Source organism: Cynocephalus volans, chromosome 3 (genome assembly GCF_027409185.1).
Source record: "Cynocephalus volans isolate mCynVol1 chromosome 3, mCynVol1.pri, whole genome shotgun sequence".
NCBI classification, from domain to species: Eukaryota; Metazoa; Chordata; class Mammalia; order Dermoptera; family Cynocephalidae; genus Cynocephalus; species Cynocephalus volans.
The window spans coordinates 115,726,442-115,870,620 of record NC_084462.1 but is presented as its reverse complement, the minus strand read 5'-3'; the positions used below and the strand labels follow the sequence as shown (position 1 = coordinate 115,870,620).

General features: G+C 36.0%; 1 protein-coding gene and 1 pseudogene across 1 annotated transcript; both read right to left on the bottom strand.

Annotated features, from left to right (window-relative positions):
• Positions 1-43,535: 43,535 nt before the first annotated feature.
• Positions 43,536-140,130, bottom strand: SCFD1 (sec1 family domain containing 1). The gene is made up of 25 exons (XM_063088939.1): positions 140,062-140,130; positions 135,225-135,295; positions 130,593-130,681; positions 127,876-127,966; positions 123,839-123,961; positions 122,285-122,372; positions 119,277-119,366; positions 116,873-116,928; positions 115,585-115,670; positions 113,050-113,149; positions 104,675-104,814; positions 98,138-98,228; positions 97,512-97,585; positions 96,772-96,853; positions 82,060-82,156; positions 79,160-79,230; positions 77,245-77,324; positions 74,164-74,226; positions 72,154-72,229; positions 64,688-64,741; positions 61,269-61,321; positions 59,032-59,065; positions 58,183-58,248; positions 47,812-47,880; positions 43,536-43,757 (listed from the first exon to the last, which is right to left on the bottom strand). The coding sequence occupies exons 1-25, from the start codon at positions 140,120-140,122 to the stop codon at positions 43,734-43,736; spliced, it is 1,929 nt and encodes a 642-aa protein (XP_062945009.1). The 5' UTR covers positions 140,123-140,130; the 3' UTR covers positions 43,536-43,733.
• Positions 50,547-52,824, bottom strand: LOC134371742 (serine/threonine-protein kinase H1-like; annotated as a pseudogene).
• Positions 140,131-144,179: the final 4,049 nt, after the last annotated feature.

The window sequence follows — 144,179 nt, the reverse complement described above, 5'->3', positions numbered from 1 at the left end:
ACAACAGAAAATAACAAGTGCTGATGAGGATATAGAAAAATTAGACTCTCTGTACACTGTTGGTGGGAATGTAAAATAGTACAGCCACTGTGGAAAACAGTATGGCATTTCCTCAAAAAAACTAAAAATGGAATTAATGTATGATTCAGCAATTCCAGTTCTAGTTATATATCCCAGTGAATTGAAAACAGGGTCTCAAAGGGATATTTGTACAGCCATGTTCATAGCAACATTATTAACAATTGCTAAAACCTAGAAGCAATACAAGTGTCCATTGATGGATTAATGGATAGGCAAAATGTGGTATATCCATACAATGGAATATTGTTCAGCCTTAAAAAGGAAGGAAATCTTGACATATCATATAACAAGGACGAGCCTTGAGTGCAGTATGATAAATAAAATAAGCCAGTCATAATAGTCAAATACATATGATTTCACTTATGTGATGTACTTAGAGTAGTCAAAGTCATAGAGACAGACAGTAGAGTGCTGGTTTCCAGGAGCTATGGGGAGGGATAAATGAGGAGTTATTGTTTAATGTATACAGAGTTTCAATTTTAGAAGATGCAAAGAGTTATGGAGATGTTTATTGGTGATGGTTGCACAATGTTATGAATGTATTTAGTACCACTGAACTGTGCATTTAAAAATACTTAAGATGGTTAATTTTATGTTATGTGTATTTTAACACAATAAAAAATCATATTAGAAAAAAGATTGCAATCAGTAAATGGCAGTGGTAGGATTTGAAACCAAATGGATTTGACTGGTTCCATGCTGTGTCTTGCCTTTTTTGTCTTTGCTGAAGCTGCCTCCTCTGCCAGATGTCGTTCCCTGCCTGGGCTCATCTGGCTATTTCTTCCTTTAAAACTCTGGTAAAGCATTCCCTCTGTAACTTCCTTCGTCAATCTGGTTAAATGTCTCCTGTACTTCCATAATTGTACTCACAACATTTTGTTTGCAACGTCTATATTAAACAATCAAACTATGGGATATAATCAGAAAATAACTTTTTATTCATTTCCTTCTCAATGTACCTGTTCAAATTCTTTCTGTAGGGTTAGTTCTTCCCTGCCCTTTAAATGGACTAACAGGTAATCCTTTGTCTTGGAAATAACTAGAAAGTTATTTTCAGGTAATAATGATTATTCTGGTTCTGTTAGTCCTTAAATAGTTTAGTAATTAAAATGCCCAAATAATAGTAAAAAACTCTAACTTCTTTAAAAAATTCTTTAATAGGTTTATTAAGGTGTGATTTACACACCATGAAATTCATCCACTGTAAATGTACAATTTGATGACGTTTAGTAAATTGGTACAATTGTGCAACCATCATCATAATCCAGTTGTAGAACATTTCCATCACTCCAAAAAATGTCCTGGTGCTCATGTACAGTCAATCCCCACTCCAGCCTCCAGCCCCACGCCATCATTCATCTGCTTCCTATCTCTATTTTTGCCTTATCTAGAACTTGTATAAAGGGAATCATATAAATGAAATATGTAGTCTTTTGTGTCTGGCTTCTTTTGCTTATACTGATTTTGAGGTTCATCCATTGCTATAGTTTGAATGTGTATGTCCCTCCCCCAGTCATGTGTTAGAACTTAACACCCAAGGTGATGGTATTAAGAGGTGGGGCCTTTTGGGAGGTGATAAAGTCATGAGGGTTCTACCCTAATAAGTGGGATTAATGCCCTTACAAAAGAGGCTTCAGAGAGCTGCCTGGTCCTTTCATCTCTTCTACTATGTGAGGACACAGTGTCTGTCCCCTCTGGAGAAACAAGGTGCCATCTTAGAAGCAGAGAGCCAGCCCTTACTAGACACAGAACCACTTGTGCCTTGATCTTGAGCTATCCAGACTCCAGAACTGTGAGAAATAAATTCCTATTATTTATAAATTACCTAGTCTCTGATATTTTTTCACAGTAGCAAGAACAGAATAATTCATCCATGTTGTCACATATACCACTAGTTTGCTCCTTTATATTGATGAATGGTATTTATTGTGTTGTATACCCCATTGCATTTATTCATTCTTCAGTTCATGGACATTTGGATTATTTCCAGTTTGGGGCTATTCTGAATAATGCTGCTATGATTATTTGTGTAAAAGTCTTTGTGTGGATATATGGTTTTGTTCCTCTTGGGTAGATACCTAGCAGTGGAATTGCAAGGGGGTAAGTTTAACTTTGTAAGAAACTGCCAAACTATTTTCCAAAGCTGCTGTACTATTTTACATTTCCACCAGCAAGGCAGGAGTCTTCGCCACATCTTCACCAGCAACTGCTGTTGTCTTCTCAAAGCCATTCTAGTGAACGTGAAATGGTACCTCATTGTGGTTTTATTAGCATTTTCCTAGTGACAAATGATGTTGAATATCTTTTTCTATACTTATTAGCCATTTACATATCTTTTCTGGTAAAGCCTCATTTCAATTCATTTGCCCATTTGTTAATTGGGTTGTTTTCATATTGAATTATAAGTGTGTACAAACACACACACACACACACACACACACACACACGTTACATGTCCTTTATTAGATATATGATTTTCAAACATTATTTCTCAAACTTTTCATTGCTTTAATGGTGTCTTTTGAAGAACAAAAGTTTATAGTTTTGATGAAGTCCAATTTATTTATTTTTTCCTTTGTGGATCATGCTTTTGGTTTCATATCTAAGAAATTGAGGAACTGTCAGAGGGGTAAGAAGAAAGCCGGGAAAGCATAATATAATGGAAGCCCAGGGATGATAAAGTTTTAGGAAGAAGAGGAATAATCACTAATGTCAAAACCTGCAAAATATTCAAAAAAGATGATAGAGGTAAAATGGCCACTAAATTTGGAGAATAATAATAATAATAATAATAACTAATAATTGATGTTTAATGAATGCTTATTTTATGCCAGGCCCTATACTAAGTATGACCTCATTTCTAGTTTAGTAAATAGGTGGAGATTAAATACTTTCCTTGAATTTCAGTGTTATTAATATTATCAACACATTTTCCCCTATATCTCTAAAAAATTGATCCAGAGTGTAGCATAGGATTTAGAGATGGGAAATTCTTTTTAGACTTGTGTTCTATAACTTTTTAATTATGGACAAGCCACTTACCTTTTCTGAACTTGTTACCTCATTTGTAAGGTAGGAATAATTATTACCAATTTGCAGTTGGGGCAGTTATAAGAGATAATGTATTCAAAACACCCAGCATATTGCCTGGTCCATAGTGCATACTCAAAAATGGAAGTTGTAACTACTAGTTGCCACAATCAGATAAAGATCTGAAACTGTTTTGTAACTGCTACATGCTATAGAATATATTATTAGAACTACTTAGCACTTTTTGGAACCATAATATGCACTGCAATATATTGTCCTATTTTGATTTTTAAAAATCCTAAAAATTTTCCCTATAAATAAAAGTACTTTAATTTTCCTCCTTTCCTGTCATCCAAAGAATATAACCAATGCTCCTTTTTGACAACTTTCTTAAAATATGATTCACATACCTTGCAATTCACCCATTTAAAATGTACAATTCAGTGGTTTTTAACATATTCACAGAGTTATGCAACCATCACCACAATTTTAGAACATTTTCATCACCTAAAAAGAAACTCTGTACCAATTAGCAGACTTTCCATTGTCCCCCAAATTGCCATCCACAGGCAATAACTAATCTACCTTCCGTCTCTATGGATTTGCCTGTCCTGGATATTTCATATAAATGGAATCATACAATATCTGATCTTTTGTGATGGGCTTCCTTTGAAAAATACCAGAGCCAGACGGTAGTTAAAACTTTAAAAGAGATTTTATTCCGGAATTATTGTAATAGAGAAAAAGAGACCTCAGTATAGAACTGGGCTTAATTCCAAATACAACAAGAACATGAGGATTTCTAGCCAAGGGGCATGTTGAGGGGGATGGGTGGGTGGAGAATTACATAGAGGAGACATCAAGGAAGGGGGAATTCCTGCTAAACTGATCTCATGGATTCCTGCTGAGGGCAGGCAAAGGCCATTAGCTACCCCCCCCCCCCCCCGGGGGATGGTGCAGGATGAGGAATTTGATCAGATATTGAGGGTGATCAGATTTGGGGGTGGGGGATTCTGCTAAGCTGATTTGGGATTCTTGCTAACACTGGGCTATGGAGGCCTGAGGACAAGGCCCAAGGATGAAGCCTAGTGGAGAAAAGGGCTTATAGGAGGCTGACTGAAGTTCGGGCAAGGAGAGTGTCTGTGTCACTTCTTTCACTTAGCGTGACATTTCCAGCTTCATCCAGGGCATAGCATGTATCACCACTTCATTCCTTTTTATTGCAGAAAAGTATCCCATTGTATGGATAGACCAGATTTCGTTTATCCATTATTTGCTCAGTGAATGGGTGTTTGGGTTGTTTCCATTTTTGGGCTATTATGAATGATGTTGCTATTAACATTCATGTACAAGTTTTTCTGTGGACATATGTTTTCATTTCTCTTGGGTATGTATTTAAGAATGGAATTGCTGGGTCATATGGTAATGCCATGTTTAACCTTCTGAGGAACTGCAAGACTGTTTTCCAACGGGGCTGCACCATTTTAGGATTCCACCAGCAGTGGATGAGGATTTCAATTTATCCACATCCTCCCCAACACTTACTATGATTTGTCTTTTTGATCATAGCTATCCTAGTGGGTGTGATGTGGTATCTCATAGTGGTTTTGATTTGCATTTCCTGATGGCTGATAATGTTGAGCATTAATCAATACTCCTTTAATCCCAATGAAGTACAAACAGGAACTGGGAGGTGTAAAGAATAGAAAAGTCTGCAGATGGCCCATTAGCATGTTGCTATTGGAGCCTGTTCCCTGTGCCTTCAGGGTCTTTCTGGGATGGGGAAAAAAGTGAAGCCTAGTGCATTTTCTAATTTCCTTCAGCCTCTGTGATCTCATTAATTCAGGTTTTAGGTCATTGTTTCTGATCTAATGTACGTATTGGTCACATATCTCTACATTTTGCATCTTTCATGAAAGAAAGTTATGAAAATGAAAAAGATAAGAGAGTTGGTATATCAATCAGAGACTCCATAGAAATCTATGACTTGATTTGAAAAAATAGGTGCAATTCTGTATTATTGTAGAAATATTGAATCACAGATCAAAAGCCCCTCTTTATGGCTACTGGTAAGTAAAGAAAATTCTTGTTCTGTTTATGTAGACAGGCGTCAGTAAGCTTTTTTATAAAAAGCTGGATAGTAAATATTTTTAGTTTGTGTCACAGAGTCACAGAGTTTGTTTCAAACACTCAGTTCTCTGCAGTTGTAGTGCAAAAGCAGCCATGGATAGTACATCCACATAGCCATGGATGTGGTCCTGTTCCAATAAAATTCTATTTACAAAAAAAAAAAAAAAATAGATGTTGGGCTGGATTTGGCTCACGGGTTCTAGTTTGTGGATCTCTGGTGTAGAAGAAAGGGGAGATTCTTGGGAAGAATCTGTTTCTGTAGTAACTTGAAATGAGTAAGAGAGGATGCTTCTTATTTTTCCTACACAGATGTTTTACAACTGGATTTGGCTTCTCACTACCCTGGGTGGATCAACTGATTGATTTTGCAGAGGTTATTTGTCTCTTTCCTTTTTTTTTTTTTCCAAATTTTAATTTTTTATTGCTAGGACAGCATCTTTGAGACATTTAAAACTAGATCAGGGAGAATTTCAGAGTCGCCTTTAGAAACAACATATTCTCATTACTAATTACTTTTGTTTTTTAAATCTAAGATCACAGAAATATATAATTATTTCATTAATTGCATCAGTGATTTTCAATCAGCTCAAACTCTTTCATGTGCTTCTCTTATTTCTACTATAGTAAAAGAGCCCATAAAATGATAGTAATTACTGATATAATCAGTAACAAGACCGACATGTTCTATGTCTTAATCTAGTCTGTCTAGACCATGACAGCTGTTGTCTTTGAAAACACTTTTCAAGCAGCTTAACTGAATCAAAATTTAGATTAAAGCATAAGCATGAAAGTAACAACCTTTGGTTTGAGAGGCTGACTGGGACGTGGGCTGAGGAAATGCCGAACCACATCTGCGATCTACCCTGGGACCCTTCCTGGCTATGTAACCCAATAGACTAGCCTGGAGCTTAATCTAGTTGAGTGTATTTCTGTCACTTGCAACCTAAAGAGTCCTGGCTAAGACAGAGGACTTCATGTGGAGTTGAGATTTGAGGGATTGTGGCTAGGTACTGAGTGGACAGGGAGGGACTCAGTTCAGGCAGAGAAAAGGGCATGTGCAAGGCACAGAACATATGAGAAATTGTGTGTTCTGGGAATGTCAAGGACTTTATTATTACTGGAGACTAAAGTAGAAGGGGATAGGGGTGAGAGAAGAGGCTGTACACACACACCAGATCACGAAGGGCCTCACATGCCTTCTAACATGTTCAGCTTTTATCCTGTAGGCTATGAAGAGCCATTAAAAAATTTTGAGCAACGGAGCAATATGAGCAGATTTGTGGGCAAGGAGGATCGTTCGAATAGTGGCAGAAAGGATCCAGAATGGAGGCAAGAACACCAGTTATGGGTCAGTCACAGTTGTCTGGGTGAGAGATGAGGAAAGCCTGAGCCAGGATGCTGACAGCAGGAATGGAGAGAAGGGAAAAATATACGAACTATATTAAAGAGGAATGGAGAATAAGAGAACAGGAAGCAGACCAGGGAGCTCCCAGTTTTCTGATTTGGACAGCTGTGTTGATGAAGGTGCTAATTATCAAGATAGGAGATAAGGTATGTGTGTGGGGAGGAAGGACAATCAGAAAGATGATGAGTTTAATTTTGGATGCATTGAGACAGAAGTACATGGGGGGGTCATCCAGTTGGATTATGCAGGAGGCAGCTGGATAATCAGATATAAGCCATGGTTGTTGAAGAGAAAGCTCAGAAAGAGTTTGTATGGTGAGAAGAGGAGAGGTACTGAGCTTTGGGGACACGGCCACTTAAACTGTTGACAAAAGGCACAGCCAAAGAGAGAAGAAAAATAACCAGGGGCATATAAATAACCAAAGTCAAGGGATGAAATAATTCTGAGGAGGACGGAGGGGTTATGGGCGCCTGGTGTTCCAGAGATAGCAAGCTTTCAAAGGGCTGGAAAGAGTGCATTGACTTTGGCCACTAATGGATAAATGGTGATCAAAACAGTTTCAGGTGGCTACGTGAAGGAAAGCCGGACTCTGAGCTTGGAAGAGGAGGTGGGAGATGAGGACCTGGAGGTAGCTGGTTAGAACACTCTTTGTGTTTCACTGTGAATGACAAAAGAAAAAGTAGCCTACAAGTTGGGAGCACACAGGCCTAGGAATGGTAGTTGTTTTTCAATTATGGGAGATGTAAAGTATGTTCATGTGCTAATGGGGAAAAGAGTCCCTGAAGAAGGGGAGGGTGAAGATAAAGGAGAGAAAAGGAAACTTGATGGAGCAGTGACCTCAAGGGTGGAGTGGAGGATGGGTCCAGAGAGCAGGTAAGTGTCTGAGTAACGAATAAGTGCATTGTCCTGATACCCGTTTCTTGTCACATTATCACATACTGATTCGGTGTGTATTGTGGGCATGCTAAGTAAGTGAAAAATAAGTAGAAGTGACGTCTACTGCGAAGCTCTCTTTATCTGATGAGACAAACATGAAACAAGTATCAGTCAGTGCTAAGCCATCAATGATGTGTAACAGAGTACAAGAGTTTGGACAGGAATGGCAAGAACATGTCACTCTCACCCTTGCCTGTCCCTTCCTGACATGTGACAAACAACATTTGCCCACAGAGTGTTTTCTGTGCTCAGCCTTGGACTCCATCACAAGCTTTTGGCACCCTCTGTCCCTGAGAGTGTGCGCTTGTGCTGAAAGCTATTTGCCGTACTTGGTTTGTGGTGGAGATGGTAAGTACCGTAGGAACTTGAAGACGGTCATATCATTTCCCAGAGTAAATTGTATGCTTCTCAAAGAAAGGGACGATATGTCCTATTTCTTTAGTAGTGCGCACACCATTACAATCAGAGGCTCAATTAGGGCTTGTTGAATTAATTTTATAACTTTTAAGAGATCTTATCATAAGGAAATAAATCAACTCAAAATAAACACATTACTGTTTATAACACTTCTTAAGGACTGAAGAAGTCTTTTCTTTAAAAGAGTTTATAATCCAGCATTTGACTACCTTTTCTACCCTTACAATTTAAACTCATTTTCTCTTGTTTTCTTTGTTCTTATGGAAGATGGAAAACAGCTGGTCAGCAACCTCAGCTAATACTTGTTAAGTGCCTTCTTAAAAATAGTCCTTTAGGTTGAGGCCATTATGCTACGTGAAATAATCTAGACACAAAAGGATATGCACGGTATGATTCCACTCACATGAGGTTCCTAGAGCAGTCACACTCACAGAGACAGCAAGTAGCATGGTGGTTGCAGGGGAAGGGGGGAATAAGGGGTTAATGTTTAATGGAGACAGATTTTAACTTTTCAAGATGAAAAGAGATCTGTGCGTGGACTGAAGCGATAATAGCACAACAATATGATTGTACTTAACGCTACTGAACTGTACACTTAAAAATGGTTAGATGGTAAAGAAAAAAAAAATCCTTTCCATACATAGGGAGGCATATCTTAACCCCGTGGGGGATATCAGAGAGACCATTACTAGCGATCTCATTCTAACAGGATCACTTGCTCTGTTCCATTTGGTTTTTGTCTTTCCTTGCAGCCTCTCTTTCTTTTCTTCCAGAAACTTTTGTTGCTCTTCTCTGGACCATCTTCAAGTCTTCCACAAACCAGATGTAGTTTTGGAAAGATGGCAAAGCCAGTGGGGTGGGGAGGCCAATCAGAGAGGCTAGAGATTTGTGCGGCACTCAGGTCGCTGTGCTTGTCTGACAACCACACAGGGTTGGCTGCGGTTTATCCTCATCTCTAGGTATGACTTCTGTCCTTTCCATCTGTAAAGTTGGGGTGGGTGGGCTAGATAAATTCAGTGGAATTTATAGCTCACCATTATCTTTGGTCATGTTCATTGTGAACTTATGTGTTAACATTCTGTCATTTTTAGGTTTATGTAATGAAATAAATATCATACACTGATTTTTCAAAATTATGAGCTCAATACAAGCTCAGAACACCAAACTTGGGAACTTTTTTCATTTTCCCCATCTCTTTTCTGTAGTGAACTTTACTCTGTTGGAATATTTATAAAAATAAATCCCCTTACTTTTTGGTTAAAGACTGATTTCTAAATAGGTACCTGAATAGAATGGGGCACTATGTCCTAATTAGCGTGCTTTCTTCTCTCCCCCAAAACACTGAGCTGAAAGTCTTTAATTCCCTAGTTTATAATTTAAAATGAAATGTTATGGGTTGCAGGCTTTACTGGTAATGCCTTATCAGTTAAGTAGTTCAGTCTGGCTTAGTTTTAAATCTTACCTTCGCTCTTATCTAGCAGAGAGGCCTTTGGGTGAAAACCTGAAAACTTGGATAGGATCCTTACTCTGTCATAGTCAGTGCATGACTATTGTCCAGGTACCTCAAGAACAATACCCATATAGCACAAATATTCTCAGGAGCCTCACTGCCATGGTCTGATAATACTGTTATTGGTTTGGCGTGGTGTTTGCTTTCACTCATCAGCTGTTTCCGTGAGGTGCAGAGGAAGAGGAGGGGAGGTATTTAATAGATTGATGGTATTTAAGATTTATCTATCACCTTAAATCTACCAAGAAACCCAACCCAAACTTTCTAGTTCTCTAAGAAAACATTAACGTGACGCTGAGGCTGTGCTAGTTAGAAATTGCACGTGCATGTGTCTACCTCATTTCTGTACAAACACCCAGAACGCTCCCTCTGCCCTCTCCCTGCCAGTGACCCCCCGAGGTTAGTATGATTTTGGGTTGTGACTGTCCAATCTGTGGACTTACATTATAATAAACTATGGCTACAGTTTTGGTAGACCAATCACATCCCAGGACTTGAGTGACTCTGGATCTGTCTGAGTATCTAATATTCAGCAGTGTGGAAGAAGTCAGATGTGGCATTTGTGATAGGTCCAAGTTTTACCCTGAACCAAGGGAGGTTAGATGCTACTACTACCACTGATTTATGGAAGTTGATGTTGGTCTGGAGCTTTTGCCATGCTGGCGCCATGCTGTCTGCTGGCCTTTCAAAGGGAATTCTGGCCTAATTTGGCTTCATATTTCTTGGATGACCCATGTGTTTTGGACAGTATATTGCCTGCGTGGCAGAGTTTAGCGGTGCTGGTTAGCTCTGTGTTACCAGGAAGCATTGCTGGCCGAGTCCTTACACAATCTGGGTGCTATGTAACCATTGATAGCCTTAGCCTTCAGTCCTTGTTACAAAGCTGATGCACCAAATGGGCTGGGATCAGTTGTTTGTCTTTGAGTCTGAATACAGTCAACAAAACAGGGCAGCTGCAGGGTGCCTTGATGATCTTGGTAATTTAAGGAGAAAGCTGCATCCCTGGAGACCAGAAATGTGCAATCAAACTTGTACCCCCAAGGGAGGTGCATCATGTTTATTAAATAAAATTTATTGCAACACTATATTGTTGTACAGATGAATTTAGAAGAGACACTCTAAATTTCACACATGCAATCAGACAATGCTGGAAAAGATTTTTGTGTTGGCAAATGCATCACAGAGGCCTTTCTCCAGCTTCTAACACAGTATACGGCAATGAATATGCACTCAAAATATGTGTGAATAGATGTGTGAACAAATGAACAAGTTTAATTAGTAGCTCTCAGAGTCTTATTCTGCAAACTGTGTTGAACATGTTCATAAGTTTGATATCATTCCTTGCCATTTTCCTCTATCTGCTAAATAGCAAAGATCATATCACCCGAACCATTTTGTAGTATGAAGCTACAGTATGCTTCTCAACCACTGATAATGAAAAACTAGTCCAGGAGGCTTTTTCCTGGGATTTTAGAGAGGAAAGAGGCATGACTTTCAGTCCCTGCTGAGGATTTCACTGAGATGGAAAGAGGGCTATGTACCTGAACACTGCAGAAAATAGAGAATTCAAGAGAGTAGAATTCAGCAGTGGTCCCCACATGGAAGCCATCAGCTCCAGTGCAGTACCATATGTGAATTGCTGCTAAATCCAACCCTACTGACATAGCAAGGAATACATCGTGTTTGTTTTCAGAAGGTTGTCGTAGATTTTGAAGCTGTTGGGGAGAAGGAATACAGGAACAGTTTTCTCTTGGTGTGAAAGGGCACAGGCAGTTCAGAGGTGTCGGGAAGCAATACCTTGGGAAGAGCAGTCCCTGGGGAACATGCGTGCACCAGCAGCAGTGCTGGAAGAAATAAGGCCCAAAACAAATGTCACCTTTCTGACTCTCCCCTGCCCTCTTGTATTTGTTTTGGTCCTTATTTCCCTCAACACTGCATGTGAGGGGGATACAGAAATAAAACGTCAACCTTGAACACTAGAGAAGAAAAGGTGAGGTGGATGATTTCAGAGCAGTGTAAAACAGCCTTTTAAACACCATGGAAGCAGAAAATCCTCACAGAAGGCCCTTCTGCTTTAGAAGAGAAGACGATCATTTTTCTTTTCTTTCTTTTTTTTTTTTGTTTCCATCAATGGGATCACAAGGAATTCACATAGGACAGATAGTGTGAGAAGAAGTAGTGCAGCTTATTTGTTTGTTTTCAGTTATTTCCTCCACGAGGGTAAACAAAACCCTTCCTTTACATGTGTAACTAAGGCTCTTTTAAAAATCAAAGGAAACAGCGGGGAGTTCAGGTGACATGGAAATAATCGGGTATTGTATCTGAAAAGCCTCTGGCCTCAGCAGGCGCATCCTGGGTTCCATTCCTCCGTCCCTGCCCTTCCCTGCTTGCCCGTTTGAAGTGGCCGGGCGCACTGCCTACACCTGGAAGCTGATAAGACATGCTCACTGCACGCTCTCATGGTTTTCCAAGAAAAATAGCAAAGAATGCACTTGTGTTGAGGTGCAAGAGTTGCTGACTGGCAGGGTCTCTAAAGAATCAACATGCCCTCATTTCTGCCTCCTCTTATGTTCCCAAGCTAATTCTCAGCTCAAAACTAATAAAATCGATGTGTTTTTCTAAATCAACAAGTACAGACCCTTAGCCCTTCCTTAAATCCTGATGTGCCAATTTAAAAACATTCCCTTCTGCGCAGAAGATTACTCTGTGGGCAGTATTTGCAGGAAGGCATCATCCAGAAAGTGGTTGTAACTTTGTGTACGTTTGTTCATATTAATGATAATTCAACTAATGTTTGTCACGTATCACTATGAGCCAACCTCTGTACATGGTATCGGGATCAGAGCAGTGAATGAGTCTCTACCCTTGAGAAGCCTCAATATTTAAGGGAAGGACTTAATTATTTTTGAGGCAGTATTGCATAGAAACAGTGAACATTGAAAGTGTGGTTTAAAAACGTGTTGCATTAAACAGTACATACAATTTCTCAAAGATTTGCTTTTCATCTTTTTGTTAGAGAAGAATGTTTAATATAAAAATTGCTATTCTGTGTGGCCATAATTAAAGAGAAGAAAATTGAAACTGCACAGCCTTGTGATTTTAGCAGGAGAATTTTTTTTCAGCTCTCTGTCTCACAAAGAACATCCATGGGATGCATTCTTATTTGAAGGAAGTTTAGTTTTAGTCCTCTCTCAGAGCGACTTGTTTTGTGTTTTTGGATTGAAGCGCATACGTTTGTAAGAGAAGTTTCTATACTTATATTTTAAGCAGATTTACATCAAAGCATAAGCTTTATGCACCATCAAGTTCCCTTCCCACCAGGCTGTATCCTATTATTTTGCATAGTAGTAACCACACTTCAGAGCAGCATTGATTCTGTAACCATTTCCTCTAGGTTAATTGGAAACAGCCCATTTATGATTGAATAGGGAATACAGAAGTAGAACTAACCAGGTTTTTGTGGAGTGTCACTTGTTTAAAACCACTGTTCTCTTGGAGCTTTTATCATTTCTCTTTTCTTGGGGGCGGGAGAGGTTGTTATGTCTTGAGGAGACATAATAATAATGGAAATAATATCCTTAAAACAATTAGCTCTGCCTTGCTGAATTTTACCTGGCAATTTACTTTTTCTCTCTTCTTTCCTCTTGCCTTTCGATACTGTCAGCTTTTATTCTTTTTCTGTGTATCATTTATTTGGTCAGTTTGACTGTAAAGACCTGCTTAATCCTCCACCCTGATCCATCTTTGTATCCTCAGTGAGGAAGAGCTTTGATTAGAGGAAATCTCGAGTGGGTAGGTAGGCTGGAGCTCCTTGAGAGCCGGGCGGTGCGTCAGCTCCTACAGGCCCCTGTCAGGTGCAGCTCTCTGCAACCCTGAGCTCATTTTTATGTCCCCAGCAAATGTGCATAATCTTAGGCAAACAAACAGTCCTGGGCATCCAACAGCTCCTCAAGACAGAGCAATTCTTGGCTCCCGAAGGAGTAAAATTATCTATTTTCAAAACAACTCTTAAAAAAAAAAAAAGAAAAGAAACCAACAAAGGGGATAGTGTTGTTTATGTAACTTTTTTGTAATGTTAGAAAAAGCTTTTTTTTTTCTTTCTGGGTACAAAATGGGTACGGTACATGTTCCCAAGCCTAGAGAGGTTGTTTGGGAAAGTAATGTTATCTCTTGGGATTTTCCTTTGCTAATGACTTCAGCCTTTCTCCCTTGTGGAAAAAAAATGTTTTGTTTTGTTTTTTAACGTTCTGCTCTGTAAGTTAGGAGCAGTTGTTGGGAACTGGATGAATTGGATCATTTCTGTTGACCAACTCTCAGGCGCATGAGATGGACAGGCAGAGGTGATCTCGCAAGGTAGCCATGGAACCCCTTTGTCGCCAGTGGGGAGGTGCCTGGGTCGTGCAGCAGCTACTCCAGCACCCAACAAGTGCCTCCAGCTTCTCTGGGTGTCTTCCGTGACTCATTTAACCTAGGCTGAGCACATTTCTCTTCTCTTTTTCTCACTACCTCATGGCTATCAGCTTGCACCGTCAGTAGGTTGAAATTAGCCTTCCTGGAGCCCAGCTAGAAAGAGGGCAGCACAGAATATGTGGCGGGGGGCGGGGGCAGTGGGGGACTTTATCAGAGACTTCCAGAAACCCGAAAAATAAAACTGAAAATTTACAAATCCACAAGTAAGGGATTCAAAAACCTTATATGCTCAGAGGCCACTGTAGAGAGAAGAGCAAAGATGAAAGAGAGCAAAGGGCACGCTGCCATCTTAAACAAGGAAGGCAGAGTAAACTATCATGAAGGGATCTTTGTAGAGGGAAGAATGTCCACAGAGACAGAGGAATACGAGGCAGACTGAGGTCCAGGTTCAAGGAGCTAATCAGTGAATTTTCACCTGGCAGAAGTTCCAATGACCCAGTGTGGGGATGTGAATGTGGAGACGCTGGGATCCGTCCACCACAACAGGGACTCTTTTTGTCCCTGGAGTTTTCCAGACACTTATATAAATGGATCATACAGTATGAAGCTTTTGTGACTGATTTTTTTTCACTTAGCACAATGCTTTTGAGATTCATTGATGTTGTGTGTATCAGTTCCTTCCTCTTTATTGTTGAGTAATATCGAATTGTTTGGTTATATCACAGTTTGTTTATCCATTCACCAGTTGATGGACATTTTAGTTTCTTCCCAATTTTTGTCTCTTATGTATAAAGCTGCTGTGAATATCCATGTACAAGTCCTTGTGTTGACATATGCTTTTATGTTTCTTGGGTAAATGCCTAGGAAGGAGATCACTGGGTCCTATGGTAAGTGTGTGTGAAACTTCATAAGAATCTGCCGAACTGTTTTCCAAAGTGGCTATGACCTTTTGTGTTCCCACCAATGATGTGTTTAAGTTGCTTTGCAGTCCTTGGCAACACTTGGTATTGTCAGTCGTGTTAACATTAGTCATTTTAGTAAGTGTGTAGTGATATCTCATGATGATATTAATTTGTATTTCTCTCAAGGCTAGTGATATTGAACATCTTCTCATGTGCTTATTCACATTCATAAATCTTCTTTGAAGTGTGTGTTTAAATATTTTGCCCATTTTATATTGTGTTTTATATTATTGTATTGTAAGAGTTCTTTATATATCCTAGACACAGTATGCTATCGGATATTTGTTTTGGAAATATTTTTCTGAGTCTGTGGCTTGGCTTTCCATTTTCTTAACAACTTATCAAAGAGGCAAAATTTTGATTTTGAAGAGATGTAATTTATCAAAAAATTTTTATAGTTCATTTTTTTGTGTGTGTGTGTCCTATCTAAGGAATCTTTGCTTAATCTAAAGCTAAAAGGATTTTTATCCTATTTCCTTCTAGAAATGTCATAGTTTTAGGTCTTATGGTTAGGTCTATGATCCATTTTGAGTTAATTTTTGTACACAGTAAGGGTAAAGAGTAATATTTTTCTATCAGTGAGTATATACATTTTTGGTGAATTATTCTAGCACCATTGCTGAAAAAACAATTCTTTCCCCATTGAATTGCCCTGTCATCTTTGCCAAAAATCAATTAACTACGTATGTGAGGGTCTTATTTGGACTATTTATTTTGCTGCATTGTTATGTCAATACCATACTGTCCTGAAACCAGGTAATGTAAGTTCTCCTAGTCTGTTCTTTTTCAAAGATTGTTTTGGCTTTTCTGGAGTCTGTATATTTCCATATAAATTTTAGAATCAGCTTTTCAATTTCTACAGAAAATCCTGTTGGGATTTTTAGTGGGACTGCATTGAATCTAGAGGTCAATTTGGGGAGAAATGTCATTACAATAATGTTGAATATTCTGATCCATGAACATGATTTATCTCTCCATTTATTAAGGTCTTTAATTTTTCTCAGTGATGTTTTATAATATGCAGTATATATATCTTGTGCACATTTTGTTAGATTTATTCCTAAGGATATCAGATTTAGTGATGTGCTTGTAAATGATATTGCTTTTAAATTTCAATTTCCAACTGTTTGTGGCTAGTATATACACTTTATTTTAAGTAAACAATCCATTTCATCTAAGTTATCAAATTTGTTGGCCTAAAGTTCCTAATTTTTCCTTATTATCCTTTTAATATTTGTAGGATCCGTGGTGATATTTTCTCCTTTATTTCTGATATTGATAACTTGTATCTCCTTTGTTCTTGATCAGTCTGGCTAAATGTTTATAAATTTTATTGAGCTTTTCAAAGAACAAGCTTTTGGTTTCATGAATTTTCTGGATCGATTTTTTTCTGTGTCCTATTTCCTTGGTTTTTGCTCTTCATCATTTTCTTCCTTTTGCTTATTTTGATTTTACCTGATCATCTTCTTTTAGTTTCTAATGTAGAAGTTTAGATCAGAAGCTTAGTTGAGAAGACCTCTCTTCTTTTCTAAAAGAAGCACTTAATGCTATAAATTTCCCTCCAAGCATTGCTTTGGCTGAATTCCACAGCTTTTGGTATGTAGTGTTTTCATTTTCATTCCATTCAAAATATTTACTAATTTCTTTTGTGATTCTTCTTTGGTTCAAGAGTTATCTAGAAGACCGTTATTTAGTTTCACATTTTGGGGGATCTTCCAAATTATCTTTCTGTTGTTGATTTCTCACTTAATTTCAATCTTTTTGGAGAACATACCTACTATGATTTCATTTCTTTTAAATTTGTTGAGATTTGTTTTATGGCCCCAAATATGGTCTGTCTAGATGAATGTACTATGTGCACTAGAAAAAAATATTTATTCTGCTGCTTCCAGGTGGAGTATTCTATTGATATCAATTAGGTCAAGTTAGTTGATAGTGGTGTTCGAGTCATCTGTCTATATCATTGCAGATTTTTTTGGTACTTGTTCTATCAAATACAAAGAGAAAAGTGTGTTGAAGTCTCCATATCTAATTCTGGGTTTGTCTATTTTTCCTTTGATTTCTACCAATTGTCTTTTATGTATTTTGAATGTTTTATTATTAGGTAAAAAGATATCTAGGATTTTTATGTCTTCTTGATGTGTTGACCCCTTTATCTATATGTAAAGCTTTTCTTTATCTCTGGAAATAGTTTTTGTGCTGAAGTCTACTTTGTTTGACATTAATATACTCTTTCCAGCTCCTTTTTGATTATCTTTAAGTATATCTTTTCTTATTCTTTAACTTATATCAATGTCTTTATGTTTAAAGTAGCCTTCTTGTAGTAGATGGATTTTTCCTTTCAATCTGATAATCTGTACCTTCTAATTATGTTAGACTATTTACATTTTATGTAATCATTCATATGGTTAAATTTTCATCTACCATCTTGCTAGTTTTCCACCTCTCCCATCTCCCCTTTCTTTTTATTCTCCTTTTATCCTGTCTTCTTTTGAAGTTTTTGGGTATTTTTAATAATTCCATTTTCTTTCTACTATTGGCTTATTAGTTACATGTATTTTTTTTAAAGTTGTTGCTCCTGAGTTCACAATATACATCTTTAACTCTTCACGCTTAACCTTCAAATAATATATCTTGTACCAGTATACGTTCATTTTCCCCTTCCCATCCTTTGTGCTATTGTTTTACTTTTTACTTCCATACATGTTATAAACCCCACAATACATAGTTACTATTTTGCTTTAAAAAGTCAATAATCTTTTAAAAAGTGCGAAAGTAAGGAAAAAGTCTCTTTTGTATTTACTTCCTTTTTTTTTTTTTTTTTTTTTTACCATCATCAGGACTCTTCAATTATTTGTATAAATCAAATTTCCATTTACAGTCTTTCTGACTGAAGAACATCCTTTAACTTTCTTGTAGTGTGTCAATGCTGGAAATGGATTGTCTGTTTTTGTTTGTTGCAAAAAGCCTTTATTTTATCATTATTTTAAAATTATTTTTGTTGTGTGTAGAATTCTATGTTAACCTATTTTTTTTCCTTTCAGTAAATAAAAATGCTACTTTTATTTTCTTTTGGCTTTCATACTTTTAGACATAAAAGTTTGTGATTTATTTTATCTTTCTTCCTTATTATGTAATGTTTCTTATTTCTCTGGCTGCTATCTAACTTTTCTCTTTAACATTGATCTCTAGCACTTTGACTCTGATGTGTTCAGGGGTGTGTGTGTGTGTTTTAAATCTATTTATTCTGTTTAGAGTTCTGTGAGCTTCTTGGTTCTGTGGTTTGTTGATTTTGGAAAATTTATGGCTATTATTTCTTTAAATATTTCCTCTGCCCCATTCTCTCTCTTTTCCTTTTGCATCTTCAATTATCCCTATTTGATATTGTTCCATCATATCTTAGATGCTCTTTTATTTTTCTCTTTTTGCTCCTTGTGTTTCAGTTTGCATAATTTCTATTTACCTGTCTTCAAAGTTCACTGGTTCTTTTTTCTGCAGTATTTAGTCTGCTAATAAATCCATTAAAGGAATGTTTTATCTATGAAATCATGTTTTTATTTTCAAAATTTCCATTTGAGTTTTAAAAATTAATTTCCATTGGTTGGCTAAAATCACCATCTGTTTATGGATGCTGTTCACTTTTTCCACTAGCTCTTTAAAGAGATTAATTATAGCTATTTTAAAATTCCATTCTGATAGTTCCAACATCTGGGGCATTAGTAGGTCCTGTTCTGCTGACTGCTTTGTATCTTGAAAATGTGTTTTGTTTTCTTGCTTTTTGTGATACTAATAACTTTTCATTGGATGCTGAACACGTTGTGTAGACTGGTAGAGACTGTGGTAAATCAGAAATGGATACATTTTTATTCTGTCAGGCCATAACCGTGGAGAATTGAGTCAATCATCAAAAGTTTAGCAGGGCTCGAGTTTTGTTTTTTCTTTGGTTGCTTTCAGTGTACCACAGACTTCAACTTCCTCTGGTGGGAAGCGGCTGTTAACTTATGCTCCATGAGTGGCCCAGGATGCTAGAGTTTTTTTCTTAGTGTAAGTGTTCTGTCTGTAGCTTATAGCAGGCCCTCGTGATCTGATAGGCTCAACAAAAGTTAAAACTTTGTAAACTACATTATTCAGGTTTTCCATACTGTTAGGGTGTGAACAACATTCTCTTGTGGTTTTCTGCATCTTAAATGAAAGCAGAACAAAACTTGGTAGTTTTTTAATGAACTCCTTTTTCTGTATATATCAGTTCTACACAACTAAGAATTTTACCTAATAGAGGATGCAACATATGGTAATAGTTAAAGACAGGCAAAATAGCATTCATAAACAACTGAATTTGAAGCTGGTTTTGAATCCCACCTCTGCCACTTACCTTATCATTAACTTTACTAGCTAGGTGACCTTGAGCAAATTATTGAACTCTGTCATTCAGTAATCCCATTTGTGATGTAAGGATAGAATGGAATAATATATGTAAAATGCATAACATAATGCCTGGCCCACAGAAAATGCTCAGTTAGTGATCGTTATGATTAGATTTGAATTTTATATGAGTGAGCCTGCTGACAGATTATTGGGTATCCTGTAGGGAGGAGAGATTAGCAGCTGGAAATAAATTTGGGAGATCAGATGAGTCATAAGGGCTTGAAATAGGCTACAACAAGGGAGATGGAACAGATGAACTTAAAAGGGCTTATGCATAATCAACAGTCCCCTCATGTGGTGTCATGGACTTGTTATTCCATCTTTCCAGTGCTTCCCTACTTTCTCCCTTAACTTATGCTCTAGTTTTACATAACCTCATAGTTGTTTGTTTGGCTGTCTTTCTCTTTATATTAAATGTGAATCCTTTGAGAGAAGGACCAAGTCTGATTCTCATTAGCGTATCCTGAGTTCTTCACACAATGTGCGGCATACAGTAGACATCAACAAGGTCATTGACTTAAACTTGGCAGGGTGGTACTGTTTTCATTTTTTATTATTACTACTATTATTACATTTTTATTATTACTACTCTTAAATTGTTTGTAGCTGAGTGCACAACATTTCCGTCCCAGTAGCTGTGTCAAGCTGAGTAACCCCTCCATCTGATTCTAGCTGGATCCTGGATTTTCTGGTATCTTGTCCCTTCTCTTGTTGTTCTGTAGGGAGAGACAAGGCCAGAACAGGGCCTAGCCACGAAATGTGTTGGGGACCTAGGCCTGAATCAAACAGCTAGAATTTCTCACTGCTTTGATTTGTGTGGGAACTTTATACTTTCTTGCATCTATTTATGTTAGATGACCCAAAGAGGCTTTTCTTGATTTAAGTTTCAATTCCATAGACTCTTAGAACACAAATAACTAATGGCTTGCCTGAGGGGCAGAATTTAGTCACCTCTGCTGGCAGGGTTTTTTCCCTCATCATAGTAAATCCATGTTGGTGTGTACTTTCTGGATTCTTGGGTTTATCAGCTTATCACCCACGTCAGTTCTGCAAAGGTCCTTATGTAACAAGATGAAGAAAATTATATTCAGCAGAATTCCTTTCACTAAGAGGGCTGTTTTCGTTGAGAATAATTTCCTTGATAAACCTCCTTGGAGTAAAAACTGAGACCTCAAGGGACCTCAGAGGGCAGAGAACAAATCTGAGTGAAAAGGTGGAAGATTTGTCTGCAGCTCCTATAGGAAACCCAGGATCTGGAGCCAGAGAAATGACAGAAGGAAACTCACTTTGTAATGTGACAACTCTGGACTCTTCCTCATGAACTCCCACGTCATCTGTAAAGTTACCGACTTCATATCATGCTTGCTGTGAGAGGCTTGGAAGATAAAACATAACGTAGGAAAGCATTGAAAACAAGTGTTCACACAAAAAGTTGTACGTGAATGTTCATAGCAGCACTATTCATGATAGCCAAAAAGTGGAAACAACCCAGATGTCCATCAGTGGATAAACAAATATGATACATTCATACAATGGAATATTATACAGCCATTGAAAGGAATGAGTACTGTTACATGCTACAACATGGAAAAACCTTGAAAACACTGTGCTACACGAAAGAAACCAGATACAAAAGGCCACATATTACATCATTCCATTTATATGGAATACCCAGAAGAGGCAAATCTGCAGATACAGAAAGCAGATTAGTGATTGCTAGTGGGTAATGCAGAGTTAATGGTTATGTGGTTTCTGTTTGGCCTGATTAAAAAGTTCTGGAACTTGATAGTGGTGATAGCTGCACAATATTGTGACTGTCTTAATGTCACTGAGTTGCACACTTTAAAATGGTTAACATTGTAAATTTTATTTTTAAAAAAACCAACATGTAGGGGTTGGGCTCTGAATGCATTTGGGTTGGAGAGGGCAGCCAGGGCAGACAAGGGAATGTGGGACGGGTGAAAGGAAGTGAATGGCAAGAATACCTAGAGAGAACTGGGGGGCTTTGGACACTCAGCATAGGGCACTGGGGTTCAAGGCAAGGTTAACCAGATCTCTGGCAGCCCCGTCGGAGACCCAAAGAGGAGGGAGAACATTAAAAAGGATTTTTTAAAATTTGAAAGTTGCAAACAATGTCCTAATAATGGATGATATAGCAAAATCCAAAGTGTATAGACATGTATAGACTTACTCTCAATCTAAGTTTACAATATTGTTAAAACGATTTTATAGTGTTGGGTGATCACTTGATCTAATAACCATTATCGGTTGTGGGTATGGTTTAGATCTGTTCAATGATAAAAATTCTCAGATCAAAGTTCAGTTTTATGAATATGGAAATCTATCCTCATAACAATTTTCATCATCATTACTATAATCTCGAGTATGGGTATACAAATTTACTTAATAAGAATGAGCCAGGGATAAAATTTCCCTTACACTTGACCTTGGAGGATGTCGCAGGGACCGAAAAATACTAGAGAGGCAGACCGGGGCCGTGGGAAGAGAAGAGACCTTGTCATTAGAATGCTGCTGGGCGTCCCAGCTCACTAACAGCACTGAAGTGTGTGACAGGGGAACAACAGATTCAGAATGAGGGCCAGCCTCTCACCCTGATGAAGAGCAGAGAAATGCTAAGATTTTCATCGTTCTTTTTGTTGTTAGCCCCAGTGTCTCTGTTGGAATCCTGAGCTGGTTTATTCTGTGTGCTGAGGTCATGGTGGCAGGACTCAGAAGGTATGAGGAAATCTCATAGCATTTCTTCAGAGTTTCATCTCTTCCAAGTTTTTGTTTAATTATTATGACCTTTTCAACGAAGCCTACCTTGGACTTCTCATTAGTACTCTTCCCCAAACGTTTCCCACCTCTGACCTTGCAGAACTTTTTCTTTTTCCAATAGAATTTATAATCTTTTAACATAATAGGTAGTTTATCAACTTTACTGTTTATTTTCTGTCTCCTCTCTCTAGAAGGCAAACTCATTGATTCTGAGCTACTTGCCCCTTAGTTGTGAGGAATTAGTATCTTTTTCAGTGTAAATTATCTAGGACTCTGACAACTGAGAGATGAAGTTTACCTACGTAATGTCACCTCACCAAGATCATTCCTACTGGATATCTAGTTCAAAGGTATCTAACTTCTGTGGGAACCTTCTCAATAAAAATTAGCTTTTATTTTTCATCTTAATGTTGATTTTGAACTTCAGTAGAACCGTTCAAAGTGCAGTGTGTACAGTTTTTCAACTACACTGGAAACACTAGATAACGATGTTGCCAATTCTTAAAATAGAGCTTGTTTGGCTAGTAAGAATCACTTTTTTAAAAAAAGCAAAACAAACAAGTTTCAGCTAAATAATTTAACATTTAAATTTTATCTTAAAAGTAATTCATGTGCTTATTTATAGCCAGAGTAGCACTTCTAGAATAAGTCTCAGCTGGATGGGGTTGGGGGAGAGGGGTCGGCATTTAAGAGGACACCCAGTAAAACCACATAGCCCAGTGAAATCTCCAAACACATCATTAAAAACACGGAGAGAATAGCCACATTGTTATAGACACAAGCAGGTCAGTTCTGGTGCTACTTGGCGGCTGGGGACTTTTGATGATTTAGGCCAATTTTTTTACATCACAGAATTTACACTTCCAGTGGATAATTTGGCCTGAAAGAAGACTGTGGTGGTCAGGAAAAGTCAGGACTAAGGCAGTTTGTGGTTCATCTCCTCTTCCTCTGATGATGGATGTGTTCAGGAGATTTTATAATTTGAAATTCATGGTTTTGATACATGGTTCATTCATTCATTCATTCAGCCCTCTCTCCTCTTCCCTTTCTCCCTCTATCATTTCATCATTTTCAAGCCTTCTTCATTCATCAGGCATTATGCTAGGATGTGGGGAGACTGAGATGAATAACTTTGACACTATCCTGGAGGAGCTCATGGTTTAGTTAACAGCTTATGGTTTAATGACTAGGTAAGTTAGTATATCACAGACCTTCATCATCTAGACTCTGTAATAGGCATTGTCAAGATCTGGTATGGTAGAGAGAGAGACTCCTAGGAATAATGCATTAACAGTCTCACACCTGAAGAAACATTATTTTCTTCAAAATGAAGTTTTTAATACTTTTAGGACTTTCTAATGACAGCAACAAATCAGAGTCCAGGCTCAGGGGTCACTGAGATTTTCCTTGCCCCATAGCCATCTGAAGTCCCAGGCACAGGAAACCTGCAGCATGAATATTGGTTAAGACTAGCAGTGTGCCTGGGAGGTGGGAGAGCAGAGTCATGTTTGTGAACATTTAGAAGAGAGTAAAAACTCTAATGGCGAACCTTGAAGCATGGGATATTCTCCAGAGCCTGGAGAGGAAACCAGACCATTGTTGCCTTTGTTTGGTTATAGATTGGCCAAGGAAGTAGACCAAAGTCAACAAAGAGCTTCTGGTCAAGATGGCAGAATAGACGGTCCCCAATGTCACTCTGTCCCACAAATCAACCAATTTACAGCTATTAAAAAGCAATGACAGCCAAGCTGGGACCACGAGAGCTCAGGGGAAGAGGAGGAGAGACCTATGGAGTTCAAAAAGTCAGGAGAAGCCATGATGAGAGAAAGAAGGATCGCTCCCACCATTTCGAGCTCTAGCCACTTCAGGTCTGGCCCTGGTGAGCACACGGAGCAAGAGCTGGCAAAAACCGCAGCTGTGCCCTTTGTATGAAGTTGCTTGGAGGCTGCAGGGGAGAAGAGGGCCTTGGTGGCCCTTGGGCCAGCAAGACCAGCAACAGGGTCCCCATGGACTCACACAGGAGTGAGAAGCCACTCAGAGGCCAGTGAGTCACTGTAAGAAACCAGTGCATAACCTGCCCCATGGAAAGTGTTTGGAGTACAGGCAGTGGGGGATCCAGGTCCACTGGGAGAACATTGGGGTACAGCAAGGACAGATGATCTGTCCCCCAATCAGTGCAGGACCACTCAGTGGAGACTGGTCAGGAATCCAGATCTGGAGGGCTGCAGTTTGCTGAACAGTCTCAGGCCCAGACCAGAGTTTCCACGTAACCCATGTGTACCAGAACTCACGAGACCCAGAAGTACATACAAGAGCAACAATTAAAACCTGAGCTGCAAAAAAAGCCTTCCCCAGGGAATTAGCAGCAAAGCAGAAATTTAGCTCAGCCATAGGACTCAAGTGCTGGTACCCACAGGAAGTTCCCCCATTTTAGAAGTAAGCAAAGGACAGCAAATTAGTTCCAGTGCAGAGTTTAAGTGGTGGGAACAGTGAATAATCCAACACAGAACTGAAAGAAAAAACAAAAAACCAACAGATTGGAGACAAAGTTTGATATTAACTAGTAAAGGTCTCACATTACCAAAGAGCACCTATAAAACCTAGAAGTATTGGGCTCCCAAGCTGGGGAAGAGGGAGGGCCAGGGGCCTGAGCTGTGCCCCCTGACATCTGCCACCAGCCCAGTGATGACCACCGAGCAACTGCAGGAAGTGCCCTGGGCTCCTGAGCCAGGGTGGTGGGGGGCTGAGAGCCTCAACCACACCACCGTGGCACCTGCAACCAGCCCAGCAACGACTGAGCCATTGCTGGAAGCCCCCTGGAAAGACCCCATTCCTGGTCTCACCTACAGGAGTGAGGGGGGGTGCTATGGGCCTTAACCACACCCCCCTCTCCTTCCTTCTTCTCCCACGCTATTTCCTTCCCTCTTCTCCTCTCCCCCTCCCCTGCAACTGCTCCACAACATCTTAGAATTAAAAAATAATATTAATAAATAAGCTTAAAAAACTAAATCAGGATAACAAACTCCAAATATCCATTCAGATATTTTTATCTTAAATTTTACTAGGTGTGTACTGGAATGAAGTTTGTAAATATACATTTTTCTAGTGTGTATTCATTCTTGACTAAGTCAAGTCCAAGTGCCATGGAGGCTCCAAAATACCAAAGTTGGTGTCTCTGTAAGAAAGGGATGATACTTTATCATTGCATGTTCCTCAACACATCACACAATGCTTGGCAAATTGAAGGTTTTCGTTAAATATTGATTCAACTAAAAAAAAAAAATCAACAAAGACATAGCAATGTTCTCAAGATGGAGTTGGCATTGGAAAGCTCCAGCTAATGTTTTTTACCAGGGCTTCTTGCTGTCCAACTCCCAGGAGGGTTAGAGTTGCATTGTCAGATAAAAAACAAGGTCGTGAGTGTAGATAAACTGATGGAGAGATGGAGGCTAAAGAGAAGTGCTCATGAGATTTGGGATGAGGACCAGGAGGGCTAACAAGGCAATAACGGCATGGAAAAGCCAAACCAGAGGAATTTCTCATAAATTCTGCTGTCTGCAGCTATCATTTGCTCGCTGCTTCGGTGCTGCTGAGTCTTGAGGCTGTATCGGAAGAAGTGACCATTCCCAAAATATTTTCATTGAAACAGAAACTGACCCCAGTTGATGGTTGATGGCTTCACTGTAAGGATTCACATATACCCAGATTACAGCCATGTTGCCAGCCTGTGGGGACCCAGGAACAGTCCTGTAGCCAGGACTCATGGGTCTGGAAAACCATCCTGTCCCAAAAGGTTAATGAGGATGCTGTGGTTCTAGCAACACAGGCTTTTCTTCTTCTCTCAGAATCAGGACTTCAATAAATCAACTCTAATTCTCTACCATTAGCTGGACTCAGCCATGCTGAGTTCTCTTTGTTCTGATTGCTTCTGAATTGCGTTCTGTTATGTACCTGCTACTAACTGCTCCTTCTTTCTGCACACCTTGCCCTCAAACTCCTTAGGAGAGAGGATCTATTGGCTCATCCACCACCCTAAATGGGATTCTCCTCTTGGGCTGAGATTGCCTCATGCCAGCTTACAGGATGAGGGGCCAATCTAGTCCAATTGCCAATGGTCAAAGTGGTAGGTCATGTGTTCCAGAATGTGTTTAGGGTAGCCGGGCTGGCCGGTAGGGGGTCTGCCTCAGAGAGGGCCAAACAAGAGGTAGATTCTCAAAGTTCTTACCAGATAAGTTTCAATGTGATTAGAAGGCGATTAGCCCTAGTCTTGTGCCCTGGTAGGGTGAAGTATATCATATGGAGGATCATGCATGGCCACAATGTCAGACCCTGTCCTTCTGCTCATAAACAAGCTATGATAGCATGCTATCTACCTATCTATCTAGCTATATATAGGATAGTATATTCACATGAACACATCACTTGTCTCCTTACATATTGCTGGGCCTTTGTCCAGATAATCCAATGCTGCTAACTGGACAGGAGGCACACTGAAGAGTGGTCTTCGGAATCAGAGTCTTGGCTTCCAACCCCAGCACTACTACTGGCCTTTCTAGACCAGTGATACTTCTCTATGCCTCAGTTCTCCTCACTTGGAAATGGGTATGTGAGTACCTACCTCATGGAGTTGTTGCAAACACCAGAAGACAGAAAGTATATAACTTGAATATGCCAGGCTTCACCAGCACAGTGCAAAACATGTGGTCTGCTACTTAATGCCTCTGATGTCACCTGGACAGGCCCTTGGTCCTCCCTGTTCTTGTGGCCATCTTGGAGTCCCCCAGCAGAGACCAAGGTTGTCATCTACCTTGTCAGGCTACTTCCTGTGACTCTGTAGCTCTTTTGACATGAGTTATTTTGATGTCTTTCGGCCACCTGGCCATCTTTCCACTGAACTCTTTCTCTCCAACCAGAAGGAAAAATTTTTTTTTTTCCATTATGTTCAGTTCTGGTTGGAAGATGGGCAGGACCTATAATGGCAATATGGCTTTCTTTGTGACCACCTCACCTCCTTGGAACAAGACACTTCCAAGAAACAGAATGGCTTGGGCTTTAATAACGCAGATTATTTTTACCTCAGAACCCTTCCTTTCCAGGACCTCTAGAGATTCCCCAGACGGCCAGTTTTCCCATATTTTTTCCTTGCTTAATGGTGATTTTCTTCCTCAGGAGAGTTCTTTGGCTCCCACCTTTGTTCATTACCCTTGTCTGAACAGAAATCATGGACAAGGACTCAGATCTCTCTCATGTGGCTCAGGGAAATCTGAGCTGCCTGATACAGGCAAGGAGCCTTTGGCTGCGTTGCACCATAGAAGAGCTCCTGAAGGTTGGTGCTTTAACTCCACAGCCACATTTAACCCCTTTCTTCTGCCCAGCTGCAACCCTAACACACAAAAGTGCTGGGCCAGTTCCTGGCATGTGGGCGATGCTCAAAAAATGGCCATTACTAATGGTTATTGGTATCACTTCCCAGGGTTGCTTTGAAATTATGGCTCTCTGGTTATGTCTGCCTGTCAACCTATCTAATCTACCTTCCTGTCTATCTAGTATATATATATATCTAGAATGTGTATATACACATATTCATTATATATATAGTGTATGTATATATATATATAGAAGTATATTTTATATATGTATACATCACACACACACACAGTCGGTTCTTTGGAATGATTGCTACGGCTGCTCATTGCTGATTACACTGTACTGGGTATTTTCAAGACTTTAAGTGGTCCGTGTTCAATTTTCATTGCTTTAGCAACTAATGAGAGGCACAAGTTACTCAAGGAGGAATCAAGTAAAAGATCTTTGTCATTTATTTTGCGTGTACATGTGTATGTAGCTGATATAATTTACAGAACCTTGTACCTTGTAGTTAAGAGTAGGCAGAACTTTTTCAGGGCATTCTCCTATGTACCCAACTGAAATCTCTACTGCAACTTAAAAAAAGCACATGAATCCTGAGCCCTGCTGCAGCCTCTCCATACCTGCCAACTACAGGTGACTTCTGTAGGGACGTGGGGTGCCAGAGGAAACATTAAACAGGCAAAAGGAAGTTTGGATGCGATCTGATGGCTGAGTTCTCCTGTGCTGACAAAGCATTCCTAGTTCTTGCCTCCTGATGGGAGCATGTGCCTTTCATCTGTGAGGCTGCTAGTGGGACCTCATCCACAAGACCTATTGGTTGTATGAATGTGTTTGTGGAGTCTGTTCTGACATGTGCCCATGCTACTCTACACAGGAGATGCTTCGTCATAAGTGGAGCTCATAAACATGGTGCCAACATCCACAGTGCCTCTGTGGAAATGGAGACTGGAGAAAGTAGTGACGCTTCCTCTGCAAGAAGCCTTCTGTTAGACGCACACTAGCAGTTCTAGAAGCATCTGATCTCTGGTGGCTGATTGATACGCATTTCCTTCAAGCCAATCTTTGCCTTTATAGTAAGATGATGAAAAGAAGCATGGTGTCAAAAGTTTGACTTGCCTGATGCATATGTGAAGGTGGAATTTCCTGAAATTTCTCACAAAGCTTTTCCAGCTGTCCAAGGATGGTTCTGGCTGCCTTAGGAAGAAAAGACAACCTGATCCTGCAGGACTGCTGCTCCCGGTGGGGCCCGGCTGGTGGAGGGGTCACTGAGGGGATTTGCGCAGTAAGGCTGGGCCACTTTGGGTGCCCTTCATTCCTCAGCTGCTCTAATTATATGGTTTCAGAAGCTTTTATCGAAGCAAATACTAAGACATTGGCTCTCAAACCTGGTTTAATGTTACCTCTGATGCTCTCTAGTCACTTATTTCCATCCCCTCCTTTTCTTTTCTTTAAAAATAAAATAATTTTTTCATAATTTTTCAGAACAAGACAAACAGAGATGGGGACATAGCCCTGAAGTCAAATGATACGATGTTATAGCTCCCTAATGAGTGTGCATGGGGACACCCAGGTTGGAAATTAAATTGGAATATTTAAAAGGAGTCGGGAAAAGCTCTATTAACTTTGCTTCTCCTTGGACATCTATTTTCTAGATGTATCTGGGGTAAATCTATCAGCCTGTGGAGTTCCCTGTTGACATGAAAGGTGGGGTCTGGGGGAAGTGGGGGGAAGAAAACTTTAGGTGAGAAGGGCAATTTTCAGAGGAGGACTAAGGTGCCTTTGATATGGGAGCTTATTTTTAGTTTTTAAAAAATATTATCCTTATTTTTACCTGCTTTAGGTTTAAAGTGGTCTCTTTCACTCTTGCCTTTGGATTGCTTACCCTCTAAACACGAGCATTTTATTAGAAACCTGAGCATCGGGCTCTCTGGAGCCGAAGGATTGTCTCCAGGGCTGGATCTACTCTGATGTCCACATCAACATCCACCAAGCGTTTCTCGGAATTCAGGGAGCAGGAATGCCAGGGGTGGAAAGGCTGAATCCTGCTCTGTGCTGAGGCACTGGAGCGGCCTGTTGATGTCAGGTCAGCAGTCAAAGGCCCAGACTGGATTTGGCCACAGGGTGCCTGGAGAAATGTGACAGCCAGTACACCTACCCACATGCAGACCACATGGGGGTGGTCACGCCTGACGCTATGCCAGGAGGCAGGCCGAGCAAATCACAGATGACACCTGAGGAATGAGAAAACCAGTTGACTTATTTCCTCCCTTCCTGTTACTACAGCGTGGGGACAACTTGGAACATTTTGCGGTGCTTGGAGAGGAGATATTTGAACCACTGCCTATATAGACACTAGGGAGCCTTGCCTCTCCACCTGGAAGAATACAACTGTGCACACATCGGGGGCTGCATCTTCCACCCCACTTGTAGCAGCTGGAGAGAGGTGCAGAAGGGGACACAGAATCTTGCTTTGTTAACTACAGAATGTTGCACCTATACCCTAGAGCTATGTCATGGCCAGAGGAGACTTCTTTGACAACAGAATGACACCAGAGTGTGGCTTTAGAAAGGTCTCAGGCACATCTCTGAGGTGATCACATAGAGTCCCAAGGTTTCAGTGCCAAGGGACTGGCTCCTGGATTCTTGTCTGTAAGAGCCACTCCAAGAGGACCCATGGCACCGTGGAGCAGTGAAGGCCTCTGCTGGGAATAGTTTGCAGCCTCCTGAGTGGATCACAGAGCCCTGCCCTTGTGGAACTCACAGTGCAGGACACAGTGACAGCTAACATGCATTGAGCTGCGGATATTGTACCTAGAACTTACACAAATTATCTCATTTCATCTACACAGCAACTTTATGAGGTTGGACAGTTGTTTCCTCCTTTTTAGAGATGAGGAGATTGAAGCTTAAACATTAAGTAGCTTGCTCAAGGCCACACGGTTAATATGAGGGTACTTCCAAAAGTTTGTGGAGAAAATAGAATTGACTGATAATATAATCTTTCCATGAACTTTTTGAAGTACGCTCGTAAAGATGAGGCTGGGATTGAATTCAGGCAGTCTGGCTCCAGATGCTCAGCTGTGGGTTGATGTAGTAATGAATAGCCATTCTTAATTTTTCACTAATGGCAAGATACAGTTAAATTAGATGTTTCTATACAAAACATTCTGACAAATCCAAAGGCACTCTTTTACCTTGATTCTTATCTAGAATGTCTGACCCTCAGGAACGATGGGAACAAAGTGCAAACCAGACAACTCTAATTTGGTAACTTTAAGCCAAGGAAGCTAAAGAAGGAGAATTTCAAGAAGGTAGTAGACAGTAGCGTTAAATGCTACAGAGAGATAAAGTACGATGGGAACTTAAAAGATTCCATTACATTTGCAGCTGGATTTAGCGAGCTAAAACTATTGTCTCCTTATGCACCAAAAAGGTGTTTTTTTTTTTTTTAAATAAGTGTGTATTTCCTTCCTTCCTTCCATCCACATATGGTATCATACTACATGCAAAGTTTTGCACCTTTTCTTTTTTTAACTTAACAATACATCTGTATTGTAGACCATCCCATAACACTGTAGCCAGAGTTTCCTCATTACTTCTGGCAGGTACATGGGGTTTCATGGTATGGATGTGTTGAAATTTGTTTAATGAAGGTATGTTTTGAGCTGGCACTAAAAAAGCACCAACATCTAGGAAAGATGCTGGAAATGCTTCTCTTTCAAGGATGGCTCTACTCCCTTGGAGGTTGGCAAGGTTGCTGTCTGGAGACGTAGATAGGGCTGGGGAGGGTTCACGTGCCAAGGGGTACTTAGACTATGTCTGATGGAACCCAACAAGAATTAGATTACTGCGAAGGGGTTTTCTTACAACCTACAACCCTGCATTATGATTTGGAAACTTCATTTCTGAAAATGGCCTACCTTCTGTACATCAGCTAGAAGCAGCCACGATGCTGGCTCCAATGTTTTGGGAAATGAGGGAAATTATATTTCGCCACTCTGGCATCCCTAGAGTACCTTGCGTGTTAAGAGGCATTTAATAAATACTGTTTTCTTGAATGAATGAATGGGGGCACATGGCCACATTGGATTTATGAAGAAGAGTCAACACAGGAGGGTTTGTGGCTAGAATCTGCCTTCATCTGTTATCTGTCCTTCCATCAGACATTTGCTTTAAGTACCAGCCTCTGTAAATCAGTTCTGGTTACTGAACAGAAATATGCCTAGACAAGCCATCAGGTTTAGATAACTTGGTAAGACAATGTCATAGTCATCCAGTTTTCTATCCTCTAATTCTTCATTTCAGTTGGAAAAGTTCTGCACTTACATAGATCTGACCAGTTCAAATCCCACCACGTACTAACCGAATGACCTTGGATGCTGGCTGAATTCTGGACTTATATTTGCTCATTTGTATTTTCTTAGGGTTTTCAGTAGGATTAAGTGACCCAGCATGTAGAGTACCTGACAAAGTTCCTGACAGATGACAGAAGTAACCCTGTTAATTTTCTTCTTTGCTCTTCTGCCTCTCATAAGGTATGACCCATGCAACTGATCACTGCTGATTTTGGTATATGTTCACTCATAAATAAACTGGAATACATTCAGGTTTATAAATCAGTTTGTAAATTTGGTTGGAAATTAATGAAAGTAGGGCACTTGAGGATTTTCTAATCCAAGTTTTTTGTTTTTGTTCTTGAAATAGGGGATACGTAATCAGAAATTCATTTGTGTATGAACTGCATAATTTAAAATTTACCAACAAGATTAACAATTCAAAACATGTTTTAGGAGCACAATATAAAAAGTAGTGTATAAACAGTATAATCAATTTTATTTTCAAAAAGGTTCATAATTGTGAGCCTAGTGTCAGTAATTGGTCAAACATAAGAAAAATCAGTGAGAATTCTGGTGTCTAACGTATTAGGGAGTTCTCGAGCTGTGGCTTTTATCCTGTGGGCGTATCTCAATCTGAATCTGTGTCGATGTCACTACTGGGTGCCAGCTTCAGTTTTAACAGTTCTGTGGAAGAGAATGTGTTTTTCAGAGCCAGTAAGACAGAAGCGTTGTCCAGGATTTGGCAATTATCTCATGACTTGTTTTTTTGTAAATGGAAATTCTCTCAAACTATTTAAACCAAGAAAATTTATTGACTTGGGAAATTAAAAAACTCAAAACTTAAAATTCAGGAATGTCTTTATCCTGTCAGTGGAGGTTTTTGGTCACAAAAAATATTTAGGAGCTATTTAAAAAAATTTTTTTTAAAGATTAAACTTAAAACTTTTTATTCTTAAGCTTTAAGTTCAATTTATAAACATTATTATTCTACTAATATACCTAGCAAATTTTTCATCTGAGACGATGAATTTTTTAATTTCTAGTTCAATTTGGGCCTTGTACAGCTGTACTTAAAAGTGCTCAAATTTTCTTCTACCTTTGAATATATGGAATGTAGTTCTAATAATTGTTTTAATGTTCATATTTATAATTCTGTCATTTGTGACATTTCTGTGTCTGTTTCTATTGAAAAATTTTCTTTTTATTATGGGTCTTATTGTCCTGTGTTTTACTTGGTAGGTTTTGATTTGATTTCAGACATTGTGACTTTTGTCTTGTTGGATGCTAGATATATTTGTATTCCTCTATTCTTGAGCTTACTGGGACATGGTTAAGTCACTCGGAAAGAGCTTGGTACTCTTGAGTCTTGCTTTTAAGTTTTGTTAGGTGGGACCAGGATAGCATCAAGTCTAGGGCTAATTTTCCCCATTACTGAGGCAAAACCCTTTTGAGTACTCTGCCCAATGCTCTGTGAATTATGAGGTTTTCCACTGTAGTTGGTGGGAACAGGCGTTCTTCCTGACCCCACGTGAACACAGAGGATTCTTCATGTCCCCCTAATTCTTTTTGGTGGTTCTTTCCTGGCCTTGGTTCATTTCCTCACACACATGCACTGATCAGTACTAGGCTGAATCCTCAAGGGAGGTGTTCTGCAAATCTCCAGGACTCTCTTCTTGCACAGCACTCTTCTCTCTGTACATTCTAGCTGCCTTGATCTCCCTGGATGCCCAGCTCTGTCTCCTCAACTCGGAGACCTCTGGGCTGGCTCTGCCAGTGCTGCAGCCTGGAAAACCTCTCCAGGAAGTAAATCTGGGGAAATCACAGGACTCACCGTATTTGTTTCTCTTCTCTTAGGGATCACTATCCAATGTCTAAAAATTATTGTTTCTTGTATTTTGTTTGCATTTCTTTGGCTCTCTTAGGATGTTTAATCCACCCATTGGATTTTGCATCTTTTAGGGCTTTTTCTGCCTCTGTGGCTGTAACACTCAGGTTATACTAATGATAGACCCAGGGCGTTCAGATGATGTCATTAGGACATTTCTGGGCTCTGCACTGGCTTCATTCTCAGGGTCCTTGGGGTGATATTCCCAGCCTTATGTTTAAAGATCTCTGGCTCAAGTTCAGAAAAGAGAGTGGCTCTCATGTGCCTCTCAAGCAATGACTCAGCAGGAGTCGAATGGCCTTTCATTGGCTGGGATTGGTTACATGTCTGTCCCTTCACCAATTCCTGTTGTTAGAAATGGCTTCAGCTCCACTTGAGACACATGGGTGAACACAGGGGAAGGAAATATCGGATGACGAAAATCGGGGAAATGATGCTGGCAGTCAAATCCACATGTTTTATTATAGTGAGTCCTAATTGCAGGAGAGTCCTAGAGTGTGTGTAGCCGTCTCTGCACTCTTAGGACACCACGCCATCTTGGTGCGCACAGCTTGCTTTCAGTGCAGTCAGCTGTTCCTCTTGAAATTGAGCCACACTGAAGGGCTGATACTTGATCATTTAGAATCATCCTGAGGTCTCCATGGTACAAGCAGCTACGAACGCTTAAAGCCCGGTACACACTCATCAATATCCAGGAACCTCTTTGGAAACCAATTTTTGAAGTCCCATGATTCTTCTGCACCCAGGGCAGTTCAGCAAAGTGAGGTTGAATAGTCCCTAGTTCTCTCTGCTTACTCTGTTTATTTTGATATGACCACTTGAGAAAATCAGAAATTCAGTTTCCAGTTTCCTTTATTCACATGTTATGTTAGTACAGACTCATTAGCCCCTGGAGTCAGGTTGTTCCATGCCTTGCAATTTTAAAAAAGCATGAAAAATGTTCACCAGATGTTGACAGTCTGATAACCTGGGTGTATTCAAGTAAATTAAAATCTTCACACCCCGCTTTAGCTTCTTTTGGATATTTCTTAAAGGCTGTAAATTTTAAGGATATAAGTTGAAAATTCACAATTTTGAATATACCAGGATGCGAATCTGACTCTGTTACAGTACAAAAATTACCTGATGGGGGATGAAATGGAAGCTTCCATTTTAGGGCACATTTCTGTTTTGACTTGGATTTCATCTCAGTCTATTTTTATTTTACCTTTTCCTGTCACTATACAGCCCTGTCTATGCTAAGTGAATTGACCTTTCCCACGTTTGCACCAAACTACTCAAATGTCCTCAGAGGGCTTTCTAGGCCTGCCAGTTCACTAGGTGAGGCATTTGTTCTGTTGAACATTCTGAGCAGGCTGTTCATTCAGGTGAGCTGCTCGCTTTGAGGCCCCACGTTAGATGCTCCTACTCTGTACAACTGTCATCACACATGGGAGAAAACAGGTAGAGTGACTGACCCTGGTTGATTGGCAGGCAGTGGCCCGGCGAGGCTCCCAGCCACCTGCTTCCCTAGCCAGGGAATTTTGAGCAATGGAAAGAGGATGGATTTGGAGCAGACAAATAAATGCACATTCCCTCTTTGGCTCCACCACGTACCAGCTCTGACCTTAAGCAAGGTACTAAACCTCTCTGAACTTGTTTCCATCTATAAGATCAGAGCTGTAACACCTACTTGGCAGTGCTTTTGTGAGGGTTAATTGATAGAACTTTTGTAAATCACTGGGCAGGATGGTTCCGTTTCCTGGTGACCTCCACCCCTGCTCTGAGCTCTCCCAGGGCAGGAATCAGTTCTTCCAAAGAGAATCACCCTTGGCGAGGCAGATAAGACTAGTGTCTGAATTAACCAGACTATGGGCTTGCTGAGCTGCCCAGCCTGAGATAGCACCTGCTGCGACCCTTGCAGTGCTGTGGCTGGCTGTGCTGGGTAACCTGCGCCAGGACAAACGGAGCTATATTGTGGACAGTTTGAGAAAGCCCCAGGTCTCTCCACAGAAATACTGTTAAAAAGGCCCAAGAACCTTTATAGGTCCCATGGAAAGGTTTCTATCTCAGAACCTTAGCAATGACCTTTTTAATGTCTACAAGAAGAAGTGTTTATGTGCACAAAGGCCCTCTTAGCTTCAGAGTTCCCTGGGCCTTTGTTGTGACAGAATGGCTGCCACCTTCTTTCTCTGCCCGATCATGCTTACATTCCTTCTCCACAGTGTTGATCCCTACAACACCCCCTACAAACTTCCTGCATGCTAATCTCTATCTGAGCCTGCTTTCTGGGAAACCAACCTGAGACAACGATGTTCCAGATTTCTGTTACTGATTTGTATTTTAAAATTTGAGTAAGTTTTGTTGTTTTCATATATTTTTTCCAGTTTTAAAATTGTTTCTGGTGGGAGGATAAACCTGGCACCTATTACTCCATCTTGGCAGAAAGAAGTAGTTCCATTTTACTTATATAATGTCTGTCATCTTAGCAGTAATGTCCCTTTTCTTGTAAGGACATCAGTCCTATTGGATTGGGGCCTCACCTGGTGACCTCATTTAACCTTAACTACCTCCTTAAAGGCCCCGTCTGTAAATACAGTCACACGGGGGGTCAGAGCTTCATCATGTGAATTTGGGGAGACACAACTGAGTCCTCAACATTCTCTATCACGTTTGATTCTCTTTTATTAATTTCTGCTCTTTATTATTTCATTTTTCATGTTGATTTTATTCTTTTTCTAACTTGTGATGGCTACTTAGTTTATAAATTTTCAACCTTGATTTTTTTATTTGCTTTTGAACTACAAATGTGCCTTAAAATTCTTCTTTACCCGTATCAACACTTTTTAATATGTAGTATTTTTCTGGGTGTTCATTTCAAAGTATTATTCATTTCAAAATATTTTCTAATTTTTAACCTGATGGGTTATTTAGAACTAAGTCTCAATTTCCCAAGATGGGCTTTTAAGTTGAAAGTCTATGTTTGATTTCTAACTTAAATTGTGATTTGAGTATGCTCAAAATTATTTCAATCATTTGACTTGCTTCATGGTAACATCAGATTTTAACATATATGCTTCAAAGGATTGTGTATTTTGTAATTGTTGAGTGGAGGTTCATTGTGGTCAGTTAGGTAAAGTTTATTAATTACTCTTTCAGATATTTTACATCTTTATTTTTTCCTGTTGAGAATGACATGTAACTACAGCATTATTGATTGAGGTAAAATACACATGAAATTTATCATTTTAAAGTGTACAATTCAGTGCATTGCATATATTCACAGTGTCGTGCCATTACGCGGTTCCAGAACTTTTTCATCACCCCATATGAAACATCACACCCATTAAGCAGTCACTCCCCACCTTCACTCCCCCTAGCTGCTGGTAACCACAAATCTGCTCTCTGTCTTCAGGCATTTGCCTATTCTGGATATTTCATATAAATGGAATAATACAATATATAGCCTTTTATGTCTAGCTTCTTTCACTTAGAATAATGCTTTCAAGGTTCATCCATGTTGTACCACATTTTGGTTTATCCATTCATGCGCTGATGGACATTTGAGTTTTTTCGACCTTTTGGATACTGTGAATAATATTGATATGAACATTCATGTACAAATTTTTGTTTGAATACCTGTTTCAATTCTTTTGAGTGGATATCTAGCAGTGAAATTGCTGGGTCATATGATGTGATGTTGTGATTTATAAGAAGAAATATATAATGTATATTTGGTCTTTGACCCTGTTTCTTGGCACACAGCTCTTAAAACTCCTGGAATCTCCAAAGTATTAAGTGTCTTTTTGTATGCTTATGAGATGACTGATGGCTGGGGGCTCCTTGATAGCCTCAGGATGTGGGCTGCTTGTCACATCCACCATGCGACTAAAGGGCTGGAACTTTCAGCTTCATCCCCAGACCTCTGAGGAGAGGAGAGGGGCTGATGGTTGAATTGGTCAGTAAACAGTCAACCATTTAATCAATCATGCCTATGTGATGAAGCCTCCATTAAAAAAAACCCAAAAGGACTGGGTTTGGAGAGCTTCAGATAGCGGAACGTATAGAGGTTCCTGGAGGGCAGTGTGGCCAGAGAGGGCATGGAAGCTCTGTACCTCTCCACGTAGCTTGCCCTATACATCTTTTCCATCTGGCTGTTCATTTGTATCCTTTATAATAGCCTTTATTATATATATGTAATAAATGGATAAATGTAATAAGTAAAGTATTTCCTTGAGTTCTGTTAGCCATTCTAGCAAATTAATTGAACCCAAGGAGGGGGTTTGTGGGAACCTCCGATTTCTAGCTGGTTGGTTAGAAGTACAGATCACAACCTGGGACTTGGAACTGGCATCTGGAGCAGAAGGAAGGCTAGTCTTGTGGGACTGAGCCTGTAGTCTGTGGGATCTGACTCTAACTCTGGGTAGATAGTGTCAGAATTGAATTATAGGACGCCCCATTGGTGTCCACTGGAGAAATGCCTGGTGTGTGGAGGGAAAAACCCCATACAACTGGTGTCAGAAGTGAAGTACTGTGTTGAGCGGTGACTGTGTAGTAGGTGAAGTTTTTTTTTTTTTTCCCCATAACATATGGTAATTCTGTTTAGCTTGTTAAGGAACTACCAAACTGGATTTTTTTTTTTCTATCTGTTTCATGGCTTTGTTATTAGATACAAATATATTTATTTATTTATTTATTTATTTTTAAAAGAAAATGTAATTTTATTTATTTTTTTTACATTCTAGGTTGTTGTGGAGCAGTTGGGAGGGAGGGGGAGAGGGGAAGGGGGAAAGAAAGGGGATGGAAGAAGAAGGGAGGAGGAGGGGCAGGATTGAGGCCTGTGACACCCCGCTCATTCCTACAGGGGAGACCAGGGGGCTTCCAGCAGTGGCTTGGTCATTACTGGGCTGGGTGCAGATGTCAGGGGGGTGTGGCAAAAGCCCTTGCCTCTTAGCACCCAAGCTCAGGAACCCGGGGCCCTTCTTACTGGGGCTTGGTGGTTGTTGCTGGGCTGGTTGCACATGTCAAGGGAATGTGGCCGAGGTCCTTGGCCCCCCCACCACCCTGGCTCAAGAGAGCCTGGGGCACTTCTGCGGCAGCTTGGCGGTTGTCACTGGGCTGGCTGTGCATGTTGGGGGGCGTGGCCAAGGCCCTCGTCCCCCACCCTCAGGACTGGTTGTGGGTGTCAGGGGCATGGCTGAGGCTGCCGGCCCTGCCCCTTTTCTGGCTTGGTAGCCCAGGGGACTTCCAGTCCTCCTAGGTGTTATAGGTATTCTTTGGTGAAATGAGACCTTTACTAGTTAATATCAAAATTTGTCTCTGGTCTGTGGGTATTTTGTTTTTTCTTTCAGTTCTGTGTTGGATTTTATGCTGTTCCCACCACTTAAACTCTGGACCAGAACTAATTTGTTGTCCTTTGCTTACTTCTAAAATGGGGGAACTTCCTGTGGGGACCAGCACTTGAGCTTTGTGGTTGAGCTAAATTGCTGCTTTGCTGATGATTCCCTAGGGAAGGCTTTCCGTGCAGCTTAGGTTTTAATGGTTGACTTTATGGGTACTTCTGGGTCTAGTGAAAGCTGGTGCACCTGGGTTGTGTAGAAACTGCTCTGGGCCTAAGTCTTTTCATGACACTGCACCCCATGCAATTCTATATTCCTGACCAGTCTCCTCTGAGTGGTCCTGTGCTGATTGGGGTGCAGATCAGCTGTCCTTGCTGTATCCCAGTGTTCTCCCAGTGGGTCCATCTCCCCCACTGCCCATATCACAAACACTTCCCATGGGATGGGTCACATGCTGGTCCCTTGCGATGACTTATCAGCCTCTGAGTGGCTCCTTTTTTTCAGTTGTGGCTCCTTGCTCCTATGTGGGTCCATGGGAACCCTACTAGTGGTCTTGCTGGCCTGGGCGCCAACAAGGCCCTCTTCTCCCTTGCCACCTCCAAGCAACTTCATCTGAAGGGCACAGCTGTGGCTTCTGCTGGCTCCTGCTCCGTGCACTCAACAGCTTCAGCTTGGAAGCAGCCAGGGCTCGAAACAGTCAGAGCGGGTTTTTCTCTCTCTCATTGTGGCTTCTCCTGCCATCATGAACTTCATAGGTCTCTCCTCTTTCCCTCAGCTCTAGCGGCCCCAGCTTGGCTGTCATTGCTTTTTCATAGTTGTAAATTGGTTGATTTGTGGGAGAGATTGATGCTGGGGACCGTCTATTCCACCATCTTGCCAGAAGTGTATAGGTACAAATAAAGTTGTCATATCTCTCTGGTAAACTGAAACCTGCATGCCTATGAAATTATCTTTTCTGTCTCTAAAACTACATTTCACTTACAAGTGTACTTTGTCTAATATAATAAAGCCATACTAGCTTTCTTTTATTTGGTTCTGTATATTATAGCTGTTCCATTCTTTTATATGTAACCCATATTCTTATATTTTAAATGTCTCCTGTAAATAGAGCATAGCTGGATTTTAAAAATTCAGTGTGATAGTCTTTATATTTCGACCGAATTATTTAGTGTATTTATATTGTAATTGCTGGTATATTTGGGTTTATCTCTCAGTTCTTTTTGTTCTTCCCATTCCATGTTCATTCTCTTCTCATATACTCGCCATTCTACACATACTAGTTTAGACAACTCATACTGTATTTTTTCTTTTAGTGGTTGCTTTGGAAATTACAAATACATACCTAATGTATGAAATTTTAAAGTTAATAAGTACTTTTATCCAGACAGTCATGAACCTTGATACTGTTTTGTCCAGCTAAGTTTGTAGCTGGAGTTGCCCCAAAAGCAGTGGCAGGGGAGTTCCTGCAAGGGACTTCCCCAGACCATCCTGAAATGGGGCTAGGTTGGGACTCCAAAGAAGCACTAAATGCCAGAGTGATCAGTCCAAAACACTTATTAGGGGAACTTATACACAGAGTGCTACAGCAGTCCTTGTGGTGGACAGCAGGAAAAGACACCTTCTACCTAAGTATGTCTGTGACAAGGGGGTTAGATATGGAGTTTATGTGGGGTTTAAGGAATTTGGCATAGGGCCAGGGCTACTTTCTAAATGTTTAGCAACATATTTGATCTTACATTGTTTTGGGCAACAACCTAAACAAGCTTATCAGTGACTGGGAATGTCCAAGGCAGTCTTGGGTTCAAGCCTGCAGGGGAAAACATGTAGCTGGCCTGGTCACACAGCGGTCAAGGCATTCTGTGATCCTTAGGACAAAGAAATTGGGAGGAACTGGAGGACTCTGCACACTTTTATACCATTAACAATTTTTCTTATTTATGTGTTGTGATGTATTTCAATTCTTTTTTTAAACCCATAAGCCATTATTACTGTTGTTTCAAACAATTAGTATTCTTTTAGTTTGACCTACAACATTTTCATTTCTTTTTATACCTGGCATCACTTTTCTTGCATATGAAGTACACCCTTTAGAATTTCCTTCGGAAAGTTTGCTGGTGGCAAACTTTTTCTTTTTCGTCTGACAATGACAATATATTTTGTCCTCTTTCTTGGAAATATTTTGCTAGACATTAATTGGCAGTATTCTTTCAAAACGTTGACAGTATCATTCCACAAACTATGGCTAATGGTTATATTTAAGATGTCTGTGCTCTCTCTCTTTGGAACCCAGTGAATGTTATTTTTTCTTGCACTGTTTCTGTGACTACTTTGTCTTTAGTGTTCTACTGTTTCAAAAGGTGGATTCTTTATTACTGCCCTGCTAGGGATTATTTGGGTTGCTTGATGTATAAATGGGTGTCTTTCATCTGTTCTAGAAAATTGGTGTTATCTCAAGTGTTATCACTGCCACATTTTATCTCTTTTTTCTTTTGACAACATTAGGTAGATGGCTTAGATCTTCTCATTCTTTAGTTCATGACTTTATTTCCCTTTCTTATTTCTCAATGTTTATTTCTGTGTTGCCTTCTGGATTCTTTCTTCTAATCCATCTTCTGGTTCAGATTTCCTACTTAGTCACATCTCATCTGTTGCTTAACCTATCTACTGAATTAAATTTTTGATATTTTATTTTTAATTTCCATGTTTTTCAAATATGCTTTCATATTTACCTATTCTCTGCAGATATTTTTTTTTTTTTTCTTTTTAAATTTTATTTATTGAATCAAAATCGATTATACATATTTTGGGGGTTCAACATTGAGATATGTTGATCGAATCAATATTACTAGCATATGTATTGTTACAAATCGTAATAATTCTTTATGCCCCTTGTCCAATCTCTCCCCTTCCCCCATTCCCCCCCCCCCTCTAATTACCCTAGATTTCTTCTCTCCTTCTCAAAGAATCATGGTTACTCTAAAGATGACCAGTAAGGGGATCTTAACTCTTGGCTTGGTGTTATCAGCACCACGCTCTCCCAAGTGAGCCACGGGCCGGCCCTCTCTGCAGATATTTTCTAACTTATCTTTTATACCTATATTTTAGAATGTTTCTCCCATTAATGTTTTCCTTGTAGAAAGGATCTTGACTTTTATTACCCAAATTTTATAACATTTCATATAGCTTATTTCTTAAAAAGAGAACTTATTTTTGACTGATGTGTCCATGTATGGAAAATTTATATTTATGTCCCCAAACTCAGTACATTTAAACAAAATGATATGCAGGAAAAGTCTCAAGTTACACTTCAAATACTATTAGTAGAATGTCAGAAGCAGTGTGGAAGTTTTGAAAGTATGAGCATTGAAATAAAGTGAATGTGTGTGATGCATGTTGCTGGCAGTAAGCGAGGCAATGACAATATAGTTGGTGTGAGCCATTCTCTGTCATTTTGTGCTTGTCCTGAACACATTTCCACAGTGTCTTTCCTTTTTTTTTTTAAATCCTAAAGTAGGTGTCTGATTACATTTGATGTAAAAATTATTCCAGGTTATAATTATTGGTGCTATCAAACTTTAGTACTTTGATTACTTGTGTCTGTATTGAAATGAATTAAATAAAGTAAATCTGAACCCTGAGCCAAGATTCCTTCCTTCCTTTGGCTCATTTAATTAAGGTACGGAAGGCTCACTATTTTGGGATTGTTCTGTTATAGGTTCCTTTTTTACTGGCTGGCTGCATAGGATAAATATTATCTTTGTTACTTATCAAGAACTGCTGGATGTATACCCAGCTTTCCCATTCCTCCAGATATTTTAAATTTTATCCCAGGAATACGTCAGATTAGCAGACCATTACCTCTCTACAATTCTATTTTCCTTGACCTGTGCTTTGTTATGTTGAGGGTGCTGAAACAAACAGTCCTGTGACTCTTGCATCTATTGTCAGTATGTTATCTATAATGTAACGGATTCCTTCAGATGAGAATCATTAGGAGGAAAAGCTCCCAGGCCTTTATAATAGGATCAGTTTTTTTTCCTCTTGAGCACTGACTTGCTTTATCTCATGGATATGCCTTGAGTTGTATGACTGATCAACATTCCTTGTGGGTGCTGTATCCAGGAAGCTTGGAATCAACACTTACTTTTACTTTTTAGAATTTTATGAGATGGATTTTTTTTTATTTTTCCATTACATGAAGGAGGGATTTTATGTGATAAAATGTACATAGGTGTGCCAGAAGGAGAAGAGACACTGAAATGGCTTTAAAATCTTCACGTAAAATCTAGAGGCAGCAACATGGGAAACCAACAAGCAACTCTTGAGAAAATATTTTTACAATTAATATGCATTTAAGTAGGGGATTCAAGAACCAATCAAATAACATTTGTATATAGATAACTTTAAACTTTCACCAGCTTTAAACATAACCTGCTAGTTATTATATTAATTCTTTAATATTATCTTCAGATAGATAGAGCTTTACTTCCAAAGTACTTTCTCATTTGTCAAATGTAACAGGAGGATGAACAATGGTAAAATTTATTTCTTAAATGTTTTATTCTTTTCTTTTAATCAGTACATATTATATTAAGTATAGAATTTCCTTAAAAATTAACAAATAACTGAGTTTCACTGTTAGAATATTGTCATGGAGAAGAAAACATCTGGCTCCTTTGACTTTTCTTTTTACATTTAGCCAAGTTCCAAGTAGATTATCATATCAAGGTTCTTCTGTGTCATTTTTGTCCAAGTTGTGACAACTAAAAACAAAACACAAAATCATATATATTTATAAATACCTTAAGAAATTCACACTTTCATCATGGTAAAATTTAGGCTTCCTATTTTATTCACTGCATTCCTAGAATAATATATTTTAATTTAATATTCACCACTAACTCAAATCTTTAACATTTGTAGATATTTAAAAACTGAATTATAAATATAATAAACACTATCATAGCAAAGAAATGTAAACCTTATTAAGTTCAAATTCAACTCATAGAAAACAAAAACCCTAAGAAAAGAAATTAACTTAGTATGAAAATGCAAACAGAAATGTCATGAGCAACTTCCCTACTGACAGTTCTCTTCTCCATATATTTTTGTATTTCTAAAAGATGATCAAAAGAAAAGCCTTTCAATTTTGGAAGGCTGGGTAAATTCCTATTGGATCAACTCTCCCAGAGATTATAATTATAAACTTTAAAGACCCTGAACCACACATGAATGGGAGAGACTAAGAAGTGGGATTTGAGCTACTTCCCAAGAAATGAGTTTGAGTCCAAACAAGGTAATTGCTTAATAAACTCCCAAATCAACATTTTTTAGAGAAATGGAATTCAGTCTCCAAAACATCATATTCACAACATTGAGGATGCAATCTAAAATTAGTCAATATATAAAGAAACAGAAAAATGTGACCCATTCTCTAGTGAAAAGACAATCAATGGTGACCAACAGTGAAATGACCCATATGTTGTAATTAACATACAAGGTTATAAAAGCAGCTATAACTATCCTCAATGAAGTAAAAGAAAACATGCTCACAATGAATGAAAAAATAAGAGAAACATAAAGGAACCAAATGAAAATTCTAGAATTGGTAAATACATTACTTAAATAGAATGGAGATAATAGAGGAATGACTTAGTGAAACTGAAGTGAGAGCAACATAAATTGTACACTCTGAATGATACAATCCTCAAGGATTAGTGGGACAACAAAAAAACTCAAACATATATGTAAGTGAAGTCCCAAAAGAAGAGGAGACAGAAAATTGGGCATAAAAATATTTGAAGAAATAATGGCTGAAAATTCCCTGAATTTGGTTAAGGTATAAACTTAAAGATTCAGGAAGCTCAGTGTTCCCCAAGCAAGAAAAATACAGAGAATGTCATACATATATATAATATAATCTTGAAAGCAACAGAGAGAAATGGTACATTATATATATAGTCATGTGCTGCATAATGATGTTTCTGTCAATGACACACCATATATACCATATTTATAATCCCATAAGATTATAATGGCTATGCCATATAGCCTAGGTGTGTAGTAGGCTACCATCTAGGTTTCTGTAAGTATGTTCTATGATGTTGCATAATGATGAAATCACCTAAAGACAAATTTCTCAGAGTGAATCCCCATTGTTAAGGAATACATGACTTAACGATGTAACAGCGATTTTAATTACTACTAACTTCCTGAATAACTACTGACTTCCTATCAGAAACAATGGAGGCCAGAAAACAGTGGATTAACATCTTTAAAGTATTGAAAAACTGTCAACCCAGAATTCTGTAAAGCAAAAATAATAATTAACAAAGGTGAAATAGACACATTCATATTACAAAAAGAACTCACTGCTAGCATATCTGAGCTATAATAAATGCTAAAAGGAGTTTCTGTGGTCAACAGATGGAAACTAGAATCTACTAGAAGTAGAGATGAAGAGCACTGAAAACTTTAAATATTTGTGTAAATGCAAAAGATCTGTTTCTTTATGATGTTCATGACTGAGGCACAAATGATAACACTGACCATTGTCTTGTGAGGTTAATGTATATAGATGTAAAATATATAATCACAGTATAAATGCTGGGAGAATGAGTCTATATGGTTGCAAGGTTTCTGCATTTAATGCAAGTGGCACAATATAAGTTCTAGTCTATAATCTACAAGCAAAGATGTATATATTATGACCTTTAGAATAGTTGCTGAATTAATAATGCAAAGATAGAGCTAAAAATTCTGTGGATGAATAAAAATAATTTTCAAGTAATCCAAAGAAAGGCAGGAAAGAAAGAACAGAGGAATCCCAAACAGGAGATTAATAAAAAGCAAATAGTACGTGGTCAATCATTATCAGTAATTACGTTAGATGTTAATAGACCAAAGACTCCAACAAAAAGGCAGAGACTATAAGAATGGCTAATAAAAAAAAAATCCAAGTATATGCTGCTACAAAATAAACACTTTAAAAAGTTAGAAGTGAACAGATGGTAACAGTAAGTATAAGGGGCAAGACTGGCTATATTAATATGAGATAAAGTAGACTTCAAGGCAAAGAGCAATAACAGATATGTAGAGGAATACTGTAAAATGATGTGTCCATTCATCAGGAAGATACAATTATAAATGTATATGTACCTAATAACATCTTCAAAATATAAAAAGCAGAAATTGACAGAACTGAAGTTGGAGATTTTAATGCCAATCTTTCAGCAGATGATAAAACTAGACCAAAAATCAATCCATCAAATACAGAGTATCTGAGCAACGCTATCAGTTACCCTGACCAAACTGGTATTTATAGAATCCTACACTCAAGTTCTGCAAAAGCACGCTCTTTTTAAGCACACATGGAATACTTAGCAAGTTACACCAAACGTTGAGCCACACAAGAATTTCAATACATTTTAAAACAGTGAAATTATGTGGAGTATGTTCAAGGGAACTAAATTAGAAATCAATACAAATAAGACATCTAGAAAACCCTTAAACACTTGAAAACAACAGACCTATAAATAATACATGGGCTAAAGAATAAATCACAATGTAAACTACAAATTGTTTGCAACTAAATGATAATGAAAATACAACATATTAAAATTTGTGGAATGCAGCTAAAGTAGTGTTTGGCAGGAATTTTAATTTTATGGCTTTAAATGCTTATTTTAGAAAATAAAGTTAATAACTTAAGTTTCCAACTTAAGAAGCTAGGAAAAGAAGAGCAAAGTAAAATCAAAGTAATCAGAATGAAGGAAATAATATAAAGAGTAGATACTGATGAAACAGAAAACAATTGAGAAAAGTACCATATGACATCTGGTTCATTAAAAAGATGAACAAAATTGAGATTCCCTTAGTTAACCTAACTAGGAAAAAAGATAACATTTGTATGATGTCTCAGAATAGGCAAACTAATCCTATGGTGGTAGAAAAATATCAAAACAGTATTTGGGCAGGGATTGAGAAAGGATATAAGAGAACTTTGTAGGGTGATGATAATGTTCTCTATCTTGACAGGGGTTTGGGTTACTCAGGCAAACACATCCGGCAAAACTCATGAAGGTACACTTAAGATTTGGGTATTTATTGCATATTCTACTTCCAAAGCGGGGGGAACCCTAAACAAATAATGAACTCTAAGGTAATGATATGAGAATTGAAGTATTAAGGAGGAAGTGCACTGATAGCTACAATTTACTTTGAAATTAATAAAATAAGTTGGAGCAATAAATAGATTTAGGGATGGATAGGTATCTTACAATACTTATAAAGCTTGTAGAGTAAAACATTAAGGGGGAGTATGCAAGTGTTTATTGCAAATTCTCTTCAAGTTTTCTGTATGTTTGAAATTCTCATAAAACCTCTGGGGTGCTAAATTAAGGTTAAAAATACAAGAACCATGTAAGGATAAGGAAGTTGTGCTGGAAAATGAATGCTAGAAATGGTTACTAAAAATTAGTACAGGGTACAGTTATGATTTTTATGGCGGCTAAGGTGAGTGGACATTATTGTATCAACTGAGCACATGCTATTCCCTAAGAAAATTGCTTAATCTCTCAGGCCCAATATGTGATATGCCTGTCAAAGTCAGAAATGTGAACAGTACACAAGGAAATGCGGAAATTGGATTTTGCCTGAGTACACTATTCCAATTGCAAATTCTTATGTTCTTACAGCTGTACGGCTTTTGGTTTTAACTGGTACAGATGAATAAACAGTTTTCTTTCTCTCTTTAGAAAAATATCAACATCATCTTGGGGTATGTTAACAGAAACAAACTAAAAAGGTATACTTTACCTGTTTTATGAACTGTGTAGCATTGAAAATTTCACTGCAGCCATATAAAACGTGTTTGCCTTGTTTCCCCTGTAAAAATTGGAGACAGAACTCAGATACAAGTAACAAGAAATATTTTTCAATATTCCCAAGAAAAGAGATTAACTTGCTAGGACTTTTGTTATTCTTCAGGTTTTTTTGGGGGTGGTGGTAGATTTTAGTGTACATGTCTATCCTAAAATAAAGGGGAATACAGTGGTAAAATGGGCATAGTGTTCCCCCCCAATATATATATATATATATATATATATATATAATGGCACACTGTTGGATGCCATTTCTTATTACACTAAAAATGGAATTAATTCTTGCTCCTGTGAAATATGGCAGTCATCCGATTATCTATAAATTCTTAGACCAACATTCTTCCAATGTAGAATCTATACTACTTGAAGAAAATATTCTTAGTTTTGTTTTGCTTAAAGTAGGATATAGTGCAGGTAGCATGGATTGTCATTTCAGTCGCACTTGTGGAACACTGTATTTATAAGTTAATATATCCCATTTCATGTTCACTATGAATTTTGTTCAGTCCTTAATGCTGACATTCTTATTAATTTACCTTCAAGTTCACATACATATAATATTTCTTTTGTAATGTAAAAAGTTTATTCCATAACCATGTAATTTGATAATTCATCAAAAAACCTAAGGATGATGGCTTTGCAACACAAAAGGACATTTCTTTGTGATGTGTAAGCTGACTCAATGTCCTAGCTAGCCATCTCTGAGAACAAATAAAACAAGAGACACATATCACTTAAATTTTTTCAAAATGAGATGGTATATGCAGCAATTACACATGGTCATATAACTGGGATTCTTGAGGCTACACAGGATATATAACTCACATGAGGCATTAATAAAGGCAGAAGTTATAGTATAGGAGAAAGCATAGGGAAACATCAGAGGGGCCCAAAACATTCTAGGCACAGCTTCCAGGATCCTATCTTAGTAGAACAGGACCCATTTCATCTTCAATGTGAACCACCAAGATACATTCCAAATACCTTGTCTCATGGGACCCTCATTCTTGTTCAAAGAGAGGTCTTTTATACCCCTCTGGTCACATAGGCAAAATCAGGCTCAACAGCAGAAACCAAGAGACCATGATAGAAACCAGTTGCAAACCATCAACATTTTCTGTTAAACAATGCTGGCAAGCTACTGCACATTGCCCCTGATCTATTTTGGACCCTAGCACAAGACTATCTTCATCACTAGTTAGTACATTTCACTCAGGTTTGGCCAAATGTCAGCACCATGGTTGCCAGTATTCCTAGAAGTAAGCACAGGGTTGGAGTAGATCAGCTGAGATTAAGACTAAACTTGTACAGTCCATACTTCTCCCACCCCCACCCTTGGTTAAGTGTTCTAGATCAAATCACTCATCAGCATTTTTCTTTCTGTATCTTTTACAGCATTTATAGGGCAGAAAAACAAGGATAAACACCAAAATACTAATCATTTGTATCGTCCAATGAGGTGTAGGTGTAATTAAAAAAAAAACTGTAGTTTACTAAATACTCCAATGCAAACTTATACTTTTTTTTTTGGTCAGAACAAATGGGCAGCCTTCCCTGGGGAGGGCAGCCTGTTTACTGAATACAAAGGATATATACACAAACTGAGTACACAAAATAACTGCACATTCTCCATCCACAGTCCATGTCTCCAAACCCCCTCTTTCCTACCTCCAGGACCAGGCTTACCCTGGGCAACAGAGGAAATAAACTGCCAGGGCTTCAGGCCCGTAGAGACACTTGGGGAAATGGAAAATTCTGAGGCCACTGGGGCTTTTGGGTTCTCCACTGCATCCTGCCCAGAGGGTAGTGGGGATGGAAGAGGTGTATAAGGCACAGTTGACTTGGCCAGAGTGGTCTCTAGTTTGGTTTTCCACTGGAGGTGGCACATGCAGAAAAAGGAGGGCCTGGCCTGAGGCTGCGCACAAGGAGGAGCTGAGTAGGGGCCAAACCCAGGCCCTGCCGTTGGCCTCTTCTCACCCACTGCAAGCAGCTGTGGAGGTAGGGGACTTGGGTTCCAGCCTGGTTTGTGGTGGGAAGGGGAGATACCATGACAGACATGGGGATGGATCTAGCTCAGGTCTCTGGGAAAGCAGCTATCCAACCCAACTCACCTCCTGCAGGGCTCTCTCCAGCCTGACTCAGTGGGACCCAGACTGGAAGGTTAATGTTGTGAAAGGAAGCAGGCAAGGCCAGCGCCCTAGGCATCCAGGGTTCAAAGGCAGGTCACACAGTGGCTGAGTTCCAGGAAGAGGTGTGTAGAAGCTCAGCAGAAGGGGAGAGCTGAGCAAACTAGGACCCTCCCCCTACCAGTGCAACAACTCCTTCCTTCCCACTTCCTCTTGGAGGACTATGAGTGTGCACGATGGGTGTGCACTGATTGCTCCAGCCTGCCCATACTCGTGGCAATCACCAGATGGCACCTTGATGCAGCTGCAGAGGAGGGAATGAGCCTGAAGGGGAGGGGCAACAGGCAGTACCAAACAAGGGCCGACAATGGAATCCCGATGGGGAACCCCCTGCCTTCGCCCAGTGCCCCCAACCCCCAGATAGCAACAGTGGGATTCTAACTCTCCACAGTTGAGAAGGAGGCACCTGTGGAATGGAATGGGTATCCAAAGGGACAAAGGAGGTAATGGTGGGCTCAGTAAAGAAGGCACTGAGGGTAGGAGGCTAGTGGGCAGGAACCTCCTCATAGAGTACGGTGGGAATCCAGGACAAGCCTGCCACCAGCATGCCCACATAGTGCAGGGCTAGCATCCATGCCATGGCCCTAAAACCTGAGGTCTTGGCGAATCCTGCGGCCAGGAGGGGTCCCTGGGGCACCTTGAAGGAAGACAGATCTAGACCAGGAGGTGGAGGACTGTCTGGATCTAGGCAGGTGCTGAAGCTCCAGTCAAGGCACAAGCTTTGTGCTTAGCTGGACCTCCCACTGGAGCATAATCTTGAGGGTCAGGATGCCATGGAATGTGGGAGCCAGGGAGGAAGGATCTGTGGAGGAAGGCGGGATTACAGAAGTAACTCTCCTAAAAGGTCCTGAGGCAGAGCCAAAGGGTGAGGGAGACAGTGAAAGCCAAGTCCTGTCCCTTCCTCCAACTCATACCAGAGCAGGTGCCCACAAAAAGGGGTGTCAGTGCCAGACCCAGCTCCCAGTTTGGGGGGGAAGGTCACAGCCCCCTTAGCCACCTCCACACCAGGCCCACAGTGAGGATGGGATTGCTGAAGGCACAGAGAAGGGGCTGGGGCCATTCTCCACCTACTGCCAGCTGTATTGGCCTATCTTCAGAGAGGGTACTGGGCTCAGATAGCACAACAATGTGCAGCCAGGCTGAGACAGTGCCATGTGTGTACCACAGCCAGATTGCTGCTGGTAAGGCAGGTTGAACATGTGGTATGACTTGCTGGAACGTGTGGACTGGCTGGAAGGTGTGGACTGGGCAGGTCTGGGTGCTCTCGCAGAACAAGGAGGTGCGTTTGAGGAGGTTTCTGGGAGATGGAGTGATGCATATTCTTCATGAATGAACAGGCTGTCATGCTCACCACCCAAGGGTGCCTTGGCCTGCAGAGCAGTCATATGGGATCTGGAGTCCCTGTCAGCAGGCAGTCAATGAAGTCCTGGGCCAGGTTGGAAACACTGAGCCAGGGCTCCCCTGAGTAACTGTACTTGCCCCTGAGGATCTGCTGGTACAGCTGGATGCAGTTGTCATCCTCAAAGGGCATGGTGCCACTGAGCAGAATGTAGGCGATGACGCCCAGCACCCACATGTACACTGAGTTGGTGCAGGGCTGTGGACCAGGACCTCGAGCTCAATGTACTCAGGTGTGCCGCAGGTGGTCTTCACCAGGCAGTCATCACCCTTCTTGTGGGCACTGCTCAGGCCAAAGTCAGTGATGATGATTTTGGAGTCAGTGTCTGGGTGGTGGTAGAGCAGATTCTCAGGCTTGAGGTCTTGGTGTGTGATGCCCAGTGCGTGGAGATAGCAGATGCCATCTAGCACCATCTGCAATCACCCTGGTGGTGTCACGCTCAGTGAAGGAACCCCTGGCAATGATGTGGTTGAAGAGCTCTCTGCCAGTGGGCAGCTCCATCACCAGGTATACATGCTCCTTGATGGAGTTTGGTTGTGTTGTCCCTGACAAAAAACATCTGGAAATTTGATCCCCAATGTGGCAGTGTTGGAAATTGATTGAGTCCTCATGAATGGATTAATGCTCTTCCTGGGGGAGGGGGGTTAATGAGTGAGTTCTCGCTCTATAAGTTCCCACAAGAGTTCTCTCTCTTGCTTCCTCTCTCTTTGCTTCCTCTCGGCATGTAATCTGCTCATACCCGCCAGCTGCCTGTCACTCTCCGCCATGAGTAGAAGCAGCCTGAGGCCTATGCCAGATGCAGCTGTCCCAGAATCGTAAGCCAAATAAACCTCTGTTCTTTATAAATTACCCAGTCTTAGGTATTTCTGTGATAGCAACACAAAACAGACTAAAACACTCCTCCATCTAAAATACTTCCAATAGCTGGATGATGTTGACATGATGCACCCAGCACAGCACACGCAGTTCAGACTCACACACCTCCTGTTCCTACTGGTACTTGGTCTCAATCATCTTGACAGCATATGGCTGCTGGGTTGCCCACATGAACCACTTTCTGAAGCTGCCTTGAGCAATCAGGGCCTTGATATATGTCGGTTGAACTTGGCCCTGTACTTAGCCATGCCCTGCATGGTGGTTCTGAGGGATGCTCTGGCCAGTAGTGGGGGCGCCAGGACAGGGGTGTGCATACTGACCAGCTGCTGGGAAGCTAGCTTTGAGAGAGCCAATACCATCCACCTCCATGATGAAGTACTTGTATAACATCACTCTTAGTGTCACTGAGGGGTTCCACCTTCCTGGCCAGATTCAGGTGGACATCCTTGGGCAACTTGGGAAGGACCTTGCTTATCCCACAGCCCATCCTGGACATGGGGGCATCCTCTCCAGTGAGGCTGCAGAGCTGCTCTGCAGGCAGCACCTGTCTACACCTTGCATAGACGGCAAGCTCTTTTGGCATTTTGGTGGCTCTGCTGACTGTCTCCGCCATCCTTGGCTGTCAGCAAACTTGTTCTTAATCATAAACAAGGTTGACTAAAGTAGTTGTTCACCATTTTAGTTCTTCCTTCTGTTAAAAATTGAACTTGATGAAATATATCAATGCACTGATTCAATGTAAAATTAATTATTAACTAAATCTAGTTCTTTTTCTTGCCAATTATCTTCCATCAAAAGAACATCTTGTGGTGGTATTAAGTCAAATTCCCAATACATTTGGTCATCGATATAAGTATTATCAAATATAATTGATGAAATCAATTTTACCAATTACACCAAATAGCAATTATGAGTTACATTAACATGATTACTAAATAAATCAGAATTACTATATAGTATGTTCTTTATCTTCACAACAAATATGGTACTCGCCCATTGTGTCATAGACTAGTGTAAACAAGGGCCATGTTAGTTAATTCTATATTACAAGTCTCCTGCAGGCGCAGCCATGTGTTTTGCAGCCATGTGTTTTGCTTTATACTACAAGGTTGTACTGACATGGGTTTCTGATGATGTGAGGAAGACTATCACAGGCCTACTACTAGCTCAGTTCCTCCTGAATATGGATGAATGGTAGGAAAAATATTAAAATTATTTGAGCAAGGTAAACAATAAGACTAAAAGGGATTAAAAAAACGCCTCAGGACAATTAAGCTGAGGCTTAATAGCTACTAAAAGTTTAATGGATCTAAAGTGTATCTATGAAAAACACACAGTTAACATCATACTTAATGGTGAAAGACTGACTGGATGCTATGCCCTGAAGGTCAGGAAGAAGACAAGGACATCTGCTTTTGCCTCTTCTATTCAACAATGTATTGAAGGTTCTAGTCAGGGCAGTTAGGCAAGGAAAAAAAAAAGGAAAAACATTCTGGATAGGAAAGGAAGAAATAAAACTATATAGACGACACAATTTTATATATGGTAAATTCTAAAAATCCATTAAAAACTATTAGAACTAATAAACAAGCTCAGCAAAGTTGGAGGATATAAGATCAACATACAAAAAAAAAATCAATTGGATTTCTATATACTTGTAACGAACAATCCAAAAATGAAATTAAAAAATTAACAATAGCATAAAAAATATGTAAGAATAAATTTAATGAAAGAAGTGAAAAACTGATTATCTGAAAACTTCAAAATATTGTTGAAAGAAATTAAAAATACAGATAAACAGAAAAACATCACATGTTCATGGATCAGAAGACTTAATATTGCTGAGATGAAAACACTCCCCAAGCTGATCTACAGCTTCAACACAATCCCTATAATATCAACTTATGTCTTTGTAGAAATTGACAATCGGATTCTAAAATTCATACAGAATTGCAAAGGACCCAGAAAAGCCAAAACAATCTTGAAAGAGAATAAATTAGTAGGACTCTGATCACGTGTTTTGATTTCAAAACTTACTACAGAGCAGAGGTAACCAACACAGTACAGTACTGGCACAAGGACAGTCCTACAGATCAATGGAATAGAATTGAGAGTTCAGAAATAAATCTGTATATATATGGTCAACAAGGCTGACTGACTGTTGTATGATTTTCAACAAAGTTGATTGCCAAGACCATTCACTGGTGAAGGAATATCTTTCCAACAAACGGTGCTAGAACAATTGGACAGCCATCTGCAAAAGGATAAAGTTAGACCTGACTTCATACACAAAACTAACTCAAAATGGAACAAGGCATAAATGTTAAGCGCAAAAACCATAAAATTCTTAGAAGAAAATATAGGGATAAATCTTCATGACCTTGGACTTGGCAAAGGGTTCTTAGATATGACAGTAAAACATGAGCAACAAAAAAAAAAAAAAAAAGGACAACACAGTGGGAGCAAATATATGCAAATCACATATCTGATAAGGCACTTGTATCTAAATTACATAAAGACCTCTTATGACTCAATAATAAAAAGGCAAAATAACCCAATTACAAATGGACAAGGGATCTGAGCAGACACTTCTCTAAAGAAGACATGCAAAGGGCCAATACACACATGAAAAGATGCTTGTCATGTCATCAGGGAAATGCAACTCAAAACCACACTGAGCTACCACAACTACCAGGACGGCCAGAATCAAGAAGTCAGATAAGTGTTGTCAATGACGTGCTGAAATCAAAACACTCATACACTGCTGGTGGGAATGTAAAATGGTACAGCTGCTTTGGAAAACAGTCTGCGGTTCCTCAATTACACGTACAGTTACTACGTGACCCAGCAATTCTACTCGTAAGTATACACCTACAAGAAATAAAAACATGTTCACACAGAATTACACTGGCCATTACCTATGGTTCTAGGTGGACAGCAATAGGTCTTGCCCAGAATAGACATTCATTTTGGATTTGAATTTGTACACCTGGTAGCTGTAGGAAATAGATTTAACATTATTAGAGGCCATAGCAGAAATGTTTAATTTTGGACCTCTTACTTATACACCATTTGATAAACCCATATTACTGCAGGTGCAGTTCAACCATGTGCTAAGAAGCATCATTACAGTAGACTGACATATACCTCACCAAATACCAAGTGGACTGACTGAAAATTGTATCAAACATCTGAAACATCTACTTTCCCAACTGGGTACATCTCTTTCTAATAAGAGAAGGAGTGACTTGCATGATGGAATGTATGTCAAAACATAATAGGCATTGAATTAAAGAGGGAATCAACACTGGATAGATTATTAAGATACTGTAGGAAAACAAAGGGGGTATAGTGGGGTGGGGTTCTAAATTTCTTCTAAAAATTTTTCTTTTTCTCTGCCTGATTCTGTAGTACAGGGACATGGATTGCATTTATAAGTTCTGGCCTATCTGGCTTGTACAGTGTGCATGATTTGTGCAAGATTAAGAACAAGTTCTCACTGGACTATCTGGTTTGTATCTGGTTGTATAGTAAAGAAATTATACAATTTTTCTTTAAAGTTATACTTACACTTCAGTCACTACACAAGTGATTAGTATTTTGGTATTTTTCTTGTTTTTCATTCTACAAATGTTGTAAAAGGTACAGAAAGAAGAATGATAAATGATTAGAAAAAGCTTAACCAAGGGTGGGAGTATGTGGAATATATAAGTGTCTACTGCAACCTTGTGTTTATCCCTGGGAACATCTGGAAACAGTCATGTTGAAAACCCTTGGCTAAACCTAAATGAAATGTACTGAATAGCAACTAATATAGTACTGTGCTAGGGTCAAGACAGACCAAGGGACAACTTATACCAGCTTGTCAGCATTGTTTGTAGAGATTGTTTGCACCTGGTTTCTGCCATGTTCTCTTGGTTTCTGCTTTTGAGGCTGATCATGCGGGCTACTTTTGGCTATGGGACTAGTGGGCTATAAAAAACCCTTTCTGGGCCGAGCCCGTGGCGCACTCGGTAGCGTGCTGCGCTAGCAGCGCGGCGACGCTCCCGCCGCGGGTTCGGATCCTATATAGGAATGGCCGGTGCACTCACTGGCTGAGTGCCGGTCACGAAAAAGACAAAAAAAAAAAAAAAAAAAAAAAAAAAACCCTTTCTTTTACAAGATTGGGTCTCCTCTGATTCCAAGGTATCTTACATATATCTTGGTGGTTCATGATCTGAAGATGAAGCATGTCCTGTGCAACTGAGACAGCATCCTGGTGTAAATGTAGAAAACCCCTACCATCTTGTATATACTATAGAACAAAATTTGTTTTCCCTTTACAGCTTGCCCTTAATGGTTAACTAAGATTGTATCAAAAGCAGACATCCTGTCTTGCCTATATGTCCCTCAAAGCATCCTGTCTTGCAAAGCAGGAAGCAGCTGTCCATCACACTTGAAGATGTCCTACATCCTGTATATATTTCTTAAAAAGCATTCTGTCTCATCCAGTACATCTCTCAAAATATCCTGTTTCACCCGATACATATACCTATATAAACCCCAGCCCTCAGTCAATCAATCAGGGAGGCTTTACCCTCTCTGTTTCCTGGTCGATGTCTTCTGAAATAAAAAGCCTTTAAGTTCTGTCTGGCAAGTGAGATTGGCAATCCTATACCAGCGAGCACTTGGACCCACACAGGTCAGGGATTCACTGGACTAAGAAAGCCTCTGACATGTTGGTTGAAGATGAAGGAGAATCCTATGGGACTCGTTCATTACCACCGGGAGTTGTATCTGTTAGTTTTAGAGCTCTGTGACCTCTGTCTATGTGGGTTTTTTTCCTCCTGCTGTAGCATTACCTCTACCTTTATTTAAGCCTTACACGACGTAAGGCCATAAAAAATAATCATTATTTAATGTTTAGTGAATAAATTAAGATTACAAAATGTCATTCTAGGGCTGGGCAGTTAACTCAGTTGGTTAAATTAAGCGTGGTACTGAGAACACCAAGGTCCAGGGTTCAATCCCCGTACTGGCCTGCCACCAAAAAAAAAAAAAAAAAAATTCCTACACCAAATGTCATTCTGTTAACAATAGCTAATTCTGTTGCCCCTGCATTTTAAATGGTGTTTCTGCTCTTCAAATAATGTTCCTTTCTGCATATCTTTTTGTTTAGTTGTCTGTTACTCCCTGCTAACCTCAGCTATGAGCAGCAATCCATTTTTTTTTTTTTTTTGGGTGACCGCTAAGGGGATCGCAACCCTTGGCTTGGTGTCGCCCACACCGCACTCAGCCAGTGAGCCTACCGGCCATCCCTATATAGGATCTGAACCCGTGGCGGGAGCGCCGCTGCGCACCCAAGTGCTGCACTCTCCTGAGTGCACCATGGGGCCGGCCCGCAATCCACTTTTTATATGCTACCTATAAAGCTCTTGTTTACTGGAAAAAAAAAACTACAAGTTTGTTAAAAGTATGTTGCTGATTTAAGTTAACAGGATGGGAGTAAAGTGCTTATTATTCAGATAAATGAGTTCTGTAAATCATTTCACTAAGGGAGACTTTTTGAATGAAGGGCTTGATTGAGGTCTCTAAACATTTGAAGTTATATTTAGAGAGTTGCAAAGTGCATTATACAAATGAGATACATTATTTTCCAGATTAAGTACAACTTTAGGCCAGAAGTAAATGTGATAGGAATAGGAAAACAATGAAAAATGGGCATTTCTTTAAATGCAGGATTTTTAAACTACCTCATAGAAAAGGAATTATGTAAGGATCAGGACAGCCACCAGAGAATGCTAGTGTTCTAAATACATAGAACTGTGAAAACATCAAACAACAGAATAAAAAGGCCAAAATGTACCTTTATGTAGTCAACCAGATTCTGATATTCAATGTAGTTGCCTCCTCCCACCACAAAAACAATTGCCTAACAATGCAAACAGAAAAAAAAATAGGTATAACTTTCAAGCAACATGGGTTTTAGTCTGGAACCTATTCTAAAACTGAGGTAAAAAACACTAGCTACCCAAAGGTCACATTCTAAGCACTTGATGCTTTTAACTATTAAGAAATTTGTTTCTAAATAATCTATAAATTTATAAATTTCTAATATCTATTGAATGGCAAAAGCAAAAAAAGGATATTTTTCCAGAAACTACAAATAGAGGAAAATAACTATATTCTTCAATTAAGTAATAGCAAATAAATCCAAAGGGCTTTCTCCAAAGGACATTTTTGAGTTTGAGGTTATTTATTGTATGCAGGAAAACTAGAAAACCTAGCATTTACGTAATTTCAAACATATGCTATTTACTGTATTTATTTTTACTGAGAAGCTTCTCTGAATTTCACATGAAATCAGAGTCACAATATCTTCACAAATGTTTGGAATCCAATTTTAGAAAAAAGTTCCACACATAGAAAACTCATGGCAATCTGAAAAACTTCTTTCTCTGGGAATTATTTTTGTGTCAGTTATTTTTAAGCTTAAAATATTAGATGTATAAGCACCTTTATAAATCAGGAAAATACAGTTGCTGAGAACATAACTTTTTAAAAAGAAATTTGGATGTACAGAATCGAACTCATCAAGATTGCCATGCACTAATGATAATAAAGTCATATTCAAGACAAAGATATTACTCCAGACTGCTTGGTCATTATTTCATCTTTCCTTTCTAGGAGAACAGAATTTTTATATGGAACTTACCTCTTGGAATGGATTTTTGCTCCTGGGAACTGAGCTGCAATAAAGACAAACTGTACTGAAAATTTCGCCCATGGCTTTTATTATGGATAAAATAGGAATGGGAAGTACACACAAGCACCATTAGATAGTTATTTACAGTTCCACCTCCTTCACCTAATTCTGCAGAGCCTGGTAGTGAACTGGGATACAGAGGAAGAAGCTAGAAGAGGTAGATATCTCAGTGTCTAAAAGGAAATGGGGCAACCTATTGACTTTAAAGTGAAATTCAGAAGATTGATCTGCAGCTCCCAGGAGGAGAAGTGGAAATCCACGTATAGGGTAAACTGATGAAGCATGTACTTTGTGTGGTAAATTTTTACCACACTGATAACAATATTACGTATAATTTGTGGATATCTACAATTGTGGAAAAACTGTATAAACACATGTATGGGAAGGATAACAACTAAGGAAGGAAAGGAGAAATGGGAGGAGGGATCTGTATTTTGCTATAGCTTGTTATTTCTTTATTACATATTTATTACATATTTTAAATGAGCTTCCTTGGTGTCAAGAGATCTTTAATGAAGACATTTTTCAAAGCTTTTGCAAGTCAGACTTATATATACCCTGACTGCTAAAATAGGCTGTACAGTGTGACTTATAAGGACAATTTAGATTGTCTTCAAAAGTAATATTTGAAAATCTCAACTAAGAGGAGAGCTATAATCTCCCTTAACTGTTCAGAGGCTGATTACACAGTTCTATCATTTTTCCTCATTTCTATGGACTGTCTGAATATTCTGTGGAAGGGGCCAGAAGCCGCCTGATCAAAATGCCTCATCATCAGTGTTTAACTTCCCTCTAGAGTGCTTTACGTTCCTCTAAAAGTAGACATGAAATGAGAGGTGAGACTTAAATAGCACAGCATTACTAGTTATTAATATGATAAATCAAGATTTAATTGTGATGGGATAACTCAGGAGAAGGCTCTGTTAAAACGAAACTCTGAGCTTATCTGTCTTATCAATGCTAATATTCTTCCTCATTACGCATAAGCTACATTTAGGATTAAAAGTTTCTATATCTACTTGTTAGCTAAATGCAAGAAAGGGAAAATATATAAGCTAGAGAATTATCAATATAGGAAAAGAGTTGCAATTCCAGTTTTAGAGTGTACAATCAGTGGTTTTTACTATATTTACACAGTTGTACAATCATCATTGTCTAATTTCAGCACATTTTAATCACCCTTAAAAGAAGCCCTGTATCCCTCAGCAGTCACTCATTTCTCCTTTCCATAACTTATTCTTTGTCAAATTCTCTCCTGCCAACTGCAACTGCTATTAGCAGTTTCTTATGTAACTTTGAACTTACCAGAAATACTATCAGAAAACAGAATGACAATTTAATTATCGAGTGACTATCTAGATTATCTGTCCTGACTGCCCACAAAGATGAGAAAGCTTGGTGTAGGACAAATACAAAGTTCTAAAGATCCCAGACATAAGGTACAGAGCAAACTAGCTTCATTTAAATTTAAGTGCTGGAAACAATTATTCCAACTACAAGGTACTTCAAAAAGTTTGTGGAAAAAAGGAATTAAAAGATAAGACCCTTCATGAAGTTTTTAAAGACCCCTTGTAGTTGTTTTTTCTTCCTGATTCTGTCTATTCTTTCTCTGTATCTTGTAGGCTATTTTTCATATCACCATGAATTAAATCTTGAAAAACAACATCCATAATAAACAAATAATACCATATCATACCATGTTTATATCACATTCAGAAACTATTTATAGAATGTTTAATTGCTATAAACTGTTACTTATAGCAATGGCACCCAGGGACTTGGCATGTATGGATCAGTTAAATAATAAAACAACAAAATAACTGGTATCCAACATAAAGCTGTCTTTTCTTTTGTCCAATAAGAATATTCACTTAAAAACACACACGTTATTCCAAATTCCCCTCCCCTACAATTAGTTTGTAATACCTGCTTCATTTAATAAAAAAACAGTAAACATCTAAATGTATTTGTATGTGCATATACACTTGGAAAGAAAAACGCCAAAATGCTAAGTATAATTACTAGTGATTATCTCTGGGTAATGAGATTGTACACAATTTTCCTTGCCAGTTTTCTATATAGTTTGAATTTTTAATAAGCAGTGTTACTTTATGATGAAAAATCACTTATTTCCATTCTTGATAAGAAAAACCCACAACAAATTACAGAAGACAGAAGCTGCTTACCTGTCATTGCCCCGCAGCATTTTGGGATCAAAATATCTATAGTCATCAGTTTCCTGTTAAAGAAATAGAACTTTACCATGACTATCGAATTTCTCTTTAGAATGTCACAGTTTGGCTTAGAGTATTTTATGTTAATGAATCTATCATTTTTGTGGAATGTGTAACTGCCACCCCTAACATTTACTGAGCACTTACTTACTATGTGCTAAACTTTATTCTAAGTGCTTTACATGAAATTACTCACTTAATCCCCATAACAGTCTTTGAGGTAGTTACTACTGTTATCCCTGGTTTTCAAATGGGCAAGCTGGGATACAGAGAGGTTATATGTTTTTCTAAGGTCACATAACTAGTAAGTATGGGAACCACAGGATTTAAATCCAGGCAGTCTAGTTCTAATCCCCAAGTTCCTAATCACCATGCTATACCGCTTCCCCCAGATACACCTGTTTTATAAGCCTGAAAGTATCTCAAGTACTTAAGTTTTTTTTTTAAAGAATTTTATTACATTATCTTTATATGTCCAGGATTTTACTGAACATACAGAATTACCTAATACAGGTTCACAATTTCTCTTATTTGAAATCTTTGGAGTTAGGTGTATTTCAGAACTTAGAATTAAAAAAATTTAGAATTAAAAAAATAGGTAATATTGTACATATACTGTATATAATGGGTGCAACACCCTATCATCTAACATTTCTGTAGCTAAATATATGATTAACATATAATAGGTAAATAAAAACTATAAATAGCCTCAACTTGAGTCCAGGTCAGATTTTCACACCAAATGAGTTATACAAAATCTTAGTTTTCAGAGCTTTTTGGATTTCAGGGGTTGTGGACCTCTGTACTGACCTGGAAACTTAGTTTCTTGGTATTAAAGGAGTTAGAAAGTACTGCTCTACTGCTTGATGGTGTAATTACTTCCTAATTTCTGCAGATCTCCTTCCTCACCTCTCCTTCCACAGCAGAATCAGCCAAAGAAACTCATTCTTTTCTGAAATGTGGATGGTCCTACCAAAACCTGATCAACAACAAATACACTATATGTGTTGCTACCATCTAGGCCTGTACCCAATGATGGACACTTCTATCAATCACAGCACTCTCATTAAACCCAGATTTAACGTCATAATCCTTCAACACGTGGTTCCGAGAAATCACTACCAGCCAGATTGACAAGGCAAAGTGAAACCTGGTATCTTTCCTCAATCTGAATTTATTCAATTAAGACAAATCAAAGGAGAAAACTTATTAAATCTAAGTGATTAGAATGCTTCTAGAATTAGGTTATAGCATTCTGAAGTATTTGAGATTAGATACATTCAAGATTACTTGCCAGGTCTAATTTAGTATACTTGGCTAATCTCTTCAGTGACTCCAAATCAACTTGTCCATCTGGGAACAGGAGAGGGAAAAGAGAGTGCAGGCAGCTGCCTCACTAGCAGATAGATAAAGAAAGGCTTTCAAAACAGAAAAAACTTACTTCTTTTTGTTTTTTAAGGGACAGAATTTTTACTACACTGAAGAATGCCAAATAATTCTATATCCATCTGCAGTAATGTTCAGTTATAAAGTAAAAGTCAACGGAACTGATAAATGAACTTTCACAATTTGGAGAAACAATTTAGCCATCCACATGTTTGTGACAGAGAAAAATATGGAAGGAATGTGTATCTGGAGTGAACAGTAGGCAAGAATACAGGAGTTGTAGGTTTTGGGTTCCAATTAGGCTACTAAAAGCAGGTTACTTAGGAAGAACTTTACATCTCTTGATTGTCTCTCCTCCATTGTTAGAATGATTTAAAATGTTTCTTTAAACTCTACAGTTCTGTGATTCTATGAAGACCATGGTTCTTGCCCTAATCAATACAGCATAATGGTAAAAAGAAAACTGGGCCTTGTTAAAATCTCAACTCTGTCATTTATTAGCTGTGTGTCCTTTGGCAAGTTAATTGACCTCATTGTGCCACAACTTCCTCATCTATAAAATGAAAATAATAATAGCACTTTTCTCAGAAGGTTCTAATGACGATTAAATGTGATAATACATGAAAAATGCTTTGAATGGTTCCTGGCACAAAACGGTATGCAACACATGTTAGCTATTATCATTATTACTGTTGTCATTATTCTTCATCTCACTTTCAAGATTAGGGACAGTAACAGAATATCTTAGACTTTCATAATCCCTTGTGTATCTGGCATCTGTCTAAATTTTTACATTTATTTATACTTTTAATCTTTATTATTGTTTGGAATAATATCTTCCAGTATTTGGCATCTGTCTAAATTTTTACATTTATTTATACTTTTAATCTTTATTATTGTTTGGAATAATATCTTTCAGGAGTTTACTGCCTATTATGAAGCAGTATTCTCTAAGACAATTAGTCATAAATATATACCTCTCTTAGGCTTTTCAAGAAGAACCCCTTCTTCATATATTCTATAATGTAGTAAGAAAGTCTATTATTACTACACTGTATACTACTTTAGCTATATTGATGCCCAGGTGGAAGAATCCAGCCCTTTTTATATTAAAATTACAGACAATTTTTCCATTCCTTTCATGATATTACTTGCCCCTTTTGAGACGTTTTATTATGCTTTATTTTCATGAGTGAACTTAAAAATGTTCTTTGTTAATTTCCTTTAATATTGTTATAATCATGTTTTAACAATTATCAAAACAAGTCACATTAATCTGAAGATTCTGTTCTCACTCTCTTTCTCAGGTCTGGAATCCTAAGCCTTATTGCCAAGTCTATAGTGATTCAGATCAACCCAAACTAGCATTTTGATGGGGAAGGTTCATGTTGCCTTTCTTGATTCCAGACTCTTGGTTGCCACAGTAAAAGCATGGGCTGATTTATGAAACATATTGTGATGATTTTTACATTCTTTTCTTGAACTGTAAATAGATAGCTTAGAAACCCATTTTTTAAGTAAATGCTAATAATATTTACCCATTTGTCTGCTGAATATCCAACAATTTCTCTCTCTCAGTGTATTTCTTCAGTCCCAAAGAATTAAGTGCCACCTGAATATAAAAATTTCACAATGCACTCCTCTCCTAATTTTCATAAAATTATATTGGTCTGGTACTTTTTACACTATACCAACTAATGCTCACTGATTCTTTTTCATTTACGGAAACTTACTCCTTAGGATAGATTTTACATTTAATTATGTATATATAGGATACGATCTACATTTAATTTGGATGAGAGTTGGTCAGAATGGTTGTAGCAGCTGAGAAAGCCAATCTACGATAATGTCTAAGAAAAGGCACTTTCCCTCATGTACTCTGCTGTGATTAAGCTTACAACAAACTCAATCTGATTTTATCGCTTTCATACTAGTCAGTTTGATACATTCAAGAATTTACAAGTACAATGTTATATGCTACTCACAGGGTTTGACTTCATCTCCATGAGATTGTCTAAAATACGAGTAACAGGCAGATTCTGTGTAAGAGATTAGTGAATATCTTGTTAAATATTAGAATAACAAACCAGAATGCTCCTCTCTGTTGCTAAAAAAACGACCTAATCATTCTACATTTAAGTATGCTTACCTTTCAATTAAACACATTCTCAGATTAGGTATTCTGTGAATGGTAAAGATGATGTCATAGATGTAAATTCCCTTGGCACTACTTATGTTTCCACAGAAAAATATAATTTAAAATAAAAAGTTCCTTTTAATTTGTAGGTATATTCAGGTTTTTATACTAATACATGTTTGGGCTTTTTAGTTTGGCGAATGTTTGCTTTTTAATACTAGTAATGCAAGCTTTTGTTTTGATCAGATACGAATCCCATTTTTGTTTTTCATTTCCTTTCTGTGGATTGGAAGAGTTTTCTTTAAAAATACCGTAACTTGTAAAGTTTGTGAAAGTGTATGACATTAAATGATCTAACAGACTCCTCTGAAAAATAGGGACATGGATACATACATACAACTTTATGACCATTTTTATTTTGCCGGGGATAAATTCCAAATTTTCAATGTCCTACAGCATTGTTTCTTACAGAACAAATTCCACTTTGAACATGAAATGTACAATATTGGTGTTGGCAGAAGAATGCCTCTTGGTATGCTTACAGGTCTTGGAATGAGAAATACTATGTTACATTTCAATCTGAAGAGTTATATCATTATTTTGAACATAACACATGGAGTACAGAAAATTTACTAAGAGACTATTATGTCTACTCAAAGTGTATTCCTACTGGGACGGTATTCTGACCATTTTGAAATATTTCCTTTGTGATTTATCTGTACAGGATGTTCTGGAAAGATTAGTTTTGTATCTATTGCATTTTTATCTTAGAGACTTTACACAACAAAAGCAACATTAAATCTGATTACTTAAAAACTGCAGATAACACACTTTATAAGGATTTTCAGTTTTCTTGGGCCAGAAAACATTTTACTGTTACTAAAATGGACTAGAATTAAGGAAAATGCTGCTTTCTCCAGAAGAAAATGTGCAGTTTTATCTAGTTGGTAAGTACAAACATTTTAAGATGGTCTCAGGCAAGTAAAATTAAAATTAAAGCCATTTCATTATTCTCTGATATTTGTGTTGGCCAGAAACTTTTAAATATAAACACAAGAACCAAATGTTCAAGCTGACTGAATGTACTTCCTGAATATCATTTAGAATTATTAAAAAAAAATGTGGCTCAAAATTTTACTTTTTAAGCTTTGAATTGAGTTTGTTCATTTAAAAGTAAGTTTAAACTATAAATTTCTCTTTAGAATAACAGAGTGCAGATTTGAACCTATAAAAGTACTTTATCCAAAAGAGAAAACTATAGTTATGTATTTGTTCCAAGTAATATCAACAAAAGATAAAAGGGTTTGGATCCTCATACAGGCCAGTTGCCAAAAAAAAAAAAAAAAAAAGAGAGAGAGATAAAGAGGTACTTTGCAACACAATAGGAAGAAATAATTTAAAAAAATTCTGAGCAAGGAAACAAATTATTTTGAAAGATTTTACTAAAATTAACAATTTCATATCCATCTTTCTATTTACACTGACTTCCCTGTTTATCTCCTTGAACTGCACTATTAGATCTATACAGTGGAGAAAAATTCAGAAAAGATTTTTCAGAACGATTTACTTCCTTTTATTATACTTATAAGAATAATTGGAAATTTGAATATTTATACCAATATTTCATGATAAAACTTCGTTTAGTATAAAAATGAGATTTTCCTAAAGGATACAACTAAATTTTCTTTGTATTTTATAATTTTGCTATACCTGAAGATAAGTCTGCCATTGCATAGGTGATTAAATAACATAAGAAAATTTCTTTATAGCAAAATTGTTTAAAAACTCAAGAGCCCAGAGATGATTTTTTCTTATGTTTTTGCCTGGTCTTTACAACCAGACGATACCAAAAGAATTGTCTACCACTGCTGCACCGTACAATACTTACACACTGACATAGATTAAGGGAAATTTCAGGTGTGGAGAAAGATAAATGAAAAACATAACGTCTTTTAAAGGCATAAGAAAAAGAGTACTTCAGAAAACAACTTCTGAGATCTCTGTCACCAACTAATGCTCTACTTATTAGCCTCTGTTCTTTGCCTATATGAAGGCTGAACTAAGTTAATAATTTTCAAAATCAATTCTTTGTTGAAAATAATTTACATACAAGGTTAATCAACTTTTACTGATTGAAAAAACTGAATAATAGCAGCTAACACACTAGTAAATAGAAAACATCAGAACAAAATGATACAATTATCTTTGCTCAGCAAATGTGTACCTTCCTTGTCTTTAGAAACATAAAAAATTTATACATCTCAATAAAAGAGATATACATAAAATTTAATAAAATGAAAAAGTCATTAACTGTTTTTAAAATTCCCAAGCATACTTTTCTTTGTTCTTGGAAATTGACGTTTAGAAATAAAATGGAAAATATTATTGTATAAGTTAGTAACTAAATTTTAAGCCATTATAGATGTAGATTTGAGAGACACAGTCTGTATACATGAATATCCCAAATTAAGGATTATTATTTCTAAAATCTTCAAATTTCAAATGCATGAACTTGAAATTTCACCTGGAGGAAGAAAATATAGTGAGAAATCTATTTCCAAAAATCGTAACTGGTTTTATGACTTTAGTCAGTTTTATCATTTTAGTAATTGGAAAAGTTCAGACAAAAACAATGTTAACTTTCACTCCAATGGTGTCATTGCTTAAAACACAAAATTCAAATAAAACAGACAATCTAAGAAATGTAGTACAGCTCTATAACCAAAACAGATATGTTTTTTCCCTCTGAGCTCTCCTAAAATTAAATTAGCTACTTGTTGACCTATATTGCCAACTACTCTATGGCAAGTATTTCTAACTTCCTTGTTGCCTTGGGCTTGAGATGATACTCTGATGCGGAAGCTGGAAGCAAGGCCGGGACAAGATTGCTGCTGCCCTGATTATCAGAGCCCTGGAGAATGAAAAAGCACTACGTGGACCTCTATGAAGGGCATGCTTATCTTGAAGGCTGTTAGTAGCCAAGTAAAAAATATGATGGGAGACTGAATATGTGCAGACACTGGAAACACACTGGGGATGAAGGATATATCAATGATAGAAAGGGTGGAAAGTTGTCAGTCAAGATGGGGGAGAAATAAGATGGATCATCTCTTTCCAAAATAAAAAATTATAAACCAGAAGAGAATCTACAGAGTGAATCCAACATCCTATCTTACAGATGAGGAAACCATAAAACATATAAAGTGATATTTTTTCCAAAACTATAGCATGTTAATGGCAATAAAATCAAAAAAGCAAGATTACATGGACCTGATAAAACACATTCATCCCTCCATCACCCAGCTTCAAAAATTATCAACTTATGGCAAATCTTTATTTCGTCTATATTCTCGCCTACTCACCATTCCCCTAGGTTTTAAAACAAATTCCCAATATAAAATCATTTTAGCCATAAATATTTTAGTATATATTTTCAAGATAACTATCTCTAATAATATATCTCTAAAATAATTAACAATAATTTATTACCCCCAGCTTTATGGAGTATGATTGACAAATAAAAATTGTGTATATTTAGGGTGTACAACATTATGTTTTGATGTATGTATATACTGTGAAATAATAATCATCCAGCTCAATATCCAGTAGGTTGAAATTACCTGTTGCATAAAATTGTTTTACAGTTTTCCTTATTAAATCATAATCTTGATAAGGGACATACATTGCAACTAGATATGTCTTTTAAATCTTTTAAAAAAATCTATGGATTCCCACTGCTTGCAATTTATATATTGTTAATTCATTTTTAAAAGAGGAATTACTTTAGCAAACAAGCCAAAGAAAGTAAAACTTTTAAATAATGCAACTTTGTGTGACATTATTCATCATCACTTTCTTGTACAATTATCCTCACACAAATAGAGTCCAAATCTGTGAATATCATTCAACTGGTTTTATGTCATAATTAATACTTATGATGTATAAAACTTATGCTGCCTAGAAAACAAAGTATAAAAAGCTCTTATAAGCAACCTAGAAAACTGGACATTGCTCTTCCTATTTTTCCTAATTTATTTATAGCTTAAAATGTTTATTCAGATAAAAAAAAAACACCCCAAACAGCAGTTAGAAATTTAAGAGGCATAAACTCATCAGAATTTTCCAAGTGTGAAATACACAGAATTGATTTTTAACAGTCTCTTCTCTGATACCTCTTACCTCTTAGTTCCCAAACTGCCCTAGATTTTCCATTATGGTACCTCTAAATTTTGGAATATTAGAGCAATGTTACTTTCAAAATAGGGTTTTTTTGAGTTTAAATATATCTAGAGCAAGAGACTCTTTACTGGAGGGTAACTTGGTAATATTTATTAAGAACAGTTAGAAACATCCACACCCTTTTATTCCATAATTCAATTTTAGGAATTTATCATGTGGGTGGAAGTAATTAGAGATAAATACTGACTTAGAAAAACTAACATTTAAAGCCTGGGTATATATACATCCTTCAATACTCTCTATGTTTTCTTTGTTTAAACAGCAACAAAAAAGTTCACAGTGGACAGTTTTGTAATATGATTTTTATTTTTACTACACAATATAAAGTGAACCATCTCATCCCCAATGCCTTGGGTTGTATGTCCCCCTGAAACTTAATGCCCACTGTAACTGTTGAGGGTGGGAAATCCTATTATGGTAATTGAAAGGTGGGTCCTTGAACAGGTGATTCGATTATATGACCATGCCACAGTGAATGGAATAAAAATGGCCAGCAGCACGGTTGGGAGAGCTTTAAAAGGAGAGTGAATCAGGAGGTTAGTGTCTCTCTCTGTTCCACCATTTTCACAATGTGATACTCTTTCAAGCTGTGGCGGGGGAAGACCGAGGGCCTCAGCCGCACGCCCCTGATGTCTGCCATCCAGCTCAGTGATGACCACAGCCTGCCACTATAAGTACCCCAGGTCTGCAAGCTGAGGTGGTAGGGGGCCGAGTGCCTTAACCATACCCCTCCAACATCTGCATCCAGCCCAGTGACTACCCAGCCACCACTGGAAGTGCCCTGGGCTCCCAGAGTTGGGGGAGAGGGGCTGAGGGCCTCAGCCATGCCCCCCTCCCCAAGCCCGTATCCAGCCCAGTCTTGGCTGAGCCACGACTGGAAGCCCCTTGGACTCCCCTGCCAGAATGAGGGGGTGCCACGGGCCTTGACCACAACCCCCTCCCTCCTTCCTTCCCCTCCCGCCCTATCTCCCTTCTCCTTCCGCCCTATCTCCCTTCTCCTTTCCCCTCTCCCCACCCCCAACTGCTCTGCAACATGTCAGAATGTAAAAAAAAAAAAAAAAAAAAAGGGATTTCAGGTCATAAAGAATTTGTTTTTATATTTTATAAACTCTAAATAAAGCAAACTTTTGTGTTAGCACAATAAAATATTTACCAGTGGAACAATTTAGACGTTCTTTACATATATCATTAGGGGACATATACCACGCAACTCTAAAGCAATAAGTTCAAAAAGAAAACATTCTAAAAATGAAAGTCTAATTCTTAAATGCTGAGTTATATGTTATAAGGAATACTTCGCTTAGGGAATTTTACTATTGGGATTTACTTCTAACAGTGACATGTTAAGAAAAACATATGATTCTCCTTAAAAATAAATTAAGCTACATGTGGTTATGGAATAGCCAGTCTATTCAGCAAAAGGCAGACATTACCTTAGGAACTGGTGATCACCCTTTGTCTCACATAACAAAACCATCTTGTCCATAGTTGATAAATAAGAGTGGTGCTAGGCTAAACTGTAAAGTACTGCACATTGGTCACTAATGTGCCCAAACTTCCTACTGTTGCGCCTTTCCACCTTTCATAGTCCAAGAGGCTGAGGGTAAAATGATTCAGGGCAATACAGTGAACCAGTAAAAAAGTGTATTAAGTACTAGGGTACTTCAAAAAGTTCATGGAAAAATAGAATTGAAAGATAATATGAATCTTTCTATGAACTATTTGAAGGGCCCTTGTACTTAGTAGTAGCTTCCAAGAGAGATGGAGAATGGGAGGCATTGACAATAATTCCGATAAGAAATAATAAGGCTAAGATGTGTTGCCAGGCACTTAGGAAATAATACAATCTGGAATGCATCTGAAGGGAAAGTTTGGAAAGTAATCAGCCTTTTAATTAAATAAAGCAAATTAGGATTTTTTACTCTTCTTTCTTAACATTACATGGTTTTTATAATAAAATGAAAATCACTTATTCAAATAAAGAATCTGAATAATGAACCCTTTAAATAAAGAAACCTACTTTATATGAAGTAATAGAGAAAATCTAAAGATGGGGAAAAAATCTCTTGTACTCAAAAAACTTGTCAAGAAGAAGTAAAACACAAATAAATAATATCTACATAAAATATCATCAATAAACATTATAAGAAAGAAAAGAAGTGTGGAGGAAGTTCAGAGAAAGAAAAGATCTCATTTTTTTTCTGAATACTGGTAAGTAAACACTTAATATTTGGATCTGAATAACTGTTAACTGTCTCTTTTCTTAATTTGTCCTTTAAAATCCTTCTTATTACTAACTGAGTAGTTAGTAAAATATTATACCTCAGATTTGCCTTAAAATATTCCAGTGAAAATAAATAAAATAATCACAAATGGGGTACATGAAACAAGAATGGGAGGATATTGACTACTGAAGGGTTAAGGAGACTTTGATAAACTAATGCATATGTGATTCCCATAATAAAAAGCAAAAAAACAAATCCTTTTTGAAAGGAAACCAATTAATGATGAGTCGAAAGCAGAACAGAAAAACCACAGAATCATAAAAACCATTTAAAAATGTCCTATATGTAAAACTAAGGACTAAAAGAAACGAAATGTGAAATCAAGCTAACATTTCATTACCCCAAAATATAAATTGTACTTAAAATATTTTACTTATTCTGATTTACACAGGACTTTAGACTATTAAGCTTTTTAGCTTATTAATATTCGTCGATTTATGCTAAAACAAATGATATTCATTATGTAGCAGTTCATTATTCTAAATAGGTTAAGTTCATTCTTTCAATTAATGTATTTTCACAAACCTGATGGTATTTAAAGAAAATTCAAAATGTCAGTAAAGTCCAAATTAAAAAAAAAAAAAAAAAAGGCATAAAGTTACAGAGCTCTGAACTACACATGTAAAAATCCTCTCATATTTTTAAATATATCGATATAGGACTCCTTACTTACTTTTATTTTATTCCTAATATTTATAAGTTGAATAAATTGAGAAGTTGCTCTGAGCAGTCACCCTGTCAACATTTATGTTTAAAAGTTACCACTATGTTTTCTAACAAGTGCACTTACTTGCTGTTTCAATACCAGATTCTTCACTCCTTCCATCACAAACTGTGATCCTGTATTCATGACTCTTGACAAGAGACTAGGTAGGGGCAAAAGAGAAGGAGGACCACAATGAGTACAAATTGCCTCTCCAATATGTTACAGACAAAATATTTGCCTTATTACACAGCATGTGCTGATGCTCACTGTACCTACCACCTTTGTTTTCACTAAACAGAGGGGCCTTGAGAATATCTGCTGCCATGGGTATCAGTGCTGCAATTTTATTTAACAATAAAATAATAATAAAATACTCTGATTAGTCAATTATTATTAAAACCATAAAAATAAAGAGCTGCCCCTAAAATAACATTTTAATTGCCTGGCCTTTGCTATACATTTTGGGCAAATTATATATATATTTTTTGGGTTTTTTTAGTGATTGGTTGGCCTGCAAGGGGATCTGAACTCTTGACCTTGGTTTTATCAGCATCACACTCTAAGTGAGCTAACTGGTCAGCCGTAGGCAAATTATAATTTGAGGAGAATTCCTTGCCTTCCTGATTGTCTTAATGCTAAAACAATAAAATTAAAGACTGTAATTCAGACAACTTGCTTTAGTAGTTCAAAACACACTAACATTGTGCTGGCCAGCAGTCCCCCCTAAAACCCACAAACAAACAAAGAAAAATGGAAAAAAAACCCACACATAACATATTGAAAAAATATATGCCTGTTAAGTATTATGAGTTAAGTCAAATGTTACTGTGTTCTCTATATCACAGCAGCTGGGTCCAATCATGAATTATGTACTGTTTCCCCCCTTTATACATAAAATCTAGCATATAAAAATGTGAAGCATAATAAACTTAGCAAATTTTGCCTCAACTCTAAAGAATGTTTATTACCTAAATTTTTAATAACAGAAAGAATACCAACGAATGACTTACAATACTGGGTTTATATTTGTGGTCAAACACTTTCTCACATGGGACCAAAGAATGCTTTGTGGGTAAGAACAGTAATCCTGCATTATGATTTCAGAAGGCTAAGGATAGCCTTCAAATCATCCGAGATTTTTTTATAACACATTTTATTAAAATCTCCAACTATGAAAGCCAATAAGAAATCCAGTAGGTTATTAATATTCAATAAGATTTTAAGACTGAAACTAAGAAGTCTATTTTATCAAATACATGGGAGTAGTTTTCCAAAAATATTTTCCTTTTCCCTATCTTGTTCCTACTTCCCTGTGAAATGAAGAGATGGACAGGTTGGGAATACTTTCGTTAAAGAAACAAGAGAAAGTAATCTTTGTTGGAATGAATGGTTCTGAGGCAAGTGCTAACCTGCATAATAACACTGTCAGAAGGTGGGGCCAGCTAGATTCATTCTGCCAAGCATTTATAAGGTTCTGCCTTAGGCTGAGAGCTTCTGTTTTTGGAAATTGTTCCATTAAAACCAGCAGCTCAGTATAGGGCTAGGATAATGTGTTTTCCTCTGGGTTTCATGTTTTTATACTACCTCTAAAAAATAAGGTAAGAATACGAAACTTGTATGGTATGGACAAGAGTAGTCAGAATTACCTTGTTCAGCTTCTTTGAAAATCACACATACTCTATAGGATTCTCTTGGAACTTCTTATCTATATTTAGCAATATGTCTAGACCTATCTTGAAGCTAGGCACTCAAGACCTTGCTTCAAGTCTCTATTAGTTGTAAGTATTGACATAAAAATAGTTTTAACCTCCATATATTTTCTGAAAATGAAAAATGTAATGTTTTAAGAACAAAGAAACATATAAAGTCAATAGCTCATACCATTTTAAATGATAAACTTATATTTTAAATGATAACACATTTTAAAGGGAGAACTTAAAAGATCTAAGGAAACCAAAGGCATGTTGACATTTATTCTGTATCATAATGAAAATATTCTGCACTCAAAATGTCAGACATTGTGTTTTTAAGGCATGGAAGTCTAAATGAGGTTTGGAGTACAAAGATTCAATCAGAATTATTTAAAATACCTACCCCATTGGTTTAGTGGTCATGTTGCCATAGCTGGCGGGAGCTGAGGCCATCTTAGCAAAAGCCCTGTGAAATGAAAATGTTATACTTAAAAGCTGATTATTAGAGCTAACATTCAGTATCGTTGTATGAAAATATATATTGACTAATTCTAATTTCTATGATGCAGACATGTTCTGAAGAGAATTTTTCAACTAATATAACTATACTACAATTAGTACTGAAACACAGATTCTTTAAAAAACACAAATGCATTAGTTGTCCAAATTTCACAATTTTTCTTTTCCTTTTTTATATCTAATCATTAAAGAAAAGTACTGAGGCAGAAACTTGCTGACTTAAAGAATAATCATTTACTGATTAAGTTCAGTCTCTATTGTTCTCCACATTCTATACTCTCTTGATCCCAACACATGCCTTTGCCCATGCTGCCCTTTGGAGAGTATAAACTCACTCACTATCTTCTTCAACAGAAATTGCACTTTCCTTTTAATTCTCAGTTCAAGATAACTTTATTAACACTCTTCTCATTTCTTCTAATCAATGATTTTTCCCTTTAGTTTTATTCTATACCACACACTTTAATACCTAATTACATATAGTCACTTATTTCCAACTCTTTCTAAATGTCCAGGATCTCTTTAACTAAACTATAGGGTTGCTGAAGGCTGGGCAAAAAGATAGCATTTAGATGTGTTTGAAAATTTTTTTTTTTCTGAGAGTATTTTCACTGTAGAGAATCAAGACAATACAGAATGCGTGCTCCCAGAAGAATCCTACCACTTTGAGGTAACCACTGTTAGAATGCTGGTGTATCTTCTTCTAATCTTTGGATATATGCATATATAACACATGTGATTTTAAAAACAAAATTAGCATGAACATTTAATGTCAATCAATATTCTTTCACAACGATTCCTAATTATTTCAATTGCTTTGTAAATGGAAAAAAAAAAAAAAAAAAAAGATTACCCAAAGAAAAATTTATGAGAGTAAAAAAAGAACGGAAATCACTAAGATATTGGCCGTTGAAATGCTAAAAATATTCAACTTCAATCTTGACAAAATCTGCTGATAATACCATCAGAGAAATGCCAACACAAAAATTTCAGTCTCATTCAGAAAGAGGATGTGAATCAACTGTCCTTGAAATTTCTGTCTTAAGAATTTGTTTTTTCACTAGAAACTATATCTAAACTACAAGGAAGGGTTAAATAAATAACAGTACAATTATATGGCTGAATATTATGCAAACAGTAAAATCTACCATTGGAGACTATTTAAAGACAATGAAAAACTGGCATGATAAAAGTTATTGGAAACTAGAATATGAAACTATCTAAAGTAATACTTTCCCACTTTTAAATATACATAATATATATACAAAACAGAAGGATATGCACTAAAGTTTAACTATAGTCTCTGGATGGTGAGATTACACGTAAATTTTTACTTTCTTTATGCTTTCTGAGTTTTCTAAAATTTTCTTCAATAAACTGGAGTGACTCAAAATTGGAAAGAAAAATAAATGTTACAAATTAGAGATTATGTGTTTTGTACTATGTAAAACAATGCCCAAGACTGCCCTTAGAACTACAAATGTTGATTTAAGAGTTCCACATAAAACATAATATAAAAAGAACAATGACATACCCCACAGCCATATGTGTAAGTGTATATATTATAAAAACTGGAAAAAAGTTTTCAGCTTTTCTTTTTAAACAAAGTTTTGTTGTGTATTTTGTCCTTATTACAAGAACACAGTCAAATAAAATGAAATGTGAAAAATAAAAGTATACATAATAAAAAGCACTCATAAGCTCATCACTCAGAGATACCCACTATTAATTTGGTATATTTCTCTTCTATGCATATTTTTTTGACACAACTGAGATCAGAAAGCATATGAAATCTTATGGTCTTAACAATTAATTATCTAAAAAATATTTCAGAGGTAATTTTTGTTGTAAAAAATTGGAAAATAAAGAAAAGCACCCAAAAGAAAAAAATTCTACCACTTAGAGTTACCCACTATTAATATTTAGGTGTATGTCATTTCAGATATGCAATTAAATGTATATATGTGTACAAAGATGGATGGATAAATAGGGATAACACTGTAATAAGTGTCAAGTAAGTTTTGGCTCAAATGTGATCTACCTAGAGATTTTCCCTGATCTCCTAAACAAATTTAGCTATCACTCCCAACAAGTTGAGATCTTATCACTCAGTTTTATTTTCTTTACATCATTTAACATGGTTTAACATTATTCTGCTCATTTACTTAGCTGTTGATTAATTGTTCCCTCAGCACAAATGTAAATTCAATGACAGCAGGAGCTTTATCATGTTCACTATTAGGATATATTTATCAAACAAATCAATGAATAGTGTCAACTAACATGAACATTTCTCACTGTCATTAAGTAAGTCTTCTATAATATCAATTTTACTCACTCAATTGTATTCTATCTTATGAAAATATCACAATTCACTTACTAATCCCATGACTGGACATGTAGGTTAGTTTTTAAAATTTCGTTATTGCAATTGCTTCTAAGACTTTACAACTTCAGTCTCTTCTTTGGAATAAATCCTTAGGAGTAGAAGTACTAGGTCAAAGTTATTTTTAAAAAACTTTTTATACCATCTGAAAAAACTGTAACAATTTATATTCCTTATAGCATAGTACAAACACATCAATTAGTTATCCTATATCTTTGGCACAATATTTTCTAAACTTCTGCATTATGTTAATCTGCATTTCTCTGATTACTAGTGAAATTAAATTTTCCTTTTAATATTTTTGAGACATTTGACCCAAAACACTTCAGTCTTTGACTTTCTCAGCTTATCAATGGAGAAAATATAAAGCTTGTCTAGGAAAGAAAAGGAATCACTGTTTTATGCAATTTTAAGTTGTGGACAGGGTAGGTCAGATAAGGAAATATTTATGCCATTGGATATAAAAAACCACCAAGGCATTGCTCAGTTTTCTTACTAGCATTTCCATTTTCCTGGGGATAAAACCTCAAGTAAGTTCTCTTAAAAATAACAGAAATTAAAGAAGAAAATAAAACTTACTTCCATTTTTTGATATATTGTAAGGGATTAAGGTTGCATCCTGCATCAGTTAAGGCTTTTTTATATTGCTCCAAATCAGCCTGAAAGAAGAAAAGAACCTATATGACAAAAATTTTTACTTTCATGAAAGATCATTTTGTTTGTTGTCATCTGATTCATCAAAAAGTTAGACCAAAAGCATGAGTAAATTCTAGGCATTCCAAAAGAGTGAAGTTGCATCTTAAATGAGTACCCAAGTGAGTCCCTGAGATAAAAATCAAATGTAACAAAAATTACTTTTGACAGGCTCCTAAATTACCTATAAAGTACAGTATTTTGTCATCCCTCAGTAAGTCCAAAGTCAGTTTTTCCCCTACTGCTGAAATAGACTGCCTTTCCTAGGAACAAGCACTAAATGAATGATTTGGCTTAACCAAGAATATTTCAAAACCAGAACCATGAAGGAGAATGACACTGACTGAGGAGAAATGCAGATTCAGGTTTCTCATCTTATTCACTCTACGGGTCCAGATTCATTAACTGAACAACAGGTGGCCTATACTTTTTAAATCGTTTTTTCTCTTTTCCCTACTCTTTTTCTTTCCTGATGAATGTCTAGTTGAATGTGCATAAGTTAAAGGAGCCTACTATCAGTGAATCCAGTGTAAAAATTTTAAAAGGGAAGAACACCCCCCCCCCCCCAAACCGGCCAAATCCCTGCTTTGCAACTTACAGACTTATGGTCTATGACCTAAAGCAAATTGTTTAACTTCTCTGCATCTCAAAAGTCTTCATTTATAAGTTCAGGATAATATTACATGTCTCGGCAGGAAATTCTGAAACTTTTTTTTCTTTTTATTATTTATTTTTTTATTGAATCACAGTTGATTGTACGTATCTGTGAGCTACAGAGTTGAATATCAATACCTCTGTGCAATATGTGATGCTCAGATCAGGATAATTAGTATAAAGGAAGGCATTTTTAAGCTTACCACCAACTAGAGATTTTTACTACTTTGCATTTTTGGAGCTATTCTGACATCAGTAGTCATAATTTGCTTCTAGCCTCTTAGTGATCACTTAAATTTATGAAAAGACATAAACCGTATGAAAAATAAAAGAAAATAATGTGGTCAAATTAAGGGAATATTTAATTAAGTTTTAAAATCATATAAAATTATCTATTATAAACAGGTTATTAGAACCCCCTAAGAAATAGGTAAACCCCCCACATTTTCTTACTGAATTAAGTCAAGATTTATATTCCCAGAATAAAGTACAATGCCTACAGCAAATATTGGTTTAGTCTGCTGTTTTAATATGCCAAATATTTTTGACCAACAGAAGCCTTACAATTTACCAGACATTAAAAAAATAATTGCTACCAACAAAGAAAAGGAGCTTACAACAGCCATACCATTCTAGATGTCATTTCCAAGGTTCCTGTGCTTGTTGCTCATCTAGTAAAACTATACTGAGTTAACATTACAATCAATGGTCTCTAACCCAGCAAGAAGTCTGATATCAAACCCAGCACTTTCCTTTATAGAATAGCCAATATAAGTGTATTTTCTATATTGGACATGAGTTTTGAAACAATCTTAAAATAAGACCGATGTTTTTAAAAAGCATAGCAAAGCTGGTTAACTTAGTTTAGAATAGTTATTTTCCAAAAAGAAGAATTTTGGCTACTTGAATTCAGTTCATATTACAACAACTTTCATGAGCAGATAGTTTCCCCTGGTGACAATAAATATTGCTATAAAACTCAGCAGTAAATAGAACTAACCTTAATAAATTGTTTTTCTTTTAAAGAAGGGAATGATGTAGACATTTAGGCACAGTGATTTCGGCTTCTAATTTTGAAATTCTAACTGTAGTAATTTTATAAACAAGCATTTCCCCCTTCTTCCCAATAATTGAATACATGACATACCTCAGAAGGTGCTTGCTGTGTGCTTATGTAATAGATAAGAAACAGCCTCATTTTATCTTCTGGAGTTCCTGCTACATAGGGCAAAACACACTTCCATAATGTGATTATTATAATTATAGGCAGCATTTAACAAGTACATTAAAATTCAAGGCATATATAAATGTGACAAAACAAAACACGGTCTTGATTTAACTGAGTTAAGGTGATAGGCACTATAAATACAACAAGTAAAATATAGATATGGAAAAAACTAAATGTTGTGGGATTAGAGGCTGTGATTATGGAAGAATCTCCATTCTATCTTCTGAACTGTCTATAATGTTGAGATTTACCTTTGGATATAAACTCAAAAAGAAAAGAAAGGATATAGGCAGGTAATCATATAATTCTAAAACAGGATACTTTTGAGATGGCAAAGGGATGCCAGTAATAATTACAAAAGGAAAACTGGTATAAAAATGGGACTGTCCTGGGAAAGCAGTCATGTGCTAGGTCACCCTAGGTATTGGGTTATAAAACTTTGCTGGCTAAATAAAATCATCTGCTGACCCTAATAGGGGCCCCTACATATACACGACTCCTCTTTCTGAAGGGCATTTTATTACTATAAGGTTTGGGAAAACCATACTTTTACATTAAAATAAACACTGTTGTATTATGTAGTAGGCTTTTTGCCTCAAATTTTAGGACTCAAGAAATGTCTTGCTTGTAGTGGGTACTTTGAGCTTATTACTCCTATTACCCGAAGCCCAAGACTGTTCAGAGAAACTCATTTATTCTCCCTTTTTCTATTGGTTGCACTTTGGTAGAAAAGTGATAAAACTCTGATCTCAACAAATAACAATATTCATTCTCATTCCAAAGTGTGTCCTAAGATGCAAGAAGTCAGAAAATGGTATTTAAATGCCAAAATCTTTACTAGTGGGGTACTGCTACTCCCAGGCCCTCTCAGTTGGCACAGCTAGGGAATATATATATATATATACACACACACACACACACACACACACAAGTACGTGCGTACATGTATGTACACGCGCACACACAATCTGTATTTCTAGACTTGACAAATGCATAGTGAAAACACTTAAGTTAACACCAATACCTCTAATTTCAATTAAAAACTACAGGGTTCATTCTAGTGTTTTCCTTTTCTATATTTATAACTTATTTATTTATAACTTTCTATATTTATAACTTCTCTGAAAATAGAAATACGGCTCTCTTTTATTATCAGATATATTTACTTATGCAGTCTTCTGTATATAACAAGTATCCCATCTCTGCTGCCATACCCTTGCCTGCACCGATGCCCTTCTCACTTCATTTGGGCTCTGATTCCCTACCATGGACCCACCCAAATAACTGGAAATATTCCTGACCATATCTGGACCTAGGCTGGGTTGCTCCGTACGAGGTCACCCTCCTCAATTTGTTAGGGTTCTTACATCCCTTACTCGATGGTTCTCACATGTGGACACAATGCTCATCTCTCAGGGACTTTGACATCTTATGCCAGATTACCAACCCTCCCTCTATCCCATGCATGGATGCCCTTGTCATTCTGCTCAGGTTCCAACATCCTCTTCTGACCTCAGTGGCACTAGATTGTCCCTTTGCCTGAATGCCTACCTCGCTCTGCCCTACTAAATGTCTTTAGGAATAAATTGAGAAAGAGGAAAGGACAAAGGAAAGGCTTTGATTGCCTTTTTACCAATACACTTATTTGTTTCAACTTTACTCAAAACTTATTATAAATTACAAGGAATAGCTCAGAAGAGTAAGGCACTTATATATAACCTTTTGCATTTCTTTCATCGTAAAATGTATATACTTTCAAAATGCTATGTTCTCATCACAAATCTAGCTTTCTAAAAGTGTGAGCAATACTCATGCTTCCTCAGTTTTTATGAACGGAATCTTTAATTACAAAAGTTTGTAATTTCTTATGCCTTTCCAATTTGGAATAAAGTCTAAAACTCACACCAAAAATCTAACTCAAAACCATCATCATTCAGTTTGAATAGCTTATATGCAAAATGGGTCCTAGGCTTTTCATTCAATTCTGGAAAAAGCTGAGATTTGAATTCAAAACTATTCTGAAATGATCGACAAGTCTCTAAAGTTTACAGAATTCTAAAAGCTAAATCCCTATGTAGATCCTATGATCATTATACTTATAAGTTATACTTAGATTACATTTCTAAGTACAAATAGTCATAGCTTGTTTTAAGAAAATCCATCAGACAAATATTTAGATAAATACAAATGTAAAGGGATTGATTACAGAGTTTCTTTAAAGTGAATTCCCTAAACATGTAACATAGAATTCAGTTTTAGATACATCTTTTCAGGAATCTCTCTGCGGTGAATGGAAGTAATTAGAAAGGGCCAGCCCTGTGGCTCACTTGGGAGAGTGCAGCGCTGGTAGCGCCGAGGCCGCGGGTTCGGATCCTATATAGGGATGGCCGGTAAGCTCACTGGCTGAGCGTGGTGTGGACCACACCGTGCCGAGGGTTGTGATCCCTTTACCAGTCAAAAAAAAAAAGGAATCATATCACTTCGAGAAACTTGTTTTGAATGTTATACCTTCAAATCTTCTTGGAACAAGCAGAAACTGAGCTTTAACTATATTATTTTAAACAAATGAAGATAAAAAGTAGTTAACTACTATCATAGAAAAGCTGAATGAAATAAAATGCAAATCATTTTTCCACTTTAGGAACTGCTTCCTAAATTTTCTGTAATTTTCAATTTTGATTTTCTCATTTAATTATGTCATTATTAGCATAGATAGTCAGAAAAACAATAATTCTATTCAAATTTTACTCAAATTGAAAATACTGAATTCATCAGATGTAAAACTCACATTAAAAATACCTCAAATTTATGGTACATACCATCAGGGTCTGATATTATATCTAGAAGAGATTTATCTAGAGTAGTTTTGCTCATTATTTTTTCTTCATATTCAAAATATACATCCAGTTTTCTTGCCTGTTTCAAAATAAATATTAGATGAGAATACATTAAGTAATAAAAATATACTAAAGTCTCTCAGCTTCTAAGTTTCTATTTTCTATGGCCAATTTTAAAAACCAGTGTTCATTTCCAAATAGAATTTATTTTAATGTCAGTTATTTCAAATCATACAATTAATGTAAAAAAAAAAAGATTAACTATTTTGTTTACCATATTTAACTTATAAAGTCAGAATTAACTTTGCATATATATATATTAGCAAAGATAAAAAACACACCATTCTCAATTATTGTATTAATCAGTAACCAGCATATTGTACTCCATGCAAATTAACATCAGGTGGTCATGTTATGTGCACTTTTTTAGTGTGCAAACCCACATATTTAGACCTCAACTAGATAGAAAATTAATTATTTCAATGATTTTTAAACACAACTATTTTCCTCATTAATTTTCTTATTTAATACTTTGAAGTTTTAGGCTATGCAAAAGTAGTAAAACTTTTCTGTATGTCACCTTTTCTAACTTAAAATTTTGTTGATTAAAATTTTCCAAATAAAATTAACATATTCAGATTCTCCAAAGTAAATAAAAGTTATCATTATCAAGTATCTATTAAATTATGCTTTAGATAATAATACAAAGATAAAAGAACATGTTTTCTATTGAAGGTTTTATCAATCAAAGTGGGAGTGAAACCATTCATGAAATAAATTAGGATACTTAGCAATACCAACAAAGAACCAATATTTAAATACAAAATATAATATACATTAGGTTAAGATGACAGAATGAAAAATAGTTAAGCAACTGTTGAGGAGGAAGTGATGAATTTTGACTTGAGTTTTGAAAGTGATTTGCAGACACAGAAATAGTTCATTTCAGTTAAGCAGATCATACCAAGGTACAACAGACAGAGTACAGACACCTGAAAGCAGACTAAGGAGTGAATTTCATACATGAGGCAACTGGAAATCAGTCACTGTTCTCGCAATCCCACTCCCCTGTAGTGGCACACAGACCAGAGTTTTAAATAGATGAAATATTCAGATAGTTCAAAAATCAAAGCAACAAAAAAGGTATGCATTGAGAAGTCTCATTTCTCATTCCTGTCTTCTTCCATCCCATACCTATAAGTATTTATTTTGATTATTTCTTTGATAGCTTCTCAGTTACTTTATGCAAATGAGCATATAAGTCTATATTTTAATATCCCTCCCTTTTATGACACAAAAGGTTATACTATACTCTTCTGTATAGTATATATTACTACAAATATAGTATATATTACTATCTATATATCACCATATACTCTTCCCCTTCCTTTCACTAAACAATATATTCTACATCAGTACATAAGGTGTTAAACTGACTTTCAGGCCCTTCATAATCTGATCCAGCCGACCTTTACCGTTTTACCACTATTCAGTAGGTTCAGTCCTCTCCAGTCACATTAAATACCTCACTGACTTTTCATTAAACACTGTGTACGCTTTTAGTCCTCTAGGCTTAGGCTCAGGTTATTCTCTAAGCTTTTAAAAAACATATTCCTCCTCCATCATCTGCCCAATGAATTCTACTCATTCTTCAACTTCTTTGCAACTCTTTACTAATCTCTGCTCTCTCTTGTTCCAGCCCCTCCCCCAATCTCCTTCTTGGCCAGAACTCATTACTCCCTTATCTGTGTACCAACAGTACTTCATACACTTCTCCATAATAACAACGGTCACATTATACTACTTTCCTTCGCTTACACGTTAACTTTCTAAAACTGTAAATGCCCTAGAATGTGTCTAATTAATTATTTAATCCTAAGGGTCTAACAGCAAATGAACTTCTAAAAGTGAAAATGTAAAGAATCTAGTTTTTAGTGATTTAATATATAAAACTAAGAATGCTAAAAGACAGAAAGGAATCTAATGTCTAACTACATAAATCAGTAAAAAACATGGTTCACTGATTTATGTAGGTACAGACATTTGATTCATTTTGCTCTTCTTGATATATTAACTTACTTATATTTCAATTTCTAATGATTAATGGAAATAGAGTCTAAAAGCAACTTAGTCTGACTGTTAATGGGTATGGGGTTTCTTTTTGAGGTGACAAAAATGTTCTAAAATTAGACTGTGGTTGTGGTTGCAACAACTCAATATACTTAAACCAATAAATTATATATACTTTAAATAGGTGAATTAGTTGGCATGTGAATTATATCTCAATAAAGCTGTAAAACAAAAGTTAACTTAGCATTTCAATATACTGATTATGAAGGAGCACCATCTAAGAAGAAAAGGAGTGAAGTATAGATTTTCTGCCCTGTATAAGATAACTATTATCTGTTTAGTACCTATCATGTGCAAGGCACTTTACTTACAGCTATGGCTTTCAAATGTTTTTAAACAGAGAACCTCAGGACCCTCTTTCTCAAACCAATTCTTCTGCAGAACCCTAAACATAAAATAGACACAAGTGACCCATTAAATGTCTGTATACAGCTCTAGGGTACCAGAGAACAGTGTTTAAAAACTCCTAACTTACATTATCTCATTTAATTCTCCAAATGACCCTATGAACTGGGAATTATTAGTCTAATTTTAAAGATAAAAAAACAGACACACAGAAACATAAATTTATTCAAGGTTACCAGAGAAGAAGTAGTAGAAAGATGAGATTCAAATCCAGGTCACACTCCAATGTACACCAGAGATAAAGAGTAAGAAAAATTATATTTTCCTCAAGAACAATTTATTGCTTCCTTTGTATATGCTTTATGAAAGAAAGTATATTTCTCAATTAGTACATCTTTGGTAATATATATAACTTATGTATATGTGGCAAAAGGTCATTTTTGGCCAGAGATTTAATATCCGTAGGTCTTTTTTCAAATTCTTATAATGGGGGAAAATACCAAGAGAAGCAATTTCTGTAATTCCAAAGACTGATTATTCTTCTATGACAAGGGCTCAAAAGAGAATACAATTTGAATGAGAGTGACATAGAAAATAGACAAAAATATAAAGCAAAATAACAAGGTCAAGATAATACATAAACTGAGATTTTTGGTAGCTTCAATAAATATCAAGAATAAATATTATAGAAAACCAAAAGCACTATGCATGGAGTACCGGTTATATACGTAGTGAATATATACAGTGAATATAAAATTAGAGAGCCATGAATTTCTCAAAAATCCCTTTAGAAGGGCTTTCTAAAAGAGGAATCTGATTATATTAAAAAAAAAATCAAGTGTTTTTTCCCCAAATTTCAGGGTTGTCATCAGTGGACAATCAGGCTGATATTTCTTCTACTTTTTAGTACATTACCATTTATATCAAATTAACATTATATGAATACAAATACATACATATATACACATACACACAGATTGTGTATGTAGAGCCAGACATTTGACTTACTGTAGCCCACTGCGTATGAAAAGAATCAAAGAAGGGAGCACTTTCTAAAACATTTTGTCCCTTCTTCACCATAATGAATAACTTAAGATTCATTTGAGAAGTACAGGTAGCATGTATCTTCTGCCTTTCGTAACTTGGGAACATTTGCCAGATGATCCATACAGGACAAAAAAGAAATTTCCTTTTCCTTCCTATTATTGCTGAAGATTTTTCCTTCTTTTACCATTCTTTTCCTCATTTTAGCTACAGATACCACGATTCTGGGACTCTACTCACTTCTAGCTACACTCTTGTTTTTTACATCAATCTAATAACTGGTTAATGGCAAAGACCAGAGAGATATTTCTTGGCCTTATCTCTTCTCCAGGCCCCAATTCTATCCTCCAGTACCATTCAGCAGTGAAAGAAAGGAAAGAAGGGATCAGTTTGACCTCTTTTTTACCATTAAGAATTCCAACACTCCTCTCCCCTGGCTTCTCACAAAGTGATCTTTAAAATGACAAGTATTAAAAATACAAATCTAAGTAACCTTATTATCAGGAAATATTGAAAACAGCTTTATCTATAATATTTCTGTATAAAATAGAAATTTACATGGCACTTGTTAACTGTTAAAAGTCTTATTTTATTATGGCTCTCAGAGAGCATTTAGTTTTAATTTATTCAACCAATGTGTTGAACTCTTAAGAGATATACTAGAAAAAGGAGAGCAAATTAAATCCAAAGTAAGGAGTACAAAAATAGAGGGCTGGCCAGTTAGCTCAGTTGGTTACACTGTGGTACTGATAACACGAGGTCCAGGGTTGGATCTCTGTACTGGCCAGCCACCAAAAAAAAGAGAGAGAAAAGAAAAAACCAAACAAACAAAAACAAATTAAAGCAGAAATCAATGAAATTAAACAGAGAAAATCACAGAAACCAAAAGCTGGGTCTTTGAAAAGGTTGATTAAATGGATAAAATTCTAGTCAGGTTATAACTTATGACACTAAGAGACTAAGAAATCTAAGATAGAAGACACAAATTACTAATAGCAGAAATGAAAGAGGGACTGCCATCACTACTAAACTCATGATATTAATAAAGAAATATTTTGAACAAATCAACACCCACAAACTTGTTAACCTAGGTGAAATGAACAAATTCATTGAAAGACACAATCTATCAAAACTCACTTAAGGAGAAACAGATAATCTGAATATACCTTTATCTATTAAAAATTTAATCAGTGGTTAATAACCTTCTAAAACAAAAAGCATCAGGCCCAGATGGGTGTACTAGTGAATTCTACCAAACATTTACAGAAGAAATTATAACGATTCTCTACAATCTCTTCTAGAAAATAGAATGCAAATGGTAGGAAACTAGATGCTTTCCTGCTATGATCAGGAACGATGCAAGGATGTCTACTCCTACCACTATTATTGTACTGAACGTCTTAGCTAATGTAATAAACAAGAAAAGGAAATAAAATGTATATAAACTGGAAATGAAGAAATAAAATTGTTTTTCCCGTTTTTTGGTTTTTTTGCAGATGACTGTCTTTACAAAAAGTCCTGAAGAATTAACAAAAAAACTACTGGAACTAATAAGCAATTATAGAAAGTTTGCAGGATACAAGGTTAATATATAAAAGTTAATCACTTTTCTATGTACCAGCATGAACTGAAATTTGAAATTAAAAACAGTACCATTTACATTAGCACCTAAACGCCCACAAATACTTAGATATAAATCCAGCAAAACATGTATAAGATTTATATGAGGAAACATATATAACTGTGATGAAAGAAATCAAAGAACTAAATAAATTGGAGAAACCAAGGACAGGAAAACTCAGTATTGTCAGGATGCCAGTTCTTCCCAATTTGATCTACAGATTCAACATAATACCAATAAATACCCCAGGAAGTTATTTTATGGATAGTGACAAACTGATTCTATGGTTTACATGGAGAGGTGAAAGACCCAGAAAAGCCTATGCAATATTGAAGGAGAAAAACAAAATAGGAAAACTGACAACACCTGACTTCAAGACTTACTGTGAAGTGATGTTATAACACCAAGGTAAGGTCAAGGGTTCAGATGCCCATACCAGCCAGCTGCCAACAAAAGGAAAAGACTTACTACGAAGCTACAGTAATCGAGACTGTGTGGTACTGACAAAGAATAGACAGACTAATAGAAAACAGATCCAAGAAATAGATCCATGCAAATATGAGGATATTTCAAAAAGCTCATAAAAAAATAGAATTAAAGATAAGACTCTTTCCAGAAACTTTTCGAAGTACCTTCATATAGCCAACTGACCTTTAGCAGAGGAGCAAAGGCAATACAAGAAAAAAAGGATAGTCTTTTCAACAAACGGTGCCGAAATAATTAGACATCCACATGCAAAACAAATCAATCTAGACACAGACCTTACACCTGTCTATAAAATTAACTGAAAATGGATCACAGATCTAAATGTAGAGTGAAAAACTATAAAAATCCTAGAAGACAACATAGGAGAAAATCTAGATGGCCTTGGCTACAGGGACGACTTTTTAGATGCAATACCAAAGGCATGATCCATGAAAGAACTGATAAACTGGACTTTGTTAAAGTTAAAAGCCTCTGTTCTGTGAAAACTACTGTCAAGAGAACGAAAGACAAGCCACAGACTGGGAGGAAATATTGCAAAAGAACTGTTGTTCATCACAATATGCAAGGAACCCTTAAAACTCAACAATAAGAAAACGAACATTCTTATCAAAAAATGGGCAAAAGATCTAAACAGACACCTCACCAAAGAAGACATACAGATGGCAAATAAGTATATGAAAAGAGGCTCCACATTATATGTCATCAGGGAAATGCAAACTAAGGAAACAATAAGACACCACTACAGACCTATTAGAACAGCCAAAACCTAGAACACTGAGAATGCCAAATGTTGTCAAAGATGTGGAGCAACAGCAACTCTCATTTACTGCTGGGGAGAATGCAGAATGCCATAGCCACTTTGGAAGACAGTTTGGCAGTTTCTTACAAAACTAAACATTCTCCTAGTATATGACCCAGCAATTATGCATCTTGTTATTTACCCAAATGAGTTGAAAACTTATGTCTATACAAAAACCTGCACACAAATGTTTACACCAGCTTTATTCATAATTGCCAAAACTTGGAAGCAACCAAGATGTTCTTCAGTGGGTAAATGGATAAACACACTGTGGTACATCCATACAAGGGAATATTATTCAGCAATAAAAAGAAATGAGCTACCAAGCCATGAAAAGACAGGAGGAATGTTAAATGTATATTATTAAGTGAAAGTAGCCAATCTGAAAAGCTATACACTGTATGATTTCAATTATATGACATGCCAGCATATACTGTGGCAACAGTAAAAAGATTAGTGGTTGTCAGGGGCTTTGGGGGATGAGCAGGAGCGGGGAGGAAGGAAGGAATAAATAGGTGGAGCATAGGTGATTTTGAGGCCACTGAAACTATTCTATATGATACTGTAATGGTAGATACATGTCATTGTACGGTTCTCAAAACACATAGAATGTACAACATAAAGTATGAATCCTGAAGTACATGATGGACTTTAGTTGGTAAAAACGTAGTAGTAGTATTATTGGTTTATCAATTGTAACAAATGTACTATTCTAATGCAAGATGTTAATAATAGGGGAAACTGGTGGTGTGTGGGTGAGGGGGCATATGGGAACCATCTGTACTTTTCATTCATTTTTCTGTAAATCTAAAACTGCTCTAAAAAAATGAAGTCTATTAATAAAAAAAAAACCCACACAAAAAGATGTATGAAAAGGACAACAAAAGAAAGTGTCACATCTATTAAAGAGTGTTTGCAAAATCTTACAAAAATTTGTGTAATTTTGAATAAAAACACCCTTCTTACTACTTGTATTAGTCCATTTCAGCTGCTTATAAGAGAATACCTGAAACTGGGTAATTTATAAAGAAATGAAATTTATTTCCTACAGTTTTGGAGGCTGGGAAGTCCAAGGTTTGGGGAACACATCTGGTAAGGGCCTTCTTCTAGGAGGGAACTCTTTACAGAGTCCCAAGGCAACCATGGTGTCAAATGGTGAGAATGGGCTGAGCAAGAGAGCTAACTTCACTTGCTCTACTTTTAAAGCATCAGAACCATTATTCCATGAATGGATCAATCCATTCACAAGGACACAGTCCTCACAATCTAATCACCTCTTGAAGGCATCATCTTTCAAATACCATAACTGGATTTCCCACCCTCTTAACACTTTTACATTGTGGTCAGGTTTTCAATACATGAACTTCTGGGAGACACATTGAACCCATAGCACTACTTCATGGAAATTATATAAAATGATGCAGAAAGAAAAGAATATACAGAGATGATTTTGCATGTGCTTAAAAAATTACTTAAACTCAGCTTTAGGAGTATATAGCCTACATTTAAAATGAATACACAGTGTATAACAAAAATATATTTTTGTTTGCTGGATGACATTATGCTAAGTCAAATAAGCTGGACATGGAATGACAAATACTACATTATCTCACTTATATGTGGAACCTAAAAAAGTTGAAAATACAGAGAGAGTAGAAGAGTGGTTAAAAGGGATTAGGAGATGGGGGAAATGGGAAGACGTTTGTCAAACGGTACAAACTTTCAATTAAAAGATGAATAATTTCTGGAGACCTAATATACAGCATGTGACTATAGTTAATAACACATTCTAAAATTAAATTTGCTAAGAGAGTAGATCTTAAGTATTCTCACCACACACACAAAAAAGGTAACTGTGAGGTGATGGATATGTTAATTAGCTTGATTGTGGTAATCATTTCACAATGTATACAAATATCAAAACATGCCACATAACTTAAATATACACAATTTTCATTTCTCAAATATATCTCAGTAAAGCTAAAAAAAAAAAAAAAAAAAAAAAAAAAAGGAGTATATTCATGTTTGCTATGACAGTCAGTATGTAACCCTGGCATGGAAGCTGACTCTTAAGGTATTTATCAGTACTTTAAAACAACTGACCTTTTTAAAAAACTATTATTTTTAAAAGTGTACTTATTTTATGGAACTTAATTTACAAATTACTAAATTTTCACTTCAAATTTAAGCATTCATGGACATAAGACCACCAAAGTGACTGAACATTTTTAAAACAAAAGACTAAATACATTAAATGGTCAAATATTTTAATAAGACAACTGGGGTTCTCTATTACTATTACTATTTTTTTGTTTGTTTGGTGGATGGCCGGTACAGGGACCTGAACCCTTGACCTCGGTGTCATCAGCATCACACTGTAACCAAATGAGCTAACAGGCCAGTCCCTCTATTTTTTTAATTGCTATTTTAAATTTAAACTTTTTCTAATACTGTGGTTACTCCAAATATTACAAAAGAGAAAACCATTTTCATTGGATTTTTGGTGGATATGTTTTAAGGAACTATATACAGCATGGTAGATAGAGCATAGCACTTAAAAGCCTAAGTTCAAATTCAGGCTCTGGTAGATGGTCTTAAGCCAAGTAGTAACTCACTCTGAGATTCATTTCTGCTGTAGAATAGGGGAACATATCTATTACATTAAATTATCTGACATACAAATGCACAAAAAAGTTTATCCTCCCTGTAAAAGAAAAAAACATAACATGTGTTCACATTTTTCATCAAAGGATTAGTATTGTTTCTCTGGGAACCCTAATACAGGTTGACTGCTTTCTTCTCATTGAGTTTTGAAATGTCATTATTCCTTTGAATTTAATCTTTATGAATCTATTAAACTGGGTCTTGCTAAATGACAATGCTTCATCTTCACAATAAGCAGGTGGCAGAGAAGTGAGAGCAAAGAGCTACAGAAAGTTAATTTCATACTTTTTTGAGATGCAGAAGTAGTCTCCAGAAATTCATAGTGAGTAAGGAGTTTAAGGATATTCCACTCACTCAAGAGCTATCTTTTGTCACACTTGGAGTAAAGAAAACTTCTTCAGGCTCTGAAAGTAACTAATCTTATCTGAGATGAGAAGAGACAAAAGACAGTGATGTCCTGTCCATTGGGGTCTTTCTGCTATAGAATATATTTTATCCCTGTCTTGAAGAAAAGAGGCTAAGCTCGTATGTATGTTCACTTGGTATGTATATTGGACAAGAGATCATTTTAAACAGATCAGCACAAAATCCAGCCAGAGAAATGTTCTGATTTCTACTACAGACCTAAAAGACCTCTAATGTGACCAGCGGCAGTAGTGATCAGTTAATCAAAGTCATTTAATGTAGAGAATGATAACAAAGGATCTGTGTTGTGTGTGTAACTTAAGACCTAAAAGGTACACCGTTTGCCAATTACTGATGTAAGTCTAAGACCTTTTCTTTGAGTACAGAGGTTCACTGACTAAAATTTCTTTTCCTTTCTTGCATAAAGCACACCTATCAGAAATCACCTATGATTTCCAGTTCGGTTTTTTGAAGCAGGTCAAAAACATTTATAGATTTTGCAAAGCAATTTGAATATAGTACTTTCTGGATTTTTACAATCTTTTACAGGTTTTTTTTTTTTTTACCCACCACTAATTCAAACAATATTTAAATCACCATCTTCACTGAGCCTTTCTAAGATGTGCAACTTAGTTTTACAGAAACAATCCTCTTTGCATACTCTTACAATTGAAACAAATAAATTGGAATCAAATACAAATAGCTCCTTGGTAAGCAAAAAATCCCATCAGCGACAGCAGAAAATGGTACAAGTATAACAATGAAGTATACTAACCATACTAGGTATCAGCGTGTCAATAATGTGGCAATCAGCCACAATATTTACAGAGGAAATAAAGGGACTCAGTTAATTTGATACGGTGATTAAGTGGAGATCAGTTAAGAAAGTTTCCACTTTATTTTGAAAGCTTATCTTCCCCTAAAAAAAGACGAAGCAGTGGAACCAAAGAAAAATTAGTCCCCAGGAAGAGGAGCTCTAGTTAAAAAGCTAGCATTGCCATCAAGGGCTAAGCCTTATTCAGGGTGTAGAACTCATCACCTAAGCAGATGATGTCTTTAGATCTAATTCAGTCCCTCTCAACTTTCTCCACAAGAACAAGTGAAACACCATTGAGGATCCAGTAACAACAAAGCCTTATTGCATACAGTTTATTAATAGCTTATTCTTTGCCAGCTACATCCAGATGGAGCATTTAGATGTTAGAGCTCTTAAGTGGGAGCATTAAAGGAAAGAGCACATGATGCCATTTCTATCTCTCATCTACTATGCCTCACAAGTAGGCTTCTTTTCCTTTTCTTACACATGTGAAGATAAAGAGTACTTAATCCAGTCTTACTATGCAGGTGGGCTAAGAATAATTAAAATCTGTTGTCTATGAATTATGTAAGTAATCCCAGAAACTGTTCCCCCATAATCAGCAAGTGGCGAAAGTACTATTTATATTAGAAATGAAAGAACGACTAAAGAAAAGGTTTAAAAATACAGATTACTAGGGCCAGCTCGTGGCTCACTTGGGAGAGTGTGGTGCTGATAACACCAAGGCCATGGGTTTGGATCCTATATAGGGATGGCCGGTAAGCTCACTTGGGAGAGCGTGGTGCTGACAACACCAAGTCAAGGGTTCGGATCCTATATAGGGATGGCCAGTTTACTCACTGGCTGAGCGTGGTGCTGACAACACCGAGCCAAGGGTTAAGATCCCCTTACCAGTCATCTTTTAAAAATAAATAAATAAACGAATAAATAAAAATATAGATGGCTCAAAACAAATGATTTACTCTTTAAGTTATTAGAGCAAAATTAACTGCCCAAGCCACTAAAATCCTTAGGATATTAATAAACTTATGTGATGATATTTGCCAAAGTTGTGGAAAACTGGTGTGCTCTTTCTAACTTTCCACCAAAACATCAAAGCACAATAACTGCCAGAACTTCTAAAGAGATTAATTTCTTATAGTATCCTTCTTCAGAAAGTGAACTAAGGAAATGTAAGAGACAGTTATAGTTTAAACATTCCAAAAGAAGAAATATGTAAAACTGAAATAAAGACAAATACCAAGAGAAATGCTCTGAGATCTCTGTATAAAAAGACATAATATTCTTGCTAATAAAAAATATTTACTACTTAGGTCAGTAAATGTTTACAAAGAAGTGAAGCTCAGATGGTCAAGAAGGTGAAAAGAACAAGAAATCAATGGAGAAAAATACTTCTTTAATTAATATTAACAATGTAGCCAGAGGTAGGTGGTGTATCAAAGTAATGGTACAAAAAAAAACATACCACTTAAAAGTAAATATTATAAAGTTGAAAATATAATAGTTATGGAAAACTATAAGAAGAAATTTTATAACTAGGAATAATGAAAACAACAGTTTATGTTCTAATTTTGACAAAGAAGAGGAACACAAAAGAGGTGGTCAACATTGACAGGACTCTTCACAGAAATTTTTCTACACTAATAGAATTTCTTATATCAAGGTAACTTTTATGTATACAATTTATTAAATGCAATCATAATTTATATGTAAATATTTAAAATAAATATTCTCCTTTATCTATTGTATTAAAAAAACCCTTCTGATCCTGAATCTACTAGAATGACCTAAGTAGGAATAGTGAGTCCCATAAAGAACATTATTTTTCCTCTGCAAAGTGAATGTCCTTTACAGCAGTTTCTTTAAATCAGATCCTTTTAGAAAAAGGGTGTTTTCTTTGAGATACAGTAAAATAATGATTCAAAAATTTCTAACTTTTACATAATCAATATTCTTGAATGACTAATTAGCTTCTTAGCATAAGATGTTCTGCCAGAGAATCAGCAGCTTTGGAAGAAACACCTTCCTTCATAAGAACAAGAGGTCTTCAAGCAGAATTGTTTAGGCCAGGCATGGTGGCATATTAAACGATCCCAGACAGATGGCCTTTGTTAGCACAAACTGATTCTGAAAAATTAATCTAAAATCGTTAGTGTAAAATTATAAATAAGCATCATAAAAAATTTCATAAGTAAATTTTGCCTTATAAATCACCATTTTTCACTTAGCTGTAATAGCAGTCTTCTAGTCCCACTTTTATGTCTAGAACTCACCATTCCTCACATTCCTCAGTCCATTCTCCATTTAAAACATAGATCATGTCATTAACTTCCAATGACTTCCCATTATACTTAAATTTCTACTTTTTTTCACCTCATAGTTTAGCACTTTTTCCCTCCTCAATAAAGCATATTAATCATCTTCTAGGTCCTCAACCACACCAAATTTGTTTCTCTTAAGGCCTCTGTACTTATTATTCCCTCTGCCCGGAATGGTTGGCCCTGATATCTTCACTAATTAGCTCTTTCTTGTGATTCAGCTCCCAACTCAAACAACACCTCCTCAAAGGTGATTTCCCTAACCACTCACTCTAGAGTAGGCCTCAACCATTCTCTATCACCTCAGATTACCCTGTTTTTGCTGTTCTTAGATGCCTTAAGTTATCTTGCTTTCTGATTTGTTTCCTCTGTTTATAGTCACTACAATATAAGCTACAAGAGAACAGAGAATTTGTCTGTCTTATTTACTGCAGTATCTCCAGAGCCTGGCATAATATACACAGAGCCACTCAATAAACATATGCACAAATGAATAGGTAGACTACTTTAACCAAAATTTTCTCAAAACACAAACTCTGGTTATTAAAGAGTATATTCGCACAAATTTATAGCAGGATAACGTTTGTAAAGTTTTATGAATGAAATGAAACTGTGCACTTTCTATAGATACAATGATTATTTTGGGTGACACAGTTTGGTAGGAGCTGAGCTTGGCGTTTGTTTGGTTTTACAGCTGGAGAACTGAGGTCAGACAGTACAATGTAAGAATTAAGAATAATAAAGAAAAAACCCCCAAAATATGTCAAAGAAAATCCAGAGAACTGCTTACGTCTCAAATCACACATAGGATCTTCAATGGAAAACTGCTATAACTTCCTCAAATTTGTTTTTAATATATATTTGCACATAGCACTCAATACACTGCCTGGCATATAGCAAGTACTCAAAAACAGTGTGCTGGATGGATCATAGGTCCTGATGACATAATTATAGTTTAACAGATGTAATCTAGAACATGTATTTTGTTTTAAGGCAGTACATTTTTAACTTTCTGTATTAGATTCATAGTCTTCATATTTAGCCTTGTAAGCAAACCCTTGCCTCTTCTAATGAAGGGAATTCTCACTATAGCTTTCTCATATATATACATATATACGTGTATATATATATATATATATATATATATACATATATACGTGTATATACGTGTATATATATATATATATACACACATGTATATATATATATATATATATTATTCCCACAGGAGACAATGACCTCAGATAAACAGATCTGAATAGCCTTTTGCCATTTTACAGCGTTGCTACATATGGAAGTGAAAAACACCAGCAGAATCACCTACAGACTGCACAATTATGTTTCTATTCCTGCATGTATATGAAAAATATCAAGTATCAATATCAAGGTGTATCTCCTTACTGGCCAGCCACCAAAAAAAAAATCTAAATGTGGAACAAAGAAGAAAATTAAGTTCTCAGCTTAAGAGAAATTATACAGGTTTAAATTCCATGCTGCACTATGTCTATTATCTATCTATATTAGCTCCCTTCTAATGCTCTATGGCTTTTTAAACTATTAAAAAATAGAATATTTAAGTCCTTCCTCCATCAATTCAAGGTGTTATCAACATTTTTGAGAGGCAATAATTACATTCAGCTTTTAAAGCAGTTTCAGGTGCATCATATCAAACAGAAAGTAGGAATCAGTAATAATAAGTCTTATTGTATGGTTAATTTGCCACTGGAATTCAGCTCCACATTCAAAGAACAAATGATAAATACTAAAGGACTGATTAAGTAGGCTGATATGGGGTAATCATGAATAAGGTAATGAGAAAAAGAACTAAGATAACAACATACAGAAGCCAATATATTTGTTTCAGAATCACAGTTCAATGAGAGACACTAAGAAGCTTTAATGTTCTTAAATTTCTTCATGAGCAAAAAAATGAATGCAATACTGATGCCTTTCATAATTATACTTCATAATGCTACAGTGAGGACTCAATGAGATAATGTATATAAAAGTAACTTACAAAGTATAAAACCAAGTCATATTGTGGGGGGGAAGAAGTTAAATTTACCTTTATATGTTCTAAAACAGCAGTGGCAACATTTGTATGAAGATCAATAAGTCTCTTTTTTTCAAGAAGTTCTGGCAAAGAACTACAAGTACCAAAAAATTTGAAAATTAACCATTACATTTTCTAAGTAAATGGTACAGACTTTAGTAAAAACTCTTGCTTAGGTATTTCCTCTGAGAAAACTCAGGACAGTGAAACAATGATAAAATGACAAGTTAAACTGTCTATCAACTGAATTTAATGCTTTTTATTTTAAAATAATCTGGTTCCCAAATATCATTATTTCTACCATTTCACTTTTTGATTGCAAAGTTGGGAGGTTTAGAATAAAATCATATTAATGGAAACGTGCTTCTACCTATATTTCTAAAACATGTTTCCTCCCTCCTTCTTGATGGCATTCAAAACATTGAAAAACTGCTTAACCTTCAGTTAAGAAAATAACAGCAGCAATAATAAAACTAATAATAAGTTGCCCTACTTTATCACTAATACTATTTTCCTAGTAAAGTTACTCTCATTACACATTTCTAACTGTGAAAGAAGCAAATGATCTGCTATACATGAGGGAACTAACATCAGCTTGAACATGTTAAAAGCATAATTTAGTTCTTTAAACTCATAAGTATATTTGCAATTACCTACTATTTCCTATCATTAAAAACATTAACCAATTTTTTAACCTCTAAAATAAACCTTATCAACAGAAAGATTTCAAAGAGGATCTGCTGCTTACTTACCTAACAGCTGATGTTAGCTTAGCAGTATTGTCGGAAAGCATACTTATGGCTCCTTCATCTTCCCCTTCTAGTCCCTGGGAAAGAAAAAAAGGTCCTAGTAACTGCTCAAAAATACCAGGCCAAGCATAAAAATCAACACATTACTAAGATTATTGTAATTTTTCTTCTCTGAGGAGCAAATATATATATTTTTGACAATTACAGAAAAGTTCTAGTGACCACAAGTCTAATAAATGGTTGGATGACTAAAGCATTAGCTGGCATTTTCCGATAAGAAAACAGGCCGAGAGACTTGCCGTAGGTCACACAGTAATAAATAGTAGAGCTGAAATCTGAAGTTAGATAAAAGTACAGTACAATGAGCAGCACTGGAATACATATCTCTAAAATGAAGCAATATTATAAAGTTTTTCAAATAGGAAATTCATATTATTTAAAAATATGTTGCTCTTCTCAATATTTAAATTTATTTTTGAAAAAGATCACTTATGTAAGTTAAGAATATTTTTGTTGTTATTAAAGCAATAAATGGCCTTAAATTCTTATGAGAGAAAAAAAAGCAAACTTCTCTACCCCTCCAGATGTCCTTCTTCTCCACAGTTCTTAGAAAGCAAACAGAATCTTACCATAATGCTTTTAAGTCGTTTGACCTCATCTTCCTGTGCTCTATAAGATTCCAGTTCTTGCTGAACTGATTCTGCAACTTCTGGGAATGGACTAAAACAGTATTGGCACAAGAGGAATTAGTATTAACATTAGAAGATTGATTTTTGTGTGAATTCTGAAATATATACAATGAAAAATATTATTTTAAATACACATATGGATTTGAATATATTTTATTTATAACAAAGGCAGAAAATTCAGCATAAATACAACTACGTATCTTTCTTATATTTATAAAATACTGTCTCTTTAAAATGCATATCTTAATACTTATACATGTAAACAAATTTAAATTTTATTTCTACTCTTTTCATTTATAATATATTTTCTCCTCACCTATACACTGTTAGAAGAAAAAGCAAAATATTTATGTTACTAAAAATCAAAGGAAGACAAGTCATGGCATATTAAACATCAACCACAAAATTAACATACACGAGTAGTGTCAAAGGGTCCATGTAATCACAACAATGGCATTTAAAAAATATCACCTGCAAACAATTGTGAAAAAAAATCTTGTAACTCAGTACTCTTAATATCCCAGAATAAAATAAAAAGTGGTAAAAATAGCACCTGGGCCACAGTTTTGTTGGGTCTAATGCCTGATATCTTCCTCCAGGCCACTGCAGTTTAGCAGTAATCTACATGGACTTTAGACACAACTGATATGCAATCACTGAGCAGCTCAGGTAGGAAAAGTGCCACACAGCACTAATCTTGAAAAATTCCAGATGAATATATGTTTACCATGAAGTTATTACTAAAATGAGTACATTTCATCTACAACTTTAGGGGAGACTGGAAACTTTTTCTTTTAAGAAAGAAAAAGTCATGTCTCATTAGCAATCAAAAACTTTTTCCCCTTTCCTTGGGAACCTGAGGAACCCAAGACATGGAAAAGGGGACCAGACCCCCCTCCCACAACCAGGCACATCAAGCCAGCACCTGGGGTCCTGTCCAGGGACTCGAGGCATGGAGAAGGGAACCGGACCCCCCTATCACAACCAGGCACACCACGCCAGCACCTCGGAGCCTGCCCAGGGACCTGGGAAATGTAGAAGGGGACCAGACCACCCTCCCTCAACCATGCACACCATGCCAGTGCCTCGGGGCCCACCCAGGGACCTGGGGCATGGAGAAGGGGACCAGACTGCCCTCCCTCAACCAGGCACACCATGCCAGTGCCTTAGGGCCCACCCAGGGAACTGGGGCATGGAGAAGGGGACCGGACTGCCCTCCTACAACCAGGCACACAATGCCAGCACCTCGGGGCCCTCCCAGGACATGGGGCATGGAGTCAGGGACCGGACCGCCCTCCCACAACCAGGCACACTGCGCCAGCACCCCGGGGCCTGCCCGGTGACCCGAGGCATGGAGAAGGGGATCGGACCCTCCTCCCACCACCAGGCAGATGGAGCCCGCACCTTGGTGCCTGCCCAGGGACCAGAGGCATGGAGAAGGGGACCAGAAACGCCCCACAACCAGACACACCGCCAGCACCAAGGAGCATGCCAAAACATCACCTCCATGTGGGTGGCCCACCACAGCTACCACAATAATCATGGCTGCCTTGAAAGCGGCTAGATGCCACAACCACCACACAAATGGTCTGCCAACCACTGGAGCGCATTCACATAAGGAGAGTCACCAGCAGAGACAAAGAAAAGAAGAGGCTGTCTCTCTCCACAAAGCCCATTTCAGAGTGACAGAAGCAGCATCTGCTCTATGATAATATTGGGGGACCTGATCACATCTCTCAGCATTGGACAGATCATCTAGGAAAATTCTTTCAGAAGGAGAGAAGTAATCTAGGGTAATTAGAGGGGGGAGGGGGGAGGGAATGGGGGAAGGGGAGACACTGGACAAGGGGCATAAATAATAATTACAATTTGTAACAATATATATGCTAGCAATATTGATTTGATCAACATATCTCAATGTTCAACAACCAAAATATGTATAATCGATTTTGATTCAATAAATAAATTTTTAAAAAAAGAAATAAAAATAAAATAAAATAAGAAAGAAACGAAGAAAAAGTCATGTCTCATTAGCAATCAAAAATCTTTCCTCCCCTTCCTCAGCTCTGACACTTGAAAACACCTCACTAATGATCAGCTCATTTCATCCAATGGATACTGGCAGAAAAAACAAGTTCAGAAATGGTCCGCGGAACACAGTCCAATTTTACCTGACAAACCCAGGCACTTACCACAGCTCCGGCAGAATCTATATTGGCAAAAAATAGCACTGAGGCCTCAGAACTGCACTACAGAGTCAGAATACCTTGTTCCATCTGGTTATAATGAAAACTAAATTCAGAGGCAAGCTCCCTCCCTTTTAGGACCCTAGCTTTATCTGTAAAATATGCTGTTTAAACCAGATGACCCTTTAAATCTCTAATATCTTCTGGTCTCAGAGCTAACAGAATAATAACTGCTTACATCTACTATTTACTGTATGTCAAATACTACACTAAGAATTTATCTCTATTATCTCATTTAATACTGACCAGTCTGTTGAGGTAGGTACTATTAACAGTTAAGACAAAGAGCTTTGCGATCTGCCAGAACTGGTTTCCACTCCTGACTTTGCCAGTGAAAGCTGGATGGTTTGGGGCAAGTTATTTCTTTATATTTATTATCTCACTTAATCTTCATAACCACCTTCTGAAATAGGGCAATAGGGAGAATTACTATCTCCCTATTTTATTTATGAGGAAACTGAAGCTCAGAGAGGTTAGAGTAACTTGTTTAAATCTCTGCTGTCTCCCAGTGTCTTTGGGCCGACATTACTATTGTACTACAATATGCAGAGTTAGAGTGCTACTCCTACTTTTGAACATAAGGTTAAAGTTCATACTCTTCAACTGAACTCAAAGATTGTTCCTAAACATATGGCCTAAAGAAAATATGCAAAATTTTCATATTTGAATTAAGAGATTTTTTTTTTAAGCTTTTCTCTATTAGAGAATGTCAACTTTAAAATATCCTGTATCTTCTATAAATAATGCTTCTCTAATGAAATGTAATTTCTTGTACTTCACCATTCTGGAGGAAAATGAAAACTATGGAATTCCAAAGGGAAGGATATGATTTATTTAAAACAGATTATAATAGTACCTAAACTGCCACAGTCAGAAAGAGGAAGACTTCTCTGCTGAGAAAGTCAAATCTTTGTTACAACAATGTGATTTTCCAGTTAAAAAAAAAAAAAAAAGGCAAGCAGCAGAGCATGCCTGGGGACCTAGGAAGGAGCTGAGAGCAGCCATCTCTGCCCAGAAGCAGGCAAAGAGCATGCCCAGGGTCCTAGACAAGAAGCCAAAGGCAGTACCCACACCCAAAATTGGGCAAGAAAGCATACCCAAAACACCACTTCCGTTAAGGTGGCCCACCACAGCCACAACAGCCACAGCTGCTGAAAAAGTGGCTCAACGCCATAGCAGCAGCAGCCACAGCCACAGCCACAGCCACCATGCAGGCGGCCCGCCAGACACTCGGCTGCACTGACACAAGGAGAGTCACCAGCAGAGACCAGAAAAAGAATTGGATATCTCTCTTCTCAAAGCCCCCTCCAGAGTAATAGAAACAACTGCTCTACCAGATGACCAGACATCAACACAGTGACACTAGAAACACAGAAACCCCCCAAAATATGACACCACCAAAAGAAAACAGTAATTCTCAAATACCACATCCTATAGAGCAGGAAACACTTGAAATGACTGAAAAAGAATTCTGAGCAACAATGTTAAGGAAATTCACTGAGATATGAGAAGACTCAGTTAGACAACAATGAAACAAGAAAAAAAAAATCCAGTATATGAAGGAGAAAATTTACAGAGAATACCTTAAAAAAGAATGTAGTAGAACTCACGGAACTGATTCCTTTAATGAAATTAAAATTACAACTGAGAACTTAAAAAAGCAGGCTAGAACAAGCAGAAGAATGAACTTCTGATCTTGAGGACAGTCTTTTCAAAATAACCCAGGCAGACAAGAAAAAGGAAAAAAGAATTTTTAAAAATGAAATCTAAAAAGGCTAGCAGACAACATTAAGTGCACAAACATTCAAATCATTCAGAAGGGGAGGAGAAAGGAAAAGGCATGGAAAACCTATTCAATGAAATAATAATGGAAACTTCTCAGGTATAAGGAGAGCCATGGACCTTCAGATCTGGGAGGCTCAAAGATCCCCAAACAGATTCAACCCAAGAAGATCCTCTCCAAGATATGTTATAGTCTAACTGGCAAAGTTTGAAGACAAAGAGAGAATCTTAAAAGAAGCAAGAGAATAGTGTCAAGTCACTTATAAGGGAGCCCCTATGAGACTAACAGCACACATCTCAACAGAAACTCTATAGGCCAGAAGAAAATGGGATGATATATTCAAAATACTAAAAGAAAAAAAACTGCCAGCCAAGAATACTATATCCAGTAAGGCTATCCTTCAGATATGAGGAAGAAACAGTGTATTTTCCAGACAGACAAAAACTGCATGTGTTCACCACCACACAACCAGCCCTACAAGAAATCCTCAACGGAGTCCTTCATCTGGAATCTGAAAAATGATAATCACTACCATGAACACACAAGAAAGAAAAAAACCCACTGGTAAAACAAAAATGCAAATGAGAAAGAGGATGAAACCAAATCTTATCATCACAAAAAGCCATGGTAGCAATGTAATAAATAAATTCTGATGTTAGTAATTTAGATCTTTTCCCTTTTTTTCTTGCTCAGTCTAGACAAAGGTTTGCAAATTTTGTTGATCATTTTAAAGAATCAACTTTTGGTTTTGTTGATTTTCTGCATTGTTTTTTAATCTCCTATTTCATACATTTCTGTCATAATCTTTGTTATTTCTTTCCATATTTGCATATTGATTCCTTCAATGAAATAAAAGGAATTTGCATTTGGTTCAATTTGCTCTTCTTTTTCTATTTTCTTAAGGTAGAAGTTTATATTACTAATTTGAAATTTTTCTTATTTTTAATATAGGTGTTTAGAAGTATAAAGTTTCCTCTAAGCACTGCACGAACCCTGCATCTTATAAATTTTGATATGTTGCACTTTGATCTTTATCTCAATTACACTCTAATTTCCCTGTGATTTTTCTTTTCACCCATTGTTTTTTAAGGAAAGTGTTTAATTTTCATATGTTTGTGAGTTTTCTAAATTTCTTTCTGTTATTGTGGTCAGTGAACATATTTTCAATGGTCTTAGTCTTAAAAAAAAAAAAAAAAAAAGGAAAAATTTAAACAAATGAAAACGTCATGGAAAGATTTCCAATGTCTTTCAATTCTACTTTTCCATGCACTTTTTGAAGTGCCGTTGTGTTTATATTCTGTTTTATTGATTTTTCATGAAATTTATGTTGCTGAACTTAGATATTGAATTTCTGTTCTTTATTCCTTTATATTAGTGGACTTTTTATTAAGTGGACTTGTTGATTTGCTTAGAAATTAATCTGCCTTTGAAAAATTTATTCATCTTCCTTTACTGAAATTAATTTGATATTTGCATGCTTTGGAAGACTTCAGAGAGCTATTTCAAATAATCATAGAGATTATAAAATGAAATATGTAAATTTTAGTAAGTTTTACATCTCTAGTTTTTGTGAAAATTTGAAGCCCTACTTTCTACAGAGTATTTTGTTATTCATCTATTATTCAGTTTATGTATTTGTTATTAAAACAAATGTGCATATCCTTGTTAAAAAGAAAAAAAATCAATAAAAATGTAAAATGAAGTAAAAAAGAATAGGTATATCAAAGACACAGTATATATTTTTAAAATATTGAAAATAACAATAAATATTTCCATAATTGTTGATAAACAGCACTCTTTTTTTTCTCTGAGGAATGATTTTTCGTTTGTTGTTTACAAGATTTCTCTAGCCATAATAACCAGTAGATACCTTTTGTAGTAATTACTGAGCCTATGCAGTATCATGAACTTTAAGGGGGGAGAGTAACACATGGAGTATGTATATCTCCCTACAATAAATCACATGAAAAATTATAACAATTTTTTCACCCATTATTTCTAATGTATTTTGAATAAATCTCTGGACTTTAGGCTTAGGCGTTCTCTCCACAGACATCTAAAACAGGGTTGTATGAGGGCAAATATAGAATAAGAAAATAACCCAACCCCAAAGTTTCCCTATCACAAAACCCTTTCAATGAAAGGCAGAGATAGGTTTTATAGGGGTTCAGTGGAGATAGCAACAAAACTTAGGTATCTGTAAAATCATATGTAAGTAGCTTACTGAAAAGAGAAGTGGCCTCTACAAAACAACAACAAAAACCCAAGAATCAGGAAAGAGCAATATAAATACATATCTATGGACTATATAATTATAGCTCCTACTAACTGTGTGAATGAACCACCATTACCCTTTCAATTTTTTCCCTCAAATCCATTAGGTCAGATGATATCTTCATTTCTCTTTAAGGGATAAATCTCTTAATTACTGATACTTTTCTTACTTACCTTCCTTTATGTTTCTGCCAAAATTTATCCACTGGAGTTAAATCATAAGACTTCTTGCTCTTTCTCTTTGGTCTAGCACCAGCTGGAGAGTTTTCTACTCCTGAAGATTCTTCCAAATTAACCCTGTTTAAGTGGAAATCCTAGGAAAAAGCAACCCTGTTTTAAATAACTTTTCTGAATTTAAGAGCCAGAACATTTCCTACAACAAGAAAAATAACTGACATAGTTTTTTGCTGTCCTTTCTAAGTATTTCCAAGGATAAAACATAGATCTGAGATTTAAAAGATCTACTTCTAATCTTTTGTTATTTACAAATGTACTTTTGTTTATGTATTTTAATAAAAGTAGTAAATGGATATGATTAAAATTTCAAATAATATATAAAGAGAAAAACCATGTTAAGGTTCTCGTGTATTCTTCTAGAAAAATATTTATGCATTTAGAAGCATATACATAACCTTTCAATTTTACTTTAAAAAAATGGGATATTTTACATATTTTGTACTTTCTTTTGTCATTTAATAATGTATTTTACAGCTCTTTCTATATTTGTATTTGTACATCTACCTCCTCTTTATCTTGGCTACATAGTAGTCCAATGTTTAGCTGTATCAATTTATTTGACCAGGTCTCTTGATGCTTGATTGTTTCCAGTAACCAACATAATCTTAAATGTAATTTTTTTAACTCTTGGAGAGTTTTAACGTTTTGTGTTACTTGATTGATGGATTGCATTTAAAAAAAATTATGACAGAAGTTACACTCCCTTTCACATAAATCCTAACAGACAGTCAGACCAGTAGATGATAAACTTTTCTGACTAAGATTAATTTTACTCATGTGAGGTTTGATTTTTTTGCCTTTTTTGAAAAAAAACCCCCAAATAATAGGTAAAAGTAAAAGTAAATATCTTTCCCATCCATTCTCTCCCTTCTTGCTTTAGATCTGTGGGTTCTGTCATATAATAGCAGTATTTTATGGTTTAACTCTACTCAAGAATATTGAAAAATCACTACCAACAAGTGAGTGAATGATGAGCAAGAAATAAATTATATGAAGAAACTATCAAGCATGAATGTGATACAATCATCTTAGTTCTAAGGTGGCTGTATACATTTTAAATTAATGATTATTCTAGGTCTTAGTAAATTAAATATACTTAATAGAATTTAATCTTCTCTAGATAAAACAAGGTCATCAATACTGACTCTAGTTCCTTAGAATATACACTGTAACTTTTTCAAATAAATCCTTTACAAGAGCTTATTTTCCCCTACGACATAAAAAACAGTGTGAAATATATAGATGTCTAATTACCATAGTGGAGTAACATGTCTATTTTCTGCCAAATAAATTATAGAAACAATGAGGCAGGCTTCTCTTGTTTACATGTAGTAAGTCTATCAAAGAAAAATCACAGAAAGAACAGCTATCTTTTATGTGCAAGGCACTGTTCGTAGCACTTTATAGTAAGTCATTTGATCCTTACAATAATCTTTAGAAGTAGTAATAAAATTCCCATTTCAAAGACAAAAAAATTGAGGCATAGAGAAATAAGTTAATTGCCCAAGGTCATATGGAAATATGTGGTAGAATCAAGATTAAAACATCGGCAGTCTGACTTTAGAGGCACTGCTTTTAAGCATTTTGCTTATTCTGTCTTATAAAGAATAGAGCTACTGCAATCAGATCCTGTTGTTTGACATTCCCTGTAGTGTAGAACATAGGTAGCATTAGGTGGTATAAATCGGCAGTTTAAAGTCTAGAGAGAGTTGCAATGAATGGTTGAGATGACAAAGAAGAGTTATACTAAGTAATATTTCAACATATTAATATTGTCTTTCCTACAGACTCCTCATTATTATAGGGCAAGAATATCAGTGACCTTACTTAATTCCTCTCAGTTTCCTACCCCCATACATAAACCTCACTTTGCACAACAAATCACCCACATAGGAAGAAAGTAAAAATAGCACAACTATGAAAAACCATTTTAGACAATAAATAGATATTAACAGGTACACCTGAGAAGCCTAGCTTTTGAAAATTATCTAACAAAACAAGAAATACTGAAGAGAAACATCTTTAAACAGTTAAGCTTTATTAACTAGAATTTCTTGTGAAGTACTATTTCCATGGTGATGACACAGCTCATTCAAAATACAAGTAACCTCTTAGCAAAAATTAGTGTTCCAAAAATAGGAGAGCAGATTATCACTGAAGTACTGATAGAATACTTAAAGTGAGAAAGGAATAAAAGCTGTTAAGAGTTCTGAGAAATAACTTAATAGTAGCAAGAACACTCCCATTGTTTGCAATAATAGCAAGGCAAATAAGGAAAAGTAATTTTAATCTTGAAAACCGGGAAATCAGAACATTCTGTGCTATACACAATCACGTTAAAGCAACTGAACATTTACAGACAAATAACAGACAACAGAATTGGTTTTAACATGGTAGAGTCTAATCTATTTCTATTGCTAATCATATTTTCCTAACTTAGAAGACTGGACAATGGTGCCCCAAATGAACAGATATAAATAAGTACCATTAGGAAGTGGTAAAAACATTGAGAAGCCTTCACCAGTCTTGCGTTCCTTTCACAAGTTAAAGCAGATCAACAGAGCCACAGAGAGCTAATGTTAAAATTACCTTTGGTTAATATAGGCAACACCTATTTATAGACAGCCACTACAGGGACTCAACCCCACACAAGTGTACAGAGGATGTCAAACAGTGTTAACGTACATGATTCGCCAGCTTTCATATTTAATGCCTGCCCTGCTGGGTTTCAGGTTTGTTTAGGACCTGTTACCCTTTCTTTTGGCCTGTTTCTCCCTTTTTGAACGAGAATATGCACCTTATGTTTGGCTCACCATTGTATCTTGGAAGTAGATAACCTGTTTTTGATTTCACAGATGGGTTTTGAACTTTGGATTTTTGAGCTGAAACAAGTTAAGACTTTGGGGAGGAAATGAATGTATTTGTGTGTGAAAAGGTCAGGGATGGAATGCTGTAGATTGGATACCCCCCCCCCCCACAACCTCACTGATGCTTAAATCCCCACTGTAACTGTTTATGGTGGGAAATCCTATTATGGCAATTGAAAGGTGAGATCTTGAAGAGGTGATTAGGTTGTAGAACCATGTTGTAGTGAATGGATTAATAATGGTGGTCAGGGGCATGGTTCTGAGGGTTTCAAAAGAACACATGAGGAGGTTAGTCTCTCTCTGCTCTGCCATTTTTGCCACTGAGACCCCTGGGTTACTGTGTGACCATCACCAAGACCCTGACCAGAGGTGTTCCCTGGACTTTAGACTTCCCAGCCTCTGAAACTGTAAACAATAAATTTTATTTTCTTTATAAATTACCCAGTTCCAAGTATTTTGTTATAAGAAACAGAAACGGACTAATACAGTATGATACTGTAATGGTGAAGAGATGACATTATGAATTTGACAAATCCCATAGAACTGTACAACACAAAGAGGAAATCCTAATGTAAAACTGAGTTAATAATATCAACATTGGTTCCTAATCATAAAAAATGTACCACAATAATGTAACATGTTAATAATAGAAGAAACTATGTGTGAGGTGAAGGATGGGAATGATCTGTACTTTCTACTCAATATCTCTGTAAACCTAAAACTGCTATTAAAATAAAGTCTATTACTTAGGCAAAAAACCAAAAACAAACAAAAGAGTTCAGAAGCTTTGAGACAACAAGTTACCCATTAGACATTATTTGTCATCCACTACTGCACAACGGGTACATATATATATATATTTTTTATATATTTATACACACACACTCACACACCAGATGACTGTAATGTAAAGGAGAAAATAATTGTCCATCCCTTTCCCTGAGGGTAACTATTCTTTGCAGCTGAACAATCAAATTCACCCCTCCAAGATATAATAAAAAGGAATAATAACTTCCTAACTAATTTTGCTTCCTATATCCTAATAAAAAAGAAAGGGTCACTGCGAAGTTTTTTTTTACCAGAAGAGTGTATTTTCCATTTTAAATGACAAAATCATCTTTCTGACACAAAGGGAAGCTATGTGAATTTTCATAGTTGTTTCCAAGGTCTAATATATAAATAATTATCAATGGTCTAGATTTTCAGGCAAAGACATTTAATATAAAAAGCAAATTGCAATTTTAAGTTAACATTTCCTATCTAGAACTTTTACTCCATCTTGTGGAGGCAAAGGGTATAATTATTAAGAATTTTAAAAGCTCTGAAGAAACTTCAGAAGTAGGAGTTTTAATAATCAATAAAAAAATGGCATGGTTACAATTTATGAATCTCAGTTATAGTTTGTTCATGTCTAGAAACTGCATTAAAATTAATAAACAGAATTAGGTCACTGAAAGTTTTGCAGTTAATTATAACCTCTTCGAAGACTGTCAACTTTTATTATGTGAAGATTAAAACAAAAACAAAGCTACCATCTACTTTCACCATCTTTTCTTTTTAAAAGGATATTTTTACTTCAAAGAGTAGAAAATAAAAATTACTATAAAACCCAATATAAAAACTCATTTCATAGTCCTTTTTATTCTCATTTCATTCTGGAAGTTAAAACCTCATCAAGGACCAGTATTAGCCTTGCTTGGTTTTGAAGAATCTCTGCCCTAAGGTATGTTTCCCAATTTTCTCTTCTGACAATGGGGACTCAGAGCATATTCCTTTACACTGCAATTACTTGTACATGTGTCCTGTACTCAAAGTATCCTGTACTTTAATTTCCCCCATCCAGGGGAGTCAAGAGGGAGCCCAGGGACTCTTCAAGTCCAGGAATTAGAAAGGATCCCTAGATATCTCAGCACTGTAGATAACCTCCACATCACTGCTGGCAGGAGTGAAGAGGTAACCCCTGATCTGTATGCTTTTACTAAAACCCTCACCCCTTGCTCCCACCCAACAGACAGGGCCCCACCAAGCAAACATGATTTGAGACTATCAGGATTATCTCATTATGCTCATTAATCCCTGTATAGCTCTCTACTCCCAGACCTCTCTCAGATTTCATCTCTCATTCTTACCCACTCCTGAAACCCTGCCATCATAACCTCTGGAACTCATCAGCAAAACCTCCTACTTTGAACATCCCCTCTAAACTCCCCCTATACATAATTTCTTGCTCTGAATGAACTCCAAATGGCTACCCCTGCAACATTCTCACATGGTTAACTTTTTTTTTTTTTTTTTTTTTTTTTTAAATCTCTCACATGCTTATACCATTGGACCTGGGACTGGGATTAGGTGTCTTCCTTGATACTCCAAGGTCCTTTACTTTCCCTCTTCCGTAAAACAACTCTAGCTTTGAAACTCATGTCATCAGCCTGTAAGAGTGGTTCTCAATCAGGGGCAATTTTGCCTCTTTCTGGACCCCCCCTCCCCCAGGATATATTTGGCAATGTGGAAGGATATTTTGATTGTCACGACTGAGGGAGTGCTACTAGCATCTACAGAGTTGAGGCCAGGGATAATGCTAAACATCCTATGATGCACTGGACAGCTCCCACAACAAAGAATAATCACACTCAAAATGTCAACAATGCCAAGTTCAAGAAATCCTGGTCAATATTACTCACTAATGCCACTTGCAGTGCACTTTTATCTCTTGCATCATTAACTTTCCTCTTCTGATCATTCCTGCTGATACACAAACATGCTATAATTTCCCTCATTTATAAATCTTTTCTGACCTCACATCCCCATTTCAGCAATCACCCCTTTTCCCAGCTCCCCTATAAAGAAAAACAGTTTTAAGGTTTGACTATATTCACTCTCTTAATGTTTCTCCTTCGAATCTCTCTTAAACCCACTTCAGTGTTTGCCCCTATGCTATGGAAACTGCTTTTACGAAAGTCACTAACGATCTTGACATTGCCACATGTAATGATGACTTCTTAGTCCTCAGTTGATCCCTGCCTCCTCTTTGAAACACTTAATTCACTTGCTTCCAAAAAGAACACAGATCTAGTTCTCATAATACCTCACTGGCTGCTCCTTCCTACACTACGTTGCTGGTTCCTATTCATCAACCTGACTTCTAAATGTCGGAAGTGCCTCAGAATTCAGTTCTTGGACTTCTTTTCTTTTCTATCTATACTCATTCCTTTGGTGATATCCCGTTTCTTGACCTTAAATACCATTTATATACATGCTAACCCAAATTTCTTTTTCTAAACCAGATCTTTCTCCTGAATGCCAGGCTCATATATCTAACTACCTACTCGATATCTACACTTAGATAATTTAACAGGTATCTCACATTTAACACGTCCAAACTAAACATTTGATCTTCCCATCGAAACTGCTACTTCCATGTCTTTTCCAACCCAATAAACAACATCACATCAGCTTTCCACTTGCAAAAGCCAAAACATTGGAGTCACCTTTGACTCCTCTTAGATCCCACACCAACGTCACCCACTATCTCTTGCTATGATAATTCCAACAGCCTCCTAACTGCTCTCTTTGCTCTTCCTACACTCCTAAGGAGTCTATTTTCAACACAAGCTAGAGTGACAGTTTTAAATTGTATATCAGATGTCACTCCTTTACTCAAAACTACACGTGGCTCCCCATTTCCTTCAAATTGAAAGTCAACATCGTTACAATGGCCCATAATGTCCTGTACCATATTGCTTCCCGTGTCCTATTTAACCTTATTTCCTGCTACTCTCCCTTTGTCTCTCTTCTCTATGGCCACCTGGTTGCCTTGCCATCTTTCAAACATATCAGGCATCCTTGTGCCTAGAATGTTGTTTTCCTGTATAGCTATATAATTCACTACCTTACCTCCTTTAGATCTTTCCTCAAATGTCACTTTATCCGTGAGGTCTTCTCCATTTCAAAATTCTAATCCTGTTCACTATTACCTACTTTATTCTCCTCCAGAGAATACTTTCTACCTTCTAAAATGTTGTATGTTTTGTTTATTTGTTGTCTGTCTCTACTAGAAAGTCTAAGTTCCAGAAAGACAGGAATACTTCCCTTTGTTATTGTCAAAACCAGAGTCTAGAATATCTGTTAAGGAATAGGCACTCATGCGAACATGCTCTTGCCCTGTTGCTATGTGATGCCCTGTGCTACCTCTGGACTCTACAGACAGTCCCCACCAGGGAGAAGGCTCTCACCAGACACACACCCCCCAACCTTGGACTCCCCAGCCTACAAAACTGTTAAGAAATAAATTCTATTGCTTTATAAATTGAGGAAAAAAAAAAAAAAGGTACTCAAATACTGGCTGAATTGAATTCCTCTTCTCCAGCCTCTTACTCGACCTCCTAAAACCAGCTTCCATGTTCTATTACTCAGGGTTTAATTCAGTGGTCCCTTTGAGTCTTCCTGCCCTCCCTACTGAATCCGAGTTCACTACCATTTCTTTGACACTCATCCTTAAGTCATGGCACAGGACTCTAGGATAAAGTATGTAAAACTTTCAATTTCCATCAGTAATCCTAAATCTGATTTATTCAAATAAACACTTCAAAGCTAATATCTAGGTGTTAAAGAAATAAACTTAAAACACATCATTTATTGCATGTATTTTATTTCCTTTTTATACAACATTTCAAGCAATCTTTGCAATAACAACATTATCATATACTATAATCCTCACAGGCCTGGGCTAGGAGTTAGTAATTACAGTGCTAGTCTTAGCAAAGCCAATGACTTGGGTTTAAATTCTTTAACTTCTGTGTCTCAATTTTTCTGTCTGTTCTGGCCCTATTACATAATGTCTGCCTTGTAAAGAAATTATTTGTGTACATATTTTCTTTCCAAAGCCTTTGAAAATTGGGCTGTTTTTAAAATCTGTGTATATATCACATGCTAAACACAATAATTAGTAGATAAATGTATGCATAAATAAATACAAATTTTTGTTGAGCATGAAATTAGATATGTGGAATTACTTCGGAAAACACATGGTGTAACATAAAAAACACTATTTATTTTTACCATAATATGAGGTTTAATCGATTTCCTGAGAAAAGGATGAAATTATAGCTTTTCTCCCCAGGGAGAACACATTTACTTACTTACTCAGTATTAAAAATTAAAAAAACAAACATTGTTGCTCATTTTCCTCCATTCCTTTTTTCTCATCATTGCCAATATACTAATTTATCCTATAATTTAAAGATCATAAATTTTGAACTTTAAACTTTAGTGCTTCACTAGCATCCACATCCAGTTATGATACCAAATTCCATCACTTTTTTGGTTCATATTTTTCAGCTCCATCCTTCTCATCTATGTTTCTGTAGCCATGATGTTAATTTTAAATTAAGGGGACCACTGCATGTTACTACATTTCAGTAATAAGTGCTATATTTAGCCTCTTACCAGTACATCATGCACCAATGCTTGATATGTCCAAGTATGGTGTAAAGGAGTTGCCAGATCTATGTTTCTGTCAACAAGGACTAATAAAGGCCTTTGGAAGCTGTAAATATATTAAAAAAAATTATATAACTCAGTGCATACATCTAAAATTTTCTAATACTTCCCAGTATATGCCATTTTGATATGAACAATATAGTATGCTAATACTGATATTCTGTAACACTTTGCTTTTTTTAAAAAAAAATTTAATATGGTCAGTCAAGTACAGTAATGCTTTAGACTACTTAGAGCCCATGTAAAATGCTAGACTATAAATCTTACTTAGGTGACTTTCTAAAAAGAAGAAATCTATACAGATATTTTTACAGGATAATTTTTATAGTTAGCAAAATAATAAGCTCTTTCTACTCATTTGTTTTTGGTAAATGGCAAGGGGATCCAAGAAGCTGCTTCTACTCAGATATATATTTCACATTTTTGAAAAAAAGAGCCAAAAAAAAGTTACTGTCACCTTTAGGGGGAACAGAATAGAAGCTTATAAATTTACACAAATGTTTGACATTTTCATAAATTAGTTTTGTTTTTTTTCTATAAACACAAATTTAATAAAACAGACTCTAGAGAAAGGCCTCAAAAAATCCTATCTCATTATAATATACAAAATGAAAACATCATTCCACAATGGTACCTACTTATATAATTCACTTAACAGACAAGGCATATGACATTTCACTTACTGTTTGAAATCATAACAAGATAGATGTGAAACAGAGTACACTTAAAGCAAATTGTGGCACAAAGTCATTTGGGTACCATGTGTCTACAGAAGTTTTAGAGATGTGCTTTAGAGGCATTTTTGTATCAATAAACACTACTTTTCAAAAGGTACTGCCATCTGGTTATATCTAATACACATATTTCCTATGCAAGAAACCTCTGATCACTTTAGTAATTCATTATACCTTCTGGATATAGGTCAGTGGACTTTCCGACTGCAGTGACTCTGGGATAAAAAGTCAGAGTGGTATCCTCACCACCTACTATCATTTATTACTCCAGAGCTAGGTGGAAGGTAAGGGAGGCTGGCCTATGGAAGGGTTTCTTAACGTTAGCACTATTGATATTTGGGGCTGGATGACTCTTCATTATAGGGGTCATCCTGTGCACTAGAAGATTTTTAGCAGCATCCTACAATGCACCCCACTAGATTCCAGTACCATCTACCCAGCTGTGACAACCATACATGTCTGTAGACAATACTAAATGTCTGCGGAGGGTAAAAATTGTCCCTTGTTGAGAATCACTAGCCTATGGTTAAATTCAAATGTATTTAACAATAGTACAACAAGGTTGCTGACCCCTGATTAAAATAATTTAGAAATGCATCAAACAAATTAAACAAGTCGACTATATTATGATAATGTGAACAAATTTTTAAAGCGTATTCAAATGAAACAGTGCCTTTACATGTGCTTCTAAGGCCTATACCTAAGCATTATAAGAAGGGAACTATTAAGTAAGGTATGACATAGTGGTTGTGGTTGCTTCTGTTAAAAAAAAAAAAACCAAAAAACCCCAAAACAACAAAAAAATCAGATGAGAATTTGATGTTTCTGCTCTACTCAATGAGAAACATTTTGAAGAATATTTAAAACCTGCAATGAAATCACATAACAGCTTAAAATAATGTGGGAGCTGAGACAGTTAAGCAAACAATTCAAACACATTTTAGTGTGAACTCCAAATTACAGGAATAACAAAAAGGCTGTAGAAGCCATCAAAACTGATTTGAAGTGAAGTCTATAAATGGTTATTGTGAAATTATTATTCTAAGAGGGCAGTTATTTCTCTGGGCATCAATTTATTTTCACAGGCTTTATTTATTAATTCACCTAAACTGGGGCTAAGAATTAATTTTTCAAAATACAGTCTCTTCCTTTTTAAATAATTCTCAGTCATTTGAGTGAGTTTCTTCATTTATTTATCCCAGTATTGTCCATTACTATTAATAATCAAAAGTTAAATGTACTATAATGTATAGTTTTTTTTTCAGTATTTCTATTCAATAATAATAGAGCAGCTAGTAACTTGAGTATCACTTACTCATGCTAGAAATGCTAACAATGACAAAAATGCTTTTCAAGTTTAGGCTATTAGTTTTTCAGTGTAAAAATTAAAATTAGATAATAAAGGTAGAAACAGATATACATATCACAAATTCTTCATGTTTTTTTATTACCAAGAGGTTTAATGATAACTGAAAGGAAATGGCTTCTGAACTTCAAAGCCATATAAACAGAAAAATTTCTCCTACATATGATAAAATGCAACAGAAATTTCTACCAAAAGAAGGTAAATTGAATAAAATATTTCATTTGTGTGTCAAGAACTACTTAAGTCAAAACCCTGATCCTAATTACCTCATTAAAAAGAAACAAATTTCAATTGCAAGGCTAAGGGTATTCCATCAGACAAGAAAAATAACAAACTCTACAAATGTTTTATTTTCAAACACTATATTAATTAATATAATACCTGAATTGGCCAGCTCCAAGTGTATCACCTATAAAAAGACTGTTTCTTGCATCTCTTAGATTTTCCCGAAGTTTCTTATCTAGTTTCTGAAAAATCAAATTTTAGATAAACTCTTAACAGTTTCACATAACTTTAAGTAGGGTAATACATGGTATGTCCTTAGTTACATAATCAAGAAATCAGGAATTTCTTTACAAAATAGTAATTCTGAAATTTAAATATTCTAGCTTTACTATTTACATAATACCATCATAACTTGGATTGGAAAAAGACAGTGTCTTTTGTACAGTGACTCAGGCCTGATTTCACTAATAAGCACCTTTCATTGACTAATTTTACTTTAGGTACAGGAAATGCTTTGCAGTAATGAATGACCCATCCTTTCTCCCCAAGCATGATTCTGTTGTACCAAGAAAGGTGACTATAAGGAAAAAATGTTGACTTGGGTGGGTGGGAGTGAAAAGGGTAGTGGTGAATGTAAGAGGCCTGAGAACAGATATGGAATATGTGAAAGAAAACAGACTTCTATCAGCAGTGATTCATCTGGGCTACTAAAACTCCAGAATGTCAATGTATCTTCCTGTCTTCCCATACTACTTACCCTCTTTTCTTTTCATTAATTCTGTAATTTCTCGAGCCCCCTATTTATTTTTTAATCTTTAAAGCAAATTTGTGAATGCTCAATTTAGAGTGAATGTTTTATCTCAATATAGTATGATAAGCAAAACTCACTTTACCAATTTTAAAAATGGTTATGACTGGCAATAACTATTTGCTAAATGAATTTAAATATTAAGTGTCTTGGAGGATCAAATAAATGCAAAATACTACTTGGAAAGAAAAGGCTGAATGAGTAATATGTTTTAAGGAAAAAAGAAATAGGGCAGGAATAGCACTCTGGATTAAATAACTTTACTCCATCACACAGAAGTACAAAATAATTACTTTTTATCTTTGGTTAAATCCCAATGTAATAAATAAAAATACTTGCCACTGGTACTTAATATATAATCCACAGCAAATATATACAGTACTTAATATTATTAAAAACACTTTTAGGGGCTGAGCCCGTGGCGCACTCGGGAGAGTTCGGCACTGGGAGCGCAGCGACGCTCCCGCCGCGGGTTTGGATCCTATATAGGAATGGCCGGTGCACTCACTGGCTGAGTGCAGGTCACGAAAAAGACAAAAAAAAAAAAAAAAAAAAAAAAAAAAGCACTTTTAGTACTTATGGAAAAACAATTCACACAATGTTATTTATCCCAAATGACATTTTGTGTGTACTCACCACTGCTACCATTTCTGCTGCTGTTCCTCTTGAACATCTGATTATAGGAACAGCACCTATTTTTAACAATAAATGTTAGCAATGATCTTGGCCCTTAATTAGAATAGATACTTACAGAATACATCGTATCAAAAAATAACATACAATACATATATACAATTTCAGGCTACAAACATAAAAAGATTTATAATCTCAGGAGCAAAAGCAAAGTTTCAGAAATAAACCTTCCCATTAATAAAGAAAACATCAGGGAGTCAGAAGAAAACTATTTTTATATGGAGCTGATCAATGAGTGTGACCAGATTCTTTCAATGGATTGACCAAATTGGTATTTTTATCCCTTCGTAGTCAGTTTTAAGAATAAGTTTATGCTCTATTCACAGGATTTACTTTGATTTCAAAGAATGAAAATAACTTAGCCAATTTAACACTTTGGGATTCCTACTTTTTGTTTATTTTACAAATTTAGAATGACTGTAGTCTTTTCTAAAAAAATTAATTTAAAAGATAACAGAAAACACATTTTTCATATAATGTGAAATGCTCATAAGAGATTGCCTCTATTCAACCTCCATTCATTACTGAATCAACTCACTTGACCTCTTAATTCCTCTTCCTTTACTATTCTAATACGTTTTATCAAAGGCTGAAATCCTAAAATAACAGAAAAAATCCAATTGCACTGAAAATCTCATATAACATACTAAGAACACTATAATCTTTATCCACTGAAATTGCTGCATTTTCAATTCTATGGGAAAGAACACTCAGTCAACTGCAAAAAGTAAAAATGTGGAATACTAGGAAAATTTTCAAACCTGTGCTTTCCTCTGATGGCAAAAAATCATTCATACTTGTCACAAAAAATTTAAATAATATTAGAAACGTATGAAAGTAACCCTCTCGATTCTAGCCCCCCCAAATAATCCCCATTATAAATCAGGAATAAATGCTTTCAGGTTGTTTTCTACATATAGCTTAATAAGAGAGAGAGAGAGAGAGAGAGAGAGAGAGACAGAGAGACAGAGAGAGAGAGACACACAGAGAGAGAGATCATATATGTGTGTGTGTGTGTATAAAAAACAAAAATACGATATTATACATACTGTTCTGAATCTTGCTTTTTTTCATTTAATAATTTAGTGTTGACATCCTTCTATGTCTGACAGTAATTTCAATTTCTGCTTTAAAAAAATCAGCTTCTGATATTCTATACATAATAAAAATGGCTCTAACATGTCAGTGGTCTTTATACATCTCGTTTTCAATCTACTCTTACTTTGAAAATATAACTATCACCAAGTAAAAATAACCTCAATGTCCTCAATAACTCTAGCATTTGGCAACATTTTGGAGATTGTGTGGGATGGCGAAGTAGACAGATAATTAAGCCTGTTTAATGACTAAAAGTTGTACATGTGTTTTCTTTAAAGAAAAAGCAACCCATTTGAGTGCATTGAGAGCAGTTCAAAGCAGGCAGAAAATGGAGGGGATAAAACTCCTGAAAGAAGGGAATCACATAAGGTGAGATATATTTTCAAGCAGCTTTTCTCCTAAGAAAAAAGGAGAAAATGTGTGCCATACTTTCCACTTTGCATTGCATGGCACACAGGAGAAAGAGCTCAAGCAGAGAACAGGAGACTTACTGAGATGAGAAATCAAAGACTGGAGTTCAGGGCTGGAAACTGACGGGAAAAATCCCTGAAAGGAGGGAGCCCAAATTTGCATAGAAATTCTCCTCAAACATCTGTCTAAATCCTACACTATGCATAATATCTCTTAATTTTCTCATTTGCAAAATAGAGAAAGATTTTATTAATCTAGCGTAAGGATCATTTTAAGTGAAAGGCTTTAAGTGCAAAATTAAAATTGCAATTAGGTTTCTAGTAATAGTAAAACAGGTACTAAACACAATGTGGCTATAAATAATTTTAGATGATCTAAAGAAATGCTTTAAATTTTGAGAGTATAGATAGACTAGTATTACATGTAAATGTAGTGTTTTCTGGAGCCTTGGGTTTCTGATCTTAAGAGTTACCCAGCATCCCTCTCTCTCGAGTTAGAAGTACATTTAAAATTTTTCATAATGAAGTATTAAAAGAAAATTAGCAGACACACAGGTAAAGTCACCACAAAAGTATTCAAACAATGTATTTAAAAGTCAGACTTACCAAAGACATCTAATGAGACAACTCAATAAACCTACTAAATGCTAACTCAAGTGGAACAACCACATCAAGTTGTTCGAAGAGTTATAGTATCGAATGTATATTTTACCCCAACTCTGAAGAGCCTCTAGAGAGCCAGATAGCTGAAAAAGGATATTATAGTGTAATATATTAAAATGAGTTGTTAAATAATTAATTTACTTTGAAGAAATAACCAGAAAGATTTGAAAATTTACCCAGTGTAACAAAAAAGCAGAAGAGGCTGTCAACAATAGTATCCATAACAGTTTCCATTTCTGTATCTGTGATATCTGGCCTGTTGATGGCTAAAATGACATAGGTAAAGGAGAAAAAAAAAAAAAAAGAACCAAATTTATGCCTTATCTTTATAAAACTCTTAAAATTATTTAAAAAACTCCTAATCAATATGTAGTATGATAACAATCGCAGTACTCAGACAAGTAAAATTTTTGGCTAAAAACTTTTTTAAGTGAACTAGTATCCATTAAAAACTATAGTACCGACAAGCAAACAGAAAGGACATTGTTGGGGGGGAGGGGGGGAGGGAGAAGGGAGGGAGGTTTTGGTGATGGGGAGCAATAATCAGCCAAAAAGTATATCGACAAAATAAAATTAAAAACAAACAAACAAAAAAAAAAAACTATAGTACCTACCTCAAAAACAAAAAACAGAAAACATAGCAAACCACCTCAATATCAGGAGAGTAGTAACAAGAAGAAAAAACCAAACATACTGTATAAGCTATACAAAATTTTTGCCAAATAGGAAAATAAACATTATATTCCATAATTTTACTCAAATACTATATGGCCTCAAGAAACTATTGATTCTTTCATCCAACTAATGTCAGAAAAAGGATAATACAAATCAATTATGGCAAAACCAACATCACATATCATTTTCTTTTTAAGTTATAGAACTTCTATTAATTACAAGTTTTAGAATTTCTTTTCTAATCTACATAGTAGTTCCCAAATTTTAGTGAATATAAGAATCACCCTTGTAATATGGGGGTAGAAAAAATTGTTTCTCTGGAAGATTTTAAAAATTAAAAATTCTTAGCCCTTTCCTCCAGGGATTCAATTCAATAGATTTGAGATAATTCTAAGAAATTTGCAATTTTGACAAGTTACTCAAGTGACTCTAATGCAAACAAACCTTTGCTGTTTTGAAGTCTGTCCTTAACAGTCAAAGACTTTGCATTATTTATTTTCCTCTCTCTCAGAATATTTAGGCTCATGTCTGACAAAGAAGATGCTCAGTAAGTCCGAGCTGAAAGACTGACTGAACTACACAGTATTTTTAATTTCCCAATATCCTGACTGTGAAAACAGATATAAAATTTAACAGAATTTGTGATTAGCATAAGAGGAAAACAGAATCCAATTTGATATGTCAAAGTATCTAAAGAAAGTGCAGTTCACCGAGAACATAAAATAATAAAGAATTCAATCAGGCAATACAGAATTTGGATGAAGGAAGTATGCTGTTACTTGGGTGTTGTAGACTCCCATGTGTCCAAATCAGATTAAAGAAATGGTATAAGCATACAATGTAAATTATGTGATTTCAGGGGACATCAATTCAGGGAACCATCTAGTTCTTTCTGCCAACAACTGGCATAGGTAAAATCTACATGGAAGAATCTAGCCCTTAGATCCTATACCTGTCATAATGAGAAGTATCCTTAATGGTTACAAACTATCCATCAGTAATCTCAACTTAACTTGAGATAACAACTTGCTTTGAGATAGCCACAGTTTGACTGAGAAGATAAATCTGCTTCCTTTATTTGATAAATTCCCAGTCCATGGAAAATTTAGAATTGAAAAGAGGAGATGCAAATCAAATTCATGGTATATCTGACTTATGTTTAGGGACATCTGTTTATTAGTTAAAGCACTTGTAATGTTTGAGAGAATTTGGTATATACTTAAATAATGGTTAAAAGTGCTATCTTTAGAGTGATTGCCTGTGTTCAATAATCTCATTCTTTCACTTCCTCAAGAAGTTACTTGATATCTATGCCTCAGGTTTCTCATCTGGAAAATGGAAATAATAGTAATACCTACTTTGCAAAGTTATTATGAGAAATAAATGAGCTTATACTGTAAAGTGCTTAAAACACTGATTGGCACAGGGCAAGCTATTACTATTATTATTATTAAAAACCTGGGCAATTAGTCATGATTATATTTTAAAATTAGTAATTAATTTCAGATATGTGATCTTTCTTTAAAGTTTATAGGTATAAGATAGTTAAACTTGTAAGTATTTGAATGTTTAATGAACTTTAGATTCATTACACATTTAATTGTTTTTTAAAGAATTATTTTTATATTTGGGCAGGTATTGCTTGTCAGATTTATAAATTTGCCTGGTCTGGTATATGAAGTACTTAAAAAAGAAAACTTAATATACTGAATTTATAAATGCAATTTAAAATGCTTAAAGGAATTTAACAAACTAAGTTTTCTGATTAAGCTTGTTAAATGACACTGATCAGCAGAATTTAGTCTGTTCAATTTGAGTTAATTGATCAAGGAAAAAGCAAAGGTGCTTGTTTTTATTTTGCCCAATTTATAAATGATATAACAAAATTTATAAGTTTAACTTAAAGGCTTAAGGAAAACTAAGTCTTAAACACGCAACTTAAATAAGTTGCTAATTAAAGCTCAATTAATTGTACATAGACTTCTGTGAATAACAATCACTGTCAAAAATCTCTTACACAGACAATTCAGCAAATATTTATACACTTTTAGAGATTGTTTAATTTCAACAAGAAAGCATGCTGTAGAGCTTAACGAAATCAAAAGATTCATGCTCTCTTCTCTCAGAGAGCTTACCATCTGGTTCACTGTTTCACAACCACAGAGAAGTAAAGTAACTTATTCTTGTCCGAGGTCAAAGTACTAGACAATTAACTGATTCCTGCTACTAAAATATTGTCTTACTTGCCATGAGCAAACCATTTATGTAAGCTGCTGTGGGGGCACAGAAAAGGTCAGAGAATTGATACTTAATTGAGCTTACAAAACAAGTTATGACAGAATTCAGTCTGAGACTTGTTTTCCTTGTATGCTTTTAAAAATCTTTCACAGCTTTACTGCTGTACCCAAGGCTGGTTCTGGAGTACACTAAACATGTTCACTATTTTTTGTCTTATAGTACACCATTCTTCTTGTTAACAACAATTTGTAACATTACTATTTTTACATACCACGATATGAAACAAGTTCCTTATTTTGATTACATAATACAAACATATCGTCTTCCAAGGTAATAAAATTGAGATACTGATCAAAAACCTAGAAAGAAAAGGTTTACAAATCAATTTTATAATATAGCCATATTGAAAGTAAATTTAGTTTGTTTTAATCTACCAATGGTAAAAATGGAAAAAATCACAATTACATTCAATAACTAAAAGTAGTACTACGTAGCAGACTGCCCAATTGGGCCAGAAAGAGGAGTTAAAAATATTAAAAAAGCAGTAAGAAAGAACAAACCTTTGAGCAATAAATACCAAAGAGAAGAGTAATATTTTCTAAAAACAAAATTTAAGCAGATACAAGAATTTAAATTGTGGTTGTGATGGGAATAGATACTGAAGAAAAACCACAAGTTTAATTTTTGTAATCATTTTAATCACATTTTCCTAAGTCACAGTAACTGTTTTGACACCTTCAACTTTTATATACAAAATGGGAAAAAGTTATACCAATTCTGTGGAAGTGCAAATTAGGAGAAATTTTAAGAAAACGATTTGAAATACAGTCATACATCACAACAATGGGGATACATTGTGAGGAATGTGTTGTTAGGAGATTTCGTAATTGTGCAAACATCATGGTGTAATCATATAAACGTAGACAGATGGTACAGACTACTACACACCTAGGCTATGTGGTATAACCATTATAATCTTATGGGACTATCATTGTATACATGGTCCACTGTTGACTAAAACATTATGTGGCACATGACTGTATATTAAATTTAGTTAAATTAAAAACCGTTCCTATTATTTTATGTGAAATTAATGATAAATTTTGAGCAAGAACATTAAGGCATCAGCCTCAAAAACTTATCCAAAGCAATATTGATCTAAGAATGAAAAATCAGTGGGAAAATATGGGAAGTAATGCATAGTTGTTTACTCTTATATTTACCCTACCTAGTTCCCTAGAAATTTCATTTATGACTTGTCCAAATTCAAGCAGCACAGGGCATGACAGGGCTATAACCAGGAATATATTTCACCAATTTATTTACGACTGAAGCTGAACCTGACTAAAATGTCACTATGATGTAGAGTTGCTGGTGTGTTGTGAATTCCTTTTTTCTTATAGTATGCAACATAGCCTTCTTGGGTCCTCCTCTCAAATAAATAAAGATCTGGAGAAAGTATGGTGACTATAGTGATTACAGATAAAACAATGTCCAAATATTCTCAGCACAATTTATGACAACGCAACTATCAAACTATTTTTGAGTTGAGTTAAAAAGATCATACAAATCCGAGCCTAAAGCAAACTGATTCTGCTTTTTAATCTTTCAAATTCATTTGAATAGTAGGTTTCTTTAGTTTGGTTTATTTTGCCTAGTTCAAGCTGAAGATAATTTACATTACCAGAACTCTTTCTAATACCGAGTCTAAACATTTCTTAGGTTGTTCTGGTCACTGGCAAATTAGAAGTCTATGTCAATTAACAGGTTTCAGAACACTGATAAATTTCACATTAACAAAATATCATCAGCCAAAATATCTTACCTTGGCTACTTGTGCTACTGCACTAGCTGCTAATGCTGCATTTGCAATATCTTCCAGTTTACTTCTTGAAATAGCAGAAATAAAATTTAAATAATATGATTCATAGAGTTGATTTCGAAGATCCTATAAATACAATGAATATTTCATTCTTATAGGATCGTAAAAAGGACATCATGAATAAAAATCTTCTAAATACTGTAAGAGCAAGGCTATAGAAGATAAGATACATATTTAAAAGACAGATTATAAAAATGACAATCAAAAAAATATCCCAAAAGAACAAAGTTATGAGGAAGTACTGGTTATCTTGTTACCAGATGTAATTGAAATATATCTTAATAATTAAGGGTATAAAATTCCAATATTATCAACAAAATTCCATTAATTACAGTATAGTACAAAACTGCTCTGAAATAGCCTATCTGAATTTTTCTTAAAAATACCTAAAAGTGGCTCTCTAATACAGTAAAATGCTTGTTATATTTGGCAGACCCTACCTTCGACTGCTCTGGTCATGTAATGACACAACAAATATTTCCTTCACTGGACACAGACATAATTCTAATTACCAATTCCAGAAGTAGTTCTTCTCAATCATTCAAAAGTAGTGGAATTTCAATTATGCAATTTCTAAAATCAAATTTACTTATCTTCTTAAACTCTAGGCAAATAGATATCTAAACAAACATTTTTCTCAAATATCAGATGTCACTGACTGTAACAGGAACCATCATTTTATGTACCACTAAAAGAGTTAATGCTTCCAATAAAATTTTATGACATATGATCAATTTTAAGAGGAATGTGATTTCAGAGATGTCTGAATATGAAAAACTGAGGGGTTGGAACCTGCCTGAGGAAGGCAGCTGAGCAAAGCAGTGGTTCAACAAATGTCAGGAGACTGGTTATATATGAGGATCGAAAAAATAACATGTTCAGGATATTGGGAACCATGTTTCTCACTGTTAGAGAAAGGAGTTCCAAGTTTGTAAAGGGAAAAAGGAAAAGCTATAATAAATTCTGTGTTGCTGAACTGAAACAGTTTTGGAGGATATCTGTCTAGACAGGTAGGCAGGAGAGAGGGAGTTATAGAAATAAATACAGATATAAAAGTATATGTGTGTGCACATATACTTCCTAGCTTTGTCCACTGAGAGGACCTAAGAACAATGACACTCTAGTTATAATAAGTATACTTAAAGCCCAGATCCCGATTTCTAAATACCATTCTGTATAAAAAGCAACCAGGGATCTCTAGACAAATGGCTGAATCCTGAGCTGGGACAGAGAAAGTACAAGATGAAACTGGAACATCTTACTGTGCCAGAAAGTAAGGAAGTAGTCAAAGAATGGTGGACACATTTCAAAAGACACACAAGTTCAGCAATGTTGCAGGATATAAGATCAATATAAAAATCAATTGGATATCTATACAATTGCCATGAAAATCCTAAAAATGGAATTAAGAAAACAATTCCATTCACAATAGCTTAAAAAAAAATGAAGAAATAAGTTTAACAAGAAGTGCAAAACTTACATTATAAACACTATAAAACATTATTAAGAGAAATTAAAGATCTAAAGAAACTGAAAGATATCCCATGTTCATAGATCAGAAAATTTAATGTTAATATGGCAATACTCCCCAAATTGATCTACAGATTCAGTGCAATTCCTATCAGAACCCCAGGTGGCTTCTTTGTAAAAACTGACAAGCTAATCCTGAAATTCATTTGGAAATTCAAGGGACCCAGAAACGCCAAAACAATCCTGAAAAGGTAGTACAAAGTTGGAAAACTCAATTTCTCAACTTCAAAACTTGCTACCAAGTAAGAAAAATCAAAACCATGTGGTATGGGCATAAGGATAGACATAAAGATCAATGAAACAGAATTGAAAGCCCAGAAGACCCAAGACACAAGAAAAAAAAAATACGCAAAGAAACTTGTACGTGAATGTTTACAGCAGCATTATTAACAACAGCCAAAAGGTGATAACAACCCAAATGCCCATCAACTGGTACATGGATAAACAAAGTTTGGTATACTCACACAACAGAATATGTTGAGCTATAAAAAGGAATAAAGTACTGATACATGCTACAAAATGGATAAACCTTGAAAACAGCTTAGAAAAAGAAGTCAGATACAAAAGACCACATATTATATGATTCCATTAATATGTAACGGCTAGAATACACAAATATATAGAAACAGAAAGTAGGTTAGGGATGGGAGGGGATGGGGGTGTGTTGGGGATGTAACAGTTATAGGGTACAAGGTTTCTTTTTGAGGTGATTAAAATGTTCTAAAATTGTGGTAATGACTGCACAATTCTGTGAATATACTAAAAACCAATGAACTGTTCAAAGTGTACACTTGTACACTTTAAATGGGCGAATAATATGATATGTGAATTATATTTCAATAAAGTTGTTATTAAAAAAAAGGAGGAAGAGATCAATAAGTAGTACCTCTGTCAAAAACGGCACAGTCAAGTTTATGCAGAGTAAAAGAGGAAGCTGGGTGTCATGAAGCTACATGGGACACAAAAAATATGTGACCTTCTTTAACAATTTAAATAATGATTTGATTCAAAAGTCAATAACAAGTGAAAACGCTGTGACTTGTAGCAGACATTGTTAGCTACCTATCCGGTATCTATTTGTTAGAGGGTGAACAAAACCAATGCCATTTTGTGCCCTGCCTGCTATGTTTACTGTTTAACTTCAACCCTTTGTTTCACTGATCAGTTATACCATCACCTTAGGGCAAACTGTAAAAGGAACATAGGTTTCAGGGAGTGAATGATTTATTACAGCAGATGGCATCAGTGGTCTGAGAGCTAACATCACAGACTCCCAACCTTGTGAATCACAAGACACCTGGTGGATGATGTTAACTTATTTTTCTTAAGATGTTTCTCTGAAGTTATATTTAGTAACAGGGGCTTTTGGTATATAAACGTTGTCTAACCTGCAGAGAGCTAGAGCTCTTATCTGCTGACATCTGATCCTTCACTGCATCCAGCGTTCCTGTGTGTAAGTCACCCAGTTAATAAATCTTTGTACATCTCCAAACGGACCTACCCATCTCCTTCTTCAGTCTCAAAGTACCTTCTCAGTTTGGAGGGCATTATACTTTAACCCTTTCCTTGAACACTATTTTCCACTTTTTCTTGCTAAAAGAATCCAGATTTTCTTTTGGGTGGCAATACACTCATCTATATATTAACACTTACAGCTTCCCTTGCAGCTAATTCTACTCTGTAAGACAAAAAATGAAAGTCTTCTGGGAGTTTCTGGAAGGGCATAGCTTTCCTAATCAAAATGAAAAGTCAGTGCTAGCATAGTCCATTTCCCCCTTCTCACTATGAACACAGATGTGCTATCCACAGCTGCCGCCGCCACATTACAACCACGAGCAAAAAGCAAGACAATGAAAACCAACAAACTAAAGATGATGGGTCAAAGAGACAGAAGGGTCTGGATCTTTGATACATTATAGTGCTCCTGCACCACCATGGACTTCCTATTCCCAAACTTTTTTTTTTTTTTTTTGTGACCGGTAAGGGGATCACAACCCTTGGCATGGTGTCGTCCGCAACACGCCAGTGAACGCACTGGCCATTCCTATATAGGATCCGGACCCACGGCCTCAGCGCTCCCAGTGCCGCTGCGCTCCCAGTGCCGCTGCGCTCCCAGTGCCGCACTCTCCCAAGTGAGCCACAGGGTCGACCCCTATTCCCAAACTTTCTATTATCTCAGAAAACTAAAACCCTGTTTTTAAAGCTAATATAGTTAGGATTTCTGTTTTTTTAAAGCCAGACTAAGCCTTTACCAATATAATGCTTCTTCAGCCAAAAGACTTAAAATCCTTCAAGCTATTTAAAATTCAAAAATAGCCTTAAAAATCAAAGTAGGATACTGAGTAAGGGAATTTCTGATGGCTTACACTGGACCAGGACATCTTTTTTTTTTAGGAAAAAAAAAATTTGTTTCTGAATTAAAGAGTCAGAAAAATAAGAATCCATATTACCTGGCACATTCTATCAATATTTTCTTCAGTTGGCATTACAAAGTACACTGCAGGAACATCTGGAATAGGATCTCGATCAGAGTGTAAAAGCCTAGAAGACATGAAGAACATAAAATTCACTTTTTTCTTAGTTATCTAAAAAGACAGTTTAAAACTATATTTCTTAAACTGGGAGTTCACCAGCTCAAGAGCAGTGACCAGTGCTCTAAAAGCTCTTGCTGCAATTAATCAGTTAGTTAATCCAGCTTTCTCCTTACATCAATGTTAACACTATGTTAACACTATGTAAGATCCTAATTTCTTGTTAGTCTTCATTTGTTCTATTACACTCACCTTATTTTTAAAACCTCTTATGGTCAGATATTCTCTTTTACCAGCACTCTCCCTGAAGGAGAACTAAAGCATATTCAACATATTCAAAATCAATCTTTTTCTCATTTTTCACAGAAATATGGTGAGGGGAAAGGGTAAGTGGGAGGAAAGTGTGGCTCTCTGAGAGAGGGAAAACAGAAAGCCAGAGGATGCAATGAAAAAATTTTAGAAGCAATTCTTCAGAAGCTATGAAAAAATTTAACCATACATGAAATCAAATATATTTTTTAAATGAAAGGTATATGAATGTTTCCTTAAAACAAAGATTTCATCTATTTTTGTGTATTTATTCTTTTATAAGAGAACGCACAAGAGATCATCTAAGGATCTTATAAATTATATCACTGGACAGTTTTCTCTTTTTACAAATTAGGAAATATTTTCATTCAAATATCCCAAAATCAAATCACAAAGTCTCTTTATTCTTCATTGTAAGATTTTACTATGCTTACATCAGACAATATAACTAACATTCTATCTCTACAATATTTCTCTCTCTCTAGTCACTCTTCTATCATCAAGAAGAGAGAGGAAAGAGGCATATGCTGCCAGTGGGTCCACATTTAATAACTTCTTCCATCTGTCTGGCTTCTACTGACACCAAGAAAGATAATGTGATGGCAGCCATATATTACTGTCTTTTTAATGGGGGCTAAACTGCCTAAAGGGCCATGACCATCATTTCATATTCTGAAAACTTATAATTATTGTTTCCTACAAATCAGCCAAAACTAGCTTGCAGAGTATAAAGCGATTCATGCAATATTTTCTATCAAATAAAGAAGAATGGTCAGAGGCAAGTTCACCATGGTAGCTGGGTGACAACATGCTCTGATGACAACACCAATAGGTTAGGCAGAGAGATTCCTATACTCTAAAACTGGCAGACATCTTATCACACCTTAAGCAAGTACTGAGTCAGGCCTCGCTTCTGTTTAGTCACTAATACTGAGCCATTATGGTTCAGTAGGTAAACAGCACAAGAATTAGTGGTCAAACAATCTGGCCACAACTCTGCTATTAGCTGGTTGTACAAATGTGGGATGATCACTTAAGCCTTCTAAACCTTAGTCTTTTCATTAGTAAAATAAAGGAGTTAAACACCAAGTAAGGTGCCAATTGCAACTAATGCTTATTAATAAACCACCATTTCCAAGGACGACATCAAGCTAAGCTTTAGTTCAGTCCATAAGAATTATCATATTTGTGTTTAAGCAAATTTGTGTTAAAAGCAAATTTGTGTTTTAAGTCTAACATAAAAATGAACGGAAAAACATGTCAAATACCATATTTCATCAAACCTAAGGTACTATAAAGTTTATTTGTTTATTTTTATTTTTAATTGACATATAATTATATGTTAATTATAATTATATAATTATTTATGGGGGACACGGGGTGATGCTTCGATAAATGGTGTTATCAATTTGAAAACATTTTATAGATCACTGAGAAAGAAAACTGCTGCCAGCTATGACATCTCATCAATTATAAGACAGATCTTAATTTCAGAAAAACAAAAAAGTGAAAAGTGCACTTACAATTTGACACAATACATTATTAATTTGAGATGAATATTCATGAATATATTAATATTCATTAATACGATTGAAGAATTTAAGTTGATCAAACCAGATTCTGTTATATAACTCAATGAAAACCTAAAACCATATTCCCAATAAAAGAGTACAATTCAATTCAATATGTGATAATACCAGAGTGCAAACTAGTTATAACACCATAAATAAAACAAAATGCAAATAGGTTAGAAGATCATAAAACTGGACTCCTTTAGCATATATGAGTATTTATAAATATTCATAAATACAGTTCCTCTCCAAAGGTACTAGTAGGTAAGTCTATAAAGTAAAGCAATTTGCTTTATTTTTATTAAATACACCAGAAGCAATATAATCAAACTTAACAGTTAAGAAGACAACATAAATAGCCTCCTATGGTGATTAACAGTCATTACTTCATAGTCACTTAAATTTTTCATATTAATGATAAGCTAATTTAGATATTCTTCTTTAAAAAGTATATTTAAATTAAAGAAATAAAACACTTTTAGAGCTGTAAGAGACCTTAAGATTACCTTCTTTTCTTTCACATAGAGGGTAAACCAAGGCTGTTGGAAAAGACATGAGGGAGAAAAATTAAAGTCTAAATTTAAATTCTGAAATCCTCAGGCTGAGGATTATTTTTAACTTCAGAAATAAAGGGCTGCATAGAAGAAGGTATGGGGAAAAAATGTTCCTTAATAAGTTAATTTCAGGATGGCCAAAGAAATCTTTAATAATGCATTTGAAAATAAATGCCACTACCAGAAATATGTTAAAACTCACAGATGCAGAGTGATTCCCATGTCTCTCAGCTCCTTCACAGATAGCAGAGGGGAGATGATATCTTGGCCAAACCGGTCATAAATGAGCACCTAATAAAAAAAAAAAAAAAAGAACAGGTGTTTTTTAAACACCATAATCAGTGAACAACCAATAGAGAAACCATATTAAGACCAAGATGAAGTAAATCTTATTTTAATGAATCATGTATACTAAATTCTTACCCTTGCCTCAATTTGATATTTTCCATCATTACTTGCCAAAATGTCCATCCATGCAATAATACATTCTTTTTTTTTCTTTATTTTTATAGCAGGTTTAGTTTTACAGAGAATTGAGCAGAAAGTATAGATTGTTCCCATTACCTGACCCCCCCAACACAGTTTCCAATATTATCGACACGTTACATGAGTGTGCTACATTTGTTACAATTATGAATCAATATTGATATATTATTATTAACTTAATTTTACATCAGGGTTCCCTTAGTATTGTACAGTTCTAGAGGTTCTGCTAAATGCATGATGTCATGTATTTATCATTACAGCATAATACAGAATAGTTTTGCTGCCCTAAAAATCCTCTGTGCTCCACCTATTCATCTCTCCCTCCGTCCCTCATCCCCTGAAACCCTGGCAACCACTGATTTTCCCCCCATTACCTCATATTTACCATTTCTTTGTGTTGGAAACATTCAAAATCCTCTATTCTAGCTAACTGAATACACTATATAATAAATTGTTAGTCACCCCGCAGTGCTAGAGAACACTAGATATTCCTATCTAGCTGTACTTTTATATCCATTAATCAACCTCTCACTGTCTCTCCTCTCCCACCTGCTCCAGCCTCTGGTAACCACCATTCTACTCTCTACTTCTATGTGATCAATTTTCTTAGCTTCCATATACAAGTGAGAATATGCAGCATTTATTTCTCTTTCTGTTCCTGGCTTGCTTCACTTAACATAATATCCTCCAAACTCATCCACGTTGCCACAAATGATAGGATTTCATTCTTTTTTATGGCTGAATAGTATTCCATTGTGTATATATACCATGTTTTCTTTATCCATTCATCTGCTGATGGACTCTCAGGTTGGTTCCATTATCTTGGCTGCTGTGAACAGTGCTGCAATGAACATGGGAGTGCAAATACCTTTCTGATATACTGACTCCCTTTCCTTTGGATATATACCCAATAGTGGGATTGCTGGATCATATGACAGTTCTATTTGTACTTTTCTGAGAAACCTCCAGATTGTTTTCTATAACAGTTGTACTAATCTACATTCCCATCAACAGTGTATAAGAGCAGCCCTTTCACTGCATCCTTGCCAGCATTTGTTATTTTTCCATCTTTCTGATAAAAGCTATTCTAACTGCAGTAAGATACTGTGGTTTTGATTTGCATTTCCCTGATGATTAGTGACACTGAGAATTTTTTCATATACCTGTTGGCCATTTGTATGTCTTCTTTTCAAAAAGTCTGTTTGGATCATTTATCCATTCTTTGATTGGATTGTTTTCTTGTCATTATCTGAATTTCTTGTATATTTTGGATATTAATCCATTGTTTGCAATGTTTTCTCCTATTTTGCAGGTTGTCTCTTCACTCTGTTGATTGTTTCCTTTGCTAGGCAGAAGCTTTTCAGTTTGATATAATCTCATTTGTCTATTTTTGCTTTTGTTGCTTATACTTTTGAGGTCTACTACATAAAGTCTTTGCCCAGCTCTTTGTCCTGAAGCATTTCCCCTATGTTTTCTTCTAACAGTTTCACTGTTTCAGGTCTTAAATTTAAGTCTTTAATCCATTTTGAGTTGATTTTTGTATATGGTGAGAGACAGGGGTTCTTTCATTCTTCTGCATATGGCTATCTAGTTTTCCTAGCACTATTTGTTGAAGAGACTGACTTTTTTCCAATAAATACTCCTGGTGCCTTTATCAAAAATCAGCTGGCTGTAAATACACAGCTTTATTTCTGGGTTCTTTATTTTGTTCCATTGGTCTGTGTGACTATTTTTAATGCCAATACCATGCTGTTTTGGTTACTATAGCTCTGTAGTATATTTTGAAGTCAGGTAGTGTGTTGCCTTCGGGTTTTTTCTTTTTGCTCTGGATTGCTTTGGCTATTCAGGGTCTTTTCTGGTTCCATATGCATTTTAGAATTGTTTTTTCTATTTTTGTGAAGAATATCATTGGTACTTTGATAGGGATTGCACTGAATCTGTACATCACTTTGGGTAGTATTGTCATTTTCACAATGCTAATTCTTCCAATCCATGAACATGTTTTTTCATTTCTTTATGTCTTTTTAAATGTGTCACATCAGTGTTTTATAGTTTTCCTTGTAAGGATCTTTTACCTCCTTGGTTAAATTAATTCCTAGGTATTTTATTATTTTTTTGTAGCTATTATAAGTGGAATTGCTTTCTTGATTTCTTTTGCATCTGGCTTGCTACTGGTGTAAAGAAATGCTACTAATTTTTGTATGTGCATTTTGTATGAACTTTAATGAATCTGTTCATCAGTTCTAAGAGTTTTTTGGTGGAGATTTTAGGTTTTTCTCTATATGAGATCACGTCATCTACAAACAGGGATAGTTTGACTTCCTCTTTTCTAATACGGATGCCCTTTCTTTCTTTCTCTTGCTAAATGCTCTGGCTAGGACTTTCAGTACTATGTTGAATACAAGTGGAAAGAGTGGGCATCCTTCTCTTGTTCCAGTTCTTAGAGAAAGAGCTTTCAGCTTTTCCCCATTGAGTATGATATTACTTGTCAATGTCATATATGGCCTCTACTGTATTGAGGTATGTTCCTCCTAAGCCTAATATGTTGAAGGTTTTTATCATGAAGGGATGAGAATTTTACAAAATGCTTTCTCTGTGTCAACTGAGAATATCATATGTTTTTGTCCTTCATTCTGTTGATGTGATGTACCATGTTTATTGATATGCATATGTTGAACTAACCTTACATCCTGGGATAAATCCCACTTGATCACGGTAAATGATCCATGCAGTAGTACAATTTTAAAAACACTACTTAGGCTAAAATAAATCAATAATTATATAAATTTCCTATCATAAAATATTTTTTCTAGTTTAAAAAAATAGAGGCTATAAAATCTTGATCTTAAACTATGGAAAAAGAATTTGAACATATAGCAAACTCACGTTTACTCCCTTATTTTTCTTTTTCCAGTTCTCATATATCCTTTCCAAAAACAGAGATGTAAAAATCAGCCATTTTCAAAACTAATACATAAAAAGTTCCATGACTATGAAGAAAATTTAGTAATTTAAGCATCTCTGGTTAATAAGATACTCAGTTAAAAAATTAAGTCCATAAAGAGTACTTGATAGTCGTAGTCTATCAAATGCATTTCCTCACATTCTAAAAGTATTAAAACTGGCACCTTTGAAGAGTGGGAAGAGCTCCAACATGGTCTTCTAACTCAAAATTGGTTTCACAGTTAAGGCAAATAAAAGAGATCTTCAACTGGTAAGCATTTTTCACAACTACCTCAATAATTCTTTATGGAGTAAGAAATTGCTAATGAGAGGCTGAAACATGCTGTAACAAAACATGTTTTTCTGGAATGCCTGGATTTCCTTTAGAAAAGCTAAAGATCATTCTGCTCTAGTTATAAAAATATTGCACTCTCAAAAATCTTCCCTTTTTAAAATCTCAATATATCTGTATTATTAATCTTGTAATATAAAAGTGATGGGTAGGAAAAGTATTTGACACAAATCTGTATCCAAGAAATTCTCAAGCTATTTAATTCAAAACCTCAATACAAGCCTTAGAAAAAAATAAACAAGCATAGTTTTATGCAAGGGGCACATAAGATGCCCACAAAAATAGGAAGGTGAAAATTAGGAGACACCCTGGAGCTTAAACTATGAATTCGACTTTAACCACTTTTACAGTTAATCCAAAGGACTTATAAAGATTCATGAGAGTTTTCAAAATACCCAAAATTCTAACCAAGTTGATTTGTTTTCTTAATTCTTAGCAAGAAAGAAGTATAAAGTGATTGTAAAAAAATAAGTTTAAAGCTAATCAACTATACTACAATCTCTTTGAAGAAAGGGATAGAACCAGCATGAAGTTTAAAACAATGGAGCCCAAAGAATAGCAATTTTTAAAGACTCTTCAGCACTTCTCAAAGCAGAAAGCTTGTAGATTGCTTTCTGGTCCAAGTAAGTTTTACTGACAGTTTTATATCTCATAAATTAATAAAATGACACTGTGGTTTATAAGTCACTGTCTCATGAGTTGATGAAAATGGACCAGTCCTTCTGAATCTGACTAACCTTGAGCAAGATTACAAGATCCAAAGTCTGGAATTGCAAAGCTAAGGGACAAAACATCACCAAGGGTAAAGACCTGTCAGTAAGACTCTACCCAAGAGATCAGCTAGATTCCCTAAATGAATATTACTATTTCATTGCCTGTCTTACTCCATAAAATATTCATAAAAAAAAGATTCACATTAAGACATCACGTTAAATAAAAATAAAATACTCATGCTTTATAACTGTGCTACTAGTTTAGTATTAACAAGAAATTCCCTCTACCACCAATAGGGCTGACAAAAAGGAAATCGTTTCCATTAAGATAAACTCTTACCTTCCATACTGGTTCTCCAGTGCTGTTTTTAACATGAGGCACATTGAAATTCAACATACGCTTCAAAGCCACTGGAAATAAAAAGTTTTTATCAAATACTATAATTTTTTTTAAGGATTTCATTTTTCCTCTACACTTACTATTTACCACTACAAAACAAAATGCACAAATCAACTCTAGTAAAACTAATTAATCAAATGACAGGATGAGTAAGAACTAGGGGCCAGACATTGTATTACCATTCCATCAATACCTAATTGGCATGTTTTTGGAAGATTTTCTAAAATACGGTAGGCATCTGTCCCCAGATGAAACTGTGGAAAATGTTCAGGAAAAAGACTTTTACATTTCTCCTATCTCACACTACATTTTATATAGATGCAAAAAGAAATTTCTTCAATCATGAACTTGCAATGGTCTGAAGAGATAACTGCTATTGTCTATTCATTGGCTGAAAGCATAGATTAAGATCAGTTTTTCTAAAAACAAAAATTATCTATGACATATTTAACTGGTTCACATATAAAAAACCTTCACACAGGTCTATTTTTTAGTTACCTAAAGTACATTTTACAACCAATTTATTCTGTCAGATTCACTGAAAAGTTATATTGCTTAAAAGTTATACTGTTATGCTCCCTGTAAATACTGAGATTTTACCATAGATGTAATAGATGAGTGATAATTCCCACTAAGAAAATATACAATTTCAAAAATCACAGCAGTTATGCTCTATATGTTATAGTATTTTGTGGTTTTTATTGCTCCTCTGTTCATGTGTTATAGCAGACTCAGAGATATTTCCTAAAGAAAATGAAAATCTCTTAATACACTTCTATGCGAAATTGAGATGGCCAAATACTCAAGGGACAGTACAAGTTAGGTGATTTAATTTTTAAAAGACTGGCAACCTTAAAATGTACTTGATTTTTTTTAATATTTGCATCAGGCTTTATTAAGTAATACAGAATAACTTACACTCCAAACTCCTACCAGAGGACTATATAATACTAAAATCACCTGAGAATCAATTTATAGTATATTCATGCACTCACAAGAAAAACTTCTATTAAATGTTTGTTTGCTGAGGTAGGTAAAATACTGTAACACTTCTATCACTGAAGCGATTGCACTTCAGTGATATATTTGTATATTCATATGTGTATACATACATACATGATTTTTTTGTAAAATGTTAGTACTTAATGTCTAGCCCATAATACACATTACCAGTAATTTATACCTACGTCAGAGGCTCACAAATGTTATGGTATTAAAAATAAACATAAACTAAAAAACACTTTAGTACTTAGAAGTGAAATACTGCAAGAGGCATAGAGTGTTTCAGGATTAACTCTCCCACTGTGCTTTAGCAGAGCTCTTTTTCCCACTTCCAGGCAATAAAGACAACACCACCCTGGCACTGATGACCCAAGAGAGAAAAACGTTGTTTCTAGGAACAGCTGTACACAATTTTAACACATGACAACTTGGAAGAACTACAGCTCTGGCCGCCATGTGAGCCTCAGGTGTTTTAAGTGTTCTCCAGAGTTAGGCTTTAGCTAATCTAAAGAGGCCAGTACCAGCAAATAGATAATCCCACATTTGCCTTATCAGCACAATCTAGGAGAATTTCTCCAACTCCGAGCCTTGGCTAACTTGTTAAAAGGTATTTTGATACAGTGGATTTATTGATGAAGTACATGGCCTGTGTTCAAAGAGTAATAAGAATTCAATTTTATTTTCATCAGAGTTTAACTTCCCAGGGCTTAAATCATTGCTTTTACCTAAAATGACAAACTAGTTTTCTCTGTTGGCTCTAAATATACTATCCATATTCCCAGATTCGGTTAATGTAGTTTCACTCTTACCTGGAATGTTTTCTTCATTCAGTCACTCAACAAATACTGTTGACTATATTTACCATTCATTCATTCAACAAATGTTTAGTGAGTGCTTACCTTGTGCCTGACACTGCTCTAGTTAATTGGCGATCTAGCACACTGAACAAAGCAGTTTGAATAAAAATTACCTGTCCTCAAGTAGCTTTCATTCTTGTTGGGGGAAAAAGACAATTAACAAAATAAGTAAAACATATGGTATGTGAGATCATGATAAGTGCAATGGAGAAAAAAAAGATTGAGAAAGGGGAGGAGGAAGTTGGAGTATAATTTTAAACAGAGTGATCAGGGAAGGCCTCCTGAGAAGGTAACATTTGAGTGAAGATCTAAAGAAGGTGAGGGAGTGAGCCACGCAGATATCTCTCAAAGAGTATTCCAGAAAGAGGAAACAAATAAAAAGCTCTGAGGTGGGAGCATTTCTGGTGTGTTTAAGGAAAGGGGAAAGTAATAGGGAGTGAGTTCAGAAAAGTAAGTGTAGAGCAGTTCACATACAACCTTGTAGACCACTGTAAGATCACTGTGTCTTTTGCCATGATTGAAATGGGAAGTTGGTGGAAGGTTTTGAGCATATATATAACATGATCAGTTTGATTACTGTGTGGAAAAGAATGAAAGAGAACAGGGTTGTAAAAGCAAGGAGACCAAATAGAAGGTTACTGCAGAAATTCAGGGTAAATTGGACCTGGGGGATAGCAATGACAATGGTCAGATCCTGAATATATTTTCAGAATAGAACTGCACAGATTTACTGACAGATATGACATAAGATATGAAAGAGAAAAGCCAAGAAAACTTCAAGGTTTTTGACTTGAGCAACTACAAGGATGGAGTTGCCATTAACAGATATGGGGCAGGCCAAGTTCAGAGGAGAGGTCCAAACCAGAGATATAAATGTGGAAATCATCAGCATACAGATAGCACTTAAAGCTAAGAGGCTAGATAAGATCACCACAGGAGGGAAAGCAGTTAATCTGGTACTCTGCAGTGTTGAGAAGTGGGGGAGATGAGCAAGAACCTGCAACAGAAGGTGTGCATGAAGGACAACACCATCACAGAGGAGGAAGCAACTGATTCTGCCTGTTGAACTGAAGGTAAAGACAGAGAGGGGGAGTGATCCAAGAAGCTTGTACGAAGATGGCTTTTGACGTGATCTTTAAAAAATCAATAAAGATTGTTCAGGTAGGCAAAGAAAGAAAGAGATACGCTAGTTAACCTCTCTATATCTTAGCTTCCTGTTCTGTAAAATGGAGATAATAATATATACAAAATCATCTAAAACAATGCCTGGAAATAGTAAATGCTCAATAAATATCAACTATTATCTATCCAAATTGCAAATTCTTTTGTGTCACAGTGTCTTGTATTTAGAATATTTGAGAATTGTGAATTATTTCTCATTCTCAATAGGCATCAAAGGAATAATTTCCTCTATTAAAGCACACATAAAGGGATTTTACCTTTGAAAATACAACAGAACTTAATCACAATACTAATGTGATAAATAACTGATCTAGCACAACCTAGCTAATAATGATGTGAAATTGTACTGTTTATTTCTGCAGAAATACAAACTATTAGATTTTAATATTCTACAAAGTTTCTGCATATAAAAATTTACAAACTTAATTTTTCAAAAAGCTCCCTTGTACTGGTACATATGTAGTATGACCTAATTCATTTAGTTTCATTAAGTATCAAAACCACAGTGCTAGGACAAAAGGGGATTCTACTCACTTACATAGATAAAATGAATGACAAATATTCTCCAAATCTTATTTAGACTTTCCTATATTTAAGTTATGCCTGACTTTATCTGATGGGTTATACTCAGTTATCTATTGGGAAGCAGAACACAGCTCAGTATGCTTTCTTTTTGTGTCATTGCTAGATTCAAGTCTATCATTAATTTTTTCTTTAAGTACCACAGGGAAGAAATCAAGTACAGCCCAAATAACTTCTGTAGGTCATATTAATTGTAACCAATTGTCCTGTTAAGATTTACGTGAAAAAGCATAATTTCAGGAGACAGAATTTCCAAGTAAGCACATTCTTGATGGCTTACTCTATTAGCTCCTCAGAATAGACAGCATGACAACTTCAAGACAATTAGCTAACAAGTATAAACTGTTTATGGCTAACAAGTACAAACCAAGTTGTCATGAGAAGTTTACAAAGAATAAGGCAAAAATAAAAATACCTAAGATGAAAAAAAAAAAAAACCAAAAACAAAACACCACCCAAAACTCAAGCAAAGAACTACGTTTTTCTTTACCAAATTTCGCAGCATATATAGAAGCTATATGAACTTGCTCTACTGAAAATGAAACTATAATATATTGTTTTTAAACACCATCCATCAAACATTTAAAACGGAAAAGCTATTAATTCATTTGTTTTGGCATTTTTTAATCCCGTCCAGCAACTGAAGATGAAAATCTTTATCACCAGGAATTTTTCTGCAGGTACCCCAAAAGATGATGGTTTGGAGAGAAACGGCATTTCAAAATCTAAATTTTGAAATTGGGGTAGAAATGCCAAAAAATGAAGTTTATTCAATATTAAAACTGGGAAAACTGAATTCACAAGAAAAACCCGGAGACCTCAGAGAAAGGCACACAGGAAAGAAAATACCAGCTGCCAGATCTCGTGAAGGACTTCTAAGGCCCAGTAGGAAGACAGGAGCAGGACAACAGCAACCAGCCCACTCCTGAAGCCCCTTCTACACTACTGGTGAGGGGCCGAGTCCTCAGCTAATGGCATTTCTTCTCCAAAAACTCAAAGGGGAGGGGCTCTTGATGCTGTAGAGACTGGACTGAACTCCGGGGGGGTCGGTCTCTTGGCTGTACGCAGCACGACCGAATGAGGGCGGCAAGCAGAGGAACAGGATGTCGCTGTGGCAGGCATGAAACTGCAGAGACAAGGGAGTAAGTTGGTACCTGTCTGCCTTTCCCGAATACTGGCTGCTGCTGCTGCCGCCGCCATCTTGATTCCCAACATTCACTGCCCGGCTGGCGAGCGAAGCCGGAAGATGACGTGGCTGCCCCTATCGCCCCGGAAGCAAAGCCCGGAGGGGCGGAGCCAAGGGAAAGCCTGGGGGCGACCCCGCCTCCTCTAGGGCAATACTCCCAAGCCCTCTGCTCGAGAAGACTCGGGGACTCAGTTAATATCTGAGTGGCTAGTGGTGTTTTATTTTTTAGCTGCTGAATAGCAGAAATTTTTATCCTATCTAATCGCGCCACACACTCTCAAATGGTAGCTACTTTAAACTGAGCTGTTAGGGTAGGAGAGTCGTGTAGTGCTAAGAACCTAGTACTTAACTGTTACCTTGGTCGTTTGTAGAGCACTTAAGCGATAATAAAACTGTTGGGATGTAAGGATCACTGGACTTAAATGAACTTACTGAAAGAAAGTCAGCACGTAGATGCTAGCTGTCTCCGGTTTTCCCAGTGCAGCAAAAGTCTCACTTTTGCTCCCTTTTCTGGAAAAACAGAAAGCTTTGGAAATCTACCCTAACCTGGCAGATTTCTCATTATCATTTCTAGGCAAAATGGTCTAGCTTTTTGGTGTTTTGCCTGCATGGACACAGGAGCCGGAAAGGTGCAAAGTGGCAAATCGGCTTTTCCTCCTTCCTTGTAGTAATTGCAGAATCACAAAACGTTACTTTGGGGGAGAGTCAGAAAGCAGTGCTGGTGTTTCAAAGTCCACTGAAAGCCATTGATTTCTCATTTAATCCATAAATTTAATTGAAAGTCAAAAATGGATATGTAATGACAACTTATTTCTCCCATGTTCAATAGAGTTCACTGATGACATTTCATTAGCTGTTACATATTAATTCTGAAGCTCCACCAAATTCTGAAAATCATACTTTTTGCTTCAAAACAACTTTCAGAATTATATAAGTTGTCCTAACAACTATATAAAAAGCAATATTACTTCTATAATAAACCACTAGCTTCTCTATTTCACAAATAAAAGCATTTTTATGAAATTTAAACCAGGTTATCTTATTTTTAATACCATTAGGAAACATCCTAGCATTGAACCTACATTCCTTACCATTAAGAATTACATGATCTCTCATTCTTATAGCTAATTGGCATATCCATTAAGAAATTAAGTGGAATATTTACCTGTGGTTTCTTCAGTGCTATTACTAATATTTTAAAAGAATCTCCAAAAGATCTAGGTGTGTTCTAATAAAACAGAAATGACAGTTCTTTCCTTATGGGAAGTTCTACTTCACTCTACAGGCTCCATGAGAGCCAATCTTATTCATTTGGGTACTCCACTTTCAAACACAAATCTGTCATTTAACCATTTCAGCTCCATCATAGACTTCTTCCCAAGACTGTATGAGTCATTGCATATAAAATACGAAGACAATTTTAATATTTAGGTACAGCATATACATATAAAACAACTCTCCTGACCAATGAATGCAGAGTGCAGACAATAATTTTATAGAAAAATATACCCCACAAAAGAACAGTAGCAGTAGTCAAATAGTCCTTGCAAGGCTGAGACTGAGTAATATATTTTGTATTATTAGAATAAAAAGAATAAAAATTATCTATGGCTTCAGAAGTCATTTATCTATCCAGATTGTTGGCTTAATTTATTCTGGCAAGCTATTTTACATAAGGTAATAAGTAGTTTTAACACAGAACACCTCATTTCTACAGATTCCTGCATGTGAGCCAACAGTTGCTTACAGGATCTCTCAAACATGGAGAGTAATGGATCTTGTTTCTTATTCAGTTTTGTCAGAATTTTTCATCTTGTTAAATCCCAAGAAGTCACTTAGTTATTAGCACTTCACATTTCATGGCATAAATACATTTATTTAGAAAACTTCATTATAAATGTCATGCTTTTTGTTTATATCGGGCAGTCTTTTAAAAGGGGTGGTGGTGGGGAAACAGACTGACATATAAACTATCACCTAGTATAGTAACTGCCATACAGTAGGTATTGTTTGGAAATTGGAAAAGATAACAGGCAAAATCAGATCTTGAAGATTGGGTCTCTTCAAGGCAGTCCAAAATTTCCTAAACTATGTGTAATATACATTCAAGTAATTCATTATTAAATATGTTCTCATGCTTTGTAGTGCATTATTTGAAGCACAAAAACTAGCTTAATAGCTCACTGTAGAAGTAACAGTGAAGTATGTGACCATCACTATATAAAAGAATTACATATTTATAAATAGAATCTTGTTCTGATTATTTTCTTATAATGACTGAAGGCGAAAGGCAAGATCATTGAGTAAACTTACCCATTACACTGCCCTTTATTTAGCATTTCGCATTGAGTACAAAATTAGGGGAAAACCTTATAAATTCATAAAATAGAAGCTAAAGTAAATTCTCATGCTGGTATTCAAATGAAGTCTTTTTACCTAATGCAAACAAAAAACTGCTTCTTCATAATATAGAAACTAAATATTACAAAGCATAAAATCATAAGCTAGTTTCTGATGAGATATTTTAAAGAATCTTTACCTTAAATACTAAAATGACTAAGTACAAGAATAGTAGAGATTTGTATAAAAGCTCTTAAGATAAGTTCTCACACTAAACAGTTTAAAAACAATGAATATAAAACTAACCAAAACTATTAACAGTAGATGTATTACAGGTCAATTTATGGTTTTCCTCAATATTGACAGCAAGAAAAAGCAAGCTTGGCATGTAGACAATTAAATATTTAGGAAGTACTTATATACATTTATAAAGGTTTATAGTATAATTCCTTTTTAAAATTCAATGAATTGTCCATTGGCTACAAAATGAATAGAAAACAAACAATTACAATTTCAACTATCTGACACATTAACACTGCAGAAAATAAATAACCTACAGGTTTCTCTGATATGTCTTGTCTATATAGATTAATCTAAAAATCATACTAATGGAACATCCTTCAAACCAGAAAACATCTTATTTATGAGTTATTTCTGCTTTAAAACATAAATATCCTAAGTTATAATTTACACCACCTTATCACCAAGGCCCTGTCTAAACATAAAATAAGTGAGATGAGAAATTGAAATACTGTTTTTAATTGTAGCTAACCCAAGTACATCCCACTGCCCACCCTGACAAAGTGTGTGTGTTATATTAGATTTAATTACCACTCTAGGGGGAATATTTAAAACTACAACCCAGAAAATAGCTTTAATTAGGTTTTTTAGTTTGCACTGGCTTAATGACTTTTTAAATTTTATGAAAAAATTGGTAGGTTAAAAAACAAAATATCCAATTTACCAACACATTTGGAATAAAAGCTGCCTGGTGAGTCCAAAGTTTGTATTAGATATTCAAACTTTTTTGATAACCAGTCCAAATTACATTTGATAATCCAACAGAATACGACACAAGACAAAGAAATGCCTTAATGTTCTCAAATTCTTCAAGTTAAAGTAAAACTTTAATTTGCTAGGTCTGTAAGTAAACTTGAAAAAGATATGAGGTAACAAAGAAAATTACACTAGGATTATGTTTTAGTTTACCTTTGGTATTAAGAGATATATTACCTGTATCAAGTTAGTCCTGTTATTTTTCTTTAAAAATATCAACAAATTAAGAATGCTTCTTTGGGAGGATGAGAATATGACAATAGCTGATACCTGTTTTGTGTATTAAGAAAAATGTGATTAGAATATTTTACCTCCCATACTGATTTACTTTAGTGGAAAACTGGGGCTTTGTCTCATATCTGATAATAGATTAGTGACATTAGATTCTTCCAATTTTTCTTTTGAAGGAGTACAATCATGGGGATATGACTATGGGGACTATATATCTTCAAATTGGTATTACATGATTTCTTGTCACTTTTAGGTATTCTTTCACCTTTAGATGCATTAATAAAGTTTAAAAAATAAAGAAAACGAAGCATTCATAGAAACAGTATTTATTTCTATAGAGTGAGATTAGAATGGGTTTTTCATTCTATTTGTATTTCTTTTTTACTTTATACATTACTTATATAATAAAAGATATCATTCAAGAGCAAAAAAGATAACTGTATAATGCTATGGTGCCAG

Excerpts from the sequence above, each read along its gene's own strand:
- SCFD1 (XM_063088939.1), bottom strand. The coding sequence starts at position 140,122 with ATGTTGGGAATCAAGATGGCGGCGGCAGCAGCAGCAGCCAGTATTCGG. Across the intron at positions 130,682-135,224 it reads CTGGAGAACCAGTATGGAAG|GTGCTCATTTATGACCGGTT; the intron begins GTAAGAGTTTAT and ends TTTTTTTATTAG. Across the intron at positions 79,231-82,059 it reads TATAATATCAGACCCTGATG|CAGGAACTCCAGAAGATAAA; the intron begins GTATGTACCATA and ends TGCCCTATGTAG.